Raw genomic sequence first — 144,179 nt, 5'->3', positions numbered from 1 at the left:
GGGCAAGAAGAACCTGGTGTCCTTCAACGCCTCAAAAACACAGTTTCTCCACCTATCCACTCGACACAATCTTCCAAACAACTATCCCCTATTCTTTGACAACACCCAGCTATCACCTTCCTCAAAACTAAACATCCTCGGTCTATCCTTAACTCAAAATCTCAACTGGAAACTTCATATCTCATCTCTTACTAAATCAGTTTCCTCGAGGCTGGGCATTCTGTACCGTCTCCGCCAGTTCTTCTCCCCTGCACAGTTGCTCTCCATATACAGGGGCCTTGTCCGCCCTCGTATGGAGTATGTATCTCATGTGTGGGGGGGCTCCACTCACACAGCTCTTCTGGACAGAGCGGAGGCTAAGGCTCTTCGTCTCATCAGCTCTCCTCCTCATACTGATAGTCTTCTACCTCTTAAATTCCGCCGCAATGTTGCCTCTCTTTCTATCTTCTATCGATATTTCCACGCTGACTGCTCTTCTGAACTTGCTAACTGCATGGCTCCCCCCCTCCCGCGGCCCCGCTGCACTCGACTTTCTACTCATGCTCATCCCTATACTGTCCAAACCCCTTATGCAAGAGGTAACCAGCATCTTCACTCTTTCATCCCTCACGCTGGTAAACTCTGGAACAATCTTCCTTCATCTGTATTTCCTCCTGCCTACGACTTGAACTCTTTCAAGAGGAGGGTATCAGGACATCTCTCCTCCCGTATTTGATCTTGCTTTCGGCCACCTCTTATGTTTCTTTTTTAGGAGCAGCGAGTAGCGGGCTTTTTTTTTATTATTGTTTTTTTTGTGTGTGCCCTTGAGCTGCCTCCTTTGTTGTAAAAAAAAAAATGTCTTTAGTGTCCGCTGTTTGAACGGAGCTGATGCTATTGCTGTAGTTCATACTAAAGATTACATTTTTAAGCCATATACCAGTAGTTTGAGCAGTTTGTAGTTTACTGTGCAAGCTGGTGAGTGTAGTGTTTATCTTAGGTGGATGGCGGTGAACGCAAACAGGTCCCCCCACACATTTTTTTTTCGCTCACTGGAAACTTCAGCCCCGAATGTTTTTGAACCCTAGAAACGCCCCTGGGATAGACCGATGATGTTTAATGTAGAAAGTGACAACTGAGTGTTGTTGAAGAATAGGGGATAGGTATTTGGAAGATTGTGTCATATGAGACGCAAACAAATGCTTAATTACATATATAAAGATTTCCTGAGGTGTAGTCACATGAAATACAATCAGGTATCTAACAGAGTTCATGTAATCCCTCGTCTCGAGTGTAGTTCTTCAAAGGAATCTCAAAAGCAGTTTCAACACGAAATCAGAACCTCGCGCGTGTGGCATGTGGTTAGTGATTTTTTTTTAGCGTCCGGGTTATAGCGCCGGCAGACCTCATCATGATGGGTCCCGATGGTGTGCTCAGTACCACAATAATATAACGGCCAAACATTAATCTAAGTAAATATTTTCGTGTCAGTGTCCGGTGGTTGACTTGAAGGAAACTGGTCACCATTGTCATCATCAAGAAGTTTAAGTGTAATCTAAGCATATATTATTAGGATATGAATGATTCTCATAAAATATTCTTTATATAGATATATCCATTTAACATTTTTTCTCGACCCCAAACATCTTAATCTGAGGTAATGTCCATTTAAGTGCTGTTCTCATTAAATGGTAGATGTACTGTTGTTGGTGGAAGAGAGTGTTCTAAGTGCTAATCGGTTCACGGATAGAGAAAGTCATATCCGCCAGGGTTACTTTATTGGACAAAACATACACAGCTCATTACGACAAGGACAACACATAGAATAGGTGTTTGTTTGTGTATGCGTTTGTGTGGATGTTGTACTGTGTGGATGATATAAGTGTTGATGTGTGTGTGTGGAACAATGTGTAAAAGGAACGTATAGCAGGACGAGGACGGACAGTAGAAGATTAACGAGAACAAGAAAAGTTAACAATGAAGACGCGATACAAGACAACGAAATACAATAACAAAATACATAGCTTGTGCTTCCGCACTCGTTTTCTTGGTGTCACTGGGGGGAAGAAGCACGAAGTTTCGAGCGGTGACTGCTACAAATATTCCCCCCCAGTGACTTCAAAGAAGGAACGATATCTTCCTGGTGCGGACTGGTGCAGACGGTGTTGTTTCGGCGACGGAGAGATGGGGCTCCTGGTCTGGGGCCAGCAGGTACGCCGGCTTAACCCTGTCTATGGAGACCGCGTCCTGAGAACCATGTGTGTCGATCGTGACAGTCTTTCTGGTCCGTCTCAGGACGCGGTAGGGTCCTTGGTAGGGCTGCTGCAGGGGCCGCCGGACTGCATCCACGCGCACGAAGACGTGGGTGCAGGTGTCGAGGTCCTTCTTCGGGGAAGAGCGAGGCTGCACCGGCTGGAGGCTCCTCATGGCACCTTTGAGGCGGGCGGCGAAGTCCTGGACGCCGCAAGGGGCGGTGTCAGGTGTGGGCGCCAGAAGTTCGCCTGGGAGCCGGAGGTTGGTGCCGTACACTAGTTCAGCCGAGGAGTGGTGCAGGTCTTTCTTCAGGGAGGACCTGATGCCGAGGAGGACCAAGGGAAGAGCCAGGGACCAGTTGTCGCGTTGGGTGGAGGCCATGAGGGAGGATGGAAGCGCTCGACCATGCCGTTAGCCTGCGGGTGATAGCTTGACGTTCTGTAGCGGCGGATGCCGAGGAGGGTCATAACTTTGTTCCACACGTTAGCCTCGAACTGGCCGCCGCGGTCTGAGGTGAGGCTGAGAGGGACGCCGAACCTGGAGACCCAAGTAGCGATGAAGGCGTGGGCAACGGCGTCCGTAGTGATGTCAGCGATGGGGGCGGCCTCGGGCCAGCGTGTGAAACGATCCACGCAGGTGAGGATGTAGCGGTGGCCTGCGGAGGGCGGCAGGGGACCAACAAGGTCGATGTGCACATGGTCGAACCTCTCCGTGACGGGCGTGAAGGTGCCGGGTGGAAAGTGAGTGTGTCGCGTCACCTTGGAGGCTTGGCAGTCAGTGCAGGTTTTGGTCCATAGTCTGACGTCTTTGTTAATTCCCTCCCAAATGAAGCGGGACGTCATCAGGCGTTGCGAGGCTCGAATGCCAGGATGAGAGAGGTCGTGAAGCTGACGGAAGGCCTGGAAGCGGTGTCGCTGTGGCAGGTAGGGACGGATGGTGGCCGTGGAGACGTCAGCGTAGAGAGTGACCTTGGTGCCTGGGAGTGTGATTTTCTTCACTTTAAGCGCCGGGTTGTCCAGAAGCTTCTCCAGCTCTGCGTCGCCGGACTGATCGGCGGCTATGGCGGCGTAATCAAGTGAAGAGGACGTCACAGCGGTAATGTTGCGGGAGAGGGCGTCAGCTGGAGCGTTGTCTGCACCTTTGATGTACCGGATGTCGGTGGTGAACTGCGAGATGTAGTCCATGTGGCAAAGTTGACGTGGTGTATAAGTCTTTTGTTCCTCAGGAAGGTTGTAGTAAGGGGCTTGTGGTCGGTGAACAAGTGGAAACGCCGGCCTTCAATGAAGTAGCGGAAACGTTTGACAGCCTTGAAGATGGCGAGAAGTTCCCGGTCGTAAGCGCTGTACTTGGCTTCAGACTTGGAGAGCTTACGGGAGAAAAAGGCGATCGGCTTCCAGGCGTTGTCGACGAACTGTTGTAGGACAGCACCAGTCCCAGTGTCGGAGGCGTCTGTTCCTATGAAGATCTCCGCGTCATGGGAAGGGAAGGACAGCATGACTGTGTCCCTGAGAGCCTTCTTAGCAGCGAGAAAGGCGGCGTCAGCGTCCGGAGTCCAGGCGAGAGTGACAGACTGGCCACGCTTGCAGGGCTTCACCATGGTGTAGAAGGGCTGGAGCATGAGGGAGCAGTGTGGGACGAAGCGGTTGTAGAAGTTAACCATACCCAGGAATTCCTTGAGTTGGCGCTGGGTGGACGGCTCCGGGAACTGCTGGATGGCTTCAGTCCTTGAGTTGAGTGGAGCGATGCCCTCTGGAGTAACAGTGTGGCCAAGGAAGGTGAGGGAAGTAACACCGAGCTCAGACTTATCCACGTTGATCTATACTCCGTAGTCTTGCAAGCGGGTGAGGACTTGGTGAAGGTGCTGTTTGTGAGAGGCTTCATCCGGGCTAGCGATGAGTAGATCGTCTATGTAGGCGAAGCAGAAGGGTAAGCCGCGGAGAACTTCGTCGATGAAGCGTTGAAAGGTCTGGGCCGCGTTCATGAGTCCCAACGGCATCCTGACGTATTCAAAGAGACCAAAGGGCGTGAAGACGGCAGTCTTCGGTAAGTCGTCAGGATGGACTGGAATCTGGTGAAAGGCCTTGACGAGGTCCACACGTGAAAAGATGGTAGAACCAGCAAGTTGGGACGAGTTAAGGGCTCGATAGTCTCCACAGGGACGTATGTCGCCGTTCTTCTTGGGGACGACGTGGAGGGCTGATGACCAGTTGCTGCTGCTGGGCCGTACAATACCTTGACGCAACAGACTCGAACTCGGCCTTGGCTTGACGGTAGCGTTCAGGAGCTAAGTGACGGGCCTTGGCGTGTACTGGAGGTCCTGTAGTATCGATGTGATGCGTAACGTGGTGTTTGACGGGCACGCTGGCTGAATAGGGCTGTGTCAACGTGGGAAAGGACTTGAGCAGGGCAGCGAACTGGTAGTCCTTGTAAACGACGGCGAGTTGCGAGCTGTCACCTGGTGCTGGTTGAGCATTGGAGAAGATGGAAGTGAGCGGGTCAACCAACCTCCGTCCTTTGACGTCGACTAAAAGGTTGAAGTGCCTTAGGAAGTCAGCTCCGAGGATTGCCTGCGAGACGTTCCCGACGTAGAAGGTCCATTCGAAGCAACGTCGTAGGTAAAGGTCCACTTGCATGGTGTGTCGCGAGTAGACAGGTATTTTGGTACCGTTGGCGGCGTACAGGTGCAAGAGTTCGCTGACTGGCGGTTGCTGGGATAATACTGACATCAGCGCCGGTGTCAATCAGGAACTTGGTGTTGGAACGGCAATCATGAAGGTGGAGCAGCGCCGATGGTTGGTGACGAGCGCTATGCTGCACTAGTGCTCGTCCTTGGAGTCTGACGCCTTGTAAGTGCACGGGGTGGTACACCTCTTGGCTTTCTCGCCGAAGTTGTTGTGGTACCAACAGAGTCCTGGGCTTCTCGAACGGGAGCGGCGCCGACGTCGGTGAGGAGTGGGGGAGCGAGAGCGGCGGCGATCGAGCCGCTCCTCAAGAGAGGTGACTTTCGTCGCGAGCAGGGAGACTTGCTTGACGAGTTCGTCAAATTGAGTGGTCCTTTCGGAGGCGACGGAAGACACTGAAGAAGTTAGCGGTCCAGGTAGAGTTGCCATGAATTCGTCTGCTAACTTGGCAAAGGCGTCGGGCTTCAGGTCGTCCTTAACGCTGAAGAGACTGCGCTGGACAGCAGGGGGCAGACGTTGGTAAAACAGCTGTTTGAACAAGTCAGGGTCGAAAGACTGGTACTTGTCGCCGAGCAGCTGCTTCATGCGGCGTAGGAGGTCCGTCGGTTTCTCATTACCCAACTCTTCTTTGGAGAGAAGTTCACGGAGTCGGGTGGCGACAGAAGACTGAAGGCGTTGGAGTAGGGCAGTCTTCAGGTCTTCATAGGCATGATCGGAGTTGTAGGCTGAGGCGATGACGTCGGCGGGTAGGAGGCTAACAGCGTGTGTATACTGAGTAAGGCTGTTAGTAATTTTGGCAGTCTTGAATCCGCACTCCAAAATCGAGAACCATATGGACGGGTCCTGTGAGCAGAAGGGCGGCGCTTTGAAGGACACCGCCGCCGCAGCGGAAGAGTTGTCGTCGTCAGGCATGGTGAAGTTGAACGGTGTGGAGCAGATTGGCAAGGGCGCTGGCGTACAACGGGCCAGGAGCCACGGCAGTCCGTGAGAGTAGAACGAACTGCGTGTACTATAGGCACTGGCGCGTGCTAGGGTTGATGTTGATGGACACACTGCACTGTACACATAGATCCACAGGTGTAGGATAATCCAAGAGGGCGGTGGTAAATCCAGGAGGCGGTAGTTAATCCAGGGGGCAGCTAGTAATCCAGGGGGGTGTCACACTGTGTCTGCGTGTACACTGAGTGTGTGTGGAGTGTGGTGGCGTATACACTGAGTCTGTATAGCGTGTACACTGAGTCTGTGTGTGGCTTGTACACTAAGTCTGTGTGTGGCGTGTACACTGAGTCTGTGTGTGGTGTGTACACTGAGTGTGTGGCACTGTCTCAGTAATGTGTCGCACTGTGTTTGAGTGTTCACTGAGTCTGTGTAGTGTCACACGGTGTGCGTGTCTCAGTCGCCGTACTAGCGGAAAGGCAGGGAGGAGGAGGGGTGGGTGGGTGAGGGCTGGGAGGAGCACCAGGGGGCACAAAAGATGCCTGGAAAAGGGGCATTGAAGGTGCCTGGAGGAGGCGCACAGAGGGTGCCTGGAGGAAACGCAGAAGGCATCTGAAGGAGGGCACAGAGGGTGCCTGGAGGAGATGCAGAAGGCGTCTGGAGGAGGGCACAGAGGGTGCCTGGAGGAGACGCAGAAGGCGTCTGGAGGAGGGCACAGAGGGTGCCTGGGGGAAGGCGCAGAAGGCGCCTAGGGACGAGGCACAGAGGGTGCCCTGGGGGAGGGCGGGGGAGAAACCCTGTAGGTGGCAACTACGCCCACGGCGTAATACTTCTCCCGACCCGTGGCTCAATCCCACGAACCCCAAGCGGAGGTGAGATTTATTGCCCCAGGAGAGGGTAGGACGAATGAATCAGACGCTTCTGACTCAGGTTCACCCTCTGGGAGAGAGTGCCCTTGAGCGGCACTGGTAATAAGCCACCTAGAACCTTAGCAACACTCCGGGGTCACCAATTGTTGGTGGTAGCGAGTGTTCTAAGTGCTAATCGGTTCACGGATAGAGAAAGTCATATCCGCCAGGGTTACTTTATTGGACAAAACATACACAGCTCATTACGACAAGGACAACACATAGAATAGGTGTTTGTTTGTGTATGCGTTTGTGTGAATGTTGTACTGTGTGGATGATATAAGTGTTGATGTGTGTGTGCCCCGTCGAAAGGGAGTCACCTTGTCGTGGTGACGGGGCTTGAAGCGAGGTCGGCGGCACCACCTACCGTGGTGACTTGCCCACCTCGATAGGGTGGATAGGATGGGTCCGCCACCGTTTCCCCTGCATGCGATAACACTGGAGGGGGAGGGGGGGAAAACTTCCCAGAGATCTTACAAACTCTGTTAAAGACTTCTGTGAGTGTAGTTCTGGTAGTGATGGAAGAGAGATAAGCCTTCCAAGAAATTCGTTGAGCCTCCTTGAAAGTGCGTCGTGCTCGAGCACGCGCTCGCCGAAAAGCATCCAAACACTGGGGGTCCCCACGGTGACGACGAAGTCGAGATAATGCAGCACGCTTCTCTTGCACAGCAGTGGTGCAAGCAGCGTTCCACCAGGGAACAGGACGGTAAGGGAACTGGTCAGACGTTCTGGGGACGGATTGAAGGGCTGCAGAATGTAGGGCATCAGTGAAATAGGATGCAGCCTCGTCAGAAGTTCCAAAGTCAGCCAACGGACGAAGAGAGGACCTAAGTTCCGTAAATCGCTTCCAGTCTGCTTTATCTAGACGCCAGCGAGAAAGGCGTGACTGTGGTACAGAATCAATGCGTTCCAATAAAATTGGAAAGTGGTCACTGCCATACAAGTCCGGTAAGACTCGCCAACGAAAATCAGGAAGAGAATTAGAAGTGCAAAGTGAAAGATCTATAGAGGTAAAAGTACCAGTCTGGCTATGAAAATGTGTCACCTCCCCAGAGTTTAAAATTTCTAATCCCTGATCCTCAATAAAAGAAGCAACTAAAAGTCCGCGTGGGTTGGTAGCACCATCATCCCACAACGGATGGCGACCGTTAAAATCCCCTAATAAAAGTAAAGGCGAGGAAAGTTCCTGCACCAGGTCGTCAAGATCGTGTCTGTCAACGGGAACACCAGGAGGGAGATAAAGGCTACACAATGTATGAAATTTGCCCAAATAAACCTTAACAGCAACAGACTGCAACGTTGAGTGAAGCTGTAATGGGACAGAAGGGATATCACAGTGAACGAATATGGCGGTGCCACCATGGTGGCCCTGTCCAGGATTAGGGGTACTGTAAACGGCACGATACCTAGGAGGACTAGAGTGAGTGTAGTCTCCGAGCATTGTCTCCTGTAAACAAAGGCAAGCAGGAGAAAACCGAGATATTAATGCTCGGAGTTCCTCCCACGAGGCTCGTAGGCCTGTACAATTCCACTGGAGGAGTAGGAAGATGTCTATTTTCGAGTCCGCTCCAGGCGAGCCCCTGAAAGAGACTGCCTTTTACTCACCTGATTCGGTACGGTAATACGACGAGAAGAGGAGACTGGGACCCGAGAGGAGCCGGGTCGAGGGACCTCGAGCTTTCTCCCAACAAAGGAACCTGCGCCCCCTCCGGACGCCGCACTACTAGAGCCAGACCGCACACCACTCCCCGAAGCTACATTCTCGCGGGGAGGATTCCCAACACTATCTCCAAGGGATTCCTCAGTTTCCATATCCCGATCAGGAAAACCACTAGACGCAACAGGAACTGGAACAGAGGGGGTCGCAGCAGGCTCAATATGAGCCTCCGCATCTTCCTCCATAGGCCTTTCCTGAGAGACCCTAGAATCATGTATACCTACAGTAATCTTAGTTGGCGGAACAGATTCAACTGAATCTGTAGAACCGCGATGTTGCTTCTTCATACCTCTGGCGGACTTCGGCGAAGCAATGTGAGGTGCATGTACATCAACATGCATCACCTGGGACGAGGCCGGAGAAGCCCCATCAGAACCTGGAGGTGACTCGATAGAATCACAGGACAAAAGGGAAAATCTATTATGGGACGTAATAACAGTAGCTTCAAAGGGCCGGGAGGAAACCGTAGAGGACACCTGAGCAGCGGGCTGGGCAGAAGAGCGAGTGCCTAGCGATGAGGTGTACGAGTACGTCTTTGCTCCAGTACCGGCCTTCTGGCGGTAGAGGAGTTCACGGAGCGCACTACCAAGGCTGATAAACTGACTATTTGCAAGTTGCAAAATATCATGTTTCAGGCGATATCGTGGGCACTGTCTGGAAGACAACTGGTGAGCATCCTGGCAATAGAAGCAATAAGCATCTGACTCACATTCCGCCGTGGAGTGTGAGCCTAATGCAGAAAAACAAAAGGCTTTACCCGAAGATGGAGGGGGCCAATACTGACACGGTCAGGAAGGGTAGAACCAAAAAAGGTGAGAAGTATCATGTTAGCTGAACCCTTCATCTTGGACACCTTATGAACAGAACTAGGGCACATCCCAAGTATTTCCTCCTCATAGAGGTCATGATTATATATACTGCCTTTACTATAATTGAAGGTATGGTGTGCTTTGACCGTTTCAAACATGTTGTCAGCAGGGCATGGAAGATGTTGCAGCATTTTAGCTTGAGTAATATCTTTAGCCCTGACTAACACTCCCTTCCCATACTTTTTCAGATTCCCCTCAGGGATCGTGCCAATTTCTTTGGCGAGGTACCTAGCAGCATGAATGAAGTTGCCACGCCCATTCCTATAGTATGCAACAAACCAACGAGGGGGAGGGACCTGGCTGTCCCTGGGAGTTGGCTCTAACAAAGCGTCTTCGAAGAGGTTCGGGACATAGTCCATGTCACTGTCAGAAATATTGGAAGAGCGGAGGTTTCGCTTGAAATCCAGCACCTGCGATAGGCAGAGTCGCAACAGCATCACACGCCGCCTGGGCTTCAGCGCTGGAGGCAAAGGTCACATAGCATCTGTTTGACTTGAAGTCTCCATCATAAATGAGACGGATACGAAGGACTGTGCCAAATGGCTTGAGTAAGGAGTGCAAGGCACGGTAGGAAAACGATGGATCGATATTCACCATCTGAAGTGTGTCCAGATAGGTAGAGGGACGCACATCTGAGCTACCCCCAGAATGGGAGGCAGCCTTGTCAGACACACGTGGACTTTTGTGTCGCACGGACTTGTTTTGGTCAGCCCCTCTTGGAGGTAGGGACTTTCCAGCGGCACCACCATGAACGGTGAAAGGCTCCAAGGTGGCGACGAGAGAGGACCGTGTAGGGGTAATCGGGGACAGGCGGACGTCAGGGAGAGAGGCAGGCCGAGGCAAGGGAAACTTACCCATACACAGCTGAGGTGTTTCACTCCCCCACACCCCCACCCACCACGGAGCCCAACAAGGGGAGGCTGAATGTTGGGGCCAGACCGCACCCAGCAGCCCCAGGGGTAATGGGGAAGTATACGCATCCACTGCCAGGTGTTTAAGTGCGACCGCCCACCCGGCAATGACCACTTGACCCTAGCCATCGCATGACCAGCCGATTGATTCAGTGGGGCCACACTGAACCTCCCGTCTTACCCCAACCCTCCCACCAAAGGAGCGTGTTGCCCACCGAGGGGAACTACACCCTGCCCCGCGGTGGACTCAACCCCCAGATGAGAGGGCACGGGGAGTATACGGGACGCCTAGCACGGCAAACATGTGGAGAGACAGTAGCCCTGCCCTAGGTGGTAAAAGGGCAGGGCGGGCGAAGGCAACATCACCAGTAGGCCTCTTCTACCGGTGATGAGGGGGGAGCACTTGGTCCACGAGGCCAACGGACATCGAGCCCTGTCGAGGTGGGCAAGCCACCACGGTAGGTGGTGCCGCCGACCTCGCTTCAAGCCCCGTCACCACGACAAGGTGACTCCCCTTCGACGGGGTCGTGCAAATAATCGTGCGATTTGGCCAATATCGCAGACTTTCTGTGAACTTTTTGAACATTTCAAAATGTTCGCGCGACGGGTCGGCACCCGCAAGTCGTGCGAACTTTACTGCGCGACTTTTGCGACTAATCGCAGGGACGTCGCTACGATGTCGAGCGTGTATGCCGATTTCGTAATTTTTCAAAATCGCCAACCGTCGCAGAGCGAAATCGCGGATATGTGATCCCAGCATTATGCTCAATAAACTCTGTACTTTCATCTCCACTTTCCTTCCCGCCGTTCTATCTCTGCTGTAGTAGACGGTCACTGTTCTTCCCCTAAACCTATCAACAGTGGTGTCCCACAGGGCTCTGTCCTATCACCCACTCTCTTTCTGTTATTCGTCAATGATCTTTCCAAACAGAACTGTCCTATCCACTCTTACGCCGATGACCCTATTTTACATTGTTCAACTTCTTTCAGCAAAGGGCCCTTTCAACAGGAATTACAAGACTCCATACGGGAAGCTGCAGAGCGCTTGACCTAAGATCTTTCTCATATTTCTGATTGGGGCAAAAGGAACCTGGCGTCCTCAAAAATTCAGTATCTCCACCTATCAACTCGACGCAATCTTCCAAACACCTATCCCGTATTTTTCGACAACATTCAGCTGTCACATTCTTCTACACTAACATCCTTGGTCTCTCCTTAATTCACAATCTTAACAAGATACTTCACATCTCTTCTCTCGCTAAATCAGCTTCCTCAAGGTTGGGCTATCTGTATCGTCTCCGCCGGTTCTTCTCCCCCACACAGATGCTGCTCATATGCAGGGGCCTTGTCCGGCCTCGTATGGAGTATGCATCTCATGTGTGGGGGGCCTTCACATACACAGCTCTACAAGACAGAGTGGAGTCAAAGGCTCTTCGTCTCAACTCTCCTCCTCTTACTAGCAGTTTTCCACCCCTTACATTCTGCCGCACTGTTGCATCCCTCTCTATCTTCTAGCGATATTTTCATGCTGACTGTGCTTCTGAACTTGCTAACTTAATACCCCCCCCCCCCCCCCCCCCGCAGTCCCGCTGCACTCGACTATCTACTCTAGCTCATCCCTATACTGTCCATACCCCTCATGCAAGAGTTAACCAGCATCTTCATTCTTTCATCCCATTCACTGGTAAACTCTGGATCAGCCTTCCTTTATCTGTATTTCCTACTGCCTATGACTTGACCTCTTTGAAGAGGTGAGTATCAGGACACCTTTCCACAAGAAATTGACCTCTCTCTTCGCCAATCTCTACTTTTATCTTTTTGGGGGAGCAGCATTTAGCGGGCTTTATTCTGCATTTTTTTATGGCCTTGAGCTGCTGCCTACCCTGTTAAAAAAAAATGCACTTCAAGTCATGCAACTATTTCTCTCATTTCCCCATTCAGCACTCCACCATTTCCTCCAGAAAGAATACAAAAAGTCACCAGTGGATAACGCGTATTGCTCCCATTTATTTTTCTTCTTCTGCTCAAGTATTCGTTTACTTGAGACTGATGGATGAATAAATCTAAATATTAATTGATCCATGGGTAAATACGTCGCGGGATGCATTGCCTCGTTGTTAGCCTTTCTTGTTAGCTGTTTATAAGTGTTTTTATTTTTTAAAGTAGTTGGTGTTAAGTGTTACTTTTAATGTTTAAGGCGCGAACTCCTATCTCACGTCAGGTCCGATGTACCGTTGCCTAGTAGGTGAGATAACACAATAGCCTTTTAGTTGGCCGAGCGGTAGCCGTTACAAGTTCACTTTAGTTCTCTCTCTCACAGGGCAATACCAATACAAAATGTAATTTTAACTATATTAATAGTTGTACATAAAGTTTACAGTTTACGTGAGCGAGTCGCACGCACACCAGAGCCAGCCACACCAACGTGCCCGGGGCCGGCGAGCACCACTCGCCCGCCCGCTGCCCGCTGTCTTCTCTCGGCTCCTCCCGTCGTCTTCGCGTTGCTCGCTCGTTTTATTTGCTTGTTAGATCGTCCGTAAGGGTGTGGGTTCTGGTTGTTGAATGTTTATGAAAGTCATCATTTGCTGATTCTTGCGTTAGCTCAGTATGTGTTCCCACGGCCATCAGCTCTGACGTGTTCCATAACATCCTGGCAAAGGCACTGAGCCTGTGCTTAGACACACAGCCACACACGCACATGTACATTATGATATACACATTACAACGTCCACCATACGACGCCATCAGCGGAGATTTCTCCAAACCTTCAAGCAGGCATACGTCACATACCAAGTGCCTCCCAGAAGAATCCATCGCGTTACTCTAGCCTTGATAACAGTTGGGTTACATTTCAAAATATAGTGCATTGTGCCACCAGCAGCAGGCTTATTGAAAATCTTTTCAATTTTCCCCTAAACTCCTGGATCGAGTGTAGGAAGTCTGTACTCCATTTTAGCAATGTCTCAATTATCTTATCCCCAGTCTCATCCTTATGCACATTGCAGATTGGGTCATAATTTTCCCACACTTTTTGTGCTAACTTGCTCTCTACATTTTCTAATTTCTGAGCTGCTTCATTCCTTTTCCTCCTCGTCTCAAGAGTTTTTTCTTTGTGATAGAACCCGGTCAGCCGGGTCGATTTCTGGATAGTGTTCTAGGTAGCCTGCTGGGTAGTTTGGCGTTCACGGCCTACAATATAGTCCGTAACATTGTTATGAATTTTGATGATGAGAATATAAGGAATGAAGCAGCTCAGAAGTTAGAAAATGTAGAGAGCAAGTTAGCACAAAATGTGTGGGAAAATTATGACCCAATCTGCAATGTGCATAAGGATGAGACTGGGGATAAGATAAATGAGACATTGCTAAAATGGAGTACAGACTTCCTACACTCGATCCAGGAGTTTAGGGGAAAATTGAGAAGATTTTCAATAAGCCTGCTGCTGGTGGCACAATGCACTATATTTTGAAATGTAACCCAACTATTAGAGAGCTGATCCACAAGCATCACGGCAAGATAAAACTAGAGTGGGGAGTGTATACTGTGAGAGATGGATGCTATTTTATTTTTTTTACAACAAAGGAGACAGGTCAAGGGCACAAAAAGAGAAACAATAATAAAAAAAAGCCCGCTACTCGCTGCTCCTAAAAAGAATCAAAAGAGGTGGCCGAAAGAGGGGTCAGTTTTGAGAGGAGACGTGTCCTGATACCCTCCACTTGAAAGAACTCAAGTTTACCAGCGTGAGGGATAGAAGAGTGAAGATGCTGATTAACTCGTGCGTAAGGAATTTGGATAGTATAGGGATGAGCATGAGTAGAAAGTCGCGTGCAGCGGGGCCGCGGGAGGGGGGGAGGCATGCAGTTAGCAAGTTCAGGAAAGCAGTCACCGTGAAAATAACGATAGAAGATAGAAAGAGAGGCAACATGGCGGCGGAAATTAAGAGGTAGAAGACTATCAGTAAGAGGAAGAGAGCTGATGAGACGAAGAGCCTTAGACTCCACTCTGTCCAAGAGAGGTGTGTGAGTGGAGCCCCCCATACATGAGATGCATACTCCATACGAGGGTGGACAAGGCCCCTGTATATGGATAGCAACTGTGCGGGGGAGAAGTACAGGCGGAGACGATACAGAACCCCCAACCTCAAGGAAGCTGATTTAGTGAGAGAGGAGATGTGAAGTTTCCAGTTCAGATTTTGAGTTAAGGATTGACCGAGGATGTTTAGTGTTGAAGATGGTGACAGCTGAGTGTTGTCGAATAATAGGGGATAGATTTTTGGAAGATTGTGTCGAGTTGATAGGTGGAGATATTGGATTTTTGAGGCATTGAAGGACACAAGGTTCCTTTTACCCCAATCGGAAATAATAGTAAGGTCTGAGGTTCAGCGTTCTGCAGCCTTCAGCCTTGAGTCATGTAATACCTGTTGAAAGGGTCTTCTGTTGAAAGAAGTTGAATAATGCAGAGTGGAGTCATCAGCGTATGAGTGGATAGGACAGTTTATTATGGGAAGATCATTGATGAATAACAGGAAGAGAGTGGGTGAAAGAACAGAGCCCTGTGGAACATCACTGTTGATAGGTTTAGGGGAAGAACAGTGACCGTCTACCACAGCAGAGATAGAACGACTGGAAAGGAAACTGCAGATAAAGGAACAGAGAGAAGGATAGAATCCGAAAGAGGGCAGTTTAGAAAGCAAAGACTTGTGCCAGACTCTACCGAAGGTAGAGTCTGGCTGACAATCTGACAATCTTCCAAACAACTATCCCCTATTTTTCGACAACACCCAGCTGTCACCTTCTTCAACACTAAACATCCTCGGTCTATCCTTAACTCAAAATCTCAACTGGAAACTTAACATTTCTCCCCTCTTACTAAATCAGCTTCCTCGAGGTTGGGCGTTCTGTATCGTCTCTGCCAGTTCTTCTCCCCTGCACAGATGCTTTCCACCTGCCCTCGTATGGAGTATGCATCTTACGTGTGGGGGGGCTCCACTCACACAGCTCTTCTGGACAGAGTGGAGTCTAAGGCTCTTCGTCTCATCAGCTCTCCTCTTACCGACAGCCTTCTAGCTCTGCTGCCGCCATGTTGCTTCTCTTTCTATCTTCTGTCGATATTTTCATGCTGACTGCTCTTCTGAACTTGATAACTGCATGCCTCCCCAACTCCCGCGGCTCCGCTGCACACGACTTTCTACTCATGCTCATCCCTATACTGTCCAAACCCCTAATGCAAGAGTTAACCAGCATTTTCATTCTTTCATCACCTTCACTGGTAAACTCTGGAACAGACTTCCTTCGTCTGTATTTCCTCCTTTTCAAGAAGAGTGTATCAAGACACCTCTCTATCTGAAACTGACCTCTCTTTTGGCTACTCTTACTTTTTACTTTTGTGGGAGCGGCGAGTAGCGGCCTTTTTTTGTACTCTTTCTGTTGCCCTTGAGCCGCATCCTATAATGTTAAAAAAAAAAAAAAAAAAGTCCATGGGTGGCACTCTGCGTCAACTAAAAGACTTGATATGGGGGATGATCTAAAAGCGCCTGTTGACAATCGGATTGCAGCGTGATGGACTGCGTCAAGTGTGCGGAGGCGGGCTATTGTTGCCGATGTATATACTTCGCAGTCGTAGGACAGTCTCGACCCGATGAGTGCCTAGTAGAGGCGTAGGGGTATTGTGCGGTCAGCGCCCCATGAAGTGCATGACAGGACACGAAAAGGATCGAGCGATCTCATGCACTTAGTCTTTAAGGCTTTAAGGTGTGGGAGCCATGTGAGGTGCCTGTCGAAGACAAGTCCCAAAAACTTGTGTTCTTCCACGACAGGTAGACGTGAACCGGATATGATGACATCAGGGTCTGGATGGTGGCCTCTCTGGCGAAAGAAGTGCATAGCAACCGACTTGGAAGGTGAAAATCGGAAGCCATGCATCTCCGCCCATCTGGATATCCTGTCGATGGCATGTTGCAGTCTTCGCTCTGCGATAGACATTCGAGACGCCGAGTGCCAGATTGCCAAGTCGTCGACATAGAGGGAGGACGATACCCCCTCAGGAAGCGATGTTGTAATTCCATTTATGGCTACGGCAAAGAAGGTGACACTCAAGACGCTTCTTTGAGGAACTCCTTTCTGCTGTTCAATGGATGGTGAGTAGGACGTACCAACTCTGACGCGGAAGTTCCGTTCTCCAAGAAATCTTTCGATGAACTTTGCCATACGTCCATGGAGACCAAAGTCATGAAGCTGCTTTAGTATCTCATATCTCCATGTTGTGTCGTAGGCCTTCTCGAGGTAAAAAAAAAATGCACACCATGTGTTGTCTTTCTCCGAACGAGTGGCAGATAGCTGACTCGAGACGTACCTACAAGCAAGGATCAGAGAGAGAGAGGATATTTCACTGAGCATTTGTTTTCCCATCATGCACCGCGTCTGTGACGTCACGCCCGCCAGCTGTTTAACTGGTGCCCACTGGAGCCCAAACCCCTTATTTAAAAAGCTAAAATGGGTGTTTGTGCGGTGTTTGGGTGTTCCAGCAACACAAGGAACTTAGGGAAGAGTGGCCTAAGGTTTTACAGGTTCCCCAGAGACAAGAAAACCTGTCGGAAGTGGAAAAAAGCGTGTCGACGGGCAGATAAATATGACCCCAGAAATGCCCGCGTGTGCTCTCGTCACTTCTTAAGCCAGAGGCTGTACCATCTGTACATATTCCATCAAAACCACATGCAGGTATTTATAGTGAAAGCAGTGAAGATGAAAGTGACTGGTGGTGGCGGGGTGAGAGTTGTGTCAAGTGCAGGGACAGGCGAGTGGCTGCACGTCCCTGATGATGATTCAGGCCCTCCTCCAGTGCCATTTACAGGTGCCAGTGGCTTCAGAGCTACTGACTGACGTTGATTTATTGATTGATTGATTGTACATCTGCTTTGGGCAAGCCTCTCACATTGATTTACAGGGAGCCACTAAGGACAGGAAATGTGCCAAGAGACTTTTATAGTCACATGAACTGTTTAACAGTTGACATTCTCTGTACGTACGTTGCACCATCTTTATAATTATAATACCAAATTTGTCACACCAACTAAGGGCTGGGTTTTCAAATTGGTATCATAATAAATCAGCTGCCTAAGAAGAAGAATGTGCAGGGTTACTTTTATTATAATTTTTTTTCTTTGATGTTGTGGGGGGTGTATCTTTTTTATTTTTTTTACAGCAGAGGAGTCAGTTCAATTACATAAATTACATAAAAGTTCAAGTCGTAGGCAGGAGGAAATACAGATGAAGGAAGATTGTTCCAGAGTTTACCAGCGTGAGGGATGAAAGAGTGAAGATGCTGGTTGGACAGTAAAGGGATGAGCTTGAGTAGAAAGTCGTGTGTTGCGGGGCCGCGGGAGGGGGGGAGGCTTGCAGTTAGCAAGTTCAGAAGAGAAGTCACCATGAAAATATCGATAGAAGATAGAAAGAGAGGCAACATGGAGGCAAAATTTAAGAGGTAGAAGACTCTTAGTAAGAGGAGGAGATCTGATGAGACGAAGAGCCTTAGACTCCACTCTGTCCAAGAGAGCTGTGTGAGTGGAGCCCCCCCCCCCCCCCATACACACGTGAGATGCACACTCCATCTATAAAAAGTAGTAATAGTTTTATAAATCTAGACGTACTACTGTTGAGTTCTGCTGAAAACATTAAAATTCCTGAAAATTTAGTGATCGAGGCATATGCCACATTATGTATTAGTAGGCTAGGCCAGTTTTTGCATCACTATAAGAGAATGGTACGGCATTCCTTACTGTTTTAGCATTCGATATTTTGGTAGGGATACAAGAAGGAAATATGAAACACACATATAGTATAGTATGGACGAAATAGTACAGCATCTGTGACAGCTCAACTTCAGCATTTTTTGCTGTTCTCTCGGTTAATTTTCTCGATTTGGTGCATAAATGTTCCGGCCTATTGCAAAACTTTCATTCTGTAAAAGTTTCATATTCTGCTGCATTGAAATTACGTAATAGAAGGGACTTTCCCATGCTTTCGCCATGGCTTTGGGCACCATTGCGTACGAGATGCGGGTGTGACGTCATCGTTCCCTGTGACGTCATAACAATGACGTCGGAGCGAAATATCCTCTCTCTCTGATCCTTGCCTACAAGGGCGTCTACTGTAGATCTAATCCTCCGAAACCCTGACTGGTAAGGAGACAGGTGACCATTGCTCTCTAGATAGTGTATTAGGCAGAAGTTTACCATCTTTTCAAAGAGTTTGCAGAGGTAGGATGTTAGAGCAATGGGCCGGTAGTGTAAGGGCTGTAAACCATCCTTCCCAGGTTTGCGTATTTGAAATACAATTGCTTTGCGCCACTCACTTGGTATGTAGCCAGTGTGCAAGACTGAATTGTATATTTGGAGCAGCAGGGTCTTGGTGGTAGGACTGAGGTGGCGGATCATGGCGTATGGGATGTTATCGGGTCCAGGCGAAGTGTCGTTGCAGAGGGAAAGAGCTGATTGTAGTTCCCGCATGGAGAAGGGAACAGTGTATATTTCGGTGTTAAAGGGTGAAAAGAAAAGTCTAGATGTTGTCCCTTGTTCTTTCATGAGCCGGCGTACTGCGGGAGGTCTAGAGCCGCCATGAGACACAGCAGCAAATGTACTGGCTATGCCGTCGGCGATTCTCAGTGCAGGTGGTGGGCTTATTGAAAGCTTTCCTGCTATTTTGTGCACCCGCTTCCACACTTCTGTCATTTTTGTCTGTGGATTAAGTGTGGATACATAGCTGGTAAATAAGGATCGTCGCGCTTCTTTCAGACCCGGCGTGCTTGTGCTCGTGCTTTCTTGCAGGCTATGTGGTTGAACTCTGTCCTATGCCTCTTGTAGCGGTTGAAGGCCCGGCGTCGGCAAGCGACTGCCTGCTTGCACTCGTCCGACCACCAAGGCACAGGTCGACGTGATGCATGTCTCGTTGTCTGGGGGATTGTGAGTTCTCCAGCCCGGTGAATGTGCGCCGTAAAAAAGGTAACTGCATCTTCGGTAGTGTGGAACTCATCAATTGATGTCTCCGTGTGAGTCATGGTCCGAAAGAGCTCCCAGTCTGCTCGCTCTAATTTCTAACGCGGTAATCGAGGTGACGGTTGGAAAGTGGAATGGAAGATGAAGATGGGGTAGTGGTCCCTGCCATGTAGATCCTCTGATATTTCCGACCTGAAGTCTAGGTATGCATCGGGGGAACTGAGTGAGAGGTCAATAATTGACCGTGTGTCGGTTTTCATATGATAGCGTGTTAGATGACCGGTGTTAAGTATGCAATTACAGATGCAACAGTGGCTCCTCTTGGGTTGCTGGTGGTATCTTCCCATAGTGTATGGCGACTGTTGAAGTCGCCGAGTAGTAAGAAAGGTGAGGGTAGTTGGCGTACCAGTGTCAGGAGGTCTTGCTGATTGACTGGTGTACTGGGTGGAAGATACAGGGAACATATAGTGTAGGTACGTGTTATGTGGATTTGAGAGGCATCAGCCTGCAATGGAGTGTTAAGTGAGAGCGGAGTGTGTGCTATGTCGTTGGAGATGAAGAGACAGGTACCTCCCGAAGGAGCTTGTGTGGGATCAGCTGGCGAATATATGGCACTGTAATTGCTTGGGGGATGATGAGCGTATGCTCCTAACAGTGTCTCCTGTAGGCAGAGACACTGTGGCTGGGAGTCTTTGATTAGGAGATGGAGTTCCTCCCAGTTTCCTCGCAACCCACGGCAGTTCCACTGTATGAGAGTGAATTCTAGTTTTGTTTCTTCAGGGCGCCCCCGGAGTGGGACATCTCGGATTTTACCCCGGGCATTCGCTGGAGGGTAAGCCCCAGCGCCAGTGTGTTCCCTTTCGGCCCAGTGGCCGATGAGACAGACCGGGGAAGACCCAATATTCCCCGGCCTCCCGTTCCTACCGGTGTCTTACTCACCCTGCGCCCCCTCCAACTTTCCGCAACTACGACGAAGCGGCAGGGGAGGGTGGCACGGGTGGAGCCTCCTGCACAGACTGTGCGGAGTCGGGGGACATGGGCGCCGGCAGGGCCGCACCGTGGCCTTGAGCAGCAGTGGTCACCGGCTGACGGTCAGCCGGAGCCACTGGTGCAGGGGTGGCGGCCGCAGCCGGCACCCGGGATTCTCCAAACGACCCAGAAGCGGGCATTGGAGAAGGCACTTTAGCAGGAGGACTATCCTCGAGGAGCTGATGGGGCTCACTGGAGCCATCAGTAGGCGTCTGGAGGGATGAGGCGGTTTTCTGAGGCGGGATTAAGGTTATGGGATCAACAGGCTTAGCAGTTGTAGATCGGCGATGTGCATGGGCATTAAGGGCAGAGGCGCATGTCATTCTTGGGCTGAACATCTTGTTGAGGACCATTTGTTTCGCCTCAGCAAAGGATATTCTTTCCTGCCTGCGGATATTGAGGACTTCTCTTTCGAATAGGTAACGCTCACATTCCTTTGATGAAGCAGGATGAGGCGCATCACAGTGGTAACACCGTACCGGCCCAGGGCAGTCGTCACCGTGGTTATCTAAGCCACAAGAGACACATACTTTTCCAAGTCCATTTTTCGAGCGACGACAAGTCTGGGTGACATGACCATATGATTGGCAGTGGAAGTATCTTCTTGGATTGGGGATGTAAGGCTTCACGTTAAGGTTAAGCTACGCCAGCTTGACGGTCTTGGGCAGTACTAGACGGTTGAATGTGATAAACAGGGTTGGTGTAGGTGTGAGTACTCCGTCTACTCTGCGTTGCACTCGTCGCACTGAAGTCACATCGTAATTTTTAAGTTCGGTCACCAGTCTTTCTTCTGAATAGCGGAGAAGGTCCCGTGAAAAGACAACTCCGGGAGACTGGTTCATGGTGGTATGGGGAGTGCAGAACACTGATGCACCCGGAACAGAAGTAAGCAAGCGGAGTTTTGAGCTCTCCTCTGGTGACGAAACTTCAACAAGCAAGCTCCCGTCCCTTTGCGGCATGATCTTGGGCTCTCGGCCGCAAGCCTTGACCAGGGAACGGTGTAATTCAAAATTGTCGAGGTCGCTTATCGAGCAACCATTTACAGACTTGACTACTATAAATTTCTCAAATGAAACAGGCTCATAATATTATACACCAGGCAAAACTTCTATTTGGGAAACTGGTGAGTTCCCAGGTTTACGTGGACTTTTGTGTCGCACAGACTTGTCTTGGGCAGACCTTCTAGGACAGTGTTTCGTAACCAGGAGTCCGCGGACCCCTAGGGGGCCGCAGAAACCTATCAAGGGGTCCGCAGAACGGGGATTTCAACATATTTCAGTTAATCCTGTCATGGCTCAGTTTTTTTATTTATTTATAATTCATGATTACACAATGTGTCTTAATCGAGATGTCCAGTTTTATTTTTATTCATGATTACACAATGTGTCTTAATCGAGATGTCCAGTTTTTTTTATAATTCATGATTACACAATGTGTCGTTATTGGCAGGTAAAATTGCTGACAGATCCGCCGTAAAGATGGAAACAGCGTTAGGGAGATGGGTACCCCGACAGAAAGTGGGGAAGACGGCGCTGAAGCCATTGCCAGCGTCAGACTCTGAGCTGTCAGTGTACACTGGAACGTAGCCATCATGGGTAGAAGAATGTACAAAAAAGTGTAACAGGCAGGGGAAAGGGAGCTCTTCTTATCTAATAATGATCAACAGATTTGTGTGGGAGAGAGCAGCCTATAGCCTACTCTTGGGCTGTGGTGGGGACCAAAGGGCTTCAGAAAACTTGGGCGTGCATCGTATTGAGTGGAAGTAAAATCTGAGTGTAATACAGGGTAGGGGTGGGCAGGTACCGGTGCCAGTACCGGTACTAATGGTACCAGCTAAACGGCACGGTACCAGTACCAGATTGCTCGGTACCGGTACCAGATTGCTCGGATTTATTTATTGGATTTATTGATAATTCTTCATGTCCGATTTTTTTTTTTAGGTTGCTAATTAATATTGTTATTGTTATTAGACTATGATCGAGTACATCCATAATAACTATACATGCTATTTTTTTTCGAAAAAATAAATATTCACTTCATTCAGAGAGAGAGAGAGAGAGAGAGAGAGAGAGAGAGTGCAGAAATAAATGAGATGAAAAAGACCACTGTGTGTGTATATGTGTGTGTGTGTGTGTGTGTGACACACACACACACACACACACACACACAGTGGACTTTTTTCATCTATTTCTGCCCTCAATAATTTATTATTATTAGGATGTCTTCTGTTGTCCTCTCTCTCTCTCTCTCTCTCTCTCTCTCTCTCTCTGATATGAATATTTATTTTCGAAAAAAAAAGCAATAAATAAATCAAATAATAAAATAATTTAAACGGGAGCTGTGATGGAAACGAAAAGCAGGACAAAATGGTGGGAACTTGGGGAGACGGTCAGCGAGGCAGTGACTCAGCGTCTCAACAGGGCCCATACCACATGGAGACAGGCGAGCGCCGAGCGTCAATAAGATCCAAACGGTACCGGTACTAGACTACTAGCGGTACTGCTGAGTGCCGAGTGATCATGAAGCTTCACGGCACCGGGTATCGGTACCGGGTGCCGGCTAAATAGATTCTTCTCGGCACCCGGTACCGGTACCGGATGCCGGCTGAATAGATTCTTCTCGGCACCTGGTACCGGTACCTGGTGCCGGAAAGCCTCATGATCACTCGGCATTGAGCATTACCGCTAGTACCGGTACCGTTTGGATCTTAGTGACGCTCGGCGCTCGCCTGTCTCCATGCGGTATGGGCCCTGTTGAGACGCTGAGTCACTGCCTCGCTGATCGTCTCCCCAAGTTCCCGCCATTTTGTCCTACTTTCCGTTTCCATCTCAGCTCCCGTTTCCATTATTTTATTATTTTATTTATTTATTGGAGTTACTGGATAATTCTTCACGTCCGATTCTTTTTCTTTTTAGGATGCTAATAAATATTGTTATTGTTATTAGACTATGATCGAGTACATCCATAACAGCTATACATGCTAATTTTTTTTCGTAAAAAATAAATATTCACTTCATTCACAGAGAGAGAGAGAGAGAGAGTTTTCTTTACAGGAAATTTATTTGGGAATTTCATCAGAAGTCATTAATATAAAAAAAAATACTCCTTTGGGTTCCGGTACCGGTACCAGTACTAACGGTATCTGAGTTTTCGGTACCGGTACTACCGGTACTCAAATTAACGGTACTTGCCCATCCCTAATACAGGGAACCGAATCCGGGAGGCGGTGGATTCGATAACACCTCAGTATAGACGACTGAAGATGTAGTTGCAAGGGAAGGACACCAGCGTCCACCAAGTTCGCTATCGGGGTAGATCTAAAGTCTTCAGTCGCCAGACGAACACCAGCCAGACAGATACAGGTCTAGATCGGGGAGGATGTCGTGAAGACAAAAAATGCATAGCCACAGTCTCCTCAGGAGAGAACCGAAAACCCCTAATCTACGCCCATTCTGAGAATCTTTTCAGTGCCAGCTGCAGAGACAGATTGAATGGCCATCAACCCAACCGAGTAAGGCAGTTTACCAGGCAGGGTATGTGGTGGCGCTGACTCCGCTTCAAGCCCCGTCACCACGACAAGGTGACCCCTCCGACGTAATAAAGTGACTATTGAATCTAAGCCAGATCAGATAGTTGAAAATTCTGAAGAATCAGCCTGTCCTAGGGTTAAAGGGTCTGCGCCACATCACACCACCCTTTTTTTCTTTTGGTGATAAAGGGTAAAGGGTTCTTGGTGGCCACCCTGCCGAACCAGGGCCAGCCAGGGGGCTGCCAGGGTAGGTGATGCCGCCGATCCCGTTTCATGCCCAGTCACAACGACAGGGTGACTCCCCTTCGACGGGAATCTTAGCGGAAAGTGTGTCACCCACGACTAAGAGTGAGGTGCATCAGTGTTTGGGTGGGGATGTGGCAAGAGTGAGTGTGGGATGAGACAGTTTGGGTAGCGACAGAACGGCGATGAACGTGATTGAAGGACCAAGGCAAAGATCGTACCAGGGTTGAAAACTCTGGTGAAACTGTAACTATGCCTCAGTGAGGGACATATTTTCCATATTATGAATGACTAGCATTTCTTTATGGAAAAGGTAGTTTTACAGCTTTTTGAAGGTGCAAAACAGAACTCACCGCAGTGGTAGCACCGAACAGGTTCTCACTATGGTCATCCTTACCGTACGAGCGTGTCTTATTCTCATTTTCGTACAAAAAAATTATATATCTGTAGTAGTAGTACTGTAGCAAGTCACCGCTGAAAGCAGTCGCGTGCTTCCCCCTATGACTAAGAAAATGCGGTGCGACAGGACTGACTCTTATTTTGTCATTAACGTTTTCATTGTTCTCGCTCCGTGTCTTGTCCCATCCTCATTGTTAACCTTTCTTGTTAATTGTTAATCTTTAACTGTCTGTCCACGTCCTGCTACAGTTCTCTTATACATTTTGTACACCACATAGACCAACACTTCAATGTCAATTACACCACACAACATCCACATACACGCATATACACTTAATCACGTCTTTTATGTGTTATGACAGTCTTAATGACTTTTGTATTTTTTTTTACGTCGCGGCCTATTGCGCGGGTAGGCTTCTTCCCGGTGGGGTCTGATGGTCACCCCAAGGCTTCTTCCCGGTGGGGCCTGATGGTCGGCCCAGCCCGTTCTGGCGCAGGCGAGTGTTTATAGTGGCGCCATCTTGCACTGGCTCATGCTGCCCTCCCGGAGCTCATCTTTAATCCTAGAATCTAGAGTCCGGGTTGATAGGTGGTCTTCTGGACAGCATGTGGGTAGTTTTAAGCCACTCGGCGGCGGCTGAAAAATCCCATCTTGGTGGCACCGGGCGGGAATTGAACTCGCGTCCTCCTGAACGCGGTGCCGTCATTCTGTCGACTCAGCCACCGCCTCCCCCATAAGTATGTTTTTATAATAAATAACCTTGACGGGTATTGGTTTTTCCTTACCCGTGGACCAACTAGCAGTTGAGCACTTGCCTGCCACCAACATTTGGTGACCCTGAAGTGTTGCTATGGTCCAAGGTGGTTTTTAACTTGTGCCGTTTAAGGGCACATTTCTCCCAGAGTGGTGGACCTGGATTAGAACATCTGATCCATTCGTCTATCCTCTCCTAGGGCAATAAATCTCACCGCCGCTTGGGGTTTGTGAGATTGAGCCTCAGGTCGGGAGAAGTATTACGCCCTTGGGCGTAGTTGCCACCTTCAGGGTTTTCCCCCGCCCTCCCCGGCACCCTCTGTGCCCCCTCTCCAGGCACCTTTTGTCCCTCCTCCAGGCACCTTCTGTGCCTCCTTCAGGCACCTTCTGTGCGCCTTTTGAGATATTTTTTCCGCATCACTCTATGTGCCCTTCTGGCGCTCCTCCCAGCGCTCACCCACCCACCCCCACCCCTCCTCCTCCTTGCCCTTCCGCTGGTACGGCGACTGAGACACGCAAACACAGTATGACACTACCAACCGAGACACGCAAACACAGTGCGACGCACTGCTCACTGAGACATGCAAACACAGTGCTACACAAGACTCAGTGAACACGTTCAGGAGGACGCGAGTTCAATCCCCGCCCGGTGCCACCAAGCTGGGATTTTTCAGCCGCCGCCGAGTGGCTTAAAACTACCCACATGCTGTCCAGAAGACCACCTATCAACCTGGACTCTAGATTCTAGGATTAAAGATGAGCTCCGGGAGGGCAGCATGAGCCAATGCAAGATGGCGCCACTATAAACACTCGCCTGCGCCAGAACGGGCTGGGCCGACCATCAGGCCCCACCGGGAAGAAGCCTTGGACCGACCATCAGGCCCCACCGGGAAGAAGCCTTGGGCCGACCATCAGGCCCCACCGGGAAGAAGCCTTGGACCGACCATCAGGCCCCACCGGGAAGAAGCCTTGGACCGACCATCAGGCCCCACCGGGAAGAAGCCTTGGACCGACCATCAGGCCCCACCGGGAAGAAGCCTTGGACCGACCATCATGCCCCACCGGGAAGAAGCCTTGGACCGACCATCAGGCCCCACCGGGAAGAAGCCTTGGACCGACCATCAGGCCCCACCGGGAAGAAGCCTTGGACCGACCATCAGGCCCCACCGGGAAGAAGCCTTGGACCGACCATCAGGCCCCACCGGGAAGAAGCCTACCGGCGCAATAGGCCGCGACGTGTGACACTCCCCACTAGATTACTCACCGCCCTGTGGATTACTCACCGCCCTTTTGGATTACTCCACTCTCCTGTGGATTCTTTACGTACCGTGCAGTGAGTTCCCATCAACAGTTCAGTGCAGTGAGTTTCCATCAACAGTTTAGTGCAGTGAGTTCCCATCAACAGTTACAGTGTCACAATGTTACCTACTAGGCGTGCTGTGTTGTGTTACAGTGCTTTCTTGGACACTGTGGTTCGCTCCCTGAGCCACTGAGGCCCCTGGCACGCTGCCAGCGCCTTTAGCACGCAGTGCGTTCAACGCTCTCACGGACTGCCGTGACCCCTGGCCCGTTTACGCCAGCGCCTTTCCCAATCTGTTCCACGCCGTTCGACTCCACCATGCCTGGCGACGACAACTCTTCCACTGCAACAGCGGTGTCCTTCAGAGCACTACCCTTCTTCTCACAGGACCCGTCTATGTGCAAAATCACTAACAGCCTCACTAAATTCACTCACGCTGTTAGCCTCCTGCCTTCCGACGTCCTCCCACAAGTCTACGACGCTATACCCTAAGCATCCGACTCCAACCAACCCTATGAAGACCTAAAGACTGCTCTATTCAAACGCCTTCAATCTTCTATCGCCACCCGCCTCCAATAACTTCTCTCCAAGGAAGAGTTGGGTGACGAGAAACCGACAGACCTCCTACGCCGCATGAAACAGCTGCTCCGCGACAAGCACCAGTCTTTCGACCCCGACTTGTTCAAATAGCTGTTTTACCAACGTCTGCCGCCTGCTATCCAGCGCAGCCTCTTCAGCGTTAAGAACGACCTGCAGCCCGACACAATCGCCAAGTTAGCAGACGACTTCATGGTGACTCTACCTGGACCTCCAGCTTCTTCAGTGTCTTCCGTCGCTTCCCAGGACATCACTCAATGTTGATGAACTCATCAAACAAGTTTCCCTGCTCGCGGTGAAGGTCACCTCTCTTCAGAAGCAGATCCAGGACCGCCACCGCTCTCGCTCCCCCACTCCTCACCGACGCCAGCGCTGTTCCCGTTCGACGAGCCCAGGATTCTGTTGGTACCACCACAATTTCGGCGACAAGGCCTCGAAGTGTGCCGCCCCGTGCATATACAAGGAGTCAAACTCCAAGGGCGAGCATTAGTGCAGCATAGTGCTCGTCACCAGCCCTCTGCACTGCTCCACCTTCGCGACTGCCGTTCTAACACCAAGTTCCTGATTGACACCGGCGCTGATGTTAGTATTATCCCAGCAACCGCAAGTCAGCGAACTTTACCTCCACTCTTGCACCTGTACGCCGCTAACGGTACCAAAATATCTGTCTACACGCGACTCACTATGCAAGTGGACCTTTACCTACGACGTTCCTTCGAATGGACCTTCTACGTCGGGAACGTTTCGCAGGCAATCCTTGGAGCAGACTTCCTCAGGCACTTCAACCTCTTAGTTGACATCAAAGGACGGAGATTAGTTGACCCGCTTACCTCCATCTCCTCCAATGCACAACCAGCACCAGGCGACAGCTCGCAACTCGCTGTCATCCACAAGGACCACCAGTTCGCTGCCCTGCTCAAGTCCTTACCAGGCTGACACAGCCCTATTAAGCCAGCGTGCCCGTCAAACACCACGTCACGCATCACATCGAGACGACAGGACCACCAGTACACGCCAAGGCCCGCCGCTTAGCTCCAGAACGCTACCGTCAAGCCAAGGCCGAGTTCGAGTCTCTGTTGCGTCAAGGTATTTTACGGCCCAGTAGCAGCAACTGGTCATCAGGCCTCCACGTCGTCTCCAAGAAGAACGGCGACATACGTCCCTGTGGAGACTACCGTGCCCTCAACTCACGCACTAAGATGGACAGATACCCGGTGCCAAACATCCATGAATTCTCGTCCCAACTTGCTGGTTCCACCATCTTTTCACGTGTGGACCTCGTCAAGGCCTTTCACCAGATTCCATTCCATCCTGATGACATACCGAAGATTGCCGTCATCACGCCCTTCGGCCTCTTTGAGTACGTCAGGATGCCTTTTGGACTCATGAACGCGGCCCAGACTTTCGAATGCTTCATCGACGAAGTTCTCCGCGACTTACCATTCTGCTTTGCCTACATTGACGAGCTACTCATCGCTAGCCCGGATGAAGCCTCGAACAAACAACACCTTCACCAAGTCCTCACCTGCTTGCAAGACTACGGCGTACAGCTCAATGTGGACAAGTCTGAGCTCGGTGTTATTTCCCTCGCCTTCCTTGGCCACACTGTTACCCCAGAAGGCATCGCTCCACTTCACTCGAGGACTGAAGCCATTCAGCAGTTCCCGAAGCCGTTCACCCAGCGCCAACTCAAGGAATTCCTGGGTATGGTTAACTTCTACAACCGCTTCGTCCCGCACTACTCCATTCTGCTCCAGCCACTCTACGCCATGGTGAAGCCCTGCAAGCGTGGCCAGTCTGTCACTCTCGTCTGGACTCCGGACGCTGACGCCGCCTTCCTCGCTGCTAAGAAGGCCCTCAGCGACACAGTCATGCTGTCCTTTACTGCCCATGACGCGGAGATCTCCATAGCAACAGACGCCTCAGACACTGGGACTGGTGCTGTCCTACAACAGCTCGTCGACAACGCCTGGAAGCCGATTGCCTTCTTCTCCCGTAAGCTCACCAAGTACAGCGGAAGAAGGCAGCGACAGCGAAAGTAACAGCAATAGTACTTATTTGTTGTCATTGTACTTACTTATTGCATTATTCATGTTTTAACAACTGAAAAAGCAGAAATAGTACTGAAGCAGCAGTAACAGTAGTAAAGAACATCAGTAACATTATCAGCGGTAGCATAAATAATAGCAACATTAGCAGTGGTACAATTTTTGGTCTATGAACTAACAAATGACAAATAGAAGCTATCAATCGATGGATACCTTCGCGAGGTTGTTAAGGTATTGAGCGACGGAACGCAAACACGCGGCGGGCTGACGGAACGGGATTCAGTTACGTTCAAGTCCATGCATACAACGGACGAAGGACATCGGCGCAAAGGACAATTTCCCGTTTCAAGAAAAATCATCTCGAGATCAGCTTCGTTTTGATCCTAAAGGCATATGGATCCACATAACCAGTCTCTCTAAAGTGCTGTATAATAACGAACAAAAGGTTCTTTAGCATCCATCGCCTAGGTATTGAAAATGCATTGCAGATTCACAAAACTGTATCATTTGGAATATGTCCAGTGAAGTTGAAGCTATCCCTCGGCATGTAATAGTGTGTACTTTGTATTTAAGCGGAGTCTTGATTGCAAACTATAACAGGGAATATTGATGTTCACCTCCAGCTGTCTCCATCCACCTCCGGTGACCAACATAGGGAACAATCCTTGAACTTTTCCCTTGGAGCACCCTTCACGGACCCATCACCGCCTTGAGTGAGCACCCTTCACGGACCCATCACCGCCTTGAGTGAGCACCCTTCACGGACCCATCACCGCCTTGAGAGAGCACCCTTCACGGACCCATCACCGCCTTGAGTGAGCACCCTTCACGGACCCATCACCGCCTTGAGTGAGCACCCTTCACGGACCCATCACCGCCTTGAGTGAGCACCCTTCACGGACCCATCACCGCCTTGAGTCAGCACCCTTCACGGACCCATCACCACCTTGAGAGAGCACCCTTCACGGACCCATCACCGCCTTGACTGAGCACCCTTCACGGACCCATCACCGCCTTGACTGAGCACCCTTCACGGACCCATCACCGACTTGACTGAGCACCCTTCACGGACCCATCACCGCCTTGAGTGAGCACCCTTCACGGACCCATCACCGCCTTGAGAGAGCACCCTTCACGGACCCATCACCGCCTTGAGAGAGCACCCTTCACGGACCCATCACCGCCTTGAGAGAGCACCCTTCACGGACCCATCACCGCCTTGAGAGAGCACCCTTCACGGACCCATCACCACCTTGACTGAGCACCCTTCACGGACCCATCACCACCTTGAGAGAGCACCCTTCACGGACCCATCACCGCCTTGAGAGAGCACCCTTCACGAACCCATCACCACCTTGACTGAGCACCCTTCACGAACCCATCACCACCTTGAGTGAGCACCCTTCACGGACCCATCACCACCTTGAGAGAGCACCCTTCACGGACCCATCACCACCTTGACTGAGCACCCTTCACGGACCCATCACCACCTTGAGAGAGCACCCTTCACGAACCCATCACCACCTTGACTGAGCACCCTTCACGGACCCATCACCACCTTGAGAGAGCACCCTTCACGGACCCATCACCGCCTTGAGAGAGCACCCTTCACGGACCCATCACCGCCTTGAGAGAGCACCCTTCACGGACCCATCACCGTTTTGAGAGAGCACCCTTCACGGACCCATCACCGCCTTGAGAGAGCACCCTTCACGAACCCATCACCGCCTTGAGAGAGCACCCTTCACGAACCCATCACCGCCTTGAGAGAGCACCCTTCACGAGCCCATCACCACCTTGGAGACACGCTGAACTTAGAAAACCCCTAATAGTTGTTTATAGAGGATAAATTACATATTCACACCTTTAAAAGTAAAGAGAATAACAAATTGAACCTATTAACTAGTTAAAACACAGAACACAATGGGCGTCAAGACATTACCTCAAGCTTCAACGAGAGATACAAGCAAATGCCACGGTGTTCAGCGCTTTCAATCGAGCATCAAGCCTATGAGGTGGCTTGTGCAAGTCCTCAGCTTGGTCCCCTACCGCTGCATTAAGAAGAACGAGCAACACGAATTCTCATGGTGCAGCGTGGCAGCTTGGAGCACAATTTTCACAACCATTTACGTAACTGTGATTGTAGCTGCGTCGAGTATCGGATTGGTGATGATATTTATTCGAGAGGAATATCCAACAACTGTCAGCTTGGCAGGGGTGATCCTAATTATGCAGTGTCTGCTAAACGCTTGGGTACAGCTTCTCTGCACACTAGGAACCGCACGACGACAATGCAGGCTCATGAACTCCTGGTGCTTCATTGCTGCTGACAGCACTCTTAATATAACAAAGGAATGAAGCTCGTCATTATCCGCCAGTTAAATTTTCTTGCCATTTTCTGGTCTGTGAGCCTATCCTTGACGCTATTCAGCTACCCAGAAATGATGATGGACATCCTAGACGTCTTGGATCAAAACATGCTGCTTCTGCCCAGGTCGTTGACGCTGCTGCCTGCCCCCTTGCCCCTGGTACGGACTCCAGGGCATAATTGGTGCCAGATCTGAATGTAGCCTCAACTAATTCCTTAATATTCATTCATATTTCATTCAATTTTGTTGTTTATGTATTCCTCATCAGTGTTACATGCTCATGGAAATATAGCATCCTTGATATAATCAACAATTATTTAAGGAATTTGCACGAAAATAAAATTACTGAACGTGCAGGCAAACAAATGTATTCAATTAAACAGACCATTCACGACCAATACAACATTCTGATTGATTATGAAACAATATTCTTTACTTAATCTGCCCGTATTTGTAAAGTAAAATAAAAGTGACAACCCTGTGCATGATGCAGACTGCTCATGACCACACCCCACGCCACTCACGTCCACTCAAGTGCGATCACGTAAATTTCAAAGGACATGTGCACTCCGAGAGGAACGGTCCGCTTACGCTTAGCACTTAACTTCCTAAAGATGAGTGACAGACTTCACCTGAGCGAGAGAGTACCTTCTTTACCCGGAGGCCCGTTTGCATACCCACCCAACGACCTTGCGCCAGCCACTCAGTTTAACATAGTATTGAATTCAAAACGTACATTCAGTTAATATCAATTTCTTGTAGTATGTTACTTGAGCGTCACAATAGTGTGGCATCAATCCCTGAAAGGATGGAGCATCAGTAGCAAGTTTCATTTGATAAAACGTTCGTTCCCACCTTTACCGAGGCCGCCCTCGAAGACTGAAGCTACAGGTCCACTTATGCATGTCCAGTAAACCTGAATAAACTTAACGAGGCGAATAACAGCTATAGAACCATGTGCACAGAAGTTAAACAGCGCGTGTAAATAACGTAACATGAAACCGACGTGAAGATAGAATTTAATCATAATCGATCGCCACACTTTCCGGAGACGAAACAGACAAGTCATCAAAATGCTCTGCTTTACAACAGACTCCAAGGCCCACCAATATATAGTTAAATAAAAATTCAAAAGACCGTACTTTTTTTTTTTTTTTTTTTTTTTTTTTTACGTCGTGGCCTATTGCCCCAGTAGGCTTCTTTCCGGTGGATCCTGATGGTCGGCCAAAGGCTTCTTCCCAGTGGGGCCTGATGGTCGGCCCAGCCCGTTCTGGGACAGGTGAGTGTTTATAGTGGCGCCATCTTGCATTGGCTCATGCTGCCCTCCCGGAGCTCATCTTTAATCCTAGAATCTAGAGTCCAGGTTGATAGGTGGTCTTCTGGACAGCATGTGGGTAGTTTTAAGCCACTCGGCGGCGGCTGAAAAATCCCAGCTTGGTGGCACCGGGCGGGGATTGAAATCGCGTCGTCCTGAACGCGGTGCCGCCACGCTATCCATTCAGCCACCGCCTAACATAAGAACATAGGAGTCTGCAGGAGGCCGGTAGGCCTGTACGAGGCAGCTCCTCTGAACCTAAGCTCCCGTGTAGCTCCCGTGTATCTAGCCCCACCTAATATCGCTGTCCATGAATTTATCTAATCTATTTTTGAATGTGACAATTGTATTGGCACTCACCACATGACTGCTAAGCCTATTCCACTCATCCACCACCCTGTTAGTAAACCAATTTTTGCCTATGTCCCTGTTGAATCTGAAGTTATCCAGTTTAAACCCATTACTTCGTGTCCTACCCGGTTCTCTTACCAACAAAACCTTATGAATGTCTCCCTTATTAAAGCCCTTCATCCATTTATAAACCTCGATCATGTCTCCACGCACCCTTCGCCTTTCTAGAGAATGCAAGTTTAACTGTTTGAGTCTTTCCTCGTATGGCAAGTTTCTCAACCCCTGAATCATCTTAGTCATCCTCCTCTGCACCGATTCTAACATTTTGATATCCATTCTATAGTAAGGTGACCAGAACTGAACCGTATAGTCAAGATAAGGTCTAACTAATGCTAAGTATAGTTTGAGGAAGACTTCGGCGCTTCTGTTGCTTACGCTCCTTGAAATAAATCCCAGTACCCTATTTGCTCGATTTCTAGCTTGAATGCATTGTGCCCTTGGACGGAGATCGGAGCTCACTAAGACCCCTAAATCCCTCTCGCACCCAGACCTGCTTATGAGAGTGTCACTTAAGCAATAGTTATGTGAGGGGTTGTTCCTACCTACACTCAGAATACTGCACTTCCCTACATTGAACTCCATCTGCCATTTATCCGCCCAGTCATACAATCTGTTTAGTTCACCCTGGAGAATACTAGCGTCCTGATCCGACTCAATTACTCTACCCATTACTCTTGAAAAATAATTTGTTGTATCGCAACTTAGCGCTCATAAGGCGCCTAACACACTCATTTGACGGAGGAGTCACTGCCTCACCACAGCGACCACGAAAGCAGATCTCTAAAACTGGCTGGAGCACCAAAGGCTACCCTTCCCACCTGACGCCACACGCCCTGAGCACCTGCCATCATCCTGTTCAACTGCCGGCAGAACCGGCCAGTGCTGCAGTATACGGTAAATAACCTCATACGAGCGTGGAACCACGAGGTCGTCCGCCTACCACCCGCTCATCCTGTGGTCAACGCCATCGAGCAGGTATGGGAGTGCATGAAACGGCACGTGCGTTCCTCGCTACACCGCTGCACCTGGGCAGATCTGCAGGCCGGGTTGGAAGGAGCGAGGCTTTTCTTCACTATAGAGGTGTTGGCTGGTGCGGTGCGACGATCTCCAGCCTTTGAGAAAGAGCATTGCTCTACAGACAACATCCATCAATCCGTGGAACCCGTCACCATCAGTGACGTCAGCACCAAACCACCAGACGACCGGCCGGCAGTTGGTAGTTCAGCGGAAGCGACCTAAGCCTCCGCCACACTCCGGGCAGGCAGTCTTCCACTGGTCGCCACACAACTCAGACCTCTGTACAAAGCACTAGTAAACGCGTTTCCATCTACATTAATCAGCCTCGACAGCGGTTATGAGGAGGAATATTTGTTTTTGGAGAGTGACGACGAAAAAAATGTTGAATAAAATTGTTTGTTCCTTCTCATCGTGTACAATGCATTTCTTAAAACGAGACAATTGCTTAAATTATCAAGCGCATGAAGTAGTGCATAAATATTTTCTCTTTTCTATTTCGACTCATAATTCCTGCACGTACTATTGCTTGCATTGTTTTCATTTACTGCGTGCACGCGATAGCAGGCTCACATTTCCTAAATACTATTAATGTATCTTGATAACACTGGATAAATAGAGTAATGCTGTCAGCTGCAGGAGCGGCGGCATCACCTGTCAGTGAAAGATAACTACGGGGCAGAGCCTCGGGAGTGACGTCACAGCAACGTCACGGTACGTTCATGCTGGAGGACAAATCTTGGACGCGAAGTTTTACGTTTCGTATAGGAGGGAAGAGCCTTAATTATTCACTATTGTTGATAAACGACGGTGACAATAATTAGTAAGAGGTCTGAAACAATGACAAACTATAAACCTAATCCAACACTTGGGTACGGAGTTATTCCCTAAAAACGAGGGAACACGGCCTCTGAAACCCATAGCATGTTGTAAAGAGCAGGGATAGACGACTTTACCGGCAGGCCTCCTCTCTTGGTCTATGAGGTCGACGGAAACCGAACCTTACTGGGGCAAATTAAGTTCGAATTGAGTAGACAGTACAACCGACCCCGCTCCAAGTCCCGCCACCACTATAAAGTGAATCATTGACAGTGAGAATCTTGGGGACCGTCCATGCGACGCTTTTCCAATATCTCTGAGGTGTCTACAATAAATCCGTGCAGACTCGACACGTGAAATATTCAGAAAAAATAACGCTCTTTATAGCAGTGACTTTAATCTGCAAGTAATGATTGTTATGCATTTAAATGTTTTTTTTCTCAAGATAGTACTTGAGAAATCACTTTTTAAATTGTCATTCATTTTTCTCCATGGTCCGTCTTTTTTCCCCTATGGTTTATCGTGTCCTTTCAGATATATGGAACCAAGCTGTGGATCCGACCCGTGAGCACCAGCACCGACTGGCCCAGCTGGTACAGACTCACAGGCGTTTGGTGATCTTCGCCAAGGAAACGGAGGCGAGCAAGTCTCATCCTGCAGTGGTACTATGGCTCTGCGGTAAGGGGACGAACGCGACATTTAGCTGTGACTTATTCGCGTTTGACATGCAAGAATCAATAATCCACGCATTGTGAAAAATTTGCGTTTTGTACGTTCTTGTTAAGAAAATAGGGTATTTGTTATTGTTGTCTCCATATTATTGATAATGACGACTGTTTCCTATGCGTAGGCTATCATACATTATCCGCGAAATCGTACACGCCGTGTGACAGCAGGTTGCCAGCCAGGGCACGATAATGCACACCTCAGACTTAGGTGAACCGACTGAACTTAGTTAACTCGTGCATAAATAATTTTGATAGTATTGGGATGAGCCTGAGTACGTAAAGTCGTGCGAAGAGGAGACGCAAGAGGGGTGGAGACATGTGGTAGCAAGTTCAGAACAGCAGTCAACATGAAAATATCGATAGAAGATAGAAAGGGGCGACACTGCAGGCCTTGCGACAGAAGACTGCCAGTAAGAGGAGGGGAGTTGAAGCAAGGCAAAGAGCCTTTTACTTCACACTGTCAGTACAGCCTACCATCTCTCCACTTGTTGCCACAGTCGTAATATATAAAAAAGGTAACTAATAACATTAATAAATAATAATAGTAATGCTTATTTTTTACGTCTACGCCTATAGCGCCGGTAGGCTTGCTTGAGGGGCCTGGATGGTAGTCGGCCCCAGCCCGTCATGGCGCAGGGAAGTGTTTATAGTGGCGCCATCTTCTCTTGGCTCATGCTGCCCCCCGAAACTCGTTCTTGATTAACTTTGACGGTTTCCTCTTGAGTCCGGGTTGATGGGTGGTCTTCAGGACAGCATGTGGGTAGTTTTAAGCCACTCGGCGGTGACTGAAAAATCCCAGGTGGGGCGTGGGGATTCGGACTCGCTTCGTCCATCACGCGGTGAATGTGGGCCCAGCACGCTACCACTCAGCCACCGCCTACTTTTACTTACTCCTATTTTCTTATAAAGTTCATATTAATTTTAGTTCACAGATTCTGAGAAGAAAACAATATAAACCTATCAACGGTCATTATTATCCCTCAGATTTTATTGCGATGTACCCCAACCGCAATCAAGAAAGTTTATCTCACTTTATTGGCTTGGCTTTCCGGAATTCCGTTAAGTGTGCTGACTGGTGAAGCTTAATCGTCTTGTATAATTGCCGCACACAGCAGACCCAGAAACACGCTCCCTGCCTCCACTTCTCTCCTTCGGAACCACCTGAGGCTGGATTCATCAAACCATTTACCAGACCTCTTGCTGGTAAGTTTTCTGGTTCTCCGCCCACTCCGTAAATCGGTATTCTGCAAACACTTACCGAGCCTCCGGGAATGCCAAATTTTACCACTGCTCCGAGCACCTGTGAGTGACTTACCAGTAGTGATGGGGGGAACCAAGTACTTTCTGTAGGTTTTGATTACTCTTCAAAACCGAGTACCGAATGATAACTGCTCAGGCGGGCAGCTTAGTAATGAATGGAATTGACAAACCTAAGCTGCCGTAGTGAATGGAACTGACAAACATTAGTCACCGCTGTAGAAAGACCGATGAGTAGGCTATTTCAAATTTGATGGCACATTAGCGGGACTAATAGCTGGTAGCTGTCAGCATGTCATAGGTGATTTTTTTAATTAACAGGAGTGACGATGACTTTGATCTGTAACGTTATAGGCCCGACGCCAGCGTCCGCATCAGTAGTGAGAAAATATGTTAGGGATTTTGTGTGAATAATTTGTAGATACCTGACAGCTGATAGATAGGACGATACACTTTTTGATGTGATAGGCCTTCATTTATATATATTTGGATTATGGTTGATTTTTTTTCCAGACTTTTGGAAGTTTTACACTTTTCAGACATACAGTGAAAGGTTTCTAGCCTCGTCACAGCATTTACTCCGGCGTTCTTTAAAAATCCACACGAATATCATCCTTCCAGTGAGATTTCCCTCTTTTCATGCTCTTTAATGCTTCTTTCATTTTGTCATTCGCTGCTGCCGTGATTTATTTCATATTTATTCATACTTAATCATGGGGCTGCCGTAAGCCCTCCCTGCGGGGTATAGGCTGTCATCCTCCCCAAATTATAAGTTTCAACCATGGTCCTTATGAAAAAAAAAAAAAAAAAATAGTATCTGGCGCCAAAGGAATGATAGTAATATTGATTATTAATAATAGACGTAATAATAATTATGACAAATTAATAATGATAATAATGATAATAATAATAATAATAATAATAATAATAATAATAATAATAATGACAGTTCCTTATATATAATCGTTTCTTTTGTGACTATAGTTCACACACACACACACACACACACACACCACACACACACTACAGAGAGAGAGAGAGAGAGAGAGAGAGAGAGAGAGAGAGAGAGAGAGAGAGAGAGAGAAACCTTTTGCAAAGTGATGGAAAAGTTTATCGCCTACGCTTCGAAACTGCCACACGAGACAAAGGCAAATTACAACTTGTTAGACAAATGTCCGCGCGTGTCAGTCTCCAAGAAAAGTGGAGCTGCATAAGCCTCTGAGAAGTCTGCATTGTTCTTCAAAACATATAATCACTGTATTTGCGACACAGGTTCTAAATCTTTGTTGACTGAAAACTCGACAAAACTAAGATCACGCAAAGAGGAATGGAGAGGAAAATGCCGGGTATTGCCTGGAAAGGAAGAGAGAATCCTGTGTCAGGGAGCAGACAAAAGTGACTACATCACAACACGTGTCAAACAACAAATGTATCTCCTTTAAACACGCAGAAAAGCATATAAACTTTACACTTATGTGGAAAATTACAGACAATGACTTCGACAGTGATGCACACATTCCACAATCACTGTACTCGCGACTCACAGCCAGATATACCAATACAGATACAGATATGCCATACAAACACTCACTTTCCTCACACTCTACGTTACAGGAGCAGGCTTCTTTTTTTTATATTCTAAATTATCAGTAAATAATTTTGTTCATAGAATAAACACATAACACCAAAACACCCTTTTACTAACAACTGTACTTTATTCAGTTCCTTCTTTGCACACTGCTCCATTCCCAGAAGCAATCAGAAAAGGACACTGATGACGATTAAGATTTTAAGGGCCGCTTTCACAGTCACTTTGTTTGTTTTGATCGTTAACAATGGCGGCGATCGACGCTATAGTTTTCCACGTGAAACTGGCCTATGGGGTAGTGGCGGCTGCAGAGGAAGCGAGAGGTGTTGAGAGTGTGTGGCAAGGTGCGGGGCTAGGCTAACCCCGCAGCCGCCACTACCCCATCGGACAGTTTTACGTGGAAATACTATAGCGGCGATAACAGCCATTGGTAACGATCAAAACAAACAAAACGACTGTGAAAGCGGCCCTGAGAACAAAAAATAAACGAAGGTGGGTTATAATGATGATAGACTGATAAACTAAGAAACGGATTGGCAGCACAGAACTTGTATAAGTCAGTGAACTCTTTCAAGGGAAGAGCAAAAGCCTACTCTCCTTCGGAAATTGACCTCTCCTAGCCTCTCATTCTTTTTCCTTGTGCCGGAGCAGCGTTCAGCCGGCTTTATTTTTCCCTTGCTGAAACAAAAGGAGAAACCGAAAGCCAGATTGTGGGTGCAGGTGGAGCACACGTTCATTAGACAGATACAGGTGGAAGAAGTAGGGAAATGCCTTGTCCTGCAGTGGACTGGTAGGGGCGATGTCCTGTGGTGAATTAGGGCTCCTTTAACAGTCATTTTGTTTGTTTTGATCGTTACCAATGGTGGCGATCGCCGCTGTAGTATTTCCACGTAAAACTGGCCGATGGGGTAGTGGCGGCTGCGGGGTTAGCCTAGCCCCGCACCTTGCCACACACACTCAACACCTCTCGCTTCCTCTGCAGCCGCCACTACCCCATAGGCCAGTTTCACGTGGAAAACTATAGCGTCGATCGCCGCCATTGGTAACGATCAAAACAAACAAAGTGACTGTGAAAGCGGCCCTTAGAAATGGCTAAAGATACAGTGGTGATGGCTTAAAGCGGCTGCAGTGGAGATTATTGTTTTAAGGCTTCAATCATAGCAATTTGATTTTTTTTTAATATATTAATTTGTTTTTATTTTATTTATTTATTTTTCACGTTCTGCCAGTTGCACCGGTACGCTATCTTGATGAGGCCTACTGTTCGGCACCAGCCCTTTCATGGTGCAGGCAAGTGTTTATAGTAGCGCCATCTTGGTTTGGCTCATGCTGCCCCCCCACCCCCAACTCTGTTTTGCTCCACCGTGAAGTTTCGCTTGAGTCCGGTTGATAGACGGTCTTCAGAACAAACGTATAGGGAGTTTTAACCCACTCGGCCATGACTGAAAATAACTAAATTTTTCAAAATGGAAGTAACTTGTGACAAGGGTCTGCAAAATGCGAGTGTCTCGAATCTGTTGTGTAGTGGAATGCAGGTTTTAGTTTTGAGTTTATTTAAACATTGAAAAAATGAAAATAAATAAAAATTAATTTGAAAAAATGAAGCTAAATAAAAAATAATTTGCATCACATTTTCAAGCTTCTTTCACGTCGCTGCGTCTAGATGTAGCTGTCACTATGTTTATTAATATATTCACAATATAACGAAGACTCCTTTTATGCCAGAGATGTCGAGAAGATGAGTATGAACATCATTTTCGACATAATATAATACCATTGTCATTGTCACTAAGAACTGATAACAAACAAATGACAGGATGCGCTTGGCGATAGTGTTATGAGCAACAAGAGAGGCTAAACTAACTACTAAAAGAGACTCAAGGTCGCACAGTCCCCAGGGGCTTTATGGGAGCGATGTGAAATATGCGCAAGAGGTGTACGGCAGTCCCCTAGACGTGTCGCCTGAGGGACGTGCAGCAGCTTATGGGTAACTCAGTGGTGCCACCTTCCTTGGTTCATGCTGCCCCTCGGAGCTTATAAATAGACTCTATCTGGACGTCATGAGAGTAGTCTTAGGCTACTCAGCGATGACGAAAAATGATCAACTTGTAGCGGCAGGTTGGACTCGAACCCAAGTCCTCCAGGACACCACGCCCACACACTGACCACTCAGCCACCGCCTCCCCAGAATGTTTGAATAATGAAACAAAATTGGAACAAAATTCAAATTCACGTACGATACTGGAAAATTTAGCTGAATTATAAAATAAGCTACCGTAGATAATGAATGGAAATTTAGTTTTATGAGGTATTGAATACTGAAACAACAGAGATAAAACTTAACGTGCGACAAAATTTTGAAGATTTGATTCTCGTCAAATCACGTCAAACCACAAATTCTCTCAGCAATGCATACGAGTACGCAGGGAATAAAACGGAAAAAAAATTGGGGCTTCAACGGAAACTTCTCAATCAATATGAAGGATGTAAAATAACCACTGGACAATAGTTTGAGCATAATACTTCACTTAAAATGTGGGGATATAATTATCTCCACCATGCAAAGAACAATGCTAAATTAGGTGTTCAACGTATGACAACAAAGGAGATCTTTTCCTAGCGCAACAAACCTTACGAGGAAAGATTGTTATCATCGTGTTCTCTCTTAACAAACGTCACTTTTGAGGAAAATTGATTACATGTTTCAAAACACATTATGGCTTTTCGTAAGTGGCCAAATCCATTTTTTTTCATGTTCCTCTGGTAAACAGATAAATTCGGACTTTATCAACTTTCTCACCAATGTTGTGTTGTAACTTGAGCCTACAAGTGGTTATATAAACATAAACATTATCTCTTCGTCTTACTTAATCTAAAATATAAATAACACATTCTTAGGCTGCCTACACAAGTATTGCCTCACCTACTAGCTGTAATTGGCTATACTTGTGCTTATGAAAAGAGCTTTGTCTCTTCGTTCTCCTTTATGTAAGATCGAGGAACATTCTTAGGCTATGAACACAGCTGTAGCCTCCCTGATTTGCTATATCAAGTTAAAGCGTACAAGTGGTTGCAAAAAGAACATTTGTTACATTTGGTGCAAATTGTTTTCAGTATGAAACCCAACCACAGTCGGGGACCATGCATGCGTCAAGTGGAGAGGTAGGTTCGAGCTGTCAGTGATTAGGGACATTAATGTGCAGCAGTCAATGATGATCGACATTCCACACGTTTACTTCTTGCAGAATAATAGTAAGCTTAAGTGCCTCATTATTTAAATGACAATAAGAAGCAATGCCTTTTGCTACACCCCACATAACTACTAACATTCCCCTGAACATTGGTGTGTTGGGTGCCAGCTCATACAACTCCTATCACAAGTTAAGCGCTTGCCCTCGGGTGGCGCTACTGTTCCCCGGTTACAGGGTCCCATAGAGGTGCGCGCGTTCCCTCTTTATTTTCTAAACTCTTTACTACTACTACTACTACTACTACTAATAATAATAATAATAATAATAATAATAACAATAATATAGTAAAATGGGGTAAGGAAAAATACAGGGAAGTGGGATAAAAGCAAATCACGACGTAACCATTTATGTGTTCAATCAAATTTGATTTCCATGTTGTATATAGCTAGATTATTTATTCATAAATGACATCACATATGTAGTATACATTTTTAGTGATGTGCATACGCTCTAGATCGGAGATCCTTGTTACAAAGGGTACTCGAAAAAAGTTTCCCAAAACTTTCAAGTGCCTTGCATGAACTTTGGTTTTGTCTTTCCCCACTCAGCTTTGCCACCTCAGTTTGGGGTAAGATGAAATCAAATAAACTCTCCAGATCTCATTTGCAGAAATATGCTAGACTCAACCTTCAATTATGCTAGATTAAGGAATATAGTGCTAAAGGAGTAACAAGATTATGCCAATTTTATCCTAAATAAAAGCAGGTTTATTTCATCAGTTTGACCTACATTGTAATACGCAATATACTTATGCAGTGCGCTGTGACGTAATGGGGTATATTCAGAGTTGCCAGTCAGCAGGTGTCACCACCGACTACGTCTTTGGCCCCACGAAGCTTGAACAATTCTTTTAATTATCGTAAATTAACTTGTTCCTCTGGGACTTGTAACAACTACACTACAATACAGTATGTGATGCTATGGTTAATAAAAAATGAAGTTGATCATTCTCGTTGTTTTATTTATTGCTAAACGATAGAAAATAAATGATCGATGCAAGCTTCTCCTCATTAAAAACCTTTCTTGCATAAAGTCCTGCTTAATCAAGCATAACTGGAATTTTTAAAAGAATCTATTTGTATTATAATATTTGCTGAGTACCTGCTTAGTGTGTATCGGTCTCGCCTTCATAGAAATTTATCAAAAAACATTAGTGTCAAGCAATTCCCCCCCCCCCCCCCCCTCCAACAACAACAACACTATAGTCGGTTCACCCGAGTCTGAAGTGAGCATTATCGCGCAACGGCAACCTGCAGCCACACGGCGTGCCTGATTTCGTGAATACTGTGTGCTAGCCTACGCATATATAGTAAACAGTCGTCAGTGTTAGTAATGTGCAGCAGCAATAACAAATACCACCAATTATAGTCGATTATGAGTTTAAAAAATGTTAGTAATGTCACAAGTAGCTGTTTTGTTATGTTACACGGTCGCTGATTATGATTATTAAACGGCCCTGAAGCTGTCCACCACCGAGAAAAATTAGCAGGCTTTATATTAACAAAACAGCTATTTGCGACAGTACTAATATTTTTCAACTCATAAATATAATCGACAATAATTGACGGTATTTGTTATTGCTACCTGCATATTACTGACACTGACGACTGTTTACTATGCGTAGGCTAGCATACATTATCCACGAAATCGGATACGCCGTGTGGCTGCAGGCTGCCGTTGCGCGGTAATGCTCACTTCAGGCTCGGGTGAACCGACTATGGAAGTGCCAGGGCCCGTACTTATAAAGAGTATGTTTCGCTTATGTGAGGCATAAATCAAGAAAATGGCGGACACCGAGACATAGGGGAAGCATAACCCTTAGGTTTCAACTAAGCGGAACATAAACTGACTCGCCAGCTACGCGCGGGGTGGAGGTAACATTGCAATCCTTATGTCGACCTAAGCGAGGCAAAGGTCAAAATGGCGGAGGTAGTGGGTGCGCGTCCGCGGCAGCTGAGGACTTTTCGGGCACGAAGAGACGTCCTTGATGAACTTCCGGACCCGGAATTGATCAAGAGGTACCGCCTGGACCGTGCAGGGATACTCTTCGTGACCGATTTGGTGCGTGAGGCCTTGACTGCTCCTACAAACAGGAACCAAGCCGTCTCCCCTGAGATGAAGGTCCTCATAACACTTAGGTATCTTGCTACGGGCAAAATGCAGCAGTGTAGCAGCGACGACTTGGGGCCTTCACAACAGACCGTCAGCAGGGTCACCCGGGAGACTGTGTACGCCCTTGCGGCAGCTGTTCTTGCTGCTGCTGCTGATGATGATGATGTGGCTGGGGGTGAGGCTGTGGTCCCTCCTGCTGCTGCTCCTGCAATAGCTGCTGCTGCTGCTGCTGTAGCTGCTGCTGCTGTTGCTGCTGACCTCGCTGGCTGCTGAGGGGCTCTAGAGGTCGGGGCTGGCTATCCATGGCTGCTGACTGCTAGCTTGAAGCTCGCGGGAATGTTTGTTTACATGTTTGAGGGGCTACGTCCTTAATTGTATCATTATTCCATGTGATGTTGGTCTATGCATCGTCAACAATACCCGAAAATACTTTTCTTTATTTTATACATATTTCCAATACGTCATTATGCTTTTAACAACAAAATTATACCAAATTCCAACATTTTATTTTGAGTTGGTATCCCTTTCTTAGGTGCAGCTCAGGGGTTGGCAACGATGTACTAATACTCGCTTATGTCGAGCTGGTTATGTTGAGGGGGTGAAACATAAGGAGGGGGGTTATGTCTCGTCATTGTTAATACTCGGATATGTTTCAGTTTATGTCTCACATAAATTTCTTTATAAGTAGGGGCCCAGGTGTTTGGGTGTCCGTGAGGTCACTAGCTTCCGCCTCCAGCACGTTACACTCCGCACTCAACTGACTGCTGCTTGTTGTGTAAGGTGGACCAAGACCTTGGGTGGGACCAGGGCCGGATTAAGCTGGTGGGAGGCCTGGGGCCTACTCTGGTGGGAGGCCCCCTTTCCAACTCCCATTGCATACACCACAAACTATAGTCTAATTAATCTAATGGCCAAAATAGTGCAATACTAATTAGGTCGGTTTTATTTAGGAAACACTACAATGGGACTATTCTTCCGATTATCAATACTTGGTGCATTATTACATTTTTTTTAGATACAGTAACCAATGATACAGTCGACAACACTAAAATAGTCGCCACTGCACTAATGTCGCCACGCTTCATATTATTATAATTTATACTAACTAAAACAGCACTTAAATAACTTACTTTTGAGAAACTGTGATATAATTTTTTTTTTTTTAATAAATGTAACAACGTGTAAGCTGTATGTGCATGTATTTAATTATTTTCATACTGTTATAATATCAACAATAAGCTATTACTACTACTATTTTTACTATATGGGCCCTGTTTTGCGCCTTCGTGTATATAGATATAGAGGACCATTCCGCCAACGACCTCATTTTTTTTAAGCCACGCAGAAGACATATGCAAATACAGTAATACTTGTCTTTGTATTTCTATATAATAATATTAATAATAAAAATTACAATAATATCAACAATAAACAATTACTGCTACTATTATTATTACTAAAAATATGATAAATAGGGGACCAGTGAACCTTCCTAGCTGTATATAGATATAGAGGACCATTCCGCCAACGGCCTCAATTTCTTGGAAGCCACGCAGAAGATATATGCAAATACTTGTCTTTGTATTTATATATATTAACATTAGTAATAAGAATGACAATAATGAATGTTGAAATGTGTAGATGGCGCCACTATAAACCCGGGGATACAAAACCTACGCCTGCTTCCCTGTACTGTCCAGGGAAGCAAAAGAAAAAAAATCGGGAAAATATTTTATTTTTTGTTGGTTTTAATGGTTTAATTAACATTAACATCACACAGCTGGGCCAATTATCTCTTATTGTCGTAAGAGAAAATGGACCATCCAAATTGCATGGATTACCATGGTAACAAAAGAAAGGAAAACGTGCAGGCACTTGACTACATGGTACTGACACTCGTTTAGTTATGATTACAATACTAACCTTATTAAATCAAAATGTATTGTTTAAATTGGTGGGAGGCCCCCTCTTGGTGGGTGGCCCGGGGCCCTGGCCCCTTGGCCCCCCCCCTTGATCCGGCCCTGGGTGGGACACCTGCCGCTACCAGGAGGGTGGATAGGTCAAAGCTAATTCTATATACACCAAGTCAAGTCATAAGCAGGTTTGTGGGAGGAGACACGGCCGAGGCGTGGTTTATGCGTGACACTGCTTGGAGCCAAACTAGAGAATGTAGAAACAGGGATTTAGAAAAAACGAGGGAAGGCGGACTAATTTAAATCAATCACTTCAACATGCCCTCCCTCACACCCCACACCGCCGTTTGTAGGCATTGAAATTACAGTTACGCAATAGCACAATAAAAAGACATATTTTTTCGTCAGTGGCTTGCCAGAACGCGCTGTAAAAGAAGGCGAGAATGCACATCCCAGAGTGCACACACGGCCCCAACTTTAGTCATCCCTGAACTGGCGGGTATTTATTTATTTATTTTTTTTTTTGGTGGGGGGGCTCCAAGTGACGTCATCCCGCTGCTTCCCCCAAAACCGCCTCCTGCGCGTACCGGTCGCAGTTTTGAAGCAGAGTAACTTGACTTGGTATATATAGACTTAGGGTCAAAGGTGAGGGCGGAGTGTAACACTGGAAGCGGAAGCTATTGTCTCCCACGGAGGCCAAACAATGGATGCTACGCTTTCTGTGGGGATGCTTGACGCCCTGATGCTTTTCATAAATTTCGTCGAAGGCGAGACTGATACATCCAAAGCAGGTACTCAGCAAATATTGCAATATAATTGTGTTAAGTCCAGTTCTGCTTGATTTTGCAGGGCTTTCATGCACTAAAGATTTTTAATGGGGAGAACCTTGCATCGGTTATTTATTTTCTCGTTTACCAATAAATAAAACAACGAGAATGATCAACTACATTTTTATTAACAAAATTATCACATATTGTATTGAAGTGTAATTGTTGCAAGTCCCAGATAAACGCGGGTAATTTACGATAATTGAAAGAATAGTTCAAGCTTCGTGGAACCACAGACACAGTCGGTGGTGACACCTGATAAGGATGAATATATCCCATTACAACTAAAATGGTAGTTAGTGGGGCGCTCAACTACATGTCACCATTGGTGTTTAATTAATGGTGACAATTATCTTCCCATACTGGCTTTTAAATATGACAGTTAGTTTGATAATATCACCGGGCCTCGCATCCTATCATTTATCAAGTGTTTTCTTCTTCACTGCTTCTATCATATAAGGTGTTGGCTCAAACTTTGCTCATTCACCTGCTTTCCTTACGCCTTCACATAAAAGCTTATTTGTCAGAGAAACATTTGACAATCTGTTCGCTTTTCATTTTTCTTTAAATTGACAAAAGAGAAGATTCGCTCACACTGACGGAGTACACTTCCGCTGGTAGAACTGGAGGCGGGAGGCCCACAGTTGCCGCGCGTGGCAGCATTAGGTGCATTTTTCAAATTATATGATATCTGGTGGTCTTTTGGTCAATTCTATATTTTCTTGTGTTCTTAAATTGTGCTAGATCTATGCCAAATGCCATACAATTATGCTAGAATTATGGTAAATTATTGAGCATGTAAGATATTATACTAGCCTCATAATTTGCTCTTATTATGCTAAAAGCATAAAATTATGCTAAATCTTGTAACACTGCTTTCCTCATACCTCGTGTAGCCCAGCCCCTCCACCCCCTCTCCAGGGATGGTATAGGGATTTATTTTGCCCCAATGATATGCGTGTATATGGGGTAAGAAACAATCGGATTCTCTGATTTTTTCTTGCACCATACCTGATTTATTTAACCAATGCGAGAATTATCCCACCTTGAGTATTTCATCACTTCATGCTGTATTATACTCCCATATAGCCTACAGCATGTTTGGTCTTGACAATGGTGTTACAGATTTTCCCTTGATGAAACAATAAATTTGATGGGCAGCATAGTCTGTTGCACGTGCGCACAAGATCAGCTACTAAGCAGTAATAGTCTACGTCAATTGAAGTCTTAGAAATACCCGAGATTTACAAGGTGGAAAAGCCATATACAAATGATACAAGTGAAATAGCTGTGAGGAGGTAAAGGATTGCAGCTCCATGCGAACGACGAGTGTAAAGCACCACGTCCTTTTCTTTTCTATAGAAGCATGTTGAGCGGAAATTGAAAACTTGTTTTGAGGAAGGCATGAGGACAACTTCACGATGGACCATGAAAAACCTATACAGTATATATCATGAAAACCTATGCGTCATGGATTGAGAGAGGGTGCCCCAGGGATGAAGAAAATTATCCAGTATTATTTGTTACCACAGCTGACAAGTAAACAGATAACAATGATTCACGATTTTTCCCTTCATCATTAGGTCAGAAAGACCCTTAACAAAATACTACCTCCATCAGTCAAGAAGAACACTCGACACCAATACCAACAACAGCATTGGGCAAGAATCAGTCAGATACAACATGAAATTCAGGGAGGTGTTAAGGATAGTGAAAAGCGTGGAGCTTTGTGTGCTAAGCATTTAAGCTGGAAGGCTGTCTTCAATGAAATCAAAGCCGACAGGAATGAACTTCAATATAAGTTTATATAAGGCGATGGTTGAGCGGTCAGCGTGCTGGCGCGGCGTTCAAGAAGACGCAGGTTCTCGTCCCGCCCGCCGCGACAAACAAGCTGGCAATTTTTCAGTCATCGCCAAGTGGCCTAAGACTACCCAAATGTTATCCTGAAAACCACCTATCTACCCGGACTCTAGATTCTCGCAAAAAGAGGATCAAAGATGAGCTCCGGGGGGCAGCATGAGCCAAGCAAGATGGCGGAACTATAAACACTTTCCTGCGCCACAACGGGCTGGGGCCGACCACCAGGCCCCACCAATAAAACCTACCGGCGCCATAGGCCAAGACGTAAAAGAGATAGATAGAGAGAGAGAGAGAGAGAGAGAGAGAGAGAGAGAGAGAGACTACATTGGAAGAAGTGTTCCTTCTAGAGCAGTGGTTCCCAAGATTTTTTTGTTCCTCTCCCCCTTTTCCAGTCACTTTTTAACCTCTGGAACCCTACAACGATTCATGACCATCCCAAGGGACAAATTTATCACGTGGGCCGTTGACACCCCTGTTATCGTTAGCGAATGTAGAGCAATTCTAGCATCCAAGCATTCAGTTTTAAGGTTTGTGGACAGTAGTATGAATTTTATACCGAGCCGCATCTCACCTGATTCCAATATAATAAATTTAAGAATAATTAGAATCTCTATGGACCCCTTGAAATTCTTCCATGGACCCCAGGATGGGAACCACTGCTCTAGAGGGAGAAGGAAGTGAAACACAGCCTGTCCCAAGAAGAAAATTCACCAAGCATAGCCAAATCACTACACAGCAAAAGTGTTAATAAGGAACAAAGAGGACATAGCCCACATATGATAAGATGTTGTAACATAAACCTAAGTCAGTAAAAGAAAAGGGATCCACTCTCTGATACCTCAACAACAGATGAAAAAATTGAAAATATGGAAAGTGAATCAGATGATGACGTTACTTTCAGTTTAGACAAAGATACAAGTGACATCGAGGATAGAGGTGATCGATATAAATCAGGTCCATCAGAAGATGAAAGTCTTATCATAAAAGAAGAAGAATCACTTGAGAAGTATAAAGTAGTATTCACACCGAACTGCAGTGTGGAAAGATATTTAAAACATTTGTAGATTATAATGATGATGATGATACTGCTACAGTAATAAAAGTAGGAATTGATAGGTTACAAAAAAAAACTTCTCCAGCATCGCAAAGGAGGACTTGGGTAGAACGGAACAAGAAAGACACCGCGTACATGTTCTGTGGACCAGAGGAAACGACAGCGAAGAAATATTGTATTTGATTCCCTGATGAAATGGATTCTGCTCGTTTGAAGGAGTTGAAGACTTTGAGATCATATATTTCTACATATTTTATTTCATTGTGATTGTTGCTTGAAGAGATTGTTAATTTATCTCAACTGGAACTTAGGAAGCCGATTTTGTACTATTTATTTTTGCCAGTTCACATACTCATTGTTATATTTATAAGGATAATTATGAATACCGATAAATATTATTATTATTATTATTATTATTATTATTATTATTATTATTGGTTCTACTACTACTACTACTACTACTACTACTAATAATAATAATACTAATACTACTGCTACTTTACTACTATTACTACTTCTATTACTACTACTTATATTGCCTATGATTACTTACCTTTTTATTAGTAGTGAACAATGATTATTATAAAAAATAGTAATATAAATACCAGTTATAGTAAAATTAATAATAATAATAATATTAACAATAATAATAATAATAATAATAATAATAATAATAATAATAATAACAACAACAACAACACGAATGCACACAGCCAGAACTTCTCCTTGATTTGAATGACACTAGCGAGCCTCGTAATAGCATCGCACCTTATAATTTTGTAGTTTATTATTCCTTAGTGTTTGTTGAGAGTATCGAGCGCGACACAGTATTTCCGTGATCTTTGGTTTGGGCGAAAGTCTGTGTTGCACGTCTGGTAGCGAGCAACATTTGGTGCCTGGTGAAGAGGCTGCGGCTCATCACCCAAGGGATTATTCATGGCGCGCTGAATGCCAAAACGCCCCGCTCCACGCAGGCACGGGGGAAGGGAGGAGCAGGAAGGAAAGCATACACAAACCACAATGCCGATTCTTTTACCAGTATTATTAGCATTATTAATCAATCAATCAATGGGGACATACGCTGGTGGGCGCCTCGCCTCGCCCACCCTACGACGCCAAGCCAGGGACTATGAATAGTAATAATAATAGTATATCATTATCATTTTATTATGTATCGTACCAGTTACTGTAGTAGTAGAAATAGTAGCAGTAGTAGCTTACCAGTTACTGTAGTAGTAGAAATAGTAGCAGTAGTAGCTTACCAGTTACTGTAGTAGTAGAAATAGTAGCAGTAGTAGCTTACCAGTTACTGTAGTAGTAGAAATAGTAGCAGTAGTAGCTTACCAGTTACTGTAGTAGTAGAAATAGTAGCAGTAGTAGCTTACTAGTTACTGTAGTAGTAGAAATAGTAGCAGTTTCTTAAGTCTGTTCAAACAAACTTCCTCTGGCGCCTAAGCAGCATTTGTAACCGCACCTGATTGACTGCCTTCCTCTCTCGGCTCTCCTTAATAGCAGGAAATGGTTTTTATTAACATTTACTGCAAATGTCGGGTATATATTATGTGTAAAAGTGGTATAAGCATTTCAGACCTATTCTCTCACCTATACTCATTATTTTTTTACTTTTTGTTCTACCGAGTTGTGACAAGCATATTTAGGATTTGCAATCTTTGCTGTGCCTCCTCCGCGGTGCTGTGGTTCGCGTCCATAACTACGAATCTGCGGCCCTGGGTTCGAATCCCGGCATGGACAGTCGGCGGGCAGCCCACCCAGCTGTTCATCCTTTCTTTCGAGATGGTTGATAAATGAGTAGCCCTACCTGGGGAAACTGGGAAGGGTAAATTATGGTAACCCGGATGTCACACTGGCCCTGTGTCGGGTTATGAGTTCTCTCCCTCCACAGGCTCCAAGGGCCAACGGGGTGAAGGAGAGCACAGTCGCTATACGCAGATATAGCGTATGCTCCTAACTTTACATTTACCTTAATCACTGCTGCGTTTAATGGTGTCGAGTATAGCTGCCTTTCTTGTATAAGAGGTGAGGTAAGGTAAATAATATTAAAAACATAATAACATGAAGACCATGTGCGAGTGACTGAAACCTCCATGAGAGCTGAGAGAGGAAGCCAACCAAACAAGTCGAACCGAAAGAGGAAGCAACCGTCAGGTGCGTCGTTACAACTAGCTGCTTAGGCGCAAAAGGAACAGATGGTTTGAACAGACTACAGTAGTTGTTAATGTAGAAGTCGCATTAGAAGTGGTATGAAGTGATTAGATTGGATGGTTCAGTGGCGTTAACACACAGCTTTCTTGCACTACGCAGAGAATTCTATCTTGCTTGCAGTCTTCCATGAGCAGAACTTGCATCTCCCTCCCTGACTTGTGGTGGTACAGGGGCTTCCGCTGGTAGTACGTGGACGAGGTCGAAGCAGCTACGTATTGTCTGCACCAGCGGTACGTTGATTGTATGGTTGTTCAGCCTCTCTGCGGCCAGGGCTTTGACGTGATTATATTGCACGACATCATTTATTGTTTTTTTTTTTGTGTGTGCTCAAGGGCACACAAAAAAGAAAACAATAATAAAAAAAAAGCCCGCTATTCGCTGCTTCTAAAAAAGAAACAAAAGAGGTGGCCGAAAACAAGATCAAATACGGGAGGAGAGATGTCCTGATAACCTCCTCTTGAAAGAGTTCAAGTCGTAGACAAGAGGAAATACAGACGAAGGAAGATTGTTCCAGAGTTTACCAGCGTGAGGGATGAAAGAGTGAAGATGCTGGTTAACTCTTGCATAAGGGGTTTGGACAGTATAGTGATGAGCTTGAGTAGAAAGTCGAGTTGAGCGGGGCCGCGGGAAGGGGGGAGGCATGCAGTTAGCAAGTTCAGAAGAGCAGTCAGCGTGGAGATATCGATAGAAGATAGAAAGAGAGGCAACATTGCGGCGGAATTTAAGAGGTAGAAGACTATCAGTATGAGGAGGAGAGCTGATGAGACGAAGAGCCTTAGCCTCCACTCTGTCCAGAAGAGCTGTGTGAGTGGAGCCCCCCCACACATGAGATGCATACTCCATACGAGGGCGGACAAGGCCCCTGTATATGGACAGCAACTGTGCAGGGGAGAAGAACTGGCGGAGACTGTACAGAACGCCCAGCCTCGAGGAAGCTGATTTAGTAAGAAATGAGATATGAAGTTTCCAGTTGAGATTTTGAGTTAAGGATAGACCGAGGATGTTTAATGTTGAGGAAGGTGATAGCTGGGTGTTGTCAAAGAATAGGGGATAGTTGTTTGGAAGATTGTGTCGAGTGGATAGGTGGAGAAACTGTGTTTTTGAGGCGTTGAAGGACACCAGGTTCCTCTTGCCCCAATCGGAAATAATAGTAAGGTTTGAGGCTAAGCATTCTGCAGCCTCCAGCCTTGAGTCGTTAAGTTCCTGTAGGGTGGGTCTTCTATTAAAAGAAGGTGAGTAATGCAGAGTGGAATCATCGGCGTAGGAATGGATAGGACAGGCTGGAGTAGGTAGGAAGACACATACCGAACGGGCGCAAGCCACTCCCGGTGAGGTATATATGGGAGGTGAGAAGGGAGCTGAAGCCCTCCAAAGACCCTTCCCATGTCCTCACTAACCGTTTCCCTATTGTCTCACCAACACCGGAGAGTAGTTCAGCATGCTCTCTAAAGACAGATCCTCTCTTTATCCACACCACACTACATTCACACAACATATACACCTTTTCCCAAAATTAAAATTTCAAAATGGCGCACCTACTTAAAGCCTCGGAGTCCCCGCCTGGGGGGGGCACCACAAATTCCCCCAGGGAGGACTCCCCTTCTTTGCACGATGATGGCGAACAAGTTCCTTAAGTACACGCTTTCTAAATGCTTCCTTTTTTTTTTTTCTTTGACTTAATTCATTTTCTGGAGTTTTTCCCTTGAAACTTCAACGCTCGCCTGTAAGAGAGACTGCATCTGGGCATTATGGGATGAAGGCGGCATTTTCCCTGCATCTCTGCGTCTTCTGCCGATGTATGTAGCAGCAGAGTCCTCTACGAATCCTGGTGTTCCCACAGGGGCATCAGGTCCATTTGATGCCTTTGTAAGGCATCACATTCGCCGCGTGATGGACGACGCGGGTTCGAATCCTCACGCTACCACTCGGATTTTTCAGTCACCGCCGAGTGGCTTAAAACTACCCACATGCTGTCCTGAAGACCACCCATCAACCCGGACTCTAGAGGAAGCCGTCCAAGCGAATCAAGAACGAGTTCCGGGGGGCAGCATGAGCCAACGCAAGATGGCGCCACTATAAACACTCGCCTGCGCCAGAACGGGCTGGGCCGACCATCAGGCCCCACCTGGAAGAAGCCTTGGGCCGACCATCAGGCCCCACCGGGAAGATGCCTACCGGCGCAACAGGCAACAACGTAAAAAAAAAAAAAAAAAAAAAAAAAAAGAGGGACATCATCAGGGTGGCTAGCAGGCTCCTGTGGCGGCTGGTCCTGGGAGGTGCCAGGGACAACACCTAGACGATATGCCCGAGCATTTCGAGCTTTTGTTCTTTCATGGGATGTATGCACAATATATGTATCACCATCTCTAATGATTATTCTAAACTCTTAAAAGTCAGCCACATTCTAGAGCATAACCTGTCTTAAGATTGGTCGGTCATCATCCATCTTCTTAATGTTTCAATGGTCTCCTGAAGGAAGATGACATGCAGGGATTGATCAGTGCCTTGGGACCCTAAGGCAAGCACTTAATGCACCATGGTACACAGAACTTAACCAACAACCACCTCACTTCGATGGTGTGTGTGTGTGTGTGTGTGTGTGTGTGTGTGTGTGTGTGTGTGTGTGTATTTTAGAGCTTGGGACCGCAAATGTAAATGCAACTCATTTCATTTGTTTGATTTTTGGAATCAATTACAGGATTTCTAAATTTTGATATAATTTGTATGCGAGTTAAAAAAAATCTACTCATTTTAGTCATCTACTTTATTATGATTATTATAATAGGCGTATTTATGAAGTTTGTTAGAATATCCTCCAAAATTAGTAGTATCTATAGATATTATCCCCGTTAAAAAAAAATAAGATAAAACTGATGCCATGGTTTATATTTAAGTTAGTGGTGCTCAGTGGCGATGTAATTGTGACATAAACAAAACATATTGTGCGTGTGTGGTTCCCTTTTAAAGCGTAAATCATCATGCATGTGTACTAAAGTGGGTCATTAATAGGACTTTTCATTTGCACAATAAACACCTCCATGTGGCTATATAATATGAAGGTGACTATATAATATGATGTATTTATTATTGATTATATAATGATTAACTCAATGCTACTTTTGTATTTAAATGTAATCAAAGGGACTTCAATGAATGACATTTTATATCAAAAGTTGGTTTTGTAGAAAATTTCATTGTTACTGCCCCTAGGACGCCCATAATCGAAGGAAGGTCTTGGAGTCACGGCATGCTTCCCTCGCAATGTCTCGTGTATTTCTTCAAAACAGCTTGGCTTTCTCATGGCTGCAGCTGCTGATGTTTTGATGACGTCTACGAACTTGTAATAAGAACGCTGGAAATTCTTCTATTTATTCCAACATTGATCACTTGTGAAGTTTTTTTTTTAAACTGAAGTTAGATTTGTAATGTCATGTCTAATATGTTAAACTATTTATTATGATTTTTTTCAAAGTCGATGAAGCAGCTCAAGGCAAAAACAAAACAAAAAAAACAAAGGCCCGCTAGGCGCTGCTCCTACAAAGTAAATAAAACAGAGTGGCCAAAAGGACAGGGTAACTTGTAGATGGAGAGGTTTTGTGATACTTCTATCTTGAAAGAATTCAAGTAGTAGGCAGGAGGTAAAAGACAGGCCCATTTTCCTGGTTCTCGATCCTCTGCTTTCCCGCAGTCCCCCTGCCCTCTTTCTTCTCTCTCATCTCCTTCACTTTCATTTTCTCTTCTTAGGCATCTCAGGCGTTTTGGTGTTGCAGAAAGGCAGCGTTTAGTGCCGCCACACCTCCCTCTCTGCCTATTTCGTCTCTTTATAATAACCGAAGACCGATACGTCTGGCATGCATGCAAATTGCCTTTTAAAGGAAAAAAATATAAAAAGTATACTTCCGTTGCAAATTTCATACATTAACGAGCAGCATACCTTCATAGTTGGGGAGGCGGTGGCTGAGTCGTCAAAGTAACGGCCTCGTGTTCAGGAGGACGCGAGTTCAATCCCCGCCCGGTGCCACCAAGCTGGGATTTTTCAGCCGCCGCCGAGTGGCTTAAAACTACCCACATGCTGTCCAGAAGACCACCTGTCAACCCGGACTCTAGATTCTAGGATCAAAGATGAGCTCTGGGAGGGCAGCATGAGCCAATGCAAGATGGCGCCACTATAAACACTCGCCTGCGCCAGAACGGGCTGGGCCGACCATCAGGACCTACCGGAAAGAAGCCTTGGACCGACCATCAGGATCCACCGGAAGAAGCCTACCGGCGCAATAGGCTGCAATGTAAAAAAAAAAAAAAAAAAAAAAAAATATCCAACGTATTGGTAATATACTTCCAAACCTTTTTTTTATTCGTCAATTTATCTTGTGGCTGGGAGTGATCTCCCTTAACTAGTTTTATCAATTTAACAATAATAATTGGTTGCCTATGTTTTTCACCTTCAGCATTGTGATGTCATGCTCAGAAAATGAATAAAAAGAAAAATATATCCAATATATATATATATATATATATATATATATATATATATATATATATATATATATATATATATATATATATATATATATATATATATATATATATATATATATAATGAGTTATGTGTGGGGGTAACAAAAAGTTGTTAAGCTCAAACTACATATTTACTACTAATAATTATAATCTGCATGTTTGTTGAGCGTGTTGTTGCTTGTTGCTTACTACTCTCGGCTCCCGGCCCTGGCTACTTTTTCACCTTCCTCTGCGCTCTATTTTTTAAGAATGAAGTTATTGTTACCTGTTTAGCCTTTTGCTGTTTCTCTGTCAGCATTAATGCATAGCCAGCCAAAGCAGCCGTAACTCCTCGGCGAACTGTTGAGCTCCTGTTAATGTCTGGGTCGTTTTACTCCAGATCAGGCAGCCAGTGCTTCGGACAAGACCGGATCAGTCAGCGATCGCAACGGCACCTCTCCCGCGCTTGTCGACCCTGTTTCTGCTTCCTCCAGCTGCTTTATCCGCTCCTTCTCTATTTCTAGAACGTCTTCATTTGAGACCTTGTGTGATTGAAGCAACTCTTCAATATCATCATCTTCCAGATCATCACACCCTAGTTACTGAGCAAGGCAAACACTTTTTTTTTATTTGCATTATCCAAGTTTTCCTTTTGCTGAAACCTTGTAGGTCGTGAAGAAACTACTGTCATTTTTTTTTTTTCCAAACACCATTAAGTCACTTCGTAGGCACCTCATCCCATGCTTGCCTCATGAATTTGATTGCGTCCTTTACTGCATTTTTTTTCATTAGTCCCCCACACTTAAGTTTTGTTCTTCAGTCTCTTTTAGCAAGTCTGCCAAGTCCGATCTTTGGTAATACGATTTCAATGTCTGAATTATTCCCTGGTCACATAGTTGGAACAGCGAGGTCATGTTGGTGGCAAGCTTGATGTTCTCGCACAAGTGTGCCAGGGCTGGAGGGTGGCTGGGCGCTTTTTTTTACAGCAAAGGAGACAGTTCAAGGGCATAAAAAAAGTTATAAAAAATGCCCACTACTCACTGCTCCTAAAAGGAGTACAGAGGAGTGGCCGAAACAGATCATCAATTTCGGGAGGAGGGGTGTCCTGATACCCTCCTCTTGAAAGAGTTCAAGTCGTAGGCAGGAGGAAATACAGATGAAGGAAGATTGTTCCAGAGTTTACCAACGTGAGGGATGAAAGAGTGAAAATGCTGGTTAACTCTTGCATAAAAGATTTGGACAGTAAAGGGATGAGCTTCAGTAGAAAATCGCGTGTGGCGAGGCCGCGGGAAGGGGGGAGGCATGCAGTTAGCAAGTTCAGAAGAGCAGTCAGCGTGGAAATATCGATAGAAGATAGAAAGAGAGGCAACATGGCGGCGGAATTTGAGAGGTAAAAGACTATCAGTGTGAGGAGGAGAGCTGATGAGACGAAGAGCCCTTGACTCCACTCTCTCAAGGAGAGCTGTGTGATTGGACCCCCCCCCCCCACACACACACACACACACACATGAGATGCATACTTCACACGAGGGCGGACAAGGCCCCTGTATATGGATAGCATCTGTGCGAGGAAGAAAAACTGGCGGAGACGATACAGAACGCCCAACCTCGAGGAAGCTGATTTAGTGAGAGAGGAGATGTGAAGATTCCAGTTAAGATTTTGAGTTAAGGATAGACCGAGGATATTTAGTGTTGAAGAAGGTGACAGCTGAGTGTTGTCGAAGAATAGGGGATAGGTGTTTGGAAGATTGTGTCGAGTTGATAGGTGGAGAAATTGAGCTGTTGAGGCATTGAAGGACACAAGGTTCCTTCTACCCCAATCGGAAATGATAGCAAGGGCTGAGGTTAAGCGTTCTGCAGCCTCCTATATGGAGTCATGTACTTCCTCTTGAGATGGTTTTCTATTGAAAGAAGTTGAATAATGCAGAGTGGAGTCGTCGGCATATGAGTGGACAGGACAGTTTGTTATGGAAGAAAAGATCATTGATGAATAACAGGAAGAGCGTGGGTAATAGGACAGACCCTTGTGGGACATTTCTGTTAATAGGTTTAGGGAAAGAGCAGTGACCGTCTACCACCGCAGAGATAGAACGGCCGGAAAGGAAACTGGAGATAAAGGAACAAAGAGAGGGATAGAATCCGAAAGAGGGCAGTTTAGAAAGCAAAGACTTGTGCCAGACTCTATCGAAGGCTTTCGATATGTCTAGCGCAATAGACAAAGTTTCACCGAAACGGCTAAGAGAGGATGACCAAAAGTCAGTTAAGAGAGCAAGAAGATCGTTAGTAGAACACCACTTGCGGAACCCATACTGGATAGAAGGTAAGAAGTGGAAAGGTGCTTTTGAATCTTCCGGTTAAGGATTGATTCAAAAGCTTTAGATAGACAAGAAAGTAAAGCTATAGGGCGGTAGTTTGAGGGATTGGAACGGTAACCCTTCTTAGGCACAGGCTGTACGAAGGCATACTTCCAGCAGGAAGAAAAGGTAGATGTTGACAGGCAGAGGCGAACGAGTTTGACCAGGCAGGGTGTTTGTACGGAAGCACAGTTTTTTAAGGACAATATGAGGCACTCCATCAAGTCCATAAGCCTTCTGAGAGTTGAAGCCAGAGAGGGCATAAAAAATATCATCATGAAGAATCTTAATAACAGGCATAAAGGAGTCAGAGGGGAGATGAGTAGGAGGAATATGCCCAGAATCGTCCAGGGTGGAGTTCTTACAGAAAGTTTGAGCCTTAGAGATAGATGATTAACAGAAAGTTTGAGCGAAGAGTTCAGCCTTAGAGATAGATGAGACTGCGGTGATGCCGTCAGGGTTAAGGAGAGGAGGGAAAGAGGAAGAAGTGAAATTGAAGGAGATATTTTTGGCTAGGTGCCAGAAATCACGGGGACAATCAGAAAAAGCAAGGTTTTGACATCTTCTATTTATGAAAGAGCTTTTAGCAAGTTGTAGAATTGATTTGGCACGGTTCCGGGCAGAAATATAAAGATTATGGTTAGCTGGAGTGCGAAGGCTCTGGTACCTTTTGTGAGCTGCCTGTCTATCTTTAATAGCACGAGAACAAGCATGACTAAACCAAGGCTTTTTAGCATGAGGAGTAGAGAAAGAACGTGGAATGTATGCCTCCATTCCAGAGAAATCTCTGTGATGCACTGGGCACACACAGAGGAGTCTCTTTCCTGGAAGCAGTAATCATTCCACGGGAAATCGGAAAAGTACATCCTCAGATCGTCCCACCGAGTTGAAGCAAAATGCCAGAAGCATCGCCTCTTCGGTGGGTCCAGAGGGTGTACAAGAGCGATAGGACAGGATACAGAAATAAGGTTGTGATCGGAGGAGCCCAACGGAAAGAACAGTTTAACAGAGTAAGCAGAAGGGTTAGAGGTAAGGAAGAGGTATAGTATGTTGGGCCTGTCTCCAAGGCGGTCGGTATTACGTGTAGGGTGCTGAACCAACTGCTCTAGATCGTTGAGGAGAGCAACGTTGTAGGCTTGTTCACCAGGCTGTTCTGTTAAAGAGGATGAAAGCCAAAGCTGGCGGTGAACATTGAAATCTTCCAAGATGGAGATTTCAGCGAAGGGAGACTGAGTCAAGATGTGGTCCACTTTAGAGTTCAAGTAGTTAAAGAATTTTACAAAGTTAGTAGGGTTAGGTGAGAGATAAACAGCACAGATGTATTTAGTAATAGAATGACAATGAATTCTTAGCTAGATGGTGGAAAATTCAAAAGAGTCAAGGTTGTGGGCACGAGAGTAAGTGATGTTGCGCACGTAGGCGCAACAACCAGCTTTGGATTGAAATTTAAGATAGAAATAGTAGGAGAGAACGGAGTAGAGATTGCTGTCAGTAGCCTCAGAAACCCGGGTTTCAGTGAGGAAGAGAAGGTGAGGTTTCGAGGAGAGATGAAAATTAGAACTAAGACCGCGAATGTTGCAGAAATTGATAAGGTGAAGGTTTGAGGAGTTATCATGACACCTCTTAAGTCGGCAGCCAGAAGGGGAGTCCTCCCTGGGGGGAATTTATGGTTTGTCTGCATGTGTGTGTGTGTGTGTGTGTGTGAGAGAGAGAGAGAGAGAGAGAGAGAGAATATCTGTATCAGTCATACAGAGAGAGATTTTGAAGTGCTGAACCCAATAAAAACAATGAATGCGTATATCATGTAGGTTATCTCGTTATATTTCTCTGGAACAACCTTCCTTCGTCTATATTTCCTCCTGCCTATGACTTAAACTCTTTCAAGAGGAGTGTATCAAGACACCTCTCCACCCGATATTGACCACTCTTTTGGTCACTTTTCACTTTTCTCTTTGTGGGAAAAGCGATTAGCGGGATTTTTTACACTTTTTTTGTTGCCCTTGAGCGGATTCGTTAGCTGTAAAAAAAAAAAAAACTATACATATATAGAAAATCTCTTGACAGGCTACTCCTGACACCCCCTCCTCTCTCTCTCTCTCTCTCTCTCTCTCTCTCTCTCTCTCTCTCTCTCTCTCTCTCTCTCTCTCTCTCTCTCTCACACACACACACACCTTGTCTTCACGTTAAAATAGAGAGAAATATACAGAAGTGTTGCAAGATGAGTATAAACATGAAACACTAACCTAATAAGATTGAAATTAAAATATTCTTGTGTTGTGTGTGTGTGTGTGTGTGTGTGTGTGTGAGAGAGAGAGAGAGAGAGAGAGAGAGAGAGAGAGAGAGAGAAATTGCTGAACCATATATAAAATAATGAGTAAAATCATAGGTTATCTCGCTATACACGCAAGCTAATAATTGGCTACTCCTAACTCTCTCTCTCTCTCTCTCTCTCTCTCTCTCTCTCTCTCTCTCTCTCTCTCTCTCTCTCTCTCTCTCTTAAACACACATGTAATGCCCCGGGATCTCACGGGGGTTATATCTTTCTTTTTTTAATGAATTTGAAAGAAAAAATATTAATGAATACAGACAAATGATGCTTTATAACAACTCCCGCGTAACTGAGTGCAACGATGAAGGTAGGCTGCCACCACCCCACGATGAGGGTCGAAACCCCCTGCTCAATGGGGGGAAAATAAGACAAACCAGACAAACTGGGCTGATGACTACACTCAATCACGCCGGGTGAGACAAAAAAAAAAAAAAAAAAAAAAAAACTTGAGGTAGCGTGAAACTTTATGGAGGACGTGAGGCACTTTTCCCGTATGCAGCTTCCGGTCAACCCAGCGTAACCTTATAGATTACATGAAAGGGACAATGATAAAAACAAGAAAAATAATGGAGTTACAATGTTGTTACTTTGATATTACATTTTGCTACGATGATAAGGAATGGTATAATAGTTGAACTGTATCCTAGGTTAGTCTGGTGGAACTTGCACCATGAAAAACGATGACTTCAGGAATCCTTACACTAACAACCTGCCCTTGCCGGTCCTATGAACGCTCACAAGGGTAACAAGAACGCGACTACATATTTAAACATAAGTTGGGGTAAGAGGACGTTTTGGGGAGTGTGTGTGTGTGTGGACGGGACATGCGCTGCCGGGCAAGTCACGGGCCTGGAGTTAAATAGGGGGTAGAATGAGGGCCACATTTCACTGAGATAGTAAGCAGTATAATAGCAGGGGGAGAATAAATGCACTGGGGAGATAATGGGTTGGATACTCTGGGGGTGGGGAGGGCGTTATTCAATGCACAGAAGCGCTTACCCGGAGTTGAAGAGGGGAGCAGAATGAGGGCGGTGGGTTTTTTTTAAGAGATGGGGGGAGGGGGAAGAGTCTAGGGGAAGGGAAAAGTAGGAAGAGAAGGAAAGAGGGAGATACAAAGGCGGGCTGGCGTGGTCTGTGTGGTGTCGGTGTAGTGCGTGGTGCTTTTTCAGAGTTGTTTTTTCGTGTTGTGGTTGTTTGTGGGAACTTTGCACAGCTGGGCACGATAACAGAAAACCTTATTCCCGATAACCGATAACTGATAATGGAAAACCTTATCGGTGATAACCGATATTCGTTAAGGCACAAATATAGGCGATAACCGATAACCGATACCCGATATAAATCCACAATTTCGATACTAGCTAGCGATAAGTCCGATAGGCGAAAACGATACTATATTGATATTTCAAATAAAAAAAAACATATATGAATTCAAATTTTCATTATCTGTATTTTAGAAAACTTACAAAACCTGAAAACCACACGTTGACACGTACATATGGACGCTAATACTAGAAACGCCTGAACCGGTGTAGTGTTATTTGACGTCCCCACCTTCAAAAGCTGGCGCTTTTGTTCATAAACACTGGTTTCTCGTGAACTGCGCATGCTCAGACCAGCAAGCGTAGACCTGAACACTCTCACAAAGATTTTTAACCGTAATTAAGAGTTGCTGGAAGGCTGAATCAGCCATACAGTACAACTACCACCTTCCCCGCTGTTTCTAGAACGACACTCTGTACGAGTTTGTAATTATATGTACACAGTGTCGTTCTAGAAACAGCAAGGATGGTTGTACTGTATGTCTGATTCAGCCTTCCAGCAACTCTTAATGTGTTAAAATGCTTTGTGAGACTATATAGGGCTACGCTTATTGGTCTGAACATGCGCAGTTCGCGAGAGACCAATGTTTGTAAACAAAAGCGCCAGCTTTTGACGATGGGACACCAAATAACACACCACCGGGTGCCTTCAATACCATGGCATGCTCACAAACGAATAAGGAATATCAAATTTGAGGCAGTGAATAATCATTTTTGGGGCAAAGTTAAATGATTTTTCTCTTTGATATATTGATTTTTGAGTAATAAAAAAATAACCTAGTGTTTTAAATAATGATGATTTAAGTATGAAATCTCTTCACCGAAGATATTTCATACCCCGAAGTTTTTTCATACAACACGGGGCGCCCGGGCCACGCATGCGCAGTAGAGAGGAAACAACGTTTTTTTTTTCTGAGAGGCGGAAAAAAGTAGCGATTATCGCTAGTTTGATTACAAAAGTAACGAAGATACCGATATATATTTAAATAAGTAGCGGATGGCCGATAACCCAATTTTGTTATCAGCGATAAAGTATCGCGATAATTTATCGCGATAACGCCCAGCTATGGAACTTTGTTATGTAGGTTTCAGGGGCGGTGCGTCAGTGTTGATTGCCTGATTGGCTTAGTGCACAGTGTTTGTTGTGTGTGTGTGTGCGTGTGTGTTTTTAGCTAGTTAGCTGATGTTACTTGTGGGTACATGTCTTTTAGTGGTATCTTGGTTCTGGGTTCGGGTGGGATTGGAGCCTGTGTAGACTGCTACGGAATGATATGTGAAATTTTTCGATGTTGGGTAGGTTGTTACTTAGTGTAGTGTAGGGATTTCGAGTTGGGAGATTCTTTCCCAGATCTAAGAGGCTCTGTAGTGAAGTCTTCAGCCCCAAATACGCTGCCGAATTTTGGCTCACGAATTTGCGCGAATATGCAAGTCATCCTGTGTCGCGAACAAGTTCGGCATCTTTCTTGCCTGTTCTTGACCGTTCAGGGACATGTCTGCGTCCACCACGCGACTTTTGACAGTTGGTCACGACCCCCGCGAAAGTTTCATGTTGCATGAAAAATTCGCGGCCGTTTGCCGAATGTGCACGAATGCAAAATGGACGCCGAATTGTCGCCGAAATGTCGCCGACATGTCGCAGACAATTTGGCGTCCGATTCGCGGTGTTCGGCGAATTGTCACCGAATTTTGACCGTTGAAATTTAAATTTTATTGGCAAATTTGTCACCGACATGTCGCCGACTATTCGGGGACATGTCCCTGAATATTCGGCGAATTAATCACGACACGGCAAACGGGTCGCGGTGGGTGTACACGGGGGTCTGTCTATCTATCTATCTATCTATTCATGTTTTATCTATCTATCTATCTATCTATATCTCTCGCTATATATATATATATATATATATATATATATATATATATATATATATATATATATATATATATATATATATATATATATATATATGTATGTATGTGTATATATATATATATATATATATATATATATATATATATATATATATATATATATATATATATATATATATATATATATATACGGAATAAAATAATACAATAATAATAAATAGTAAACAAGAAAATATGAAAAACAAGAAGAATCATGAATATATAAAATAGGTATGGAACTAACATTTTCTTTTATTTCATAATTAATTTACTATTTCTTACTTTATTTATTTCTTAATATCATTATTCTGCCATTATTTAACCTTTGTTTCATTTTCAGTTATTTAGATTTATTTCTTCTTTCAGATTCTGGTTTGTTTATTGATATTACGTAAACATTCATTCATTCTAAAATATTTGTAGGAGAGCAAAACTAAAACAAGTCACATTTCTACATTTTATTACACACACTATCATACATATTACCACACATATTACCACATACGGTATTTACTCGCCCACAGTTCTGTCCTGTCAGGCCACTGCTCCCCATGAGGTAGGCGCGGATTCCCGTGCTTTTATATGCCACATGGGCATCAGATGATCAGCTGTCAGAAATCTTGGCACTGTCGGAGAAATGTCCCCGACATGTCGCCAACACTTCGGGGACATGCGAAGACAAATCGGAGACTTGTCGCCAGTTATTCCGCGACAAAAAAAAAAAAAAAAAAAAAAAAAAAAAGTTAAAATTTCTGATTTTGAGCTCGGTGACATGGACGCCGAATAGTCGGCGACATGTCTCCGAACTGTCCCAGAATTGTCTTGAGCATTCGCCGACATGTCGCTGAAAGGTCACGAACTGTAAGGATCTTGGTCATGTTGGCGAACCGGTCGCCGAATTTTTTCACGAACTGATTCGGCGTCAAGTTCGTTGCCAAAATTCGGCAGTGTATTTGGGGCTGTAGGTTGATAGGTAGGGTTTTTGTGATTGTGTGAAGCTGTTCTGTGTTTAGAGTATATGGATAGTATTGATTTGTGGCATACCTGAGGGCTTTGTTTTTGACCTTTTGGAGTTTGCTTAACTGTGTATTGCTCAGGGAGTGTGTCGGAACGGGAGGATAGTCTAAAATGGGGAGAATGAGCGTTTTTACGGGGTGGAGTTTGATTTTTGTGGGCATCTGTCGCGTAATTGCATCTGTTTTACGTGGGTGCAGTACCCATTACGGTTTATGGTGAGGCCTAGGAGAGAACCCTGATGTTGAGTGCCGATTGCTCAGTGCGGATGTGTGCGTGTAGTCGAGCGCCTAGGTTCAGGATCGTGAACTTGTCTTCGTTAGTCCTAATGCGCCAGTCCCATTCATAAGTGGTTAGTGTTAAATTGCTCGGCAGCTTGACGGCGGGCTATTTCTCGGTAGGGTCCTGGTTATCCTGATATCTGCGTTACGTCGTCCGCGTACGAGAGGTTGAGTCCTCTCGCAGGTGCTGGGGCATCGTTTGTGTATAGGGAAAATAACGTTGGGGAGAGCACGCTGCCCTGAGGGACACCACAGCGTATGTCAAAGCTGTCACCAACGAATGTTTCCAGTTTGATCTTCGCCTTCCTGCCATCCAAGAAGTCGCATAGTAGCTTTTCAAGGATGGATGGTAGGTCGAGTTCCAAGATCTTATGCTTCAGTCCTTGATGCCAAACTTTGTCAAACGCTTTAGTGATATCTCTCAGAGCAACGTGGCATTGGCCAGAGTCTGCTTTGTACTGTGCCATCTGTTCGGTAGCGAGGGCGAGCGCATGGATGGTGCCACGTAAACTGCGAAAACCGAATTGGAGGGAATTGAGGGTGTCAGTGAATTTTTTTTTAATCTATGATTGATGACTCTTTCAAAAAAAATTCCCGGGACTTCGAGAAGGGAGATAGGTCGGTAGTTTATTGGAAGGTGCGTTGCTTTTTCCTTCTTGGGGATTAGTTTTATGATTGCTGTTTTAAATGCGTTAGGGAAGTAACCCGCAGAGAGGGTCTAGTGATGGCTTCAGGGGGAAGGTGCTTTAGAATGCCCTTGTTTATCCCGCTGTGTGTGTGTTTCTTAACGATTTGACGATAGTGAGTATCTCGTCGGTGGTGAATGGGCGGGTGAGGAAGTTGTCGGGTGCTAATCTGGTAAGGTCGCATGTGTGATGTGGTGTCGTTCTGTGTAAATGTTGTGTGAGGTGTTGTTGTACTTGGAGTTCAGTGGCAGGATTACCGGGATTGTCTTCGGTGAGGACAGTGGACCAAAGCTGCCTGTGTAGGGCCTCTTTACCTTCCAAGTGAGGGGAATGTGTGTGTTCATTGCGGCCGTTACGTTGGTGTACCACGTTTCAATTTCTCTGTCCATGTCAGCACATGTGTTGTTGTTGAGTGGTGGGTTGTGGCTGAATGTGTTAGAGAGTTCGGCTTTGAATGTTTCAAAGTTTGCTTGCGAGAGGTTCCGTCGAAAGGGGGCGGAGGTGAGAATTGACTTTGTTGATGTTTTAAAAATGATAGGGATGTGGTCGCTTGTAGTGAGTGGGCCCTGAAGTGTGTGGGTGTTGTGGTATGTTTTGTTGTTTGAAAGGATAACGTCTGGGGTGGTGGCTGTGTTATGGGCAAGGTAAATGGGAAAGTGGGGGCCAAGATGTCGAATTGTTCTATTGGCCATCAGGGTGGTGAGTTGCCTGCCAGATGTGTTGGTGCGTCTGTAGCCTAGGTGGGGGTGGTTTGCGTTGAGGTCTGCTAACATATAAACTGGAGTCTGTCGTCTGAAGATGGTGTAAAAGTCGAGGGTTGGGATGTATGGACGAGCGGGAGGTTGATAAAGGGTTGCAATGAAGACTTTACCAGTGGAGGTGTTCATTTCCACGGCAAGGGCGTCGGATATGAAATCATCGAATAACTTATATTGTATGTTGTGTCTGACGGCGATTGCTGTTCCGTCATTCGGGTTTCCGGAGTGGTTTTTCCTGTGCACTGAGTAGCCGAATATTTTGAGTGGTTGACTGTCTGGGAGGCCGTGGTTGTTTATTAAAATGATATCAGGGTCATACTGTCGGTATGTGCTGATTAGGCCGAATTTTCTTTCTCTCCAGTTCAGTACGTTGTGTCGAATTATCGTGAGTTGTTCAGTCACGGTGTTGGCCCTTTTTCTTCATGTTTCTCGTTATCGGTTATTGTTGTTGGATGGGGAGAGTAGGAGCAGGGGTAGAAGATGTGAGGGGAGGCAGGCGTGCAGATGAGGCTTGCTCGGTAGTGTTATTGGTGTCTGAGGCCGAAGTCGCACGGGTGGGCAAGAATCGCTAATTTTGGACTCGACAAAACCGACTCTTTGAGGGGCAGACTCGATTTCGAAGACGATTCTTTTCCCACCAGTGTCCATTCATCACCGCTAGTGTGTGCGTTAGTCAGTGGCTCGCTAGGCTGGGTGGAGTCGATCTTCGCTGAGTGCACCCTGTCGTGATTCCTAAGACTGGGTGCGGCTGCACCTGGGCCGGTACTTATAGTCGATCGGCCATTTCTGAAAAGACGACTTTTTTGGGTTCGAAATAACTACAGTTCGGGACCTATACCATGTTAATCTACAATATTTTGGGAGTTTACCTAGGGGTTCTAGGTTATGGGCACCCTTGGGCAACCCGGTCAAAAACGTGATTGAAGTTACCTATATACATTACCAAAAGATGTTTCGTGCAATTTCCGATGTTCAATAGCTGTCTTAGAAATTTATTTACCACTTCAAATTTGGTATCAATGGAAAGAACTTGACCTGTAGAACAACTTCAATTCCCTAGTTTTTGTAATTTGGTCATTGGTGACATAACCAGGGGTCAAAAGGTCATGGTTACTTGCAAAATCCAAGATATGCACTCTTCTCTATTTTAATCCTACCTGAGTTTTATGAAATTTCCTTGGGGTTCAACTTTTGGGAAACAAAAGTGTATAAGTATAGTCAGTATTTGAAATTAGAATGAATCACCTATTGACAGTACATTATCGTAAAAAACATTCAATAAAAATATCGAAAAAAGTGAATTTCCTCAAAAAATCAGCTTTTAATGCGGAGTCTTCAGCCAAGTAACAAATATCATTTTCATGTAACTTAGAATAATTTGTTAGTGAATCTGAGTGATTTAAGGATTTGGAAGAATGCGCCGCAACAGCCAGGGTTATATGGCTCCAGAAAAAAAAAAGGAGAAAAGGGAGAGTAAACGATGAATAATGTGAATATAGTTTAATATTGTCGTGCCCGTACAGTCATATTAATTTCCGATCCATTAGCTCAAAAACCAATATTGAACTTTTTGTAGTCTACATGCCCTTATTTTCAAGAAGAAAAATATATACATAAAGTGAAAAATCTCGTACAGTTTTATTAATAATATTGATTAAGTATTTCGTTGTCATAATACAGGGTAAACATATTTCTCAATAGTCTCTACTCCGAATGAAGCAGGTAATGTGCCTTCTTTAACTAATAGTAATACTAACTGTAAGTGATGGAAGTGAGATTATCTGATATGCACACAAATATAGTCACAAAGATTATAGGTCAATATTCATGTATTCATGGTACATACATAGCTACAATAAATAATAATAACAGTATTGCATACTCAAAATTCAATTTTGAGTGCAAATATTATTTCCTAACAATGTACTTTTTCCACAATGAAATTATTATAATCATAAAGTTTTTTCCACAATGAAATTAAGTAATAGTTACATAAGGGCAAGTGCAATTACGTACATTCTACTATCTTTTAAACAATAAACTTAATCTAATCGAAAATACAGGTCTCTACTCACCGTGATCGCCAAGGAGAGATTTTGGGTTGTGACAATTCAGCTCATCCCCCTCACAAGTGCAAAGCTCTATACAAGATAATCCTGAGACAAAGCATGGGCATTCGTTCTTGCACCGAGCTTTCTTCCCCTTGCATACACAAGCAAGACCATCGATCATCTCAGCTGCTGTGATTCCTTCGAACATTATGGGTTCAATTTCATCTTCTGTTATTTTCCAACCATACTCGAATGGGGATCCACTGATGAGTTCAGGATTTCTTGCATTGACCCATTGACGGACCTGCCACATCACTCTCAGAACATGCTGGTAAAATACTGGTTCGCACGGTGACAACCTACACATAGCCACATCCTTTGTACTGGCCAGTTTAGTTCGAAGTCGATTTAAATCTCCATGGAGAGGTTCGTATTTTCCTGTGGTGTCATACAGCGTTGAGACGAAAATCCGAGCTGCATCCACAGCATCATTGATGTTAGATTCTCCTAGTGCAGAGAGAGACATGAACGATTCTATACCATGGTTAAACACTGTCTTCATTACAGTTTTTTTCCCTATATAGAAGAAGGCAGAGGTACTATCGCATCCGGAAAGTGCATGAATGTGTGGTAATATGCAGTAAAAATCAAATTCTACATAGTAGCCCTTCGTCATTTCTCCTGTGAAGCATCGTATCAATACTTCTTAAGAACTTATTAGCTAACTTAAAAGTACGGGCATGATAATATTATCTCTCTCACCATCCCATCTAGAGCAATTTGTAGTGGTGAGGGGGTTTACATTCCCTATGGGAACAAACGAAAGGTGACCCGCCCTTTTCTTATTTCAGTTCTTCTAATCACTATCCTTCGAAATCCCTATACTTTTTCATCGTTTACTCTCCCTTTTCTCCTTTTTTTTTTCTGGAGCCATATAACCCTGGCTGTTGCGGCGCATTCTTCCAAATCCTTAAATCACTCAGATTCACTAACAAATTATTCTAAGTTACATGAAAATGATATTTGTTACTTGGCTGAAGACTCCGCATTAAAAGCTGATTTTTTGAGGAAATTCACTTTTTTCGATATTTTTATTGAATGTTTTTTACGATAATGTACTGTCAATAGGTGATTCATTCTAATTTCAAAAACTGCCTATACATATACACTTTTGTTTCCCAAAAGTTGAACCCCAAGGGAAATTTCATAAAAACTCAGGTAGGATTAAAATAGAGAAGAGTGCATATCTTGGATTTGGCCCGTACCCATGACCTTTTGACCCCTGGTTATGTCACCAATGACCAAATTACAAAAACTAGGGAATTGAAGTTGTTCTACAGGTCAAGTTCTTTCCATTGATACCAAATTTGAAGTGGTAAATAAATTTCTAAGACAGCTATTGAACATCGGAAATTGCACGAAACATCTTTTGGTAATGTATATAGGTAACTTCAATCACGTTTTTGACCGGGTTGCCCAAGGGTGCCCATAACCTAGAACCCCTAGGTAAACTCCCAAAATATTGTAGATGAACATGGTATAGGTCCCGAACTGTAGTTATTTCGAACCTAAAAAAGTCGTCTTTTCAGAAATGGCCGATCGACTATTATAAAGAGTCATACCGCTATGAATTTTTCATAACCCTTCAAAATGGCGAATATTTGCCATAAATAATTCATAAGGGATACATAAGAATCAAAGGGGGGGAAAGATTGCTCCCTCGTACACGAGGGAGCACGGGCCTTTGCCCGAGGCGGCCCGCAGCAGGGAGCCGACAGACCGACTCTATCGGCGATCGAAATCTAGCCGACCAAGTCGGTCTGTCGACGAGGACTGGCGTGTCTCTGACCAATCAAAGGGGCTGCTGGCTCTTATATACGGACCCGGGAGAGGCAGAGAGAGAAAGTAGATTGCCGGAAAGGCTTACACTTCTTAAATTAATAATAGGGAGAGGAAATTAACAACGTCCACTGATGTGTTACAAAGAAATTCAGATGGTATGGTTTCCTGAAGTCACTGGTGTCATTGATGGAACCCACATTAGAATTATGAGACCAAGACACTTTGAGGCTGAATATGTCAACCGCAAGAGATACCACAGTATAAATGTGAAGGTGGTTTTTGATCCCAAGTACAGGATTATTGACTTAGAAGCAAAGTGGCCAGGCTCAGTTCATGATTCACGCATTCTGAATGAAAGTGGGCTCAAAAGGATGTTTGAGACTGGTGCTGTTCCAGCTGGCTGCCATCTGCTTGGGGATAGTGGGTACGGCAGCAAAACTTGGCTACTGACCCCATATCTACGACCTCAGCCAGGATACCAGTTAGCCTACAATAGGTAAGTTATGAAATAATCTGCATTATGTAAAACTATATGATGTACTACAATAGCTTGTTGGTGTTATTTTGATAAACAACATACATTAAACAAAATATTTCCCTATATCATCATGTAGGTATCATTATTCTAGCTATTTTGACACTAGAAACACATTGGCAATGAAGGAAATTGGTAAATCTTAAGAATAGCGGCTCCACCCCCCCAGCCCCCCACACAAGCCTGGGGACCTGTGGGGAACCGGGTTTTTTGGGGGGAAGGCAAAATCACTGAAATATAGGCTTCCAAAATTTCCCTAGAAAAATCCCTAAATTAAGGAAAATTCCCTAGTCTTGAAAGTAAATAAAGTCCCTAACGCAGACTCTTGTAATCTATTCCAATATAACCTTGCAGCCGCCGCAGGCCGTCTGTTGACGAGTGTCGGACGTGTCATTAGATACCCAGCGTAGTGGCCGCCGCTGCCCCACTCCGTCCCACGTTGCATACTTGCATAATTTTCGACGCCCCGCACCGCTTGTCGAATTTATTTAAACTATTCCAACTGAACTTTATTACACTTGTGGAGCAGCTGTTGGGTTTGATAAGGTTCGGTGAGGATGAAACTCTCTCCAAACCCTAGTAACGCTAAAGGTATTTATTTATTTCAATAACCAGTTAGTGTTATGAATGAAACTATATTTGATATGTTTTAATGTATTTTGAAATATTCTGGCGTTGGTTTTGCATATATCCTTTTAACCCCGTGCCAATTAGTGAAAAGCTTTCACTGCCACGAAAAACAAACCCCAAATTAATTAAAAACACATTAAAATTTACCAGGAAAAATAGTTTAATCCAAAAACAATACCTAACCTGCCATGCTCCACAAAGATTTTGGTTGATGTTATAGCAAAATTTCATTACGTTGCCTTATCTATCCTATCCTAATATAACCTAACCTTTTCTAACAAAACCTAATCTAACCTGACCTAACCAACACTAGCCTAACCTTAGAGAACCTAATCTAACCTAAGCTAACCTGACCTAATCTGGTCTAACCTAGCCTTAACCCAACCTAACCAGAATAGTATTATGTAACAATATTCTATTTCAACATTTCAGAGCTCACAAGAAAACACGAAGTGTGGTGGAGAGAGGAATTGGCCAATGGAAGCGAAGATTTCATGTACTCCAAACTGAAATTCGTGTAACTCCCCCAGGAAAAGTTTGCAAAATTATTTTTGCCTGTGCTATGTTGCACAATATATTATGCAAAGATAGAAATATTCAGATACTTTTGGAAGGTGATGAAGGACATGGCCAACCACCAGCAGAGGACAACATCGAGATGGCTGCAAATGAGAATGATGATGATGGTGATCATGTCGACCCGCCCCCTGCAGGTCATCCCCGACGTGATGGATTGCTCTACAGGGACGAGTTTGCCAGACTCTATTTCAAGTCAGTCAAATTAATGAACCTAGTTTTAAACTCCCAAAACTAACAATAATGATGTTAAAACCACCTTTTAACATTTGGAAAGCAGTAATCAGTAATGTGTGTGCCCCTGTAGTGCAGTGGTCAGAGTCCCTGACTTCGAATCCGTGGGCCTGGGTTTAATCCCAGCAACCGGCACACAGCTCACCCAGCTGTTCATCTTTCCTTCGGGATGGTCGATAAATGGGTACCTGGGGAAACCTGGGGAAGGGAAAACTGTGGTAACCGAATGTCACACAGGCCCTGTGTCTGGTCAACGGGATCACCCCCACCACAGGCTCCAAGGGCCAAGGAGAAGGAGATGAGCACCGGCGCCACGCGCAGCCATAGCGTATGCTGCTCCCAACTTTACCTTAATCAGTAATGTGTATTATAAGTGAATCACTCGCTTATAACTTAAGCAATCACTTGGCCTACACAAGCTTATTTGAGCTAAATATTTTATTTTTATTTTTTCAGTATTGAGCAGTGAGGAGCTTTGGTATCCAATCCTGTCAGAATGAACTGTGTAAGTAAAGGAATTTATAAGAAAGACAAGATGAAGCATAACTAATACTAATTAATTTTATTTTGTCTTGTACTTTTATTTGGTCCAGTCATTACATACTGGTGCAAATTTTTGCATTGCTATTTTTATAGCTCTTTGAGCTTCTATCTGTTCCTCCAGTAGCTGCAGCTCAAGTTTTCTCTTTTTTTCTGATGCTGCAGCTGATCGTCATCGACCAGGAAGAATGTTCCGTCTTCCAGGGCAGAACGGGCGAGCACACCGGTGACTTCAGCAGCCTCAACATTCCTGCTAATGCTGCATTTCTTAGCCGGTGGTGATAGCTGATAGCACTCCTAGATGGTGCTGAAATCTAATTTAGGGATAGGTAGGGTTTATTCTCTCTCTCTCTCTCTCTCTCTCTCTCTCTCTCTCTCTCTCTCTCTCTCTCTCTCTCTCTCTCTGACTACAGAGGATGCTTAGGTTGGGGAAAAAGTTAAGGAAGACATGTAGTATTTCATATCGGGTGTCTATTACAAAATAATTTAAGTAAAAGATAAAGAACAGAAATTAGCATGAAGGACACTGCCAGCAGATGGTAACAATTAGCAGCACTTGTACCTCAACAGTGTTCTTTTATTTCTTTGGTGGGGTTGAGGGCAATGGATTGGTAAGAAATGGAGAACATTGGGAAAACATGATGTCCAGCAGTGTACAGAACCTGCTGCTCATCCCCGCAGGTTGATTGCTGTGCAGATTGGGAGCACCATCGATACCCGTGATGGAGACATTTGCTTTACCTAAAATGTCTGCCACCAGCTCCTCTAGAGGGTCAAGGGGGGGATGAGGGGGACTACCACCTGGAATTTAAAATACAGTTTTGCTAAGCCAAAAATTGAAAAACTAAAGAAAAACAAAAAAAGAATAGGAATTACGGATTAGGTATGTGTCCCTATGTGACCTTATTATATGTAACCTGTCCACGTGCCAACATAACTAGGCCTCAGCTAAATAAATTAGGCTTTATATATGACAGGAATTATGGTAAAATTTTACAAGTGCACCCGTTTCTCACCACGTCGCCCCATCCCGCTCTCCACGGCTGGTAATCATTGTTTTGCAAACTAGAAAGGTAAGGGTAAGGTAAAGTTGGGGGCATACGCTGTAGCAGCGCGTGGCCTCGGGGCCACGTCTCCGTAACATTGGCCCTTGAGCCTGTGGTGGGGAGCCCATTACCCCAGGACACAGGGCCAGTGTGACCTCCGTGCTACCACAGTTTACCTTCCCTAGGTACCCATTTATCGACCAGCCAGAGAGGGAGGATGAACAGCTGGGTGAGCTGCAACGCCGACTGCCGGGGCCGGGATTCGAACCCGGTCCCGCGGAGTAGAAGCCAAGCACGCTGACCACGGAGGCGTATAAACAAGAAAAACTTGCTTAAAAAGTTATTAATCTAACCTAACCTTACCTTTCCTCATCCATTTTCGTCCTATAACCTAAACTAAATATTACCTAACCACGGTGGGGGCTATGCCCGCCAGATCTCCCGTTATGTACTAAACCTGGTAAATTTTTACATTGTTCCCCGTCACACAGTTCATGAAGAGAATGTTTTTTCCTGGAAGATGTAGGTGTGTTTTGAATAAATTTGATAACCGTTTCTGTCACAAATCAGTAGTTTTCCTTCCTTATCCCCCCTTCCCTGCATTAAAAATTTAAGATTTATTATAAAATCAGTTAGCACATTCATTTGAAACATACCAGAAAAATATTCGTAACTTAAACAAACCAAAATAATACCGGAATTATTTAATGGTGAGATAATTTTTTGTTCCAATAAGGTTAGGAAGTATTGTACGGAAAATGTGTAGGTGATGCTTGGCTTTGATTAAAGGGGTGATTAATGAAACAAACATACATACATACACTCTGAGAAAACCAAATGAAAATTTGAAGGACCGTGCTTCAGGAATACCAATTTTTCTTACCTGTTGAAGCAAAATCCTTGTTAACTTGGGCACCTTTGGGCCGTGCTGTTACAATGATGGTGCGCCATCGCTTCTGGCATTCCATTATGGTCCTCTGCCCCGCAGGAAAGGCTTGCAGGGGTTTCTGCACAAAGGTTTCCCAATCCTTTTGCTTCGTTTGGTGGGTGCAGCCTTGGCCGCTAAAGTTGCTTCTCAGCACATGTGCGTGCTCCTTGTAGAGCTGCACCAAATACAAGGACTCGTCCATTGTCCAGTTAGGCTTCCTTGTCCTCTTCTTCTGTGGCGTTGAGGTTGCAGCTGGAGCTTCATCCATGGTGACAAAAAAGGCGGTCTATTTGTTGCGGGCGGTGTTCTATTGTTTACCTTCGATGCGTTTAGGGCGCCGTTGCTAAGGTTAACTACTTTGTTTTGGAGAATAACCTCCATTTACTTTGAAGATGTAGTAAAATTATTACTTAACTATTATGAAACTGTGTTTTTAATGTGTATTTTCATATTTTCAGACGTTTCTTTATCATTTAATAGAAAAAATTGTATGCAGGGTTCCGACACTTGTAGCCAATCACTAATTCACCCTTAGCTGTACCCGTCATAACTATGAGAGGGATATGAATGATTCATAGTGCCAATGAAAAATATTTAAGAATCTTTCATAGCCATTACTAGATTTAGGACTGAAATTTATGACTATTTATTAGTTCCGGCCCTGGTATTTAGAAGGCTCGTCCGCCCACTGTTGCCAACCGAACGGGTTATCATTTATCAGCAAGTTTTATGGAGAATATAACCTAAATTTTAGTTTCCATGCAATTTAGGCTCAATACACGTATACAGTACACCTTCAAACCCCTCTAATAAATCTTGAAATATATTGATCGAACCACGTACCCACTCACCCCATTATATCACTAAAATGGCATCACTACGCCCATCCTTCAGGGGTTTTGATATACTGCTTGGCTCAAAACAGCTATTGTCTCGTGCTCAATATTTATGGGCCTACAGCTAAAAGAAGATTATAAGAACGCAGGAGTCTACAAGAGGCCGGTAGGCCTGTACGAGGCAGCTCCTTTGACCCTGAGCCCCCGTGTATCTAACCCCACCTAGTATCGCTGTCCATGAATTTATCTAGTCTATTTTTGAATGTGACAATTGTATTGGCACTCACCACATGACTGCTAAGCCTATTCCACTCATCCACCACCCTGTTAGTAAACCAATTTTTGCCTATGTCCCTGTTGAATCTGAATTTATCCAGTTTAAACCCATTACTTCGTGTCCTACCCGGTTCTCTTACCAACAAAACCTTATGAATGTCTCCCTTATTAAAGCCCTCATCCATTTATAAACCTCGATCATGTCTCCACGTACTCTTCGCCTTTCTAGAGAATGCAAGTTTAGCTGTTTGAGTCTTCCCTCGTATGGCAAGTTTCTCAACCCCTGAATCATCTTAGTCATCCTCCTCTGCACCGATTCTAACATTTTGATATCCATTCTATAGTAAGGTGACCAGAACTGAACCGTATAGTCAAGATGAGGTCTAACTAATGCTAAATATAGTTTGAGGAAGACTTCTGAGCTTCTGTTGCTTACGCTCCTTGAAATAAATCCCAGTACCCTATTAGCTCGATTTCTAGCTTGAATGCATTGTGCCCTTGGACGGAGATCAGAGCTCACTAAGACCCCTAAATCCCTCTCGCACCCAGACCTACTTATGAGAGTGTCATTTAAGCAATAGTTATGTGAGGGGTTGTTCCTACCTACACTCAGAATACTGCACTTCCCTACATTGAACTCCATCTGCCATTGATCCGCCCAGTCATACAGTCTGTTGAGTTCACCTTGGAGAATACTAGCGTCCTGATCCGACTCAATTACTCTACCGATCTTGGTATCATCTGCAAATTTACTAACATCACTACTAATTCCTGTATCTAAGTCATTGATATAAATAATAAACAAAAGTGGACCCAATACCGAACCTTGTGGGACCCCACTCGCAACACATCCCCAGTCAGATCTTTTACCATTGATTTGCACTCTTTGCTTCCTATTGCTAAGCCACGCCTTGACCCAGTTCAAAACTTTACCCTATACTCCGTGAGCCTGTAATTTAAGCAACAGTCGTTGGTGAGGAACTTTGTCAAACGCTTTACTAAAATCAAGATAGATTACATCATAATTTTCATCTCTGTCAACCGCCTCAAATACTTTATTGTAGAAGAACAAGAGATTGGTGAGGCACGACCTACCTTTTGTGAACCCATGCTGCGAGTCGTGAATTAAGCTACGCTTCTCTAAATGCTCCCGAATGTTCCTGGCTATTATGGACTCCAGCATCTTGCCTATAACCGATGTTAAGCTAATTGGGCGATAGTTTGAAGCAACTGACCTGTCCCCCTTTTTAAAAATCGGCGTCACATTAGCTACTTTCCATAAGCTCGGCACATAGCCAGTATTTACCGACATCTTAAAGATGTCGGTTAGTGGGTCACTGAGTATATCGCCTAATTCCTTTAATACCCTCGGAAATATCCCGTCAGGACCTGGCGACTTGTTCTTCTTAAGCTTATCTATCTCATCCTGAACTACTTGCCTGGTAATGATTATATCCCTCAATTTATCGCCATCCCCGCCCTCGTACACCTGAACTCTTTCCGGTATAGTCGTTCGATCCTCCTGTGTGAATACTGAAAGGAAGTAGTCGTTCAACAATGTGCTCATATTTTCGTAATTTTCTACTAGCTCCCCTGTGTTTGTTTTCAGCGGTCCAATTTTCTCCCGTGTTTTTGTTCTATACATCTGAAAGAAGCCCTTAGGATTACTTTTCGCCTCATTTGCTACTTTGATCTCATAGTTCTTTTTTGCTACCCTGGTGTTTTCTTAACTAATCTAGATAGTTCGACGTACCGGCCCCTGAGATGTGTTTCACCATTCTTTATTTTCTGATAAATTCCCTTCTTTAACCCAATCTCGTGTTTTAGTCCACGAGTCATCCACTTAGGATCATTGTTTTCTTTTCTAAGTGTTCGCTGTGGTATATGCTGTCCTTGCCCCTCTACTATTACTCTTACTAAACTATTGTAAGACATTTCTACCTGGTTCTCCTGGCTCTCCAATCCGCAGTTCTGGCCCTCATGAATCCCTAAATTATCCCAGTTTACCCCTTCAAGATGTCTTCGAAGCCCCTCGTAATTTGCTCTTCTAAAATCTGGCACTAACACTGGGTTTGGTTCGCGGGTTACCGCCCAGTCTAAGCTAAAACGAACCGTTCTGTGGTCACTATTTCCTAACTCTCCGCCCACCTCCAACTCACGTAGCAAGTTCCCATTATTGGTTAGGACTAAGTCTAATATGTTATCTCCTCTGGTAGGCTCAGTAACTACCTGCTTAAGGAAATTATCTTGTATAACTTCAAGAAAGTATTATAAATATTAGAACTAATGCTCAACCACCGAACAGGTGCAACTGATACTACTACTACTACAACGACTACTAATACTTTCACTACTACTACTACTACTTTTACTACTACTATGTACTACTACTACTACTACAACTAGGTTACTACTACTACTACTACAACAACAACTAGGCTACTACTACTACTACTACTATTACAACAACTAGGCTACTACTACAACTAGGCTACTACTACTACTACTACTACTACTACTACTACTACAACTAGGCTACTACTACTACTACTACAACTAGGCTACTACTACTACTACTACTACTACTACTACTACTTATAATAATAATATCAATAATGATAATAATAATAATGATAATAATAATAATAATAATGATAATAATAATAATAATAATAATAATAATAATAATAATAATAATGATAATAATAATAATAATAATAATAATAATAATAATAATAATAATACATGGAAAGACATTTTTAAAAGAAGTCATTTTTATTAAATCAAATCATGGATTACATTAATGATAACCTATTAATAAAGCAATATTGCACTATCACATACTACAAAATATCACACATTGCATTAATAATACGCAAATATTTGCAGTAGCACATGATGTATAGTAAATCCGTAACCCAATATCACATAGTAATGGTAAATCACACAGCACTATCACATATTACCGCGGCGTTTTCATGTGTTTTGCTACTTTATTCGACACCGTTTTTATTTAGAAACAAAATCATATCAATATTTTCACTTGAAAGTCCACAACGCCTGTGGGAGACTAGTTCACCTCCTTTGGGAAAAAAATATTTCTGCTGGTACCGAAGTTGCAAGAATGCATAGCAACATTCTTGCACATGCCTGCAACTTTGGGAAGAGAGCACTGTGCATTTTCCACCATTCTAGGGAGTCTTCCTCCCGGGGAATCAGTGGTTCCTCCAAGTATCTCCTCAGTTCAATATGAGGCCCTGCAAGTGTAGTTTGTGATGATTTTTGAGTCTTCTCTACTTTTGCGTCAAAGTTTTTCCAGAGTGATTCTTTTCTTTTTTGTTGCCCTTCATCTATGTGGCTCCCTGAAGACTTTGATTCATGTGGGGTTACTGGCACAGGCTCTGCTGACGCTTCCTGGGTATATTCACTGCGCATTAAATTCATTATTTTATCTTCAATGCTTGACATTTCCCGTATCCACAAAAGGCACTTTTTTGAATCTTGTGTCCAACAGTGTTGCTGCTCCTAGTTGGAGCATCTTTTCCATTGCTGGAAATCTCCTCTGAAGTTGTTTTTTGAGTTCATTTCCGAGAGTTATTGTCTGTACATCATTGTTTCTGAGGTCAGAATTTACATTTGTCCACTCCTGAAGTGCCCTGGCTATTGGCATCACCTTGGAGAGAGATGTGAATTTTTCTGAAGAAATTTCTCTCGTTGCCTCTTCAAAAGGCTCCAAGAGTGACCTGTGCCTTTTACCACTTGCAACTCATCACTGTCAAGGCCGTTTCTACGTATAAATTATGGTATTATTATAGCAGCGTGAATATATGGCTTCTTAAAGTAAATCATTGGTAATTATTTAAAAAAGACGCGCCAATAACTATTCATTAATATTGCTCATTTCCTGATTTCTTCCTCCTTCCCTTATCAGCTTTATTCCATCTAACATCCATCTATGTCTCCTTCGTTATTGTATGCCCATTCATTAATTCTTCAAGAGAGAGAGAGAGAGAGAGAGAGAGAGAGAGAGAGAGAGAGGTATAAATGTGGAAGGGGAGGAGAAAGGAGAGGGAGTAGTGGGAGGTACTATAGCAGGGATTAAGGACAGGTGTGTGTGTGTGTGTGTGTGTGTGTGTGTGTGTGTGTGTGTGTGTGTGTGTGTTTTGATAGGGACGTCTCCACCAGTATTTATTTCTTCGGCATCACGAAAAGTGTGATGGCAGCTGCCCCCGCCTTTCCGCAGACTGCTGTGACGTGCAACCTATGTCTTGGACAGAAGTGTATGTGTGTGTGGGTGCGTGCGTGTGTGTATTGCGTTGGGAGTGGGATCTAAGGACCCGTGTTGACGGCCATGCTGATCCTCTGCCGGAGCCAGCAGGTCTCACGCGGCTCTCCCGTCTGCTCCGTCATCCTGCGTTCTATTTCTTGGAGCAGCTTGGCGAATGCGGGGCCCAGGGTACCCATGGTCTCTATCGTTAGCGGCTGGAAGTGATAGCGCTGGGCGAGTTCGGCGTAACGTTGTCTTTTCTGTTGTTCTGCCGATCGGGCGACTGCTGGGCGAAGACCGGACGGGTCACCCCGATCCAGTCCTCGTGGCTCCAGCAGTGCGGGTACTCCGGCTGCGGTCAGGCTGCTGCGGACGATATCGTTGAGGGCGGCGAGGTAGTCTGCCTGGGTCGCGGTGGCAGGAGAGCTGATGATGGCCGAGGTTGTCCGCCATGTGACCACATCTGCACTGGTGTGGCAGGCAGACCGGCGCTCTGAGGCGGAAAGCCACACCGACGCGCACTGCTTCGTCGGGAAGTAGCAAGCCAAGGCTCTCCGCAGGTATGGCGTCGAGCCAGGCTCCACTGTGGGGGGCAGCTGCTGCAAGCAGGCGGGCACGGTGAATCTGGTTGCTCCGTTCCAGGAGCCCCTCCAGGCGGTGACGACAGGCGGCTTCGTCCAGCTGACGTTGGCTGATGGGTGATTCGAAGCTGGGGTTGATGTCGTAATCCGGGCATTGGCGAACTCGGAAAGCGTTGAGTGCGGTGGTGAACAGGTATGGTTCGTCGTCGCGGGGGCGACCGTTTGTCTGGCGGACCAGTTCCTGTGTGGCACTCAAAAAGGAGATGAAGGCAGGGAGCGCTACATCCTCCAGGCGTCGGACGCCGATGCCTCCCATACGGGTTGGTAGGGAAGCTTGCAGCCAGCTGTCGTTGGAGAGAGTGGTGTTGCAGGTGCGTGTGATGGCCGCTCTCATTGCCTCGTCGATGGTGTGCAGCTGCTGGGGTGCTAAGTATGTGGGGGCTGCGCGCATCAAGTAGGTGCAACGCGGAACTGAGGCATAGCGGGAGAGAAAAAATAATGCTGTGTGGCTGCCGATGTTCGCTGTTCGCTCGATGAGTCTGTCGGTTGTTCGGAAGGCGGCCTCTACCGCCTCTGGCACGCTCGCGTTGCTTATAGGGGCGCCGAGGATGGTGAGATCGTCCAGTGATGTGTGTTGTGGAAGTCCAGTGCGATCGGTGTTGGCGCTTCAGTTCTGTCCGTAGGGTCTGCGGCTGTGTTTGTGACAGTGGGACTATCACTGTTGGCTCTGCTGTCGTGTGGACGGTCGGCCTCTGAGTTGTTTTCTTGGGGAGCGCTGCGAATGGACGCATCTTGATTCTTGTTTCCATCTAATCTGACCATCTCGCTTTTCCGATGGTTCAGCACCAGGCCGATGCGCTTAAGGGCTGGCTGCAGGGTGGCAATGTCGGCGGCGACAGTGTCTGCTGGGCGTGCAAGAGTTCCGTCGTCCAGGTACCAGATATTCAGGGGTGACTGGAGAGACTGGATGATGGGGTCAATGGTCAGAGCGAAGAGTAAAGGGCCCAAGGGATCGCCTTGCTGGACTCCCCTGGAAGACCAGATAATGTTGCCTGCTGTATAGAATGGTGTCGGGCGGGCGTAAGCTTGACATATTAATGGTGTGGCGGCGAGAAAGCGTAGACTGACCTGTCGGAGGACCGCCTCGCGGTGGACAGAGTTAAATGTGTTGGAAAGGTCGAGTTTGATTAGTATCCGTTCTGTGTTGTAATGTCTATTCACGTAGTCTCGAACTGCGTGTACTGCAGCTTCACAGCCGAGAGGTGTACCGACGCCGAGTTGTTTGGGGCGGGGGTGATTTGCCACTGCTGTTGTCATGCTGCCAGCGACTAGTTTGCACACCAGGTGACGGTACATGCTGCCGATAGCGATCGGGGGTATACCTCCATCTTTTTTCCGTATGGCAACCAAACATGCACCGAAGAAAGTGTTTCTGGCAAAGTCAGGGATGTCGCCAGAGATAGCGCTGCGACAAAGTGCTGTTTTCTTTGAAGTAAGCTGGCGAAGGTGTAATGGTCTGAGGCCATCGAGGCCTGCAGACGAACCTGGAGGCATCGATTGGATGGCGAAGAGGACAGCTTCCTCAGTCACGTTTAGAGGCGGCACATTGGGGGTAGGCAGATCGCGGATCAGCTGTTGTAAATCCTCTTCTGAAGGAGCTGGATTGTGTGTGTGTGTGTGTGTGTGTGTGTGAACTCATTAACCAATCACTGTAGAGTGTGGAGGACTACACGTGGAGCGTCTTTGACATCACCTTGGACCATCCTCCTCCCCTCCCTGGCCATCCCCATTGCGCTAATTTCCCAGCGACCCACACGGCCACACCTTCACCGGTTTGTCCACCTGACCTCACCTGCATGACACTATCGAGAAATATCATCTCTCTCTCTCTCTCTCTCTCTCTCTCTCTCTCTCTCTCTCTCTCTCTCTCTCTCTCTCAGAGTGGGCGCCGGTCACTAGTGGCGTCCCTCTGGGCTCGGTTCTTGACCCAGTGCTCTTCATTATTTACATCAACGATGTAGATGTTCGACTCAATAATCGCATTAGTAAATTTGCAGACAACACAAAGATTGGTAACTCGGTTCACACTGACGAAGACGGGCAAAGCCTCCAAGAGGATTTGCAAAACTTTCAACTTGGTCTGATAGATGGGAGATGCCCTTTAACGTAGACAAGTGCCCGATCCTTCACGTTGGAACAAGGAATAAGAAGTTCGATTACGAAATGCGCGGCCTTAAACTCAAAAGCGTTCAATGCGTCAAGGACTTGGGGGTCAAAATCGCGTCAAACCTCAAATTCTCACAGTAATGCACAGATGCAGCAATTAAAGCGACCAGAATGTTGGGCTTCATTAAAAGAAACTTTTTATTCAAGAATAAAGATGTAATACTTCCACTCTACAATAGTTTAGTCAGACCCTACTTGGAATATGCGGTACAGTTTTGGTCTCCCCACCATGCAAAGGACATTGCTAAATTAGAAGGTGTTCAGCATCGGGCAACAAAAATGATCCCTTCCTTGCGCAACAAATCTTACGAAGAAAGGCTTTCCACCCTTAACATGTTCTGTATTGAGAAACGTCGCCTCCGAGGAAAACTGATCGAATGTTTTAAAATACTTAATGGTTTCACGAATGTAGACAGATCAACATTGTTTATGATCGATGACACTTTGCATACGAGGAACAAAGGCGTAAAACTCAAATGTAGACAAATAAATTCACACTGCACCAAATTTTCTTCACCAACGTTGTAATGCGAGAATGGAATAAGCTCCCACCGTCAGTGGTCCAGTGTAACACGATTGACTCTTTCAAAAACAAGCTCGACCGTCACTTCCTTCAACTTAATATTAACTAGATTAGAAATGCAACGTTTTGGAGCCATCTGATTAATGTAGAATCACTTAGGTTTAAGGACAGACCACCTAGGCTGGACCATGGGGTCTGTGTGGTCTGATTATCTTTGTAATTCTATGTAATTCTCTCTCTCTCTCTCTCTCTCTCTCTCTCTCTCTCTCTCTCTCTCTCTCTCTCTCTCTCTCTCTACAAGGACAGATGTTTCCTACACACACACACACACACACACACACACACTAGGAAAGAATTTTAAGATAAGCTGTTAATGACACCATAAAGGATATATATATATATATATATATATATATATATATATATATATATATATATATATATATATATATATATATATATATATATATATAAGCTGTTAATGACACCATAAAGGATATATATATATATATATATATATATATATATATATATATATATATATATATATATATATATATATATATTATGGTGTCATTAACAGCTACTAATTCTTTCCTAGTGTGTGTGTGTGTGTGTGTGTGTGTGTGTGTGTGTAGGAAACATCTGTCCTTGTAGAGAGAGAGAGAGAGAGAGAGAGAGAGAGAGAGAGAGAGAGAGAGAGAGAGAGAGAGAGAATTACATAGAAAATCAGACCACAGACCCCATGTCCAGCATAGTCCATGGTCTGTGGTCTGTCCTCTCCAAAACAAAGTGATGACTTTCTCCTTATATATATATATATATATATATATATATATATATATATATATATATATATATATATATATATATATATATATATATATATGGTAAATCTTAAAAATCATCACTCCACCCCCTCCACCACCCCAGCCCCCTCTATCCCCCAAGACAAGCCTGGGGAACTGTGGGGAACCGGGGTATTGGGGGGGGGAGCCCATATCACTGAAAAATGGCCTTCCAAAATTTCCCTAGAAAAATCCCTAAATCAGGAAAAATTCCCTAGTCTCGAAAGTAAGGAAAATCCCTACCGTATACTCACATGGGGGCTAATCGCTAACCAAGCATACCATCGCTAACCACCCCAAAACAGCCCTGAGCCATGACTCAAGGTCATCCGGGACTCGGGCTGAACAGGCCCGGGCAATACCCGGCCCTCAGCACGGCAGCCGTTGGGCTGTGTGTTCTAAAAAAAAAAATAACCACGCGTGGCGGACCTGGTCTCACATGCGTTGGCTAGTCGCTAACCAAGCATACCATCGCTAACCAAGCGTACCATCGCTAACCAAGCGTACCATCGCTAACCAAGCGTACCATCGCTAACCAAGCATACCAACGATAACCAAGCGTACCGTTGCCAACCAATTCCCTAACGTATACTCTTGTAATCTATTCCTATATAACGTAGCAGCCGCCGCAGCGGGTCTGTTGACGATTGTAGGGCGTGTAATTGGATGGTCAGCGTAGTTGAACCCCCACCCCACCACCCCAATCGTAGTCGAGCAACTCTTGGGAAATGTCATGTTTCATAATTACATATGGTACAATACTGACGGTTAACCCATCCACTTCTTGTAAGTTGAAGCTAGATCATTTTTACCGAGTAGTTTAAGGTACAAAATAAAACAGATTTGTGACAGCTGTCATCCAGATCGAACTGACGCTCCTGCTGTTAACTGACGCGGGAATGACCTACCGACTGCTACGTTTGACCCTGGCCTCCATTTTACTCAAACTCCACTATAAGTATCGCGCATTGAACAATATCCGTTTGTTTTCTGACACGTGCTTGTCACACCATGTGACACATGACACGCCCGTGCCTTTGTTGGACCCGGTACTGGGATAGTGATCGGTCCTTTTGTCAACCTACATGCACACCAATAAAGAGGTTAAATACTCAGTTAACACTTACCGAAAGGTAAAGTAGACTGATATTTTGAGGGAGTAAAGTAGACTGATATTTTGAGGGAGTGAGTGTCGGGCCTTCCATCCATTATGGCGGCTTGAAAACAACTGACTTCAGGAACCCGCCGTTAGGTGCCGCCACTGAAACCCTCGCGTTGTAACATTTTACGAATGTATTATAAAATACAAATAGCTGCGGCATTAGTTGCTTTAATATAGAGAAAAAAATAACGTAAAACTCTTAAAAGACCGTTTTTTTGTCCGAAATCGTTATAATCCATGCGCGTTTTGGATATTACTGACTTAGGAACTAGTTTGTAGGGTGCATTGCAAGGCAGGTATGAGGCTCAGTCTGTGTATAGAGGCGGTTGTAAAACAATAACACTGGACTTAGAAAATCCAAACCACCTAACTCTATAGTTAAAGAGGCTTGCCCCCCTGGCCCCTCCCCAAGGTAAAACGTATACGAAAATGCATTATAATAATAATTCTTTCACGTGCTAAATTACTACGAATATTGGTTTGGAGTGGTTATTCTTAAGTTTTGCCATATATATATTTGCTATATATATATATATATATATATATATATATATATATATATATATATATATATATATATATATATATATATAATATCAGCCACAGATACATCCTTTGGGAAGCGGAGTCTTATAATAAATAACAGCACCAGCACGGAGAAGAACATCTTTTTAATGTTGCAACGTTTCGGAGAGACTTACTCCATCATCAAGCATAACTGATTAAAAGCGAGAAAACTACATGTAAAAATTGTATAAAATATGTTGGTAAAAAAATAAAACTAATAAAAGACTAAAAGTGTACATATAATAAATTAAACACCAAGATAATAAACCTAATAAAACACTAAAAAATAAAAATTACATAAAACAACTAAATAGAGTGGTGTACCTTAAAAACATAAGAGCTGGCACGAAGAATCCGTTTTTGTTAGAGATGGTCTCTCTTGAGATGTTAACAGAGACTCAATTATAAGGAGGTCTATTGCGTGTTGCGTCCGTGCCAAGATGGAGAATGAATCTGGCCGTATGGGGTGGTCGCTTTCGTGAGAATGTTTCCGGATCGTGCTAAAACTAGGATTCATGAGCTATGTGTTCGAAGATTCGGACCTTTAGCTGGCGTTTTGTTTTGCCAATGTAATATATATATATATATATATATATATATATATATATATATATATATATATATATATATATATATATATATATATATATATATTATTTGTTTTTTTGTTAATGTTCCTTTCTGACTAACTTGTTATAAATGTATTGCATTCTATATCGTTTTAAATTACACTTCATGTTACAATCGATACGGATACATTCACGGTCTCATAATTCTCTCTCTCTCTCTCTCTCTCTCTCTCTCTCTCTCTCTCTCTCTCTCTCTCTCTCTCTATATCTATATCTCTCTATCTATATATCTATATATATATCTATATATATCTATATATATATATATATATATATATATATATACTCTTTTAAACACACAAGATTAAATGCTACTGCAATCTCTGCTTTATTCAGTTTCTGCCGAGTTTTCCCAATTTGTCTGACCAATTTTCTCAGACAATTTTTTTTTTTACAGCTAAGGAGACAGTTCAAGGGCGTAAAGAAAAAAAAAAAAAAGGCCCGCTACTCACTGCTTCCAAACAGAGGTCAAAGGAGTGTCCAAAAACAGAGGTCAATTTCGGGAGGAGAGGTGTCCTGATTCCCTCCTCCTGATACCCTCCTCTTGAAAGAGTTCAAGTCGTAGGCAGGAGGAAATACAGATGAAGGAAGATTGTCCCAGAGTTTACCAGCGTGAGGGATGAAAGAGTAAAGATGCTGGTTGACTCTTGCATAAGGGATTTGGACAGTATAGGGATGAGCATGAGTAGAAAGTCGTGTGCAGCGGGGCCGCGGGAGGAGGGGAGGCATGCAGTTAGCAAGTTCAGAAGAGCAGTCAGCATGAAAATATCGATAGAAGATACAAAGAGAGGGAACATGGCGGCGGAATTTGAGAGGTAGAAGACTATCAGTATGAGGAGGAGTACTGATGAGACGAAGAGCCTTTGACTCCACTATGTCAAGGAGAGCTGTGTGAGTGGACCCCCCACACACATGAGATGCATACTCCATACGAGGACGGACAAGGCCCCTGTAAATGGACAGCAACTGTGCGGGGGAGAAGAACTGGCGGAGACGGTAAAGAACGCCCAGCCTCGAGCAAGCTGATTTAGTAAGAGATGAGATATGAAGTTTCCAGTCGAGATTTTGAGTTAAGGATAGACCGAGGATGTTTAGTGTTGCGGAAGGTGATAACTGAGTGTTGTGAAAGAATAAGGGATAGTTGTTTGGAAGATTGTGTCGAGTGGATAGGTGGAGAAACTGTGCTTTTGAGGCGTTGAAGGACACCAGGTTCCTCTTGCCCCAATCGGATATATAATAGTAAGGTCTGAGGCTAAGCGTTCTGTTGCCTTCAGCCTTGAATCGTTAAGTTCCTGTAGGGTGGGTCTTCTATTAAAAGAATTTGAATAATGCAGAGGAGAATCATCGGCGTAGGAATGGATAGGACAGTTCGTTTTGGAAAGGTCATCAATGAACAACAGAAAGAGAGTGGGAGATAGGACAGAACCCTGTGGGACACCACTGTTAATAGGTTTAGGGGAAGAACAATGACCATCTACCACAGCGGAAATAGAACGGTCAGAAAGGAAACTGGAGATAAAGGTACAGAGAGAAGGATAGAAACCGTAGGAAGGTAGTTTGGAAAGCAAAGATTTGTGCCAGACCCTATCAAAAGCTTTTGATATGTCCAGCGCAATAGCAAAGGTTTCACCGAAACGGCTAAGAGAGGATGACCAAGAGTCAGTTAGAAAGGCAAGGAGATCACCAGTAGAACGCCCCTTGCGGAACCCATACTGGCGATCAGATAGAAGGTCAGAAGTGGAAAGGTGCTTTTGAATCTTCCGATTAAGGATTGATTCAAAAGCTTTAGATAGACAAGAAAGTAAAGCTATAGGACGGTAGTTTAGGGATTGGAACGGTTACCCTTCCTAGCTACAGACTGTATGAAGGCATACTTCCAGCAGGAAGGAGAGGTAGATGTTGACAGGCAGAGGCGAAAGAGTTTGACCAGGCAGGGTGACAGCACGGAGGCACAGTTTTTAAGGACAGTAGGAGACTCCATCAGGTCCATAAGCCTTCTGAGGATTGAGGCCAGAGAGGGCATAGAAAAAATCATTTTGAAGAATCTTTATAACAGGCATAAAAGAGTCAGAGGGGGGATGAGTAGGAGGAATATGCCCTGAATCGTCCAGAGTGGAGTTTTTAGAAAAAGTTTGAGAGAAGAGTTCAGCCTTAGAGATAGATGAGACGGCTGTGTTGCCGTCAGGACTGAGGAGTGGAGGGAAAGATGAAGAGGTGAAGTTGGAGATGTTTTTTGGCTAGATGCCAGAAGTCACGGGAAGAGTTAGAGAAAGCAAGGTTTTGGCATTTTCTATTGGCACGATTCCGGGCAGAAATGTAAAGTTCATAATTAGCATTAGTTTGAAGGCTCTGGTACCTTTTGTGAGCTGCCTCTCTATCATTGACAGCACGAGAACAAGCGTGATTAAACCAAGGCTTTTTAGCGTGAGGAGTAGAGAAAGAACGTGGAATGTACGCCTCCATTCCAGAGATAATCACCTCTGTGATGCGCTGAGCACACACAGAGGGGTCTCTATCCTGGAAGCAATAATCATTCCACGGGAAATCGGAAAAGTACATCCTCAGGTCGTCCCACCGAGCTGAAGCAAAATGCCAGAAGCATCGCCTCTTCGGTGGGTCCAGAGGGTGTACAGGAGTGATAGGACGGGATGCAGAAATAAGATTGTGATCGGAGGAGCCCAACGGAGAGAACAGTTTGACAGAATAACCAGATGGGTTTGAGGTAAGGAAGAGGTCTAGAATGTTGAGCCTGTCTCCAAGACGGTCGGGAATACGAGTAGGATGCTGGACCAACTGCTCTAGATCGTTGAGGATAGCAAAGTTGTAGGCTTGTTCACCAGGCTGGTCAGTGAAAGAGGATGAAAGCCAAAGCTGGTGGTGAACATTGAAATCTCTTAGGATGGAGATTTCAGCGAAGGGAGAGTGGGTCAAGATGTGCTCCACTTTAGAGTTTAAATAGTCAAAGAAGTTTATATAGTTAGTAGAGTTAGGTGAGAGATAAACAGCACAGATGTATTTAGTAATAAAATGACAATGAAGTCTTAGCCAGACGGTGGAAAATTCTGAAGAATCAAGGTTGTGGGCACGAGAGCAAGTGATGTCGTTGCGCACGTAGGCGCAACATCCATCTTTGGATTGAAATTTAGGATAGAGATAGTAGGAGGGAACAGAGTGGAGATTGCTGTCAGTAGCCTCAGAAACCTGTGTTTCGGTGAGGAGGAGAAGGTGAGGTTTAGAGGAAGAGAGATGGTGTTTCACAGAATGAAAATTAGAACGAAGACCGCGAATGTTGCAGAAATTGAGAAGAAAGGGGTTCGAGGAGTTATCAAGATTGGAAAAATTGGAAAAAGTCAGCAGAAGCTGAATAATGCAGAGATTGCAGTAGCATTTAGTCCCGTCTGTTTGAAAGAGAATCTACTCCCTGGCTCAACTAGCATATATATATATATATATATATATATATATATATATATATATATATATATATATATATATATATATATATATATATATATATATATATATATATAATGCAATATTAAATTTCCAGGTAGACACGAATATTAAACATTGCAATATATTTACCAACTAATGTTACTGAGTCGTGCAGCACTCCAGCGGTGATCGAACTCCGGAACTCGTTAAGTTGTCTGGCAGAACATACTTGGGGCCAGTGGCCTATAGGAACCACATATACACACTCAGCCTGGGTGAGAGACCAAAGTATATTACCAGATATAACAAGGACAATTACAAATGTACAAAATGGGAATGGGAAGGCCGGGCCATATATGCACAAGACAAGACGGGATCGAGATAGATGGCAAAAGTAACTCATTAGAGTGGATCGACACAAAAAGGAAACGAGAATTAAAGACCATTATCAAATCACATGGTGGGTGTAATGAAATAAACATTCTAATACTTAGGAAACTGTGGCGTATAATAGAGAAGAGGAATCATTTGGGACAGGTCTGTTTTTTGCAGTGCGATGTGACAGGCTGATGTTGATGATGATGACAGAAAGGTTTCTTCACATCTGTGATACTGATAAATCATAATAATTGATTACTTGAAGTTAATAGAGTAATAATTACCTGGTAATTAGAGAGTCGCGCAGCACTGGAACAGTGGACTCGAATAGCAGAGGCAGTGGGGCAGCCATCCACCCAGGCGTCGGCGAACACGACTCGGTTCAAGGATGGCTGGGAGTGAAAGTGACCACTGGCACTGACAGTGACTACTGACCTGAGCTCTAAGTCTGAGCAAGCCAGGGGTGACCCCGGCCCTACTGCACGTGACTTCATGCGTCGTGATCCCTGGGCCTTCGGGAGTTGCGCGGCCGGCGAGTAAAGAAGCGGCCGCACCCACCTCAGTCAGTCCCAGCAGTCACCCGAGGCAGAGTCGATTTTCTGTGGATGGGAGTCGACTCCGTGATCGCCGAGGTAGACTCGACAAAATCAATTCTGGAATCGTTTTCTGCCCACCCCTAGCGCCGAGGCGGTGGGAGGTTCCGTGAGGCCGCTCCTCAGAGCATAACCAAGGCAGGGGCTTTCTAACCTCCTTAGTTTATTATAACATCAACACTCTGCCCACGACTGTGTGCTGTATGAGAGATAAATGTGCGTTGTTCTATACTCACGCGATCAATATTAGTTTATATACCGAATAAAGTTCTGTTTATTTACGGTTGTTATAATATATCGTACCGCATCCATTGCTATAACGACCAGTGTTGTACAATACATAAACAGCCATAATGGGCATAACAAGAGGTTGATTATGTTCCATCGTGAATTATTTGTAGCCCGCTCATGACAAAAAATATTCACACACACACACACACACACACACACACACACACACACACACACACTTTCAACTTCATTCCTAATAGCCTATCTCCGTGTTTGCACTAATCCTTGTACTTATACTATTTTTTTCTCTATGTTAACCAGATAAGTTTTTTTTTTTTATAGAGAGAGAGAGAGAGAGAGAGAGAGAGAGAGAGAGAGAGAGAGAACTTTGAAGTGTTGTACCATATAAAAAATAATGAGTATAATCATAGCTTTCCCCGTTATATCTACAGAAGCTATTGATAGGCTATTCCTGATATAAAGTACTCTCTCTCTCTCTCTCTCTCTCTCTCTCTCTCTCACACACACACACACACACACTTTTTATTTCAATCCTAATAGCCAATCTCCGTGTTTGCACTAATCCATCAACTATATTAATGTTTTTTTCTCTACAATATGTTAACGTGAGATACGATTTGTGAGTGTGTGTGTGTGCGTGTGTGTTTGTGTGTGTGTGTGAGAGAGAGAGAGAGAGAGAGAGAGAGAGAGAGAGAGAGAGAGAATTTTGAAGTATTGTACAATATAAAAAATAATAAGACTATAACCATAGCTAGGGGACACACTGCTGTGGCTTGCTACACAAGGACCTCCGACCTGAGAGAGGAACGTCTCCTCCGACGAATCCTGGCGGAGGGAAGGCTTCCGGCCACTAGCCTCCCGTCAGCATCACCACAGCCTCAGCCCCTACCACACCCCCCCCCACTTCTTCCACAGCCGGGGACCTGGAGTCACATCCCGGACTGGCAGTGGAACCCCCCTCTTCCCCCACACCCCCAGACGAGCCCTCCTACACACCACCACGCCGGACCGCTACCCCCACCATCATGGCACAGCCACAACCCCCCCGCCGTCAACTAAAGGTCATCTCCGCCGATGTACGTGGTCTCCGAACGAACATCGGAGACCTGACCCACAACTGTGTCTTGCAACATAGTTGTGGTGACGGAGACCTGGCTGAAGAGTGAAGTGGAGCCCACGTTTGGCAAGATGCGTGGCTATACTCACTGGGCCAGCTGGCCCCGTACTTATAAAGAGTATGTTTCGCTTATGTGAGGCATAAATCAAGAAAATGGCGGACACCGAGACATAAGGGAAGCATAACCCTTAGGTTTCAACTAAGCGGAACATAAACTGACTCGCCAGCTACGCGCGGGGTGGAGGTAACATTGCATTCCTTAGGTCGACCTAAGCGAGGCATAACAGTCAAGATGGCAGAGGTAGTGGGTGCGCGTCCGCGGCAGCTGAGGACTTTTCGGGCACGAAGAGACGTCCTTGATGAACTTCCGGACCCGGAATTGATCAAGAGGTACCGCCTGGACCGTGCAGGGATACTCTTCGTGACCGATTTGGTGCGTGAGGCCTTGACTGCTCCTACAAACAGGAACCAAGCCCTCTCCCCTGAGATGAAGGTCCTCATAACACTGAGGTATCTTGCTACGGGCAAAATGCAGCAGTGTAGCAGCGACGACTTGGGGCCTTCACAACAGACCGTCAGCAGGGTCACTCGGGAGACTGTGTACGCCCTTGCACAGCCTCATATAGTGAGACGCTTCATCAAGTTCCCCCTCACTGTGCAAGAAACTCAGGTGAAGCGGCGAGAGTTTGAGGAAATTGCGGGATTTCCTGGTGTGGTAGGGGCAGTAGACGGAACACATGTGAGGATTGTTGCACCCAAGGAATTTGAGGCAGAGTATGTGAACAGGAAAGGGCACCACTCTATAAATGTGCAAATTGTATGTGACACACACGGGAGAATTTTACACCAAACTGCAAACTGGCCCGGGTCTGTCCATGACGCACGTATCTTACGTGAAAGTGCTCTGTTCACAGGGTTCGGGAGGGGTATGGTCCCTGCAGGATGCCACTTATTGGGAGACAGTGCCTACCCCTCCAAGAAGTGGCTCCTGACACCCTATGTACGACCTCAGCCGGGCCCACAGTCCGCCTTAATAGGTAAGTTTTTGTACACACACACACACACACACACACACACACACACACACCGACATTCCTGTTGTAATTAATTTTTACTATGGCAAAGTGGTCCCTGCAGCCTCATCTGTTCCACCCGCGCTGGGCTAGGTTGCCAGTCTTATTCATTCTGTGCTGCAGTGTTACCACGGTGTTACACTCACACTCATCAACTCTACCAAGCTTAATAACCTAACCTTACCTATCCTAACCTAATTAAACCTAACCCAATTTAACCTAACATAATCTAAGCTATCCTAACCTAACCCATCCTAACCTAACCCATCCTAACCTAACCTAATCTAACATAACATAACCTATACTAACATAACGTAGCCTAGTCTAACTTAATATAACCTAACCAAACTTAGCGCAGCCTGGCAGTCCTTGGGAGTCGAGGTTGTGGTAACACCAGCAGAAAATGCATTACTGGCAACATAGCCCAGCGCATGTAGAGGATCTGAGACAACAGGGACCACTTTGTGATTGGATTGACGTAATATCTTTCATCATTGCTTATCATTTCAGGCTTAGGCCATGCAAACTACACTAATGTAGGAAAATTAGCTAAGTTGGGTAACAATGTTATGATTAGCTAACAGTGCTCTTATACATTCATCCTTTTTCCAATCATGGCTGTATTTTACTTCTTAAAACCCCTTGTATGTTCATTAGAAAAATCTAGCATAACAACCCTTAACTGCAGGATTATAAATCTTACAGAAACAATATTGTTGTCCCATGACGTTGCATTGCTAATTTGAAACTTGACAAGGCATTGTCTAGAAAAGGTTGCTGCCATTTTAGGTTGTTACAGTTAGGCTTGATCTTTTTGTAATTTCAGTATTGCTAGTACATACTAGTCTATGAGGGGGAAAATGTAATATAGGTAGGATTAATGAACTTAGTGTGAAACATGACTTTCTTAAAGTAAAGTTTGGCAAATCTTAAGAATAGCGGCTCCATTCCCTCCACCACCCCAGCCCCCTACCCACAAGACAAGCCTGGGGACCTGTGGGGAAGCGGGGTTTAGAGGGGGAAGCCCAAATCACTGAAAATTTGGCCCCCACAATTTCCCCAGAAAAATCCCCAAATTAGGGATAATTCCCTTTTCTCGAAAGTAATTGAAGCCCCTAACGCATGCTCTTGTAATCTATTCCAATATAACTTGGCAGCCGCCGCAGCCGGTCTGTTGACGAGTGTCGGGCGTGTCATTGAATGGCAAGCATAGTGACCCCCTTCCCAATCTGTCCAGCGTCGGATAATTTTTTGATGGGCCACACTGCATGTCGAATATATTTAAACTACCCCAACCGAACCTTACGACCTAACAGCTAACTACTTCCCCTCGACTCCCCCTGGGCGCCCCCCCCCCTTCTTAAATTATCCCAACCGAACTTTACAACCTAAAAACAAAAAATATAGAATGGCCTCAGAAATAATTACAAAATTAAGAGGAAGTAGATGCGGCACGCGTCTCCTGTGGGCGGTTATAGGGGTTATATAGTGCAGCGGCCTCTTGAAGGAAGGCATGCAAGCGTTTGTTAGGGTCATTAATGGCCATAAGAAACATGCACCTTGCGAGGTACCCCACAAAGTGCTTCTTCCTCCTGCCAAAGAGGGGCACTTTTCTCTTTGCTGCCCTCCACAACCGCTCGATATTGCTTGTGGCGAACACACAAGTCAAGCAAGTCTCTTGCTTTCCCGGAGTACCGCAAGCAGAAGTCAGTGAGGCCAAAATCGCAATCGGTACACCTTTCCAATGCCATGACACAGACAGAAGTGACGAAGGTGAGGAATTTAAGGTATCCAAGCTGCAGGTGAAGAAACCCGAATATCCCTAAACGTGAAAAAATCCCTAAATTTGGGGCAATGCTCTTCAATGAGAACCCAAGCAGATTATGTTATGGCTTAGATTTCAACTTCATTTTCAATGTAATAAATTGGGGCAAGAGTGTCATGCTTTGTCTGAAGGCAGAAAGACGCGTAATAAATTACTTTGATATTTTTTCGTGTATAATTCGTTCTTCCCTTGTCCTCCCCCTCCTAACCCTACAAGTGTGAAAAGCTGCAGAATTCGTACGTGACAGTACGTCACAGTACCTGCACACACACAAATAAACATATGGATTTCACCAGCCTCCTGCAAGCCAGTCTCATCGCCCATCGACTTGGAAAAAATCGTGAGGCCCGCGTGGAGAAATACACCCCTTGTGACAAACACGCCTGACCGCTTGTCAAAATCCCGTCGTATGTGCTAGTAATGTTGTAATTACCACTATACCGTGCCCTTTATGTGCACCCGCTAGGAGCCACTATTCTTAAGATTATCCGAAAGTTGTTTTTAAGTTCAGTTGCAAAAGCAATTTTTACAGTATCACTACATTGTCATTAACTAAAAATTTCAGAGCACACAAAAGGACAAGGAGCACAGTGGAGAGGGGGATTGGCCAGTGGAAGCGGAGATTCCATGTGCTCCATGGTGAAATCAGAGTCAGCCCTCCTGCGTATGTGTGTAGAATAATATAGGTATGTAGACAATCAAGTGATGATCACATCTCAATACTGTATCGTCCACTACACAACAATAATTTTTATTACTTGTTAATATTAACTCTATCTGTAGGTGTGTGCTATTTTGCACAACATCTGCAAAGACAGACGCCTCCCTGTACCCGAGGAAGGAGAGGACGAGGGTGATGGTGCAGTTCTTCATGAGGACCCACCTGTCCCACTTCCACCTGTACCTGGACGAGTTCGGGAAGGTTTGCGCTACAGGGATGAGTTTGTCAACCTTCACTTCATGTAAGTTACAAATATCAAAATTAAATGTTTTGTGTATCTGCCTGTATCTTTCCATGCTGCTCAGTATTTAATTTTAAATTTTCATTTAAAGAATCTTACTATTGCAATGTTTCAATTTTTGTTGCAGTGACAGACCTCAACCTCAGCCTCGTGCAGCTGTGTGAGGCTTCCCGACCCATCAACAGGTTAATTCCACACCTACTTCCAAGTGTGTGTGTCTGTAATACAATTGTGTGTGGATTTGATATATATATATATATATATATATATATATATATATATATATATATATATATATATATATATATATATATATATATATATATATTACAAATCCACATTCGTATCACTAATATATGCAGAAGCTATACTCAGTATTCAAATAAATTTATTACAGTATTTGGTAAGAAATTTTCACCAGTATGTATGGTTTAAAACAGCCAAAATACTCATGATTGCCTTTACTTTTTTTTATAAAATTAAGCAATAAATAATTTCCTTTTTAACAATAAATAAATAAATAAATTCCTTTATAATAAATAACTATGTAGGAAAACTACATAATGGAGATCCTAAGGAAAAATATATTACAGGAAAGCTAATGTAGAAGAGAGTAGAGGCAGGGTGGAGTGTGTGTAGGAGAGAAGAGGTGGGGTGGAGTGTGTGAAGGAGAAAAGAGGCTGGGTGGAGTGTGTGAAGGAAAGTAGAGGCAGGGTGGAGTGTGTGAAGGAGAGAGGAGGTGGGGTGGAGTGTGTGAAGGAAAGTAGAGGCAGGGTGGAGTGTGTGAAGGAGAGTAGAGGCAGGGTGGAGTGTGTGAAGGAAAGTAGAGGCAGGGTGGAGTGTGTGAAGGAGAGAGGAGGTGGGGTGGAGTGTGTGAAGGAGAGTAGAGGCAGGGTGGAGTGTGAAGGAGAGAGGCAGGGTGGAGTGTGAAGGATAGTAGAGGCAGGGTGGAGTGTGTGAAGGAGAGTAGAGGCAGGGTGGAGTGTGAAGGAGAGTAGAGGCAGGGGTGGAGTGTGAAGGAGAGTAGAGGCAGGGTGGAGTGTGTGAAGGATAGTAGAGGCAGGGTGGAGTGTGTGAAGGAGAGTAGAGGCAGGGTGGAGTGTGTGAAGGAGAGAAGAGGTGGGGTGGAGTGTGTGAAGGATAGTAGAGGCAGGGTGGAGTGTGTGAAGGAGAGTAGAGGCAGGGTGGAGTGTGTGAAGGAGAGTAGAGGCAGGGTGGAGTGTGTGAAGGACAGAAGAGGGTGGGTGGAAGGAGAGTCGATGCAGGGTGGAGTTTGTGAAGGAAATTAGCGGCATGGTGGAGTGTGTGTAGGAGAAAAGAGGCTGGGTGGAGTGTGTGAAGGAGATAAGAGGCTGGGTGCAGTGTGTGAAAGAGAGAAGAGGCTGGCTGGAGTGTGTGATGGAGAGAAGAGGCTGGGTGCAGTGTGTGAAGGAGAGTAGAGGCTGGGTGGAGTGTGTGAAGGAGAGTAGAGGCAGGGTGCAGTGTGTGAAGGAGAGAAGAGGCAGGGGCAGTGTGAAGGAGAGTAGAGGCAGGGTGCAGTGTGTGAAGGAGAGTAGAGGCTGGGTGGAGTGTGTGAAGGAGAGAAGAGGCAGGGTGGAGTGTGTGAAGGAGAGAAGAGGCAGGGTGCAGTGTGTGAAGGAGAGTAGAGGCAGGGTGCAGTGTGTGAAGGAGAGTAGAGGCAGGGTGGAGTGTGTGAAGGAAAGTAGAGGCAGGGTGGAGTGTGTGAAGGAGAAAAGAGGCTGGGTGGAGTGTGTGAAGGAGAGAAGAGGCTGGGTGCAGTGTGTGAAGGAGAGAAGAGGCTGGGTGGAGTGTGTGAAGGAGAGAAGAGGCAGGGTGGAGTGTGTGAAGGAGAGAAGAGACTGGGTGGAGTGTGTGAAGGAGAGAAGAGGCTGGGTGGAGTGTGTGAAGGAGAGAAGAGAGAAGAGGCAGGGGAGAAGAGACTGGGTGGAGTGTGTGAAGGAGAGAAGAGGCTGGGTGGGGAGAGAAGAGGCTGGGTGGAGGAGAGAAGAGGCTGGGTGCAGAGAGAAGAGGCTGGGTGGAGTGTGTGAAGGAGAGAAGAGGCTGGGTGCAGTGTGTGAAGGAGAGAAGAGGCTGGGTGCAGTGTGTGAAGGAGAGAAGAGGCTGGGTGCAGTGTGTGAAGGAGAGAAGAGGCTGGGTGCAGTGTGTGAAGGAGAGAAGAGGCTGGGTGCAGTGTGTGAAGGAGAGAAGAGGCAGGGTGCAGTGTGAAGGAGAGAAGAGGCAGGGTGCAGTGTGTGAAAGAGAGAAGAGGCAGGGTGCAGTGTGTGAAGGAGAGAAGAGGCAGGGTGCAGTGTGTGAAGGAGAGAAGAGGCAGGGTGGAGTGTGTGAAGGAGAGAAGAGGCTGGGTGGAGTGTGTGAAGGAGAGAAGAGGCAGGGTGGAGTGTGTGAAGGAGAGAAGAGGCAGGGTGGAGTGTGTGAAGGAGAGAAGAGGCAGGGTGCAGTGTGTGAAGGAGAGAAGAGGCTGGGTGGAGTGTGTGAAGGAGAGAAGAGGCAGGGTGCAGTGTGTGGGGTAGTAGCAGCAAGGTGGAGTGTATTTGAGTGTTACTGTAGTTTTTTTACTTGCAGTTCGAGTAGGGTTTTTTGTACTTTTAAATTTTCAGTTTCTTTTGGTAGGCACTAATTTTAGCTTTTGCTTCCTGCATAACAGTTTGCCAGCGTCTCTGGCACTGCTTTATGCACCTACTGAAGCCAGGGTGGAGTGCCGCTAGGCGAGAGACAATGCTGCCCCAAGCCTTCGCCTTCGCCTCAGCAGAGCAGCCATTGTCAGAAATATTTCCCTTGATGATGGCTGCTTTCTCCCTATAGAGCTGTACAAGGGAGAGCGTTTCAGCGTGCGTCCAATTGGCTTGGCGGTGACGTGTCTGCCGAGGAGGCTGTAGCTGGGGCGGCGGCTGTTCCTGCTGCTGCTGATGATGATGATGTGGCTGGGGGTGAGGCTGTGGTCCCTCCTGCTGCTGCTCCTGGTGTAGCTGCTGCTGACCTCGCTGGCTGCTGAGGGGCTGTAGAGGTCGTGGCTGGCTGTTGGCGGCCATGGCTGCTGACTGCTAGCTTGAAGCTCGCGGGAACGTTTGTTTACATGTTTGAGGGGCTATGTCCTTAATTTTATCATTATTCCATGTGATGTTGGTCTATACATCGTCAACAATACCCGAAAATACTTTATTTTATTTTATACATATTTCCAATACGTCAATATGCTTTTAACATCAAAATTATACCAAATTCCAACATTTTATTTTGAGTTGGTATCCCTTTCATAGGTGCAGCTCAGGGGTTGGCAACGATGTACTAATACTCGCTTATGTCGAGCTGGTTATGTTGAGGGGGTGAAACATAAGGAGGGGGGTTATGTCTCGTCATTGTTAATACTCGGATATGTTTCAGTTTATGTCTCACATAAATTTCTTTATAAGTACGGGCCCAGGAGGGACCGACACGAGCGAGCAGGAGGCGAAGTGGCTGTCTGCTTCAAGGAAGGACTACAGACCCAGCACCTCGACGTGGACACGCCTTCCCAGATGGAGGTAATGTTCTTCCGGGTTGTGCTGGCTGACCGCTCTGCCCTCCTGTTGTGCGCTATGTACCGCCCGCCACGACAAGGGCCTGCCTCGCTCCGGTACCTCACTGAGTCCCTGGACGACCTGCTAGTGACGCACAACTGTAGCCACGCCCTACTGGTGGGTGACCTCAACCACCACTTGGAACAGGACGCCTACGAGGCCCTCTTGGCGGTGCAGGGCCTGACGGACCACGTAACCTTCCCTATACTCATGAGCTGGGCAGGACGCTGGACCCCGTCATCTCCGACCTCCAGGAGGACATTCTCCGCTGTCACCAGCTGCGACTCGTAGGCAGCTCCGACCACCATACTGTCTTGACCCTGGTGGATGTGGGGGTGGCTCGGGACGAGGCCACCGCCCGCACGATCTGGCTGTGGGACAAGGCTGACTGGACCTCCTTACGCTGTGACCTGAGCCACACGGCGTGGCCTTCTGTGCTGCGAGGCGGGGCGGAGAGCATGACACAAGCCCTCACCTCCCGATTCTTGGCCCTCCAGAGACGGCATGTGCCCCACCGAGAGTTCACCACCAGACCAGCGGACCAACCATGGTTTGGCTACCGCTGCCGTGCTGCTGCTGACGCAAAGTACTCAGCGTGGCTCCGCTACAAGCGGAACCCGACTCGGCGCAACAAGGTCCTGCACCGTACGGCCTACAAGAGGATGGTAGTAGTGACCAGCAAGTGGGCCATAAGGAAGTGGGAAGAGGACATGAGTCGCAAGCTGTGTGGAGCACGGGTAGGAAATAAGACCTTGTGGTCCCTAGTCAAGGAAAGGCAGGGGATCAACCGCCAGGACACGATTCCTCTCACAAAACAAAATGGAACGGTGGCCACCAACAGCAAGGAGAAAGCCCAGTTGCTGGCCAATCTCTTCGCCGGGAAGATGAAGGTGGATAACCCCGGACAGTCACCGCCGCATCTGGAATATCAGTGCGAGGAGACTGTCACGAAGGTGGAGGTGACACAGGTGTTGGTCGAGCGCCTGCTGCGAGGGCTTGACACCCAGAAGGCGACCGGCTCCGACGACCTCAGCCCGCACCTGCTGAAGCAGTGTGCCCAGGAGCTGGCTGCCCCTCTCACCACAGTCTTCTCTGCCTGTCTCCGGGAAAACACCTGGCCATCGGCGTGGAAAGAAGCTCGTGTGGTTCCTGTCCACAAGAGGTCTGACCCCAAAAACTACCGGCCCATCTCCCTGCTGTCTGTGGTGAGGAAAGTGTTCGAGAGGGTCGTGGCAGACGTAGTCTGTCGCCACCTCAAGGACAACTACCTCCTCTCGGACCAGTAGTATGGGTTCAGACCTGGCCGGTCCACCTCCGATCTGCTGATGCTCCTCACCAAGAACTGGCAGGACGCCCTTGACGACGGCCTGGACACTGCCGTGGTAGCCCTGGACATAGCGGGTGTCTTTGACAGAGTGTGGCACGGAGGTCTCCTTGAAAAACTCCGTGTTAAGGGCATTCAAGGCGACCTCCTTCAGCTCCTGGGAGACTACCTTCAAGGAAGGACCCTCCAGGTTGTCGTCAACGGGCAGACGTCCGACTCCTTGCTTGTGGAGGCATCAGTGTCACCGGCCACATATATATTCTGTGGAACATATATGTGGACGACCTTCTCCGGCAGCTGCCAGAAGTCTCAGCTTACGCTGATGACTGCATTCTCTCCTGCACCTACCCCCGATAAGGCAGTGGGCGTGCTGCTGACGAGATCAATCGACAGCTGAGGGTGCTACAAGAGTGGGGTGCCCGCTGGCAGGTGACCTTTGCCCCAGAGAAGACCCAGGCAATGGTGGTCTCTCGATCCCCCACTGCCGGGCCAGCAGTGGAGGGGAAGCTAAGCTTTGGCGGCGTCCCCCTCCCACTCATAAGAACATAAGAACATAGGAGTCTGCAAGAGGCCGGTAGGCCTGTACGAGGCAGCTCCTCTGATTTTAAGCCCCCTTGTAGCTCCCGTGTATCTAACCCCACCTAATAGCGCTGTCCATGAATTTATCTAATCTGTTTTGGAATGTGATAATTGTATTGGCACTCACCACATGACTGCTAAGCCTATTCCACTCATCCACCACCCTGTTTGTAAACCAATTTTTGCCTATGTCCCTGTTGAATCTGAATTTATCCAGTTTATACCCATTACTTCGTGTCCTACCCGGTTCTCTTACCAACAAAACCTTATGAATGTCTCCCTTATTAAAGCCCTTATTAAAAGGAATCCAGGAATCCGTCAAGATTCTGGGAGTGGAAGTGGATCGAGGGCTACGGTTTGACAGCCACATCAAATACATTGCCCAAAAGGCCTCCCACAGAGTCTCCTGCCTGCGAAGGGTGGCCAGCTTCCTCGACAGAAAAGGGAGGCTGTTGCTCTACAAGGCCCAGATACGACCTTACTTAGAGTATGCTGCCCTCTCTTGGATGTCGTGTGGTGCCTCGCACAGCGGGAAACTCGACGCCATCCAGAGACGGGCACTGCGACTGGTGGATGCGGCAGACTACCCAACCGGGCAGGAAACTCTCAGCCCCGTCGACTCCTTGGAACATCGCAGGGACGTAGCTGCTCATGTTGTGCTTCGCAAGGCACAAGTGCAAGGAGTGCCACATCTGGCGGGCTTACGCCAACCTCCGAGAGTCACCACGCGGGGCATGAGAACGGTGCTATCCCGTGGTGACGCAGTGAAGGTGCCGCGTTCCCGTACCAGCCAGCACCAACGCACCTTTTCGGGAAGAATCTGCCGGATGTGGAACATGTTCACGGCCTGTGTACCAAACATCCGGGAGATGAACACCTAAAAAATAAAACTGTCGGCCCACCACTGGAGGGGCTCACTCCCCACTCCACTGACACTCGTGGTGGAGCAGTGACACGAGTGCAGTGCGTACACACATATATTCTGTATTGTATGTTTTTGTGTATATATATATATATATATATATATATATATATATATATATATATATATATATATATATATATATATATATATATATATATATATATATATATATATATATATATATATATATATATATATATATATATATATATATATATATATATATATATATTTATAGTTTATGTAGTTATTTTTTATATAGATTTTATTCTGCCCTTTGAATAGGCAGCACACGACAGTGCACCTTTGGGTATGTAAATAGTATATATGTATTTATGTTTAAAAAAAATGTCTACAGTAGCTATTGATAAACTATTCCTGAAATTAAGTACTCTCTCTCTCTCTCTCTCTCTCTCTCTCTCTCACACACACACACACACACACACACACACACACACACCAACTACAACAGCTGAATGGGCGCACCAAACATCATCATAGCCGATCCAGGATTCAGGACGTTTCCCAAGTAAAAGAAGGAAATGTTATAATTGTATTTCGTAAAAAATCCTTATAACCAAAAACTAACTAAAATTATGAGTATTCTTTTTCTTGAAAACAACATTGAATAAACAACAGAACAATAATATGAAAATACGTATAGCCACCGTTGCCAGATTGTCGTGCTCAGAGCTCAGTATTTATCGGTTTCTGACGCCTAACTATAGCAAAGAAACATCAGGATCTTACTCTTTTAACGAAAATTATAAATTAGTTTCGTTATTGGAGCCCAGAAGACAGTTTTGGGGCAAGAAGTCGGGAAATATAAACGGCTGAGTATGAGAATCTGGCAATAATATGTGGCCGAGGCAGCAGCAGCCTGCCATATTGCTGGTATCAGATACCTAAAATAGCATACTTTTACTGCGCAAAGCAGGTGATGTCACTTATTGTGACATTTGCGCATATTTCATGGTGGCAAAACTTTCATTACTAGTTTCATTTTTACTAGTGACACGAATTTGTGACTTTTTCACAATAGAATTTCACTCTAATAAGTGAATCAGACCCCACAGAAATATTACCAGTGTGTGTATGAATGAATACAAAGATAAGCACATACTTTGATTTAACTCTAGGATGTCTCGTGGATCATTAATAAATAAAAACAAAATATCCGGCTAAGCTACTCTTTAGCCCATTACCTTTAATGGCCCCCAAAATACAGTCCCTCCACATTTGGTGATGTTAGGTGCGCCTATTCAAAACCACCTGCAGAGACTCAAATTCCCCGTAAAACTGACTTGTTAAATTGTGTCAAACTGATTCCCTCTTTCCCTGATGAAGATCCCGAAGTTTCCTTAGAGAATTTGAGTCACCAACTACTCACTTTGAAATTCCTCCAGCAGATTGAGTATGGCTTATCAAGCCTAAGCTGTCTGACAAGGCTCTAACTGCCTGTAATAACATTGAAGACAACACCAACTATAAAACAGTTAAGGAGGTCATTTTAGCAGCTTATTCCATCACTAAAGAGGGTTACCGCCAGGCTTTTCGTAACCTTGGTAAACTACAATATCAAACTTACACAGGGTTCGCCTCTGGCAAAATTCGCACCTTAAAGCGCTGGTTAAAGTCAGCCGCAGTAAGTACCTTTGACGACTTGTTCAACTTGATTGCTATTGAAGAATTCCTACGAAGAGTTCCACACTCTATCAAGGTTCACATCATCGACACGGAGGAGACAGATTTAATCAAGGCACCCGAGTTGGCTGACAATTATGCTCTAATTCACAAGTCGCCAACCAGGGAGAGGAAGCACCTCAACCCTTATGTTAGGCTGCCTGGTAGTTCTGAAGGTGCTGATCCACTAAGACTAGGGATGGTAAACTGGCTAAACCTAATCCTGTGTGTTTCTTTTGTAAAAAATCAGGGCATGTAAATACCGATTGTCCCGACCCCAAGCGCAAAGTGGCAAAGACGGCTACCAAAAAGCCTGTGGCTTCCACTCAAACTTTGCCACCCAAAGCTGATGACCCATTCCAACCCTTCCGTTCCACCGGTACAGTTTCTCTTGGCCCTGGCCAGCCGAAGCACCCCGTTAAGATAGTTCGAGATACCTGTGCCGCCCAATCCCTCATCAAGCAGTCTGCCTTACCTAACATTTCTGACAACTACACCGGTGAAATGGTGTACCTGAGGGACTTTCATGATCCTTTTCCCGCACAACTTGCCAGGGTGGACTTGGGGTGTGGCTTGGTTCAGGGGGATGTTAAGGTGGGAATAAGTGAAGACAAGATGTTGCCCATCCCTGATGTTGATTTAATCCTGGGTAACGATCTTGCTGGAAGCCTTGTATATCCATCAGTGATAATATGTAAGTCACCCTTGTCCGAGACTCCAACAGCTGATCTCGAACAAGATCAACCCGGCTTACTCCCCAGTTGCGCCATTACTAGACCACAATCTAAAGCTGGTAAAATCTCTGAGCCTACCTTACCCCCCAGAGTCTCATTCCACCTATTTTCACGGAACAAAGCCTTAAGGAAGCCCAACAAAGTGACCCTTCCCAGACTCAGTTGCATGCTAAAGCTATTTCCAAGGATAATATACTTCATCCTCCCTCATATTACCATCAGGACTGAGCACTCATGAGGATGTATAAACCACCACAGTTAGGAGATGATGACACATGGGCTGAGTGTCATCAAATAGTACTCCCACAAACCTTAAGACATCCAATAATGGAGGTTGCCCACCTTGCGGGTCACTTGGGCATAACTAAGACCTACTCCCGTCTACTGGCCGAATTCTTTTGGCCAGGAATGAAATAAGTGTCACTCATTTTGTTAATCATTGTCACATTTGTCAAATTGTTGGAAAGGCTGACCAAGTAATACTATCCTACCCTCTACATCCCATTAAAGTACCGTCTGAACCTTTTCAAAAGATAATCATTGATATAGTGGGGCCCCATCCTAAAACCAAGAAGGGAAATCATTATATACTTACCACCCTGTGCCTTACATCACGATATCCAGCATTTCCATTGAAAAATATTTCTGCAAAAACTGTAGCCAATAAGTTAACCCACATGATTACCACTGTTGGCATCCCTAAGGAGATCCAATCTGACAGAGGCTCCAATTTTACCAGTGAACTATTTACCCAAGTACTTAAGCAACTAGGGATTAAGCAGTCTCTGTCAACAGCATACCATCCCCAGTCACAGGACCCGCTTGAGAGGAAGCATCAAACTCCTCTACAAGCCAAATATCATGGTCCTTATAAAGTTCAAAGGAAATTATCTGAATACAATTACATCACTGAGACTCCAGACCGCTGTAAGGCTACTCAGCTCGTGCGCATTAATTTGCTAAAACACTATAAGCACCAGGACTCACCAGACAACCCTCAGAGACCCAGACCCATGTCATGTGTAACTCATACAGTCAGCTCTGATTCCTCTATACCCGCGGTTGAGGACCCCGGTACTCCACATACGGTTCGAGAACCAGAGCTGGCCCACATCATTCCATCGGTTCCATAGGCGAACTCTGAGATTATTGGTAGTCTTCCTCACTTCCTCGAGCACCTCTCCTCCTCACAACAAGATGATCTGAACCACATACTCAGACAGTTCAGTTCGGTCCTTAAGGATAATCCTGGCCATTGCCACACTATCAGTCACGTCATCAACTTGCAGCCAGGAACCCTTCCTATAAAACAACACTATTATCGGTTACATCCACAGAAGAGGGCACAGATGCAGAAGGAGGTGAATTACTTGTTGGAACACGGCCTAACAGTCCCCAGCAAATCTCCTTGGGCCTCACCATGTCTACTCGTACCCAAAGAGGATGGCCAGCTAAGGCTCTGCGCCGACTACCGCAGAGTCAACTCCGTCACGGTTCCTGACGCCTATCCTCTTCCACGGGTAGACGATCTCATTGATAAGGTGGGAAATGCACTATTTTTAACAAAGATGGACCTATTGTGGGGTTATCACCAAATACCCTTGTCAGCGGAGGCACAGGTAATTTCCGCCTTCACCACACCCTTTGGATTATACCAATACACCGTGATGCCGTTTGGCCTTAAAAATAGTCCAGCAACCTTCCAGAGGGCCATGAATGACCTATTGCAGGGGTTAGAGGGAGTTTCGGTCAATCTGGACGACATACTAATTTGTTCTCCCCTTTGGCAGCATCACCTCCAACAAATCTCCAAGGTGCTGTCCCTACTGCAGGAGGCGAATCTCCCGGTGAAGTTGGCCTAGACCACCTTTGGCCAAGCGACAGTCACATACTTGGGACACGAGGTTGGCCTGGGAGTCGTCCGACCCAAGGCAGCTAACGTCTCCGCCATTCTCCAGTATCTGGCACCAACCACCCGGAAAGCGCTCATGCGTTTTCTGGGTATGAGTGGTTACTACCGCCGGTTCTGCCCAAACTTTGCCCAAGCAGCAGCACCACTCACCCGGATGACCAGCGGAGCGGTGCCTTTCATTTGGACTGATGACTGCCAGACTGCCTTCAACTAACTGAAGACCTTCCTCACCCAAGACCCCATACTGCGCTCACCAGGCTTCACTCTACCATTCGTCCTGCATACTGACGCCAGTGAAGAAGCAGTAGGAGCGGTCTTACTTCAACTGAAGGAAAGCATACTGCATCCTGTCGCCTATCACTCTGTAAAGCTGGACCTCCATCAACGGCGTTACTCAACCATCGAAAAGGAGCTACTCGCTATTATATCACCCATCAAGAAGTTCGAGTGCTACCTGTCTCCAAGTCCAACACCCCTCAAAGTGTTCACCGACCACAGCCCCCTCACCTTCCTGGACCGGAACAAATTCTCCAACCAACGACTGCTGAGATGGTCCTTATTCCTCCAACCATTCAACTTCCAGCTGCATCACATCAAAGGCTCCGACAACGTCGTCATCGCCGATGCCCTCAGTCGTCCCCATCCGTCCATCACGACACCACCACTTCCCTGAAGTGTCGTCATAAGGGGGGAGGTGTAACGACCCTCGAGCTGGCGCCCTGAAGGGTCGTTCTGGGTGCTCGTCCAACTTCACAACCACCATCTCCATCCTAATAACGAGCCCCCAACCATCAGCACCAAGACCCCGACACTTCGAGACCTCATCACCTCAATTCCAGCTACTGTGTCGACCACAACGCTTCAACACCTCAACACCTCGAACGAAGCAAGCCGGGCTTCATCGGAGGCTATATAAGTACCCTGCCGCCAGTGGGAAACCAGTAAACACAGCACTCCTCGGGCGAGCAGCTGGGTGGCCCTTCTGCGGCGGCGCGGTAGACCCGCGTCGTCATCGTCGCTTTGGGCCCCCCCCCGCAGCAGTCAAGTCGACCGGTCGGCTGCTCGCCCGTGCACCGCTACGGGTGTCTGCTGGGCGCCTGCCCAGAGAGCCCGTGCCTCCGTCGCTGCTCGCCGGCTGTTACCCGTGGCTGTGGCGGCGGCGGAGGCGTCCCTACACCCGCCGGGACTTAAATTGCCCACCCCCCGTTACAGGGCCGCCTTGTGCAAAGGCCCTGTCCCCCTATTTAGGGGTTAAATCCTAAAGAAGAAGAAGAAGAAGAAGTGGGAAAGCAGTGGAACCCCAGCACTCCTCGGGCGAGCAGCCGGGTGGCCCTTCTGCGGAGACGAGATGGACCCGTGGGGTCATCCTCGCTTTGGGCCACCCCTCCGCAGTCAAGTCGACTGGTCGGCTGCTCGCACGAGTACCGCTACGGGTGTCTACTGGGCGCCTGCCCGGAGAGCCCGTGCCTCCGTCGCTGCTCGCCGGCTGTTACCCGTGGCTGTGGCGGCGGTGGAGGCGTCCCTACAACCTCCGGCACGCCAGCCTATTTAGGGGGTAAATCCCCAAAGAAGAAGAAGAAGAAGTGGGAAACCGAGTCCTAAAGTGGAACGTGTGTGGCGTGCGTGGCAGGGTCCACCTCCTGCAAGCTGCGATCGGCACCGAGCTTACGACGTCATCCTCCTGCAGCAGGCCCTCCTTCGGGAAGGTCAGTCTGTGTCGTTCAAGGGCTACAGGACCTTCTACCTCCCTGCTGTTTCCGGTGGGGTGCATGGGTGTGGCATCTTGGTCAGGGATGTACTTCCCTGCTCCCGAGTGCCTCATCCCGTGCTGTGCAGTGACGGTGTGGAGGTACTGGCGGTAAAGGTGGCCTTGCCGGGCATGTCCATCGGGCCCACATGGGCCCTCCATGACCACCTCGCCAGTGATCATCTCGCCTCCGTAATCCTCCTTCCTGTGGCACCGCCTGTGCCGCCGCCCCGCCCAGGGCGGTGGAATCTCCTCCGAGCCGACTGGCCTAGGTTCCGCCACTTGGCGACAACCGTCCGCCCTATCGACCTGGAGAAGGCCGAGGCACACCTAATCGACGCCTTCCGCCAGGCGGCGGATGAGGCCATACCCCGCTCTCTACCTGCAGCACAGCCACACAAAGATCGCTGGTACTACTGTGCTGAGGTAAAGGAGGCCAACCACAGAGTGAACCAGGCCCGCAAGCTTAACCGCCGCACCAGCACCGAGGCGACGCGGAACCTGCTGCGAGCGGCCATCCGTCTCGCCAAAGCAACCGCCGTCAGGGTACAGGAGGAGCACTGGCTGGCGTGGTGTGAAACCCTCGACGCCGGTGTCACCACGGCAGTACTATGAAGGAAGCTTAGAGCCGTGGCAAGGGAGGCAGTAGCCGGGCCGGCGTTATACCCGCAGCCTCAGGGAGAGGCCGAAAGGCTGATTGAAGCCTTTGCCTCGCTTCCTCAGACAGACTTCCACCAGGCACCTTGGAGCTTCAGAGAGAGGCGAACCCTGCCAGGATCGAGGCCTTCAGGGAGCACTGCCTGGAAGGGCATGCCACCGACGCCCCCTTTCAGTCCCACGAGTTAGAAAAGGCTATATTCCTGGGAAGGACACCGCCCCTGGGGAGGACAGGGTACCGTACACCTTTCTCAGGAAGGCAGGCCCCGCAATGCAGGCTGAGATAGTTGTCGGGACTCAGGAAACGAACAAACAAAGAGGGGAAACAACGAGGGTAAAGGAAAACAGACACCTAGAGAGGAATGACAGATAGACAACTGGGTAAACATCTGATAGGAAAAACACTAACAAGAAGGGTGACATATACAAGTGTAAACATCTCATAGACAAACGATAACAAAAAAGAAACAACAAGGGTAAAGGAAAACAGATACCCAGACTCAGATACAGAAAACAGATACCCAGTAGGCGTGGTCAGAAAGTGTGAACAACCATTGAAAAACACTCTGAACCTGTGACGTCAGTCGTGGCGACATGTTATAAGCCAATAATTTAAAAGAAAAGTCACTGTGGGAGTATCTTAAGAGTGAAATCACGAATAGCAGGAGAAGTAAAACAATACAGCATAATGAGCGAGCCAATGGGTGTGACAGGAAGTATTGGCCACTGGTTATGTTGAAAATTAAGGGCGTGTCAAGGATGTAAGTCCGCCTCAAGCAAAGAAAAATGTGGCCTAGAAATCAGTGGTATGAGCAGACCGAGCTTGGTTCTCGTCTCAAGCAGACCTGCTACTCACTCAGCTGAGAATGGCTGTTGTGATCTTAATCGTGAGTAGAAATTCGAGAATCTAAGGGAAACCGACTGTATTGTCCTGGAGATTATAATGTAGATGTGTAGTAGGATTGTGAGTGGGACAGGATTGTGATTATTTTATTGCGATGTAAAGCAAAGGTAAAACCACTGCGAGTGGTATAATTTGGTGCTTCCGTGACTTGTAGTAGATTATACTATAGGAATGTGTTATTAGGATTTTGTGAGGAGGGTACATAATTATTGTGATGTAAGCAGAGAGATACAAACCACTGCTTGTGGAATGACGAGTGTTATTGTTATTGGCAACAACTGAGCACATATTGTAGTATTATGTTTAAGACATGTCGTTTGTCACATGTTGCATCCATTGCTGAATATGCCAGTGTTATGATCGTCTGAGCATAGAGTATTGCGTAACGCAATTACTTTCATTTAATTTTAAATAAATGTATATTTTCTTTTTCCCTTGTTTATTCCCGAACCCCAGTCTCCAATAACAACTTAAGCCGGATCACGCTACCAGGGATACGAGACGGTGAGATCATTTATGGAGTAATTAATGAGTGATAAAAGAGTTGTTTTAATACAAGTTGATGCAAATGAAATAAAATATAAAGATTAAATACAAGAAAAGAAGGGTCCAAAATAGTTGCGCTTTACAACAGCTCCTACACACTGGGGGCCATTCCATCCTCCTGGAAAGCGGCCACCATCGTCCCTATCCCCAAGGGCGGAGACGGCTCGCAGTTTCGCCCCATCTCGCTGCTGAGCTGCCTGGGGAAAACGATGGAGAGAATTCTTCTCTCCCGCCTTCGGTGGGCGATGGGGCCCTCCCATCATCACCTGTTTGCCTTCCAGCGGGGCAGGGGCACCAGAGACTGCGTCTCCACCCTCCTCTCTGGTGTCCTGGGCAGACGGGCTGTGGCCGTTTTCTTGGACTTAGAGAAGCCCTTCGAGCTCGCCTCAGCGCCCGCCGTCCTTTCCATCCTGGCGGAGAAAGGCGTCCTGGGCCGCCTGCTGGGATGGATAGGCCAAGGTCGCAGGGCTGCGGTCAGGTTCCAAGGCTGTACGTCCACCACAAGGGCCTTTGAAAACGACACGCCTTAGGGCGGGATCCTGAGCGCCGTCCTGTTCAACATTCTAGTTGAAAAGTTGGCCTCCCTGCCAACGGGTCCCTACGCCAAAGTCCTCATTTATGCCGACGACATAACCATGGTTGTTTCGGGAGCCAATCACATGGCCAGCGCCCGCGTCCTCCTCCGCGCGCCGCCTTACCCAAACATGTTCTTCTCTCGACCTAGTCATCAACAAGGGCAAGACCAAGCAAGGCTATGGCTTTCCGCTACCGGCGCCTCCCCGAGCCCTTTAAGCTAGACGGAACACCAGTCCCCTGGACTCAAACACACAAATATCTGGGCATACTTGTGGACTCACGGCTCACGGTCACGCCTTATATCGCTTCAATCCGAAGTGCCGTGAAATCACGCACAACGTCATGAGGGTCCTGGCAAAGACCTCCGGCGGAGCCAACGACCGGGTACTGAGGAGCTTTTATGTCCACGCAGTGAGGTCATATATGGACTACGGAACGCCATGCCTCATGACAGCGGCCCCTACAACTCTAAAACCGCTCGAGACGGCCCAGCACTCCGCGCTCCGCGTCATCCTCGGGGCGCCCCTGTGGACAAAATGCATCTGCCTCAGGGCGGAGGCACGCATCAGCAGTGTCGCCGTGAGAATTACGCAGCTCTCTGTTGGCGACCTGGCGACGCTGCTGCGCCACAGGGGTTCGGAGTCGCTACGGGCCTCAGTCAGACAGGCCCTCTTACGGGCGCCCCTCCTGTTCCGCAAGGGAACGAGGGCGGCGGTTGCTGTCGCTAAACTTAGATCAAACCGCTCATCTAGCGCCTTCCTGGTGGACCCAGATACTCCTCACCCCGAACACTCCGCACCTCCCCCTTGGGCACCGGCCACCTTCACCTCCACCATCAGGCCGCTGCCGGCGAAGAAGGCCCTGTTGACAGAAGAGAGTCTGACGAGGGAGGCCATGAGCAGGGAGAGGGAAGTGGCGCAACCCCTCGCTGTGGTGTACTACACCGACGGCTCAATTAACCTGTCCGCTGCGATTGGCACGAATTTTTCCTTCCCTGGTAGCCTGGTAACATACAGTCCCAAGTCGTTCTCTGCCTCTGTGGTGGATAGTGGAGTGTTTCCCATGTGGTATTCGTGTAACGGTCCGAATGTGAGTGAACGAGAATGTGAGTAAGTCAGTGAGTAACAGAGTGAGTGAGTGCATGAATGAACGAGAGAATGTGAGAAAGTCGGTGAGTGACAGAGTAAGTGTGAGCGAGTGGGAGCGTGAATGAGTGAAAGAGTGAATGGGTGGCTGAGGAATTAAGTGCGTAAAAGGTTATGAGAAGATAACACGGCTAGCGAATGAGCGAATATATGAAAGAGTTACCGAAATCCCTCATCTCAAAGCCTCGAACCCCTCCAAGAAACCAATAACTAGTTAGTTAGTTAGGTAGGGTTTGATTGTAATGCCGAGAGGGAGTCACGTGAAGAAGGGGGAGGAGCTTAGCGAGGAGCAGAGGCGAGAAGGCGAGGGCAAGGAGACCCACGGGTCAGTGAGGAGACAAGCACCACTGCAGCAAACCAGAAGCTTGAGAGAAGTGAGGAGACAAGCACCACTGCAGCAAGCCAGAAGCTTGGGAGACGAACACCCCACCCACGGCCTTCTGTGTGAGGCGGGCTAGTCAGGAGACGAGCAGCAGCCCTAGCAAGGAAAGGCAGCGAGTTGGAGTTGAGTGAGAGAGGTGTCCATCTCTCCACTCAGCCCCCCCCGAAAAACCACCCACGGCCTGCGGGGTGAGACGGACTACAGGATGGGAACTTGTATGGCGGGGTAACCTGCCGCTCGACCGTCCTGGGGGCCGAAATACCACTGCCCCAAGCTGCTCCCTACATCAAAGGGCGCCCGCCTCTTCACACCACCCGAGCCGCTCCATCTCCACATCAAGCGGCGCCCGTCTGTCCATCACCAGGACTGCCCATTCCCATCGTGAACGTCCCCTGCCGAGCCCGACACTCACGCCAGCTCCTATGATGTAATCTATCTTGATTTTATGATGTAATCTATCTTGATTTTAGTAAAGCGTTTGACAAAGTTCCTCACCAACGACTGTTGCTTAAATTACAGGCTCACGGAGTAGAGGGTAAAGTTTTGAACTGGGTCAAGGCGTAGCTTAGCAATAGGAAGCAAAGAGTGCAAATCAATGGTAAAAGATCTGACTGGGGATGTGTTACGAGTGGGGTCCCACAAGGTTCGGTATTAGGTCCACTTTTGTTTATTATTTATATCAATGACTTAGACACAGGAATTAGTAGTGATGTTAGTAAATTTGCAGATGATACGAAGATCGGTAGAGTAATTGAGTCGGATCAGGACGCTAGTATTCTCCAAGGTGAACTCAACAGATTATATGACTGGGCGGATAAATGGCAGATGGAGTTCAATGTAGGGAAGTGCAGTATTCTGAGTGTAGGTAGGAACAACCCCTCACATAACTATTGCTTAAATGACACTCTCATAAGTAGGTCTGGGTGCGAGAGGGATTTAGGGGTCTTAGTGAGCTCTGATCTCCGTCCAAGGGCACAATGCATTCAAGCTAGAAATCGAGCTAATAGGGTACTGGGTTTTATTTCAAGGAGCGTAAGCAACAGAAGCCCCGAAGTCTTCCTCAAACTATATTTAGCATTAGTTAGACCTCATCTTGACTATGCGGTTCAGTTCTGGTCACCCTACTATAGAATGGATATCAAAATGTTAGAATCGGTGCAGAGGAGGATGACTAAGATGATTCAGGGGTTGAGAAACTTGCCATACGAGGAAAGACTCAAACAGTTAAACTTGCATTCTCCAGAAAGGCGAAGGGTGCGTGGAGACATGATCGAGGTTTATAAATGGATGAAGGGCTTTAATAAGGGAGACATTCATAAGGTTTTGTTGGTAAGAGAACCGGGTAGGACACGAAGTAACGGGTTTAAACTGGATAAATTCAGATTCAACAGGGACATAGGCAAAAATTGGTTTACTAACAGGGTGGTGGATGAGTGGAATAGGCTTAGCAGTCATGTGGTGAGTGCCAATACAATTGTCACATTCAAAAATAGACTAGATAAATTCATGGACAGCGATAATAGGTGGGGTTAGATACACGGGAGCTTAGGGTCAAAGGAGCTGCCTCGTACAGGCCTACCGGCCTCTTGCAGACTCCTGCGTTCTTATGTTCTTATGTTCTTATGTTCCTCCTTCTCCGCATCCAGCAACTAGAGCTAAGCATTCTGTGTATTCCCCAAATCTCCCTTGTGCCGGTAGCTAGCTAGATTAGAGGCCTACAGCCTGTCAGTCATTTTTTTGTCTTATTTTTATTAGTACTCCGCTAACCTTTGCAAAAGGAAACCAAATACATATTTATATATAACCTTACTGAGTGTTATCATTTGGAGCCTGTTTTGCTGCTCATTTGAGATTACTGAACCATACACACATCCCCCCCATAGTACATTATCACCATCCAGTTTCTTAATGCTGTCTCAAAAAGTGGTTCCCACGGAAATCCTCCCACCTTCCATAATTAACCACATAAGTAACGCCCTTCTGGTCACAAACTTCGGAACGAGTGTTCACTTGTCCTGAGGCCTTAACATCCGGGACCAGCGCTCGACGACTACCACGCTACCACATACCATCACCACCATAGTGGTTGTCATAAAAAGGGGATGTAGCTTTTATTTATCTAATTTAGTATTTTCTCTTTTGCACGCTACATTGGTATGCTGGATTTCCCCTCCCAAGGTGCAGGACTTTACATTTCTCTTCATTGAATTGTAGCAGCCACTTTTTGTTCCATTCCTGTAGCTTGGTGTTGTCTGACTGTAGGAAATCCAAAGTTAAAGGGTTAACCAACTCACACGAGCTGTCGGTGCTGCCTTCGTTACGGCCGGGAACACTGCCCTGTTCAGGCTGCCGGAAGGCTGCTCTTCTACTCAAGCCGAGCTAGTGGCCATCCGCCAGGCACTGCGACATGCTGTGGCGGAGGGCGGAGGCAATACAATCATCCACTGCGATTCGATGCCGGCAATTCAAGCGCTCCACCGGACCCGTTGACGGACAACGTCACCCTCCTCACCGGCATTCACGTCCTGATGTAGGTAATGGAGGGGTCGGGACGCCAAGTCACCATAAACTGGATCCCAAGCCATGCCGGTGTGATGGGGAACAAGGCGGCTGACCGAGCGGCCAGTGAGGCCACGCTGCTCCCCACAGTGACATGCCGCCTACCACCGAGCGTGTCCCTCCTTAAGGGGCAAATGGCTGCCCATGCCTCTGCTGCTGCTACCAGGGAGTTGGGGGAGACTCTGGCGGCGGGCTCCTCGTCTGCCTATTGGTACGTGACAGCGACCGGCTCGGGCTCCCGCTACATACCAGCAAACGTCCCCAGGCGTGTGGCCACCAACCTCCACCGCCTTCGCCTCGGCTACAAATGCGCCTCACTCCTTGACCCAGACGGTCCAGTTCCGGTGGAGTGCCCTCACTGCGAAGAGGATGTTGATCAGCCGCTCCTCCACTATCTCCTCGAGTACGGGGCCACGCAACACTTCCTCCAGAACCCGGAAGGGGCGTCGGAACCGGCTCTTCTTATGGGCCTCTCAGACGCGACCATGGTGCGACTAGTGAGGGCTTACGACCGGGGCAGCCCCGGTAGAGCCCGAGATATAAACGCCAAACCGCTTACGGGCCGTCGTTTTTCGATAAGGAAAATCACAGAAGAAGTAGTGGGAAACCAGTCTAGTCTCACAGCTGTTAAGGTGCCTTCCTCCCCATGGATATACTTCAAACGGCGACATCACCTCCTTCTCGGTGAAGTACGAGGACTGATATACCCTGGAGGACACGTTACATATTTGTCATTGTTACATTTTTCCTTTACCTTTCATTGTTTCTTTTGTTGTTCTTAATCTCACCCTATGTCACTATCTCATTATACGTGGGGCTATATTCTTGATTTGCTTGTTTGTAAATGTAATGTAAATATAATTAAGTAAAAGTGATTAATTTAACCATGTTGTTTTCTTTGAGTTGTTCATCACTAAAAGCTGTCACCCCTTCTTTTGGTGACGTAACACTAGATAAAGAATTTCTTATGAGAATCATGAACTATCCTAATAATATATGCTTCGATCACACTTAAACTTTTTGATGATGACAATGGTGACCAGTTTGCTTCAAGTCAACCACCGGACCCGGACACTGACACGGAAATGTTTACTTAGATTAATGTTTGGCCGTTATATTATTGTGGTACTGAGCACACCATCGGGGCCCATCATGATGAGGTCTGCCGGCGCTATAACCCGGACACTATTTTTGTAATCACTAACCACATGCCACACGCGCGAGGTTCTGATTTTGTGTTGAAACTGCTTTTGAGTTTCCTTTAAATTAAAGAACTACACTAGAGATGAGGGATTACATGAACTGTTAGATTACTGATTGTACTTCATGTGACTACACCTCAGGAAATAATTTAACATGTAATCAACCGTTTGTTTGCGTCTCATATGACACAATCTTCCAAACACCTATCCCCTATTCTTCGGCAACACTCAGTTGTCATCTTCTACACTAAAAATCCTTGGTCTATCCTTAACTCAAAATCTTAACCGGAGACTTCAAATCTCTTCTCTCGGCAAATCAGCCTCCTCGAGGTTGGGCGTTCTGTATCGTCTCCGCCAGTTCTTCTCCCCGGCACAGATGCTGTCCATATACAGGAGCATTGTCCGTCGTCGTATGGGGTATGCATCTCATGTGGGGGGGGCTCCACACACACACACACACACACACACACACACACACACACACAGCCTTACTAGACAGAGTGGAGTCGAACCCCTGTATTATTAATCAATCACTTCCCTCTTCCCGCGAGGAAAGCAGTCTTCGTGGCTAAACGGTATAACCAGTTACGAGGAGTGTCACTGTGCAGCGCGCGAAGCGGCGAGCGGAAAGGAAACGAACTATTTCTCTCTCTTCAGGAAGAGCAGCTGAGGATCATCTCTTTGCCAATATCTCCGCACATTTAATTATTTATTACAATATTTTCCATGTTACTGTATTATTAATTGGGTATAAGAACAATCTAAATTTTGGGGGCCTTATATAACAAATCATACAATGCGAGAAACAATATTTTTTTCTGTTTATTCAAGACTTCACTGTTCCTATAGAGGGGTTGCACTGACGTCACACCGCTTCGCTTTTGTTTTAGGAAAAACAACGCAGCCATTTTGGGAGGCACGAGCGATCAGCTGAGCCCCTGCCCCATGATGATGGCTGGCCCGTGCCTCCTGTCTTCATATCACAATCTAAGTGAATATGCAAAAAATCTCGACAGTGAGGCTAGGCTTCGTTATATAACTATCCATTAGGCTCCCAAATGATGATGGACATACAGTATATACATTTATTATCAAACTTGAAGATATATTTGATGATAGGAACAATGAATATGTGACTAATTTAACCCCGGGCGGTGTTTAGTAAGAGCATAAGAACGTAAGGGGTTCGCAAAAAACCCACTGACCTATACTTGGAAGCCCCTGTCTACCTACCGCGAGTGGCAGTGTAGCACTTATCAGTAACGGTAATAGATGCGCCACTAACACCCACACCCACACAGTAATAGATGGACACTAACACACCCACCCACACAGTAATAGATAGACACTAACACACACATTCACACAGTAACAGATGGACACTAACACACACATTCACACAGTAACAGATGGACACTAACACTCACACCCACACAGTAATAGATGGACACTAACACTAACACCCACACAGTAATAGATGGACACTAACACACCCACCCACACAGTAATATATACACTAACACCCGCACCCACACAGTAATAGATGGACACTAACACATACAGTAATAGATGGGCCACTAACACACCCACCCACACAGTAACAGATGGACACTAACACACCCACCCACACAGTAATAGATGGACACTAACACACCCACCCACACAGTAATAGATGGACACTAACACACCCACCCACACAGTAACAGATGGACACTAACACACCCACCCACACAGTAATAGATGGACACTAACACACACATTCACACAGTAATAGATGTACACTAACACACCCACACCCACACAGTAATAGATGGACACTAACACACACGTTCACACAGTAATAAATGTACACTAACACACCCACCCACACAGTAATAGATGGACACTAACACACACATTCACACAGTAACAGATGTACACTAACACACCCACCCACACAGTAATAGATGGACACTAACACACACATTCACACAGTAATAGATGGACACTAACACACCCACCCACACAGTAACAGATGGACACTAACACACCCACCCACACAGTAACAGATGGACACTAACACACCCACCCACACAGTAACAGATGGACACTAACACACCCACCCACACAGTAACAGATGGACACTAACACACACACTCACACAGTAATAGATGGACACTAACACCCACACCCACACAGTAATAGATGGACACTAACACACCCACCCACACAGTAATAGATGGACACTAACACACCCACCTACACAGTAACAGATGGACACTAACACACCCACCCACACAGTAATAGATGGACACTAACACACCCACCCACACAGTAATAGATGGACACTAACACACCCACCCACACAGTAATAAATGGACACTAACACACCCACCCACACAGTAACAGATGGACACTAATACACCCACCCACATAGTAACAGATGGACACTAACACACCCACCCACACAGTAATAGATGGACACTAACACACACATTCACACAGTAATAGATGGACACTTACACACCCACCCACACAGTAATAGATGGACACTAACACCCACACCCACACAGTAACAGATGGACAATAACACACACACCCACACAGTAACAGATGTACACTAACACACCCACCCACCCAGTAATAGATGGACACTAACATACCCACCCACTCAGTAACAGATGGACACTAACACACACACACACACACACACACACACACACACACAGAGTAAAAGATGGACACTAACACCCACACCCACACAGTAATAGATGGACACTCGAATCGAACCCTGGTCCTTCTGGTTGTGAGGCAGACGTTCTATCCACTGAGCTACCGGGCCGTGTTTTTTTTTTTTTTTTTTTTTTTTGTGTGTGTGTGTGTGTGTATTTACCTTTTTGTAGTCACTGGGCCCGAGCAAAGTTCTAATAGTCCCGTCTCCATATCTACATTCATCTAGCCTTCACTGTTCTTATAATAATATAAACCAACATTGGAACCTTGGAGGAATAATAATACTTCCTCCAAGACTGGAACACGCCGCCCGGGTAGGGTTGCCAAGTCTCATGAGTGGGCGCTTACCAAGTCCATGAAGATTCATAGCAAACTGAGCGATTTATTACCAAATCTCCTATGTGTGTGTGTGTATGTGTGTGTGTGTGTGTGTGTGTGTGTGTGTGTGTGTGTGTAGGCTGCCTGTGTCACCAGCACCCTGCAGGTTGTAGTTAACCAAATAAAGCATCCAAGGAGATATCGTCAGTGCTGTCCACCTTACGTATTTGGTCACACATGTCCACAGAGAACTTATCCACCATGTTATTTGTGATTTTCATGAAGATAATGTAAGGAAAAATGCCAGTTTGCAACCCTGGGCTCGGGCTGCCTTGTAAACAGACGTCGCCACTGTTACCAACCAACGCATCAATATAATATTTTCTGATATATATAGTGTATGTCACTGTATCAAGCACTGTTTACATATAAATTAACCACACATTATTTTTCTTTGTAGGAATGTAACTAGAAGGCATTAATTTTTCGGTTTTCAACGTTTGTTTGATTTGCAGTAGTACCAACAATGTAAGGAAGGATAGCTTCCGAGGGGGAAGAGAAGAGAACGATTGCTAATACCACCAAACGGAAGCACATTCTCTTCGACGCAGAGGGAAGAGGTTTACTGATAATCCCGCCGAAAGGCTCTTCGTCTCATCAGCTCCCCTCCTTTTACTGATAGTCTCCCACCTCTTAAAACCACCTCGGCCATCCTGCCTTGGAGTTACGCCGAAGTGCGAGGTCGCCGACACCAATCAGCACTGACCCACCTTCGGACGGGCCAGACTCCTCTCTGAATTGTAATTTCTTTTAGATTTTTAATTTGGCTTATTTTTTTATACGATTATATTTCGTTTAAAATAGTAATACGGGAAATTACATTCGGCGCCATATGACCTCGATGTTGCGGCGCCATGAATGACAATATTAATCATTCATTCATTCCTACCTCATAAATTCCGCCGCACAGTTGCATCTCTTTCCATCTTCTATCGATATTTTCATGCCGACTGCTCTTCTGAACACGCTAGCTGCTTGTTCCCTCCCTCCCGCGGCCCCGCTGCACTGGACTATCTACTCTATCTACTCTAGCTCATCCCTATACTGTCCAAACTCTTTATGCAAGAGTTAACCAGCATCTTCATTCTTTCATCCCCTTCACTGGTAAACTTTGGAACTTTTGTCTGTATTTCCCCCTGCCTATGACTTGACCTCTTTCAAGAGGAGAGTATCAAGTCCCCGAAATTGACCTCTCTTTTGGCCACTCTTTACTTTCATCTTTTTCAGGAGCAGCGATTAGCGGGATTTTTTTCTACACTTTTTTTTTTACGTCTACGCCTATAGCGCCGGCAGGCTTGCTTGAGGGGCCTGGATGGTAGTCGGCCCCAGCCCGTCATGGCGCAGGCAAGTGTTTATAGTTGCGCCATCTTCTCTTTGTTGCCTTTAAGCCGCTCCTTTTTCTGTAAAAATAAAAAAAAATAAAAAAACGAACTTTCCCACAACTTTCTGTATACATACAGCATAGATATTATATAATATTGTTGAGAAAATTGAATGACTGATATTGTAAGGCCGTCACAGGAGACGCTGCAATTTATTTAGCGAAATGTATTTGATAAGTGCAAGCAGTGCATGGACGTAATGACGGGGGAAAGTTCAACGATGTACGATATTTTTGTCTTTGAAAAGTCAAATGTCAAGTACGCTGACAGGACTTGGCTGATCTGTCTGGCTCTGGCAACACTGAAGTGGACGGCGTAAACAGTGTTGCGTCCTGTCTAGCGGGGCAGTGAGCACGCCGACACGCTGACGGCAGCATCGCAATGAGGGGACGCCTGCACCACCACCCCTCGGAGGCCCTCCTGCACCTGCTCCTCCTCCTCCTCTGCAGCTGCGATTGTGGAAGAGGTGCGTCTACGAATTATCTATAACATATTTCTAATAGCCTACATTAATTTAACTTAATAGTAATTTACAGACTAGCGCATGAATTTATGATTCAGACAGGGAAAAAATAGAAAAAAGAAAAAAATATACTACACACGCGTATCATAATGCTACTCTCTCTCTCTCTCTCTCTCTCTCTCTCTCTCTCTCTCTCTCTCTCTCTCTCTCTCTCTCTCCTGCGGCCACAGTGCGTTTTCATGTCTCCAGTTGCTAGAGTTGACTGTAGTCGCTGGTAACGTTCGTTGCAAGAAAGGACGCAAGCCTGTTTCTTCTGTTAGTGAATGGACTAAATGCATTGGCCAGAACTGCAGTCAAAGGCATTCAGCCCAGTTCTTTCATGTGGCATTTTCACGACTAAACGGTGTGTCCTAGTCATGTAGTTTACTTGGTTTCTTTTATTTTCAAGTAGGTTGCCTCAATCAAGAGATAGATGTGTCCTGTAAAGAAGCATTTTTAGGCTGCATTGCCGCAAAAATATTCGACAAACTTTTTCAAAAAATATCCTGCACATTATTATTCCGTGTTTATGACAGCTTTGTTATTGGCTTTTGAAAAGTCTTGCTGTGCTCCTTCAGCTGCCCAAGTATTACATAAGTTTCTTTCCCAACAGTATTCTGGCACCTCTGAAGTCACTATGTCAGTTTCTGTTTGCCTGGCATGTGGGATTGTTCCTTTGTCTTGGTTAGATATTTCTCGAATCCGTACATATACTTGTAAGATCGACACTAATCTTGCTTGGTTACCTTACGAAACAAATCATGTCCGATTAAGAAGTAAATTTACGTTCCTGCAGACATGGCCAAATAAATGATTAATAAAACAACTTCCACAAGTATATAGTTTACGGTAGTTCGTAAAAGTAGCAGCGCACCAGCCATCTGGCCACGCACGTGTGTTGGTGCAGCCGACACGAGCCTCCAGCGGCGCGCCACGTGAACAGCGCCGTGGACCCCTTCGCCGCACCTAGAGAGAGAGAGAGAGAGAGAGAGAGAGAGAGAGAGAGAGAGAGAGGTCCAGTGGAAGACGTGCAGGAGGCATGAAATCTGGTAGTGTGTGTCCTAGTGAATGAAAGGGGATTACGAGCCTTAGTTATGTTGTTGTTGTTGTTGTTTCCTGCATTTATTATACACGAAAACATCCTGAAATTAATGTGTAATTCATTAATGATCGTCGAGGAGGCAATGAATATGTAATTCATTAATGATCGTCGAGGAGGCAATGAATATGTAATTCATTAATGATCGTCGAGGAGGCAATGAATATGCAATTCATTAATGATCGTCGAGGAGGCAATGAATATGTAATTCATTAATGATCGTCGAGGAGGCAATGTATATGTAATTCATTAATGATCGTCGAGGAGGCAATGAATATGTAATTCATTAATGATCGTCGAGGAGGCAATGAATATGTAATTCATTAATGATCGTCGAGGAGGCAATGAATATGTAATTCATTAATGATCGTCGAGGAGGCAATGAATATAATTCATTAATGATCGTCGAGGAGGCAATGAATATGTAATTCATTAATGATCGTCGAGGAGGCAATGTATATGTAATTCATTAATGATCGTCGAGGAGGCAATGAATATGTAATTCATTAATGATCGTCGAGGAGGCAATGAATATGTAATTCATTAATGATCGTCGAGGAGGCAATGAATATGTAATTCATTAATGATCGTCGAGGAGGCAATGAATATGTAATTCATTAATGATCGTCGAGGAGGCAATGAATATGTAATTCATTAATGATCGTCGAGGAGGCAATGTATATGTAATTCATTAATGATCGTCGAGGAGGCAATGATTATGTAATTCATTAATGATCGTCGAGGAGGCAATGAATATGTAATTCATTAATGATCGTCGAGGAGGCAATGAATATGTAATTCATTAAGGATCGTCGAGGAGGCAATGAATATGTAATTCATTAATGATCGTCGAGGAGGCAATGAATATGTAATTCATTAATGATCGTCGAGGAGGCAATGAATATGTAATTCATTAATGATCGTCGAGGAGGCAATGAATATGTAATTCATTAATGATCGTCGAGGAGGCAATGAATATGTAATTCATTAATGATCGTCGAGGAGGCAGCCTTCATCTGGAAAGGAAGGTTGCTTTGGACTTAAAACTTCATCTGCCTCGATGCCTCATATCCATCAGCACTACATATTATGATTAAGTACTTTAATTAACCTTTTAATTTAAAAATTGCAGCAAAGAAATGTCAGTTAATTTTACTAATATATATATATATATATATATATCTATATATATATATATATATATATATATATATATATATATATATATATATATATATATATATATATATATATATTACTGCTAATCCCTGGTCCTATAAAAAAAACTGTTCAGAGGAATGACCAAAAGAGAGGTCAGTTTCGGTAGGAGAGATGTCCTGATACTCTCTTCTTAAAAAGACTTCAAGTCGTAGGAAGATTGTTTCAGAGTTTGCCAGCGTGAAGGATGAAAGAGTGAAGATGCTGGTTAACTCGCGATGGGGATTTGGACAATATAGGGATGAGCTTGAGTAGAATGTCGTGTGCAGCGGGGCCGCGGGAGAGAGCGAGGCATGCAGTTAGCATTTTCAGAAGAGCAGTCAGCGTAAAAATATCGATAGAAGATAGAGAGCCAGCATGACGGCGGAATTTAGGAGGTAGGAGACTATCGTAAGAGGAGGAGAGCTGATGAGACGAAGAGTCGTAGACTCTACTCGCTCCAAGAGGGCTGTGTGAGTGGAGCCCCCCACACGTGAGATACATATTACATACGAGGGCGGACAAGTGTATGGATTACGGCTGTGGGGTGGAAAAGAGCTGGCGGAGACGATACAGAACGCCCTACTTCGAGGAAGCTGATTTAATGAAAGAGAAAATGTGAAGTTTCCTGTTAAGATTTTGAGCTAAGGATAAACCGAGGATGTTTAGTGTTGAAGAAGGTGACAGCTGAGTGTTGTCGAGGAATAGGAGATAGGTGTTTTGAACATTGTGTCGAGTTGATAGGTGGAGAAATTGAGTTTTTGAGGCATTGAAGGACACCAGGTTCCTTCTGCCCCAATCGGAAATAATAGCAAGGTCAGAGGTTAAGCGTTCTGCAGCCTCCAGTCTAGAGTCTTGTAATTCCTGTTGTGAGGATCTTCTGTTGAAAGAAAACAATTAATGCAAAGTAGAGTCGTCGGCGTTTGAGTGGATAGGACAGTTTGTTGTGGAAAGATCATTGATGAATATCAGAAAGAGAGTGAAAGATAGGACAAAGTCCTGCGGGACACCACTGTTGATAGGTTTAGACTCATAGGGAATTACAGTGACCGTCTGCCACAGCAAAGATAGAACGGCCGGAAAGGAAGCTGGAGATAAAGATGCAGAGAGAAGGATAGAATCCGTAGGGGGTAGTTTAGAAAGCAAATTGTGCCAGACTCTATCAAAAGCTTTCGAAATGTCTACCGCAAATGAGAAAGTTTCACCGAAACGGCTAAAAAAGGATGATCAGGAGTCAGTTAAAAAAGCAAGATCGCCAGTAGAACGCCCCTTGCGGAACCCATATTGGCGATCAGATAGAAGGTCAGAAGTGGATGGATACTTATGAATCTTTCGGTTAAGGATTGATTCAAAAGCTTTAGAAAGACGGGAAAGTAAAGCTAAAGGACGGTAGTTTGAGGGATTGGAACGGTCACCCTTCTTAGGCACAGGCTGTATGAAGGCATAGTTTCAGCAGGAAGGAAAGGTAGATGTTGAAAGACAGAGACGAAAGAGTTTGACCAGGCAGGGTGGCGGAACAGAAGCACTATTTTTAAAAACAATAGGAGGCACTCCATCAGGCTCATAGCCTTCTGAGGGATGAGGCCAGAGAGAGCACAGAAAACTTAATTTTTAAAAATCTTAATAACAGGCAAAGCGGAGTCAGAGGAGGGGGGGGCGATGAGTTGGAGGAATATGCCCAGAATCGTCCAGAGTGGAGTTTTTAACGAAAGTTTGAGAAAAAGAGTTCAGCCCTAGGGAGAGAGAGATGACGGCGGTGCTGCGGTCAGGATTTTACGGAGAGGAGGGTAAGATGAAGTGAAATTGGAGGAGATGTTTAGGGCTAGGTGTCAGAAGTCTCTGGAAGAATTAGAGAAAGCAAGGTTGTGGCATTTTCTAGAGGCAATCACCTCTGTGATGTGCTGGGCAAACACAGAGGGGTCTCTCTCCTGGAAGCAGTAATCATTCCTCGGGAAATCGGAAAAGTACATCCTCATGTCGTCCCACCAAGCGGAAGTAAAATGCCAGAAGCATCGCCTCTTTGGTGGGTCCAGAGGCTATATAGGAGCTTTAGAACATAATACTGAAATAAAGTTCGGAGGAGCCCAACGGAAAGAACAATTTAACAGAATAAGCTGAAGGATTAGATGTTAGGAATAAGTCTAGAATGTTGGGAATACAAGTAGGGTGCTGAACCAACTGCTCTGAATCACTGAATAAAGCAAAGTTGTAGGCATGTCCACCAGGCTGGTCAATGAAAGATGAAGAAAGCCAAAACTGGTGGTGAACAGTGAAATCTTCTAGGATGGAGATTTCAGCGAAGGAAGAGTGGGTCAAGGTATGCTCCACTTTGTAATTCAAGTAGGCAAATAATTTTACATAGTTGGTAGAGTTAGGTGAGAGATGAACAGCACAGATGTATTTAGTACTAAAGTGACAATGAAGTCTTAGCCAGATGGTAAACAGTAATTTTATTTTTTTCCCATTTCTTCTGTTCTTGCCTGGTATGTTATCTCTGTAGGCCTCCCGCCCTTCCTCATTGACGTTAATACCCCATCTATGAGGTCTCCGCCACGCCTCCGTGGTCTAGTGGTCAGCGTGCCTGGCTTCTACTCCGCGGGCCCGGGTTCGAATCCCGGCCCGGGCAGTCGGCGTGCAGCTCACCCAGCTGTTCATCCTCCCTCTCGGGCTGGTCGATAAATGGGTACCTGGGGAAACCTGGGGAAGGTAAACTGTGGTAACCCGGATGTCACACTGGCCCTGTGTCCCGGGGTAATGGGTTCCCTCCCACCACAGGCTCAAGGGCCAATGTTACGGAGATGAGCACCGATTCCACGCGCTGCTACAGCGTATGCCCCAAACTTTACCTTTATGAAGTCTTGTCTAGGGGTCGTTAAGTCTCTGAAGTTTTGTGAGGTGACTGATGGTGGTGTGGTTGAGATGGTGATGGTGGTGGTGATGGTGGTGGTTTTGGTGGTGATGGTACCGGTGGAGACGATGGCACAGCTTGGGAGCCACAGTAGTCGTGGACATCAAGTGCAGAAGAGTGTGTCTCCACCTCTGCCTCTGTGATGATTCTATAAAGAAAAATGAAGCTTTAGAAAATTTAATAGTGCAATAAATGTTTTATTTATTATGCGGTGCAATAAATGTATTTTATCTATTAGGTGAAGTTTAAAAGAAACTGGAATGTGTAGAACGAATGGTTAACTGCTGGTCATGTACGTTATATACAGCTGGTGGTCTTGTTTAAAAAAATGAAAAGTACATTACCATAAATACGAAAAATCAAGTAAAACAAGTTAGCATATAATAGTTACTGTTGCTGTAACCACTTTCTCTCATTTCAAAATCATCAAATCAGTGCATCCAATTCACATCATGAAATAAAGAGTATGAAGAGAATGTAGCTGTGCTGATTATAATGATACTTGGTGAACCAAAACAACAGCACATGATTTTGAATGGTGCTCATAAAGATGGATTAGGGATTCTGCAAGCATTTATGCCATCTTGACATAATTTTGCCAGTTTTGGGATAACAATGAACAGTCTGATGTTGCTTGGTCATGCTTTGTAAAACTTAAGAATGACAAAAAAAGTTGCGTGTAGCATAGATGAAAATGCTTATATTGTATCAAGCAGCTAAACAGATAAGATTGGGAATGTCCAACGTAGTCGAGATTTTGAAGAAGGTGCAGAAAAGACTACTGCACTTGCCAGTGATTGAACACATACCGTCGATCTGCGCCCGGCTGTAATAATGTGTGTTACTTCCCCAGTGTCGCCACGGGGTGGTCAAGGGTCTTGGAAAAATTATAGAAAAATAACTGGGTTGGTTTGGCATCAAACACCAGGTTCTTTTCCCCTTAACCGAACAAAAAAAAAGAGGGACAATTTAAAACAAAGAAAAGGTTAAACGGAAACGCAAGTTATTACAATACGATTATATATTTACTGATTTGATTTACATATCTACAAAGAAATCCAAGATTGGCGAAGCTTAGCTCGCTCAAAACATGAACTGGTGATAAACTCAAAAACTAAGGCACAAACACTACTGAAAACACGTGGGCGGAAATACCAGCGCGAACATGGGTCACACGGCAGGCCATGTGCGTGACGCCACCGTGTCAAGTGGAAGGAAAAAACAGAAAGGCGCGGGAAAAGCCCTGCCGTAACAGTCCCCCCGAACGAGAACGGACACGGGGGTGTACACAGTGGCTCGCTGTGGTCTGTGACGGGAAACTTGAAAAAAATATAAATGACATTCAAAATTTCAGTAAACCCTCAAATCTCTCAAAAATAAATCGAACACAAAAATTATAATAGATCCTTAAAATAACTAAAAGCCACAAATCATAAAACACAAAAATATAGTTATCACCCCCTCAAAATAAGATAAATGAATCAAACAGACACAAAATCATAATTTTCCTTCCCCTCCACTAGAACAGACACAGCCAAGCAGCGGTCCCCCCACGCGGCAATCAGGGTCTTGAAAGCAAGTCGGGTATTAGATTATCTACCCCCTTGATGTGCTTCATTGTTAAGTTGAAATTTTGAAGATGGAGGCTCCAGCGGGTACTAGCCATGGAGGTAAAGGGTAGAGTGGCTGTGAGGCGCGCGGTCAGTACTGTCTTGGGTGAGCTCACCGCTCTCCCCCGCCCACCATATTGTTGTAGGGGCTGTCACTTCAGTAGCACTTTTTTTACCCCATTTTACACTGTTTATACTTACTTATGATATGCTGGCGTGTGAAATGAAACTACAGTGTTACTGCTACCCATATATTGCATGCCAACAGGTCCTTCAGACTAGATATTTATTATACACAGAATCACATTCCATTAAATAGTACTAATTTATTCATCCTGGCTCTACTTTTTGCGCCTTTAAGGGATATTAGTCGTGCAGTAAACTGTCTGGCTGCATATCTGTACTGTACCGTTTGGATTCCCAGTGCCGGTGCTTATGGGGACACGCTCGCCCGCCATGCCATGCTGTTGGTCCCGGCTGTGCGAGTCGCTGCATGTCCGTCTTCCCGCCATTTTGTCCTGCCTGATGTTTCCATCCTCCCGTTCGGCTCCATTATTTTATTAACTTATCTATTATATAATTCTTCATGTCCGATTCTTTTTTTAATAGTTTTGCTAATATATATATACTGTTATCGTTATTAGACTATATGAGTCGATCCATCCATAGTAACTTTATAATATATGCTAATTTCTATGGAAAAAATTAACATTCACTTCATTCAGTGGAGAGAGAGAGAGAGAGAGAGAGAGAGAGAGAGAGAGAGAGAGAGAGATTTACATAGAAAATCAGACCACGCAGACCCCATGGTCCAGACTATATGGGTGGTCTGTCCTTAAACCTATTTGATTCTACATTAATTAGATGGCTCCAAAACATTGCATTTCAACTATAGTTAATAATATTAAGTTCAAGGAAGTGACGGTCGAGCTTGTTTTTAAAGGAGTCAATCGTGTTACACTGGACCACTGACGGTGGGAGCTTATTCCATTCTCGCACTACAACGTTGGTGAAGAAAAATTTGGTGCAGTCTGAATTTACTTGTCTACATTTGAGTTTTACGCCATTGTTCCTCCTTCGCAAAGTGTCATCGATCATAAACAATTTTGATCTGTCTACATTCGTGAAACGAAGAGAGAGAGAGAGAGAGAGAGAGAGAGAGAGAGAGAGAGAGAGAGAGAGAGAGAGAGAAAGTTTTCTTTACGGAAAATTTAATTAGGACGTCAGACGTCATTAAAATTAAAAAAAAAAAACTCTACGGTACCGGTATTGGTACCGGTACTAACGGTACCTGCGTTTTCGGTACCGGTACTCTTGGTAATCAAATTAACGGTACCTGCCCATCCCTAGTTGCCGGTCGGGACTGTCGGCGAGAATATTTTGCAGGTCCGCGCCGGTACGGCCCGGTCCGGAGCCTGCCAGTGTTGGATAGTGTGAACACACTTCCGTCACCAGCACAGCAGACAGGCGTGGCCTCGGGGAGCGTAGCACCTCATCTCTCTCTCTCTCTCTCTCTCTCTCTCTCTCTCTCTCTCTCTCTCTCTCTCTCTTACGCAAAAGGTAACTAGGATTTAAAAAGTAAAACACTGAATGACAACATCAAAATAAAATAGCAATAATAGTATTCATGAAAATTTATTTTGTTAATATATCAAACCTCGCTTGTAATTAATATTCATGCATTCATTTATAATATGTAGCTATTCAGATGTGCGCTACTGAGGATAAACAGAGGTGAGGTGTGGTCAAGGCCCAAAGTAGTGGGCCTTGCACTTGACGTGTGACCTAACTTTTCACCATCTTTTACTGATGGTGCCCTCAAGTAGATTTAGCAGCTCATGAATCTGATGTCTGGACAACCTGAAATACTGATCGAAGTTTTGTTCAACGTCCATCAGTTCTTTGTACAGTGTTGCATATTTTACTTCTGTTCTCCTTTTCTTTAATGGTTTATGTACCCAAAGTCTTTTGTTTTTCTTTTGGAGATTTTCATTTTCCTCTTCTTCCATAAGAAGTGCAATCACTGCCAAGTCCCTATTATTCTTGAACATGGTAGCACAGCCTTAGATGTGTCCAGGCTGAAGGACAGGATCGTACTGCTACGAAATGGTGTGAGCCGAAGGTTACCGGCCCATGACGGCCCAGGTCCGGGCCGTTTACGTGCTGGTGTAGTGTGAATACACTTGCTGTTGCCGGTCCGTTACGGTCCCGCTCAGGTACGGTCACGCCCCATACACGTGCTGGTGTAGTCAATGTAGTGTGAATCGGCCTTTATTCGGAGCCGTATACTGGCTCGGTCCCATGCCCACAACCTTGGAGAAAGAATATTCCTTGGAGGAAGAATAGACGGAGTGGCCCTCAGCGGGCGCCGCTCTTCACTGTGAGGTGAAGCATGGCGGGGTAGGGGTGGGCAGAGCTTGGCCGGGGAGCAAGTCCACCCATAACATTGGCTTTCTCGCTCCCAGATCGTCGGAGTTAATGAGCTTGTCTTCCTTATTTCTTCCACATATCATATGGTGTCAGTTATTCAACTGCTGCAGTATATGCACAAAGGATGTATGTACAGTAGCGATATGAAGTGATGTCGCCGCTCTCAGAATGTTTCGTACGGGAGCATTTGAAGGTAACGGAAGTGATGTGTATTTATTTTTTATGTTATAATGTTCCCTTTAAATGATAATCTTTAATACGTTGTGATGTAAAACACGGTAAAATAACGTATAGTAGTAGCTGAATTACAATTATATATTCATTTGTTTAAAAAAAATGCGACTGCGAATGTCATGTGTTGTCTTCATTACTGAAGACAACCTTGAAGTGATTTAGCTCACGTCGTGTGCTTAATGAGTGACTAAATAAAGATGCTTATAGATGGTTACCCGTGGTATCTATGGCTCCAAGAGAAAAAAGCAACACACCCTTGAATAGCTACCAAGCACAACTGTTTCAAACGACAGCGAGTAGGAGTAGGTAGGAAGAGACCTACCGAACGGGCGTGAGCTACTCCCGGTGAGGATATATGGGAAGCTATGAGGGTGCTGAAGCCCTTCAAAGACCCTGCCCATGTTGTCACTAACCGTTTCCCTTTTGTCTCATTAACACCAGAGAGTAGTTCAGCATGCTCTCTAAAGACAGTTCCTCTCTCTTTCTACACCACACAACATTCACACAACACACACACCTTTTCCCAAAATTCAAAATTCAAAATGGCTAACGAAAACACCGCCTCGGACTCCCCGCCTGGGGGGGGACCATAAATTCCCCCAGGGAGGACTTCCCTTCTGGCTGCCGACTTGAGAGGTGTCCTGATAACTCCTCGAACCTCCTCCTTATCAATTTCTGCAACATTCGCGGTCTTCGTTCTAATTTTCATTCTGTGGAACACCATCTCTCTTCCTCTAACCCTCACCTTCTCATCATCACCGAAACACAGGTTTCTGAGGCTACTGACAGCAACCTCTACTCTGTTCCCTCCTACTATCTCTATCTTAAATTTCAATCCAAAGCTGGATGTTGCGCCTACGTGCGCAACGACACACTTACTCTCGTGCCCACGACCTTGACTCTTCTGAATTTTCCACCATCTGGCTAAGATATCATTGTCATTCTATTACTAAATACATCTGTACTGTTTATCTATCACCTAACTCTACTAACTATGTAAAATTCTTTGACCATTTGAACTCTAAAGTGGAGCACATCTTGACCCACTCTCCCTTCACTGAAATCTCCGTCTTGGGGGATTTCAATCTTCACCACCAGCTTTGGCTTTCATCCTCTTTCACTGACCAGCCTGGTGAACAAGTCTACAACTTTGCTCTCCTCAACGGCCTAGAGCAGTTGGTTCAGCACCCTACTCGTATTCCCGACCGTCTTGGAGACAGGCCCAACATTCTAGACCTCTTCCTTACCTCTAATCCTTCCGCTTACTCTGTCAAACTGTTCTCTCCGTTGGGCTCCTCCGATCATTACCTTATTTCTGTATCATGTCCTATCGCTCCTGTACATCCTCTGGACCCACCGAGGAGGCGATGCTTCTGGCATTTTGCTTCAGCTCGGTGGGACGACCTGAGGATGTACTTTTCCGATTTCCCGTGGAATGATTAATGCTTCCAGGAGAGACACCCCCTCTGTGTGTGCTCAGCGCATCACAGAGGTGATTGTCTCTGGAATGGAGGCATACATTCCACGTATTTTCTCTACTCCTCATACTAAAAAGCCTTGGTTTAATCATGCTTGTTCTCGTGCTATTAAAGTAGAGAGGCAGCTCACAAAAGGTTCCAGAGCCTTCGAACTCCCACTAACTTTGACCTATACATTTCAGCCCGGAATCGTGCCAAATCTATTCTCCGACTTACCAAAACATCTTTTATAAATAGAAAATGTCAACATCTTTCTTCTTCTAATTCTTCCCGTGACTTCTGGCATCTAGCCAAAAATATATTCTCCAATTTCACTTCTTCCTCTTTCCCTCCTCTCCTTAACCCTGACGGTAGCACTGCCGTCTCATCTGTCTCTAAGGCTGAACTCTTCGCTCAAACTTTCTGTAAGAACTCCACCCTAGACGATTCTGGGCATATTCCTCCTACTCATCCCCCCTCCGACTCCTTTATGCCTGTTATTAAGATTCTTCCAAATGATGTTTTCTATGCCCTCTCTGGCCTCAACTCTCAGAAGGCTTATGGACCTGATGGAATGCCTTCTATTGTCCTTAAAAACTATGCCTCTGTGCTGACACCCTGCCTGGTCAAACTCTTTCGTCTCTGCTTATCAACATCTATATTTCCTTCCTGCTGAAGTATGCCTTTGTACAGCCTGTGCCTAAGAAGGGTGACCGTTCCAATCCCTCAAACTACCGCCCTATAGCTTTACTTTCCTGTCTATCTAAAGCTTTAGAATCAATCCTTAACCGGAAGATTCAAAAACACCTTTCCACTTCTAACCTTCTATCTGATCGCCAGTATGGATTCCGCAAGGGGCGTTCTACTGGCGATCTTCTTGCTCTCTTAACTGACCCTTGGTCATCCTCTCTTAGCCGTTTCCGTGAAACTTTCTCTGTTGCGCTTGACATATCGAAAGCCTTCGATAGAGTCTGGCACCAGTCTTTGCTTTCTAAACTGTCCCCTTTCGAATTTTATCCCTCTCTCTGTTCCTTTATCTCCAGTTTCCTTTCCGGCCGTTCTATATCTGCGGTGGTAGACGGTCACTGCTCTTCCCCTAAACCTATCAACAGTGGCGTTCCACAGGGCTCTGTCCTATCACCCACTCTCTTCCTGTTGTTCATCAATGATCTTCTTTCCATAACAAACTGTATTGTCCACTCGTACGCCGACGACTCCACTCTGCATTATTCAACTTCTTTCAATAGAAGACCATCACAACAGAAAGTACACGACTCCAGACTGGAGGCTGCAGAACGCTTAACCTCAGACCTTGCTATCATTTCCGATTGAGGCAGAAGGAACCTTGTGTCCTTCAATGCCTCAAAAACTCAATTTCTCCACCTATCAACTCGACACAATCTTCCAAACACCTATCCTCTTTTCTTCGACAACACTCAGCTGTCACCTTCTTCAACACTAATAGCGTCTTCCATTTGACACAAAACCCGGAACCAGGTTCGGGGATAAACCCAGACCCAGGTCCGGGTTTTCGCGCCGTAAATGGAACGCATTTAGGCGGATATGTAAACAAACATTCTTCTTCTTCTTTTGACCTGTATCGCTCCTTAGGTCCTCCTCCTCTCGGGCGTCTCTCCTGTCTATTCACACTTTTCCTTTCAATTGTGCTGTGTAGCTTAATTTTTCTTCACTGCAATACACTATCGCACTTTACTTTTCAGTTTGTTGCTGGAATAACTTACTGACATTGCTTATCCGTGCACTTATTCAAGCATTTGTGCCCTTTTCTCCCAGCACTGCATCTCCATACAGCCCCAACTCGTACCGTGCGATTGCCCCGTTGGCCTCCTCTAGCCTCTTAGCCCACTCCTCTCTGGTGCTACTAATAACTCCCCTCTCTGCCTCTCACAGTTGGTGCATTCTACTATTGGGTGTTCCACTGGTTCTTTCTCCCCTGTCCTACAGCTACAGTTCTGGTTTCCCCCTTCCCTGTTCCTGCCATTTAGCTGCGGGGTTCTCGTTCTTGCTTTAAACATCAGCTTGCTCCCCCAGTTTCCTACATGCCAGTCTACTCCCTCTAGCTTCTGTGTCTTGCTGTACCATCCTAATGTCGACTCTTTTACTCTAGGCAGATGGCACACCACCTGTTCATCTTCCCTATCAGGCTGATGGATAAATAGGTTTTCCGGGAAAGCAAACTCTTTTAACTTAGACATTAGATACTTGCCTGTGTCCCAGGGTAATAGATTCTCACTTGACGCAGGCTAAAGGGCCAGAGACAAATAAGCGCTGATGAACAACACACTTGTGAGACCAACACTATCATGCTGCTCCACGGTGTGGGATCCTTACACACACACACACACACAAACATTTATAAGTTAGCACTAATCAACACCAAGGTGGCTCGGTTCATTATAAACAATGAACTTGAACACCAGGCATCACAACACAAATCAAACAACAGATTAATTAATATGTAACCTCTTCACATGTGCAGACAAGCACACACTTAAAATTCTGTACAAGATCACATACACTTACATTGACATTGACCCACACACATACTTACAGAACGCAAACAGTCAGCGTACTTGTAACACACTCAGCCAAAAATACCAAACATATCACACTAACATTGACGCATATACAGACTCATACTTTCCACGCACCACACGTGACTGGAACAGCCTCCCCCTACAGACAATGGACTCATTCAGAAAACAAATACACACTCACTTGTCACAACACACCAAGACTAACTAGTAGTACATCTATTCACTTCCCTTCCCTACACGCTCGGCACCCCAGTTCCCCCAGCAGCCAACACAAATATCCGTGTTATGCACCTGTACTGGTGCCCTGTGCATTACTTGTCAAGATCAAGACAACACACAGCTTATCAAATGCCTCCAACCTTACCTAATGATAACACTGCTGAACTATAGCTCCCTCATTCACTCAGCACAAATAGGGTCATGAAAATCAAGATCAATTCTATCCTCCGGCATAAGAAAATAAAGCAAAACAACTGTACAAATGCATTTATTTAACTAATAAAAACATTGAGCACAATTAACAACAGGTACAATTTATTTTTCTTATTACACAGATTAATCAAGAAAGAAACTGAATTTCAAGACATTGCTGGGTTCCCAGGTGTGATTGGGGACATTGATGGAACACGTTGAGACTCAAAATTAAAAAATACATAAAACTATTAATAATGATTATCATAACTGGGTACATGTTAACTTTACAGTTTTGACTCACTCTAAGATTAGAAGAAACTAATAATGACACCAACAAAGTTTGTGACTTGAGCAAGTTGATAAATCCTGCCAGGAGGTACTCAGGATGAAAGGGGGCCCTGCATGGAGACTTGTCAGGAGGGACCCTCAGACTTGGCGTTGTAGGGTGGGTGAGGCGACGCGCCCCCCAGCGTATGCAACCTTTGATAATCCAAATTGGATACTTTCTACAACAATTGGAATACTATTCATGCCTTCAAATTATACCTTGGCAACAAAAATATGATGGAATATAATTTTAAACAAAACTCGTCATTTAGGAAACTTAACATATTTGGACCTATAGCCGCATAATTAGTTATCTTGTACTTATCTTGAACCCGCGACCAGCGTGACGGGAGAGCCACTCCTTACTGAGTCGGCCAAAGAGGTATCCCACTCGCCAAGTGGGTTATGGGAGGCTCCCTTATCAGGCCTAGTTGCCGCACTACAATCTAAGGCAACTGGACCTTACTTGATGGATAGCAATATACTGCTGCTAGATTAGCAATTGATTACCATTTAAATATAATATTGAATTGTTACTGCTTCACTCATTGATAATCTAACCTAACTGGTATTTTTTTGTGATATCAGTGACCCAAACAACACAATAAAGTCACTGAAACAAACAATTCATCCTTACATTATGCATAAATGAGGGTTACCAAGGATTATGAAAATTAACTAGCAGCCTACCCATGGTTATAATAATGATAAATAGTAAATCAACATGTATCGGCAATAAACACGTCAGTCATCGTAAGGTAGAGGTAAAGTTGGAGGCATACGCTATAGCAGCGCGTGGCCTCGGTGCTCATCTCCGTCGCATTGGCCCTTGAGCCTGTGGTGGGAGGGAGCCCATTACCCCGGGACACAGCGCCAGTGTGACACCCAGGTGGGTGCTATTCTGTATAAAACAAAGCCGTCGCGTTTCACTCCCCTCCCTCGCCCGGCCACAAAACCCTTGCCCCGCCATACATATATGGCTCTCCACACATTTATTCAACCAACTGTTATCGTTGAAAGCCACTACAGGCCTCTTGCTGGGCCCGAAATTAAAATTTCAACGCCCCGCCCACTGCACCACTTTTAACTTATTATTCATGGTTTGCGGCACATATCTATGGGTAAATATGTAACTGGCATACAGTACCTACAATTTCGGATCACCAGGCACCACCTGGATGCAGTGGTTGTAGCAAAAAATACCCAAATATGGGAAATAAGTCATGCAAATGGCGGCGGCGGCGATGGTCTTGGTCCTGGTCTGGGTCTTGGGTCGAAAGTGATCTGCCCAACCCTGCTCTCCAGTGGGGTCTCTCCGGGTCACCCAGATCCTCTAAAATGGATGCAGGTTGCGGCGTCAGCTGATCGGTTCCGCTAAATGGAACACGCCAGATCACGACCCAGAAACGGGTTACGCTAAATGGAAGACGCTATAAACATCCTCGGTCTATCCTTAACTCAAAATCTCAACTGGAAACTTCATATCTCATCTCTTACTAAATCAGCTTCCTCGAGGCTGGGCGTTCTGTACCGTCTCCGCCAGTTCTTCTCCCCTGCACAGCTGCTGTCCATATGCAGGGGCCTTGTCCGCCCTCGTATGGAGTATGCATCTCACGTGTGGGGGGAGCTCCACTCACACAGCTCTTCTGGACAGAGTGGAGTCTAAGGCTCTTCGTCTCATCAGCTCTCCTCCTCCTACTGATAGTCTTCTACCTCTTAAATTCCGCCGCGATGTTGCCTCTCTTTCTATCTTCTATCGATATTTCCACGCTGACTGCTCTTCTGAACTTGCTAACTACTTGCCTCTCCTCCTCCCGCGGCCCCGCTGCACACGACTTTCTACTCATGCTCATCCCTATACTGTCCAAACCCCTTATGCAAGAGTCAACCAGCATCTTCAGTCTTTCATCCCTCACGCTCTTCACTTACGGGAAGAGCGAGAGTTGCCTCGTCGGAATTGGACCCGGATGTTTTGAAACAAGAGGATGGTGTAGAACAGCTGTTGGTGAAACTAGATGGCTTGTTTCTTGTGGACAAAGGTCGGCGTCAATTTGTGGCATTCCATGAACTATATAACTATAGACGAGCTAGTGATACGAACATTCGTGAATATGTGGCGGCGTTTGAACACGTATTCTTTAACTTTACAAAGCAAGGCATGGATCTCCCTGATTCCGTCATGGCATTTATGCTTCTGGCTTCAGGCAGTCTCTCTGATAGTGAACAACAACTGGTGATGTCTGCCATTAGTGAAGTGACATATGCAAACATGAAATCTGCTTTGACACGCATATTTGCTGGAGAAATCGGTGGTCCTAGCAAAACATCGGCTGCTGTGTCTACGGTTGCAGTGAAAAGTGAGCCCGTGCTTCTGGGAAACGAGTCTAAGGAAACAGACACGAAACAACAACAGGCCGTGCAGCCCATTGACACTGCCACCGCTGGGGACGAAGTGTTTTACGTGAAAGGACGCGGCCGTGCGAGGGTGCGCGGCGGTGCTTATCGTGGTGGTCGGAGTGCGACAACACACACACACGCGGCTACACGTTTAGCTTCGGGTAGGAGACAGAACCCAGCTGGACCAGACGGTAAGATAACGAAATGCCTCGTATGTGGTTTTCGTTTCCATTGGGCTCGCAGTTGTCCAGACGCTTATGAAAACGACAGTGTGAATAAACAGCAGGACTCAGAAACAGTGCACTTATCCTTGTTCATGGGATATGCGGGTGAAGAGGTGAACAGTGGCAAGTTACAGACGCTGGTAGACGAAGCCAAAGGATGTGGTGTCTTGGATACTGGGTGCTCAAAGTCCGTATGCGGCGAAAAGTGGTTTAATTCCTATGTAAGTGAGCTCAGTGATTATGAGTGGGAGGCTATAGTGGAAGAAAAATCCTCCTCAACCTTCACGTTTGCTGACAATGTTACGGTCCCATCACTCAGGCGTGTTACCCTGCCCTGCCGCATTGGGAATACAAGCGGCACCATAGTGACTGATGTTGTAAGCTGCAACATACCATTGTTGTTGAGCAAGCGCTCCATGAAGAAGGCCAAAATGTTACTCAACTTTGACACTGACCAGGTTAAGGTACGTGGTGATATAATTGATTTGAAGTCATCATCTTCAGGCCATTACTTGCTTCCCATTTCCCTGTGACTAGGCCATGGGTCATACAGAGGGATCGCTTTGGCGGCTCTTGGATCTGATGTGAAGAAAACTGCTTTAAAACTTCATGAACAATTTGGACACCCAACCCCTGCCAGACTTACAAAATTAATTACAGACGCTGGTATGAAAAATTCAGGGCTGGAAAATGCTATTAAGGAGGTATCTGACTCTTGCACTATCTGTCACAGATTCAAGAAAACAAGACCCCGGCCTGTTGTGAGTCTGCCAATGGCATCTAGATTTAATGAAGTGGTTGCCATGGATCTAAAAGCCTGGGGAAGGTATTATTTCTTGGTCCTTGTCGATTTGGCAACCAGGTATTGCACTGCTAAGGTGATAGCTGATAAGTCTGCAGGGACTATTATTAAAGGTGTTTTTCAGAGCTGGATTATGGTGTTTGGTGCACCTAAGAAGATTTTGACAGATAATGGTTGCGAGTTTAACAATGCAGGGATGCGAGACCTGGGTGGAAACTTCAACATAAAAATTATGACTACTTCTGCTGAGAGCCCGTGGAGCAATGGGGCCTGTGAGCGACAAAATGAGGTGATTGGTGACATTGTGAGGAAAATAATGGCCGATAGCCATTGTTGCTTGCATGTTGCCCTGGCTTGGGCTGTGTCGGCACGGAATGCTCTCGTTAACTATGCAGGTTTTTCCCCTAACCAGCTTGTTTTTGGACAAAATCCGAATCTTCCAAACATATTCCTTAATGAACTGCCAGCCTTGGAGTCAAAATGTACCACAGATATTGTAAGGACAAATTTGAATGTTCTGCATGTGGCAAGACAAGAATTCATCAAGGCTGAGTCCAATGAACGTGTCTCTAGAGCACTGAGGCACAACGTACGCTCTAGTGATGTGGATGACCTCCAAAATGGTGATGAAGTTTTCTATAAAAGGAATGATGGGCATGAGTGGCATGGTCCGGGCATTGTGATTGGGAGAGATGGCAAGCAAATCCTTGTGAGACTCGGCGGTGTCTACGTGCGAGTGCACGAATGTCGGCTAGCACATGTCCCAAACCAAGCAGCAAGAGTGGTTAGTGGAAACACACAAGATGTTAACCATGATAAAGATGTTGACATGCATGAAAGTAATGATATAGAAGATCGGGATGATGAGTCTGATGATGATGAAGTCGAAATTGAGGAGTCTACTGATGAAGATATTGCTAAACAGCCAGCTGGTCAGTCTTCAAGGATCCCCAAGGTCTCCATTGGGCAACGTATTAAAGGAATACACTCAGCCAGTGGGGAGCTGTTATCAGGGAATATCGTGAGTAGGGCAGGTAAATCCACCGGAAAGTACAAGCACTGCTATAAAATGAAGAAAGACTGTGATGGGAGTATTGGTTGGGTAGATTTGCAGAATGATTTTGACTCTTGGGAAGTGATCGACGATGATGTAGAAATGCTCACTCTGTTTAATTCTGAAGATGTGATAAGTGCAAAGGATAGTGAGATTATGAATTGGCAAAACAACAAAGCGTATGAGGAAGTAAAAGATGTCGGACAGGAGGCCATATCAGTTCGTTGGGTGGTAACAGAGAAAATAAAAGATGGCAAACCAGTTGTCAAAGCCAGGCTTGTAGCTAGAGGGTTTGAGGAAGACTCGGCAAGCCTCCGGAAAGATTCCCCTACTTGTTCGAAAGAAGCGGTGCGTGCGGCCCTCTCCTTGGCTTCCACCAACCATTGGGTTTGCCATACTATGGATGTGAAGGCTGCCTACCTGCAGGGTCACGACATTGAGAGGGTTGTCCATCTACGTCCCCCACAAGAATATGCGAATGGTAAGCTATGGAAGTTGAAGAAGACTGTTTATAGCCTTTGTGATGCTGCTAGACACTGGTATTTACGTGTAAGGGACCAGTTGCTGGAACTCGGAGCCAAAGTGTCATCATTGGATTCAGCTCTATTCTCTTGGAGGAATGGTAAAACACTGGAAGGTATCATGTGTGTTTATGTTGATGACTTTCTTTGGGCTGGTACACATGATTTTGAACAACAGGTCATAAATCATTTACACCAAATATTCTTAGTTGGCAGTTGGGAATCCAAAACCTTTAAATATGTGGGCCTAAATGTTGAATCTAATGCTGACGGCAGTATAACACTTGACCAGGCACAGTATGCTGCATCCCTTAAACCAGTTACGCTGAGTAAACATCGTTCTTCAGTGAAATCAGGAGAATTGTCTCACTCTGAGAAAGCAGAGTACAGGGCTTTAATTGGGCAACTAAATTGGATTGCAACACACACAAGACCAGATATTGCTTTCGACATGTGTGAACTGATTATGAATGTCAACAGAACCACTGTAGCCGATTTACAAAGGCTTAATAAGGTCATTACAAGAGTGAAAACTGATAATATGAAATTGTACATTCCAAAGATGGACTCGCTAGAAGATTGCTTCATGGAGTGTTATTCAGATGCCTCGTTTGCAAACTTAGTGGGAAACGGCTCTCAAGGAGGCATGGTAATCTTCCTACGGGGTGTTGGCGAAAAAAGATGCCCCATATTTTGGCAGACGAGGAAGATAAGACGGGTCGTCAAATCCACTCTCTCCGCTGAAACGCTGGCCCTGCTCGAATGTGCAGAGACTACAGTATACCTGGCGGACTTATTACAAGAAGTATCTGGATGTGCTAAACTTAAGATAAAGTGTTTTGTTGATAATAAAAGTTTAGTTGATGCCCTACATTCATGCAAGAGTGTGGAGGATAAACGCCTGCGGATCGATATTGCAGTACTACGAGACATGTTGGAGCAAGGAGAGATTGATGAAGTATTCTGGGTAGAGTCTGGACAACAACTTGCAGACTGTCTCATGAAAAAAGGAGCTTCAACGGAGCGGCTGCGGGCAGCAGTCAGCAGAGTCTAATTTAGTTTTATTCAGAGAGCAACATGCACTTAACAACCCTATAAGTGCACGAATCTGTAAATAAATCCAGAATCACATAATGGTATGTGGCTAAAATGTATTAATCACATTATGCTATGTGGCTACAATTGGGTTATTTATAATACTTATACAAGAGTTTAAGTATTGGGCCGACTTGTATGAGTATGAGATCGAGCAATCTTTGCAAGCATCCAGTCCTGTCATTCTCCACTGAATCCTCTACATCGGAAAACATTGGACAACTGTTTTTTGTAATCACGGTGCCACAACATCATCCAAGGAATCCATTAAGAGTATTCAAGTTAAAGAAGAGGGCGAGAGTGTTGGTGCTTCATTGGCCATTTGGAGTGTTGTTGCTTCAGTGGTTGCTTCACTGGTCCATGATGACGTCATTTGTGGATGGGGCCAGTGGAGCAGAGCCGAACTGTTTGGTTCAGCGCAGCTGGAACCTTTAATCTCTTTACATGCACCGGTGAGTGAACAATCTGTATTTCCTCCTGCCTATGACTTGAACTCTTTCAAGTGGAGGGTATCAGGACACCTCTCCTCCCGAAATTGACCTTTCTTTTGGCCACCTCTTTTAATTCTTTTTTGGGAGCAGCGAGTAGCGGGCTTTTTTAATTATTGTTTTCTTTTTTTCGTGCCCTTGAGCTGCCTCCCTTGTAAAAAAAAAAAAAAAAAATCACCGGAGTCATCTGTGATTCTGATCGGAGACGATGGACCGAGTTCATGTGCTTGAGCTGCCACACAGCAATGTGAATAATTCTTGTCTACAAATCTTACTCTAGTTCTTATTAAGTAATCAGTGACATTGCTCAGTAGCGATGATGAATGAAGAATGCCTTCATAGGTAGGGTTGCCATATCTCAACTATCAAAATTGCGGACGCCTCTACGGACACTCGACCATAACCTAATGTTTGGCAACGCTGCGATTACCCGCCCGCACCACGACCACCACCTCCATTTCAAAGCCATATATTATTATTTCCCACCTTCCTCGATTATTCCACAATTCTTATAAGCTATGAACATTGATCACCTCCATGCATTAGAAGTCCACAGGAAGCATTCATACTTGTTATTTTGACCTGGGAAAACGAGGGTGTATGAGAGAGAGAGAGAGAGAGAGAGAGAGAGAGAGAGAATTACATAGAATTACATAGAAAATCAGACCACACAGACCCCATGATCAAGACTAGGTGGTCTGTCCTTTAACCTAAGTGAATCTACATTAATCAGATGGCTCCAAAACGTTACTTTTCTACTCTAGTTAATATTCAGTTCAAGGAAGTGGCGGTCGAGCTTATTTTTAAAGGAGTCAGTCATGTTACACTGGGCCACTGACGGTGGGAGTTTATTCCATTCTCGCACTACAACGTTGGTGAAGAAAAATTTGGTGCAGTCTGAATTTACTTGTCTACATTTGAGTTTTATGCCATTGTTCCTCGTGCGCAAAGTGTCATCGATCATAAACAATTT

The sequence above is a fragment of the Eriocheir sinensis genome, chromosome 6 (genome assembly GCF_024679095.1).
Source record: "Eriocheir sinensis breed Jianghai 21 chromosome 6, ASM2467909v1, whole genome shotgun sequence".
Classification (NCBI taxonomy): Eukaryota; Metazoa; Arthropoda; class Malacostraca; order Decapoda; family Varunidae; genus Eriocheir; species Eriocheir sinensis.
The sequence above is the reverse complement of the archived record's forward strand: the minus strand, read 5'-3'. Positions refer to the sequence as shown.